General features: G+C 36.1%; 9 protein-coding genes and 2 long non-coding RNA genes across 13 annotated transcripts; 5 read left to right on the forward strand and 6 right to left on the reverse strand.

Annotated features, from left to right (window-relative positions):
- Positions 1 to 13,884: 13,884 nt before the first annotated feature.
- LOC140819788 (F-box/FBD/LRR-repeat protein At5g53840-like) lies at positions 13,885 to 18,197 on the reverse strand. 3 transcript variants are annotated; one of them, XM_073180001.1, is made up of 5 exons: positions 16,889 to 18,197; positions 16,299 to 16,463; positions 15,601 to 15,738; positions 15,471 to 15,520; positions 13,885 to 14,112 (listed from the first exon to the last, which is right to left on the reverse strand). In XM_073180001.1, exons 1-4 carry the CDS (start codon positions 17,912 to 17,914, stop codon positions 15,494 to 15,496), a joined length of 1,356 nt encoding a protein of 451 aa, XP_073036102.1. In that variant the 5' UTR covers positions 17,915 to 18,197; the 3' UTR covers positions 13,885 to 14,112; positions 15,471 to 15,493. The 3 variants fall into 3 exon arrangements, with proteins under 3 accessions (XP_073036102.1, XP_073036101.1, XP_073036100.1); XM_073180000.1 differs by having other exon boundaries at positions 13,897 to 14,117; XM_073179999.1 differs by lacking the exon at positions 13,885 to 14,112 and having other exon boundaries at positions 15,245 to 15,520.
- Positions 18,198 to 21,657: 3,460 nt separating this feature from the next.
- On the forward strand, positions 21,658 to 28,652 carry LOC140819534 (phenylalanine--tRNA ligase beta subunit, cytoplasmic-like). Its single transcript, XM_073179665.1, has 19 exons — positions 21,658 to 21,787; positions 21,901 to 21,956; positions 22,226 to 22,326; positions 22,537 to 22,666; positions 22,758 to 22,873; positions 23,532 to 23,598; positions 23,951 to 23,992; positions 24,237 to 24,278; positions 24,453 to 24,529; positions 24,738 to 24,864; positions 24,946 to 25,113; positions 25,443 to 25,571; positions 25,664 to 25,765; positions 25,847 to 25,981; positions 26,566 to 26,640; positions 27,033 to 27,140; positions 27,681 to 27,776; positions 27,874 to 27,957; positions 28,343 to 28,652. The coding sequence occupies exons 1-19, from the start codon at positions 21,730 to 21,732 to the stop codon at positions 28,409 to 28,411; spliced, it is 1,782 nt and encodes a 593-aa protein (XP_073035766.1). The 5' UTR covers positions 21,658 to 21,729; the 3' UTR covers positions 28,412 to 28,652.
- An 18,677-nt stretch (positions 28,653 to 47,329) lies between these two features.
- Positions 47,330 to 50,620, reverse strand: LOC140819678 (uncharacterized). The gene is made up of 3 exons (XR_012115255.1): positions 50,319 to 50,620; positions 49,755 to 50,173; positions 47,330 to 47,903 (listed from the first exon to the last, which is right to left on the reverse strand). It is a non-coding gene; the product is annotated as an uncharacterized lncRNA (long non-coding RNA).
- Positions 50,621 to 67,371: 16,751 nt separating this feature from the next.
- Positions 67,372 to 68,504, forward strand: LOC140820146 (uncharacterized). The gene is made up of 4 exons (XM_073180467.1): positions 67,372 to 67,436; positions 67,491 to 67,555; positions 67,748 to 67,859; positions 67,910 to 68,504. The coding sequence occupies exons 1-4, from the start codon at positions 67,372 to 67,374 to the stop codon at positions 68,502 to 68,504; spliced, it is 837 nt and encodes a 278-aa protein (XP_073036568.1).
- Positions 68,505 to 68,548: 44 nt separating this feature from the next.
- Positions 68,549 to 69,262, forward strand: LOC140820147 (uncharacterized). The gene is made up of 2 exons (XM_073180468.1): positions 68,549 to 68,777; positions 68,964 to 69,262. Exons 1-2 carry the CDS (start codon positions 68,549 to 68,551, stop codon positions 69,260 to 69,262), a joined length of 528 nt encoding a protein of 175 aa, XP_073036569.1.
- Positions 69,263 to 72,114: 2,852 nt separating this feature from the next.
- LOC140819727 (PHAF1 protein At3g51130-like) lies at positions 72,115 to 78,674 on the reverse strand. Its single transcript, XM_073179908.1, has 15 exons — positions 78,504 to 78,674; positions 78,279 to 78,361; positions 77,871 to 77,945; positions 77,667 to 77,734; positions 77,481 to 77,586; positions 77,320 to 77,380; positions 77,052 to 77,218; positions 76,802 to 76,806; positions 73,518 to 73,575; positions 73,148 to 73,195; positions 72,959 to 73,072; positions 72,781 to 72,871; positions 72,605 to 72,681; positions 72,410 to 72,514; positions 72,115 to 72,333 (listed from the first exon to the last, which is right to left on the reverse strand). Exons 1-15 carry the CDS (start codon positions 78,595 to 78,597, stop codon positions 72,286 to 72,288), a joined length of 1,200 nt encoding a protein of 399 aa, XP_073036009.1. The 5' UTR covers positions 78,598 to 78,674; the 3' UTR covers positions 72,115 to 72,285.
- On the reverse strand, positions 73,851 to 76,870 carry LOC140819726 (uncharacterized). The gene is made up of 4 exons (XM_073179907.1): positions 75,564 to 76,870; positions 74,680 to 75,488; positions 74,466 to 74,583; positions 73,851 to 74,383 (listed from the first exon to the last, which is right to left on the reverse strand). The coding sequence occupies exons 1-2, from the start codon at positions 75,895 to 75,897 to the stop codon at positions 75,244 to 75,246; spliced, it is 579 nt and encodes a 192-aa protein (XP_073036008.1). The 5' UTR covers positions 75,898 to 76,870; the 3' UTR covers positions 73,851 to 74,383; positions 74,466 to 74,583; positions 74,680 to 75,243.
- A 3,224-nt stretch (positions 78,675 to 81,898) lies between the features above and the next one.
- LOC140820149 (secreted RxLR effector protein 161-like) lies at positions 81,899 to 82,402 on the reverse strand. Its single transcript, XM_073180469.1, has one exon. It carries the CDS (start codon positions 82,400 to 82,402, stop codon positions 81,899 to 81,901), a length of 504 nt encoding a protein of 167 aa, XP_073036570.1.
- Positions 82,403 to 108,126: 25,724 nt separating this feature from the next.
- On the forward strand, positions 108,127 to 108,964 carry LOC140820003 (uncharacterized). The gene is made up of 3 exons (XR_012115327.1): positions 108,127 to 108,293; positions 108,383 to 108,470; positions 108,567 to 108,964. It is a non-coding gene; the product is annotated as an uncharacterized lncRNA (long non-coding RNA).
- A 15,400-nt stretch (positions 108,965 to 124,364) lies between these two features.
- On the forward strand, positions 124,365 to 126,933 carry LOC140819782 (subtilisin-like protease SBT3.4). Its single transcript, XM_073179986.1, has 3 exons — positions 124,365 to 124,709; positions 125,089 to 125,186; positions 126,720 to 126,933. The coding sequence occupies exons 1-3, from the start codon at positions 124,516 to 124,518 to the stop codon at positions 126,794 to 126,796; spliced, it is 369 nt and encodes a 122-aa protein (XP_073036087.1). The 5' UTR covers positions 124,365 to 124,515; the 3' UTR covers positions 126,797 to 126,933.
- A 6,582-nt stretch (positions 126,934 to 133,515) lies between these two features.
- Positions 133,516 to 142,344, reverse strand: LOC140819637 (uncharacterized). Its single transcript, XM_073179804.1, has 5 exons — positions 141,412 to 142,344; positions 141,083 to 141,154; positions 139,019 to 140,998; positions 138,750 to 138,970; positions 133,516 to 133,737 (listed from the first exon to the last, which is right to left on the reverse strand). Exons 1-5 carry the CDS (start codon positions 142,310 to 142,312, stop codon positions 133,606 to 133,608), a joined length of 3,306 nt encoding a protein of 1,101 aa, XP_073035905.1. The 5' UTR covers positions 142,313 to 142,344; the 3' UTR covers positions 133,516 to 133,605.
- Positions 142,345 to 144,179: the final 1,835 nt, after the last annotated feature.

Consider the following 144,179-nt stretch of genomic DNA (forward strand, 5'->3'; position numbering starts at 1 on the left):
CAGTTCCTACAAAAAGCAATATGAATATCGAGGAAGCTCTATTGTCTTTTAAAGATAAAATGCTCAAACAAGTGTCAGATATGTCCAGATGTATGATTAACATATTTAATCGATTGGGGAAGAACAAAAAAAAACTCAGGCAACTATAGCTACTCATCTTGGTGGGCAAATGCAAGCCAATAATTTTCAAATTTGCACCAAGATAGATGAATTATAAGCGAACTTCAATGAAAATATTGACGGCGTAAGTTCTCAGTTAAAATATGCTCTTGCCTACATAAGGCTGGTGTTGAAAAAAAAAAGAGACGGGAACAAGTCAACTAGATCTTCAAGTCAACAGAAGCTTACTTGTTATCTACTTTACAACAAATATGTCAACCCCAATTGATCTTCTTGTTAAGACATTTGTTCAAACAGTCTTAGTAAATTAGTAATCCTACTTCGAATAGTTTATACCGATTGTTTTATTGAGAATCCAGCTGAAAAGAATCAAATTCAGGGTTGTTAATCCAACTGAAATTATTTGTTGAGAAAAATTTATTCATCCCCTTTAAATTTAGTAGGTTGGGCTTGTTGGGTTGGTCTACCCCGCCCTACCTGTAATGCCCAAGAATTTGATTAACGTAATCTAAAATGATTTATTGATTATGAATTGATGTAATTATAGCCGGGCCATTCCGAGATGAAATTTGGATTAAGAATATGAAAAGCTCAAGATTTGGGCCGAGGGTTGCGCGCCCGGGCGGAAGTTGATGTCTGCCCGAGCACCAAAGAGGAAAGGAGAGAGCCGAGCCCCTCGCGCCCGGGCGGAAGTTTTTATCCGCCCGAGCGCGAATGTTTTTGGGCGAGGGCCGAGAGTTCCGCGCCCGGACGGAACTTTATGTCCGCCCGAGCGCGACGCGTGCCGAATGAATATCGAGCCACGTTTTCTCGCATGCAAATGGGATATATATAGATATGTAAATTCAGTTCTTCGGCGGAAGAAATCAAGAAAAGGAACCGAGAAGGGAAGCTTTAATCCTTACGCCTTTTCACTTCAATCCGCCCGTCTGATTTTGAATCCGACTTTAGCACTGAGTTTCTATCAACGTAGGCTACAACTGGACGTAAGTTTTGCTACGTTTTGACATGTTTTGAAATTATACTATTGTCAGAATTGAATAGGATTCATATATGATGTTTTTGTCATGTTAGACATCATAGAATCGAAGTCAGATTAAAGAACAGATTGTTTCTGAAATTGTTATGATTTTTGGAGTCGATTTGACTGAGAATTCATAGCAGATATGTATGGTTATTGAGATTATGACTGGTATCGATATTGATTATGAGTTCTGATATTATATCTGTGATGTTTGGACTGACGGGATTATCGAGACAATATTGTTATGCCGTCGAAACATCAGTTGGTTGATATTGATCAGATTCGGTATTGATTTAGATTGGATTGGGATACCGTATGTCGATTGACATTAATCAGATTATGTGTTTTGATTTGAGTATTAATCAGAACATGTATTGAATTGAATTGTGTATTGATATTATACCTATTCAACTGTTATTACCAGATTGGGAATGGACCGAGATAGAGTCGGGAATTCTTATTCTTCTTCTGAGAGAGAAGATAAAGGTATAAATTAATGTTGAGTTGGGATTGCACAACTCGAGGGAGGTTTGACTCGAGTTTCCCTAAATCACATACTTTACCTTATTGCATTGATATTTGCATTAAGTTGATTGATGTACTTGTTCTCTTGATATTAGATGACAGGTATTAGACGAGTTATCTTGTGACAGAAGTGCCGGATAGTGGTGGTGTCGCCACGGCACATTGCACGATGTCTCAAGATAGGATATTGGCGATAGAGTTACAGTCCTTGACGGTTAGGTCAGGACACTGGATGTTTGGTTATATCGAGTAATGGAATCTATTACGGAATTCGATATAGGAACACCATATTTGGTTATATCGAGTAAAGGGTATTGGAATTCTTCTATTACGGAATTCGATATAGGAATACCAGGACACTGGTTATATCGAGTAATAGAGATTATGGTTCCATCCTTTACGGAATTCGATATAGGAATACCACATCTGGAAACCGGGATCCCTAGACTAGGATTGAGTCTAGTCTAAAACGTGGAGTCACGAGCTTGAGTGACAGTTATATTGATTGATATTGATTGATGTTGATTATGTTCCTGAATATGGTTCATGTCCTTTTATGTTCCTGATATTGGTACATGTTTAGAATAGGAGTTATTCTTGATATTGATTATGTTCCTGATATTGGTACATGCCTAGAATAGGATTTATTCTAGATATTGAATTATGTTCCGGATTAGGGTACATGTTTAGAATATGATTTATTCTTGTTATTGATTTATATCATGATGTTGATATAGGATATGATTTTTGTTATATGCTCTTATATGATTTATATGATTGCATGTATACATGATTTATACTGGGATATTTATATCTCACCGGAGTTATCCGGCTGTGGTCTTGTCTGTATGTGTGCATGGCAACAGGTGGGATAGGAGCGGGGTCAAGAAGAGAACGAGGCTGGACTAGATAGCGTGGAGATCCGGGCTTCAGAAGCAACTTAGGATTCAGCACTGATATGTAGTTGAACCTAGTTGGATTATTGTAGACGACATCAGATTTGTATGTTCATGTTTAACATGTAATTGGATTTTAATTACATTACGTTTCCGCTTTGCATTTTAGAAGAAAAATTTTTAGACCCTGTTTATTATGAATGATTAAATATTCCTAAAGACGATTAAGGAATGGATTAGCGTCCGGGTCCCCACAACAGGTGGTATCAGAGCTATAGGTCCTTGAATTGTAGGTTTCTTCGCACTGAGATAGAAAAGAGTGAGCGGGGTAGACTGAGTTTTCTTTCCTGCTTTTGATTGCTAGCATGTGATATAGTATTATGTTGATTTATATTGAGTATGCTAGCATGCCAGCATGTTTTATTGCGTTTAAATGTATGTTACCTGAATATCTGAATTGATTTGGTAATATATCTGATTTGAAAATAAATCAGAACCAATTTTGATCAGAAGGTAAGCTGATCAGAAAGGGATTGAGATTGATTATCTCTTGTGATTACTGACTCCTGTGATCATCAGACATACCTCGTAGAAGAATTTCAGAAAGGGGTAGTACTTCGTCTGATCAGATAGATGTATCAGAAATTCAGATGAAAACTAAATTGAAAGAGTTTCAGTTATTTCAGCCGCCGATTCTGAGTGGTATCGGGACGTCTGAAGAGTATGAGAACTGGTTGGATGACATAGAAATACTGTTCGAATTACTTAATTGTACAGATGAACAGAGAATTAAACTGGTATTCCCTCAGTCACGAGAAGCTGCCAGAAGTTGGTGGATTACACCCAAAGGAGTACTAGAACTGAGAGGTTCCCGAGGATTTCAGGGAGCTGGATCATCTGGATATGGTGATCAAGGAACAGACCCAGGACACACTTGATGATATAGTGGCAGGTATTGTTCCTTTATGATTATGGTGCATATGTAGTGATATATACTAATGCAATCGGTATGATTATCCTTGGTTGGGTGGCACTGATATATGCTTTACCTGTTGGTTTTGTATCTACTGTAGTATTGCTTCTTTACCTTTTGGAGAAAGAATTTGATATCAGTGATATTCTGTGGGATATTATATACTGCCGTAAGTTGAGAATAGGATTGAATTAGGACAGATTGTACTTGTATTGTCTGATGATGACTGCATAATGGATATTGATATATCGAACAAGTACAGAGCTATGATAGAGTCTTGCCAGGAGATGGTAAGATTCGGACCTGAAATGGCCAAGGAATGAATGATATACGGTAAGGGATTTAGATTTTGAATTCCTTGATATCCGTATTATGTATGATTCGATGATTATCGAAAGGAATGGAATAATTCCTTATGTATTCAGTCGATGACTGAAGTTGAGTCTATCAGGGATTGATTTACTAATAGCAGGAAGTTTGCTATAGTCTTTCAGATGAGATTTCAGGTTGTCCTGTATCCGGAAGAGTGATTTCAGTCTTGATTTGATTCCAGGTATTGGTTTCATTTTAGAATTTCTTATAGACTGATACTGATTGAACTGAAAGAATTGAGATATCAGTTGAAAGAATTATTGTCTAAGAGTTAGAGTTACATTTGAATATATGTTTCTCTGGAAAATACTTCAGTTCCAATGATGGATTGATAAATCCTGTGTTCAGCAATATTCTGAAGACATTATGCTCGTTTTATCTATGACCTTTTGATATATTCGCAGCGTATGATTGAATTGAATATTCTGGGAACTGTGATTGTGGTATACAGAATTGTTCGGATAGGAATCTCGATTGTGACAGATTGTACTCAGAGTCTATGATATCTGAAGATAGTATACTGATTGAATTATAGTACTGTTGAGACAGGGATCAGTGACTGAGAATGACATTGAATATGGTAGAATTTCCGAGATGTCAGAAATGTCAGAGATTGTGTCTTATGCAGTCATTAGATCAGCATTGCGTACTGATATTCTGAATCTGATCCGATATTATTATCACTCTGAGTATGTGTTTGATATCGATTGTTATGAACCGTTGAGATTATATACAGTGCAGTCGAGTCAGAACTGATTTTGAGGATTTAAAGCAGTTCAGAAGTTGAATCAGACTGTTCAGAACTTGATTTTGATAGTCAGAACAGTGTGTCAGAGCCGAATACCAGGTAGGTAATATTTTATTTTATATGATTAGCTGATTTGTTTGTGTCAGATATTCGGATTTGAATGACAGGTATTGTCAAATACACACAGTAGTAGATTCAGTACTATTCTGGTAACAGGAAATGTGTGATAATTCGAATAGACAGTTGTGTTATAAACAGATAAAATCAGTTATGTCAGACATTGTATGGAAATGTCTAAATCGCTGACTGATGAAGACAGAAAGATAGAAACCAAGAGATTGATTATCTTGATTATTGATTTCTAAATAGAAATGGGAGTACATTTCTATGGATCTGGTGATGGGATCACCGAAATTTTGCCAAGATTGTACCAGTAGGTAATTATGATTGAATGATTGTTCAAATCTCCCTATGTTATATTGTACAGGATGATGTACAAATATGACCAGACGACTGAGAGGTATGTCGGAAACGGGGGTCAGATTGTATTGAATGCCAAAGTTGATTTTATCAGACTGTGATATTCGTTTGATTTTGTATTTTTGGCTGAGGGTATAGCTTGATTTTTAGTTATGATTTATAGATTGACGGATCGTCGGAGTGAACTATCCTGATACTGGAGGATATCCAGGAAATGTAGTGCTTGATTTTAGCACTAATTGACATGATTCATGGTCACTTTTGATATATTGTACAATAATAGCTATTAGAGGAGTATCGAAATAGCTCTAGTCCAGATATTGTACAGTGAGAACTGCTATTTTCCTTTGAATGGAAATGATATGGCAGTATTACCTGAGATCGGATTTGATAAATCAGAAGAAATGAGGATAGCTCAGAATGCATAGACATAAATTAATATGCCAACGTCGGACGATGACTGTTGGTATTTGAAACCGAAGATTGAATATATCTTTGACTGGGATAAACAGATTTGATAACAGCTGATGGTCCTGATAGGTGATGAGCTGTAGATTGGTTTATACAGATGTTGTATAACCAGTAATGCGAGATTGATTCTATCTCAAGGAATTTCGTTGATATGGGTTTATTGCAGTTTCTGTATATCTCCTTCTTGTATCTGATTTGAGATCTGATATAATTATTTGTATTTCATGAGTGAATTGCTTGTGATTTCGAGGACGAAATCATATCTTAGGGGGGGAGAAATGTAATGCCCAAGAATTTGATTAACGTAATCTAAAATGATTTATTGATTATGAATTGATGTAATTATAGCCGGGCCATTCCGAGATGAAATTTGGATTAAGAATATGAAAAGCTCAAGATTTGGGCCGAGGGTTGCGCGCCCGGGCGGAAGTTGATGTCCGCCCGAGCGCCAAAGAGGAAAGGAGAGAGCCGAGCCCCTCGCGCCCGGGCGGAAGTTTTTATCCGCCCGAGCGCGAATGTTTTTGGGCGAGGGCCGAGAGTTCCGCGCCCGGACGGAACTTTATGTCCGCCCGAGCGCGACGCGTGCCGAATGAATATCGAGCCACGTTTTCTCGCATGCAAATGGGATATATATAGATATGTAAATTCAGTTCTTCGGCGGAAGAAATCAAGAAAAGGAACCGAGAAGGGAAGCTTTAATCCTTACGCCTTTTCACTTCAATCCGCCCGTCTGATTTTGAATCCGACTTTAGCACTGAGTTTCTATCAACGTAGGCTACAACTGGACGTAAGTTTTGCTACGTTTTGACATGTTTTGAAATTAGACTATTGTCAGAATTGAATAGGATTCATATATGATGTTCTTGTCATGTTAGACATCATAGAATCGAAGTCAGATTAAAGAACAGATTGTTTCTGAAATTGTTATGATTTTTGGAGTCGATTTGACTGAGAATTCATAGCAGATATGTATGGTTATTGAGATTATGACTGGTATCGATATTGATTATGAGTTCTGATATTATATCTGTGATGTTTGGACTGACGGGATTATCGAGACAATATTGTTATGCCGTCGAAACATCAGTTGGTTGATATTAATCAGATTCGGTATTGATTTAGATTGGATTGGGATACCGTATGTCGATTGACATTAATCAGATTATGTGTTTTGATTTGAGTATTAATCAGAACAGGTATTGAATTGAATTGTGTATTGATATTATACCTATTCAACTGTTATTACCAGATTGGGAATGGACCGAGATAGAGTCGGGAATTCTTATTCTTCTTCTGAGAGAGAAGATAAAGGTATAAATTAATGTTGAGTTGGGATTGCACAACTCGAGGGAGGTTTGACTCGAGTTTTCCTAAATCACATACTTTACCTTATTGCATTGATATTTGCATTAAGTTGATTGATGTACTTGTTCTCTTGATATTAGATGACAGGTATTAGACGAGTTATCTTGTGACAGAAGTGCCGGATAGTGGTGGTATCGCCACGGCACATTGCACGATGTCTCAAGATAGGATATTGGCGATAGAGTTACAGTCCTTGACGGTTAGGTCAGGACACTGGATGTTTGGTTATATCGAGTAATGGAATCTATTACGGAATTCGATATAGGAACACCATATTTGGTTATATCGAGTAAAGGGTATTGGAATTCTTCTATTACGGAATTCGATATAGGAATACCAGGGCACTGGTTATATCGAGTAATAGAGATTATGGTTCCATCCTTTACGGAATTCGATATAGGAATACCACATCTGGAAACCGGGATCCCTAGACTAGGATTGAGTCTAGTCTAAAACGTGGAGTCACGAGCTTGAGTGACAGTTATATTGATTGATATTGACTGATGTTGATTATGTTCCTGAATATGGTTCATGTCCTTTTATGTTCCTGATATTGGTACATGTTTAGAATAGGAGTTATTCTTGATATTGATTATGTTCCTGATATTGGTACATGCCTAGAATAGGATTTATTCTAGATATTGAATTATGTTCCGGATTAGGGTACATGTTTAGAATATGATTTATTCTTGTTATTGATTTATATCGTGATGTTGATATAAGATATGATTTTTGTTATATGCTCTTATATGATTTATATGATTGCATGTATACATGATTTATACTGGGATATTTATATCTCACCGGAGTTATCCGGCTGTGGTCTTGTCTGTATGTGTGCATGGCAACAGGTGGGATAGGAGCGGGGTCAAGAAGAGAACGAGGCTGGACTAGATAGCGTGGAGATCCGGGCTTCAGAAGCAACTTAGGATTCAGCACTGATATGTAGTTGAACCTAGTTGGATTATTGTAGATGACATCAGATTTGTATGTTCATGTTTAACATGTAATTGGATTTTAATTATATTACGTTTCCGCTTTGCATTTTAGAAGAAAAATTTTTAGACCCTGTTTATTATGAATGATTAAATATTCCTAAAGACGATTAAGGAATGGATTAGCGTCCGAGTCCCCACACTACCAAATGGTGGGTTGTTGTTAGTTGTGGATCAGTCCACCCAAATAAAACAAATATAATTAGAAAATGATGAGATGGGACCAAGTAGACGGTTAATTCAGTTAGATGAGGCCCGAAGAGAAAATTTAAAAATGAGTTATCATGTTGCTATAAATAATGCTAAAATTCAGTCAGAAAATAATAAATACACAAAAAATAATATATAACATAAAAAAACAAGTCAATGAATCTTTGAAATAATTACATAATAATTGTCTCGCTATTTTAGAGGAAAAAATATATATCAAATTTAATCCAGGTTTCAGGTCATTTTTTTGTCAATTAACAGCATAACTAGCTCATTTAGTATATTTTGTAACATTATTGATCGAAGATAATTGTTTATTAACTTCAACTTCAATAAGCTTCTTTCTACTTATGCAACTGTTACTAGGATAGTTAACAAAATCTTATACGTAATATAAGTATTTAAGAATAAATCATTCAGTTTTGTCAAACACTGCAGCATCTTAAAAAAATTGTTGAAGTTCTATACAATACTTCATCAAGATAGTTAAAGACTAACTTGTTAACTTCTCCAAAATCAACAAAAGCCCCAAAGTCTATTGATATTATTTAAAATTTTCAAACCGAATTTGAAGAAAAAAATCAAGTTTGATCAGTTACAAACAAAAAATAATCAGATTACTCTTCTTTTTATTTAATATTGGACTAAAAAAAAATTAATTCAATATGTCATCAACTTAAAATATCTATATTGAGCCCTAAGGCGGTGGCCAAATTTGGGTCTGGCTGTAACATCTCCAACCCATTACACTATCTTAGTGTCACACTAACTTTAAAATAGTGTAATTCTTACACTAAATCTAAAACTCATCTCCAACCCATCAACTCTAAACTCTACATCAAAAAGAATATTCTCAGAATATTCCCTATTATTTTATTCACAACAAATAATTTATTTCACAAAATATTTTAAACACAATAATTAAAATATCATTAATATCTAAAATAATGTATATATCGAAATTCATTATAAATATACATGAATTAAAAAAATTTAATTAAATAATGTTTTTTGAATTACGTTAAATTTTTTAGTATTTAATATTATTATTTTAAATACTTAAGCTTAATACTTAATTGAATGTAATAATTGCTAATTAATCACATAAAAAAATCAAAAAAAAAAAAGAATTAACGCTATTGCTACAGTATTGCACCAAATTTGGTGCAATACTGTAGCACACCACCAAAATAGAGTAGGAAATGGTGTTGGGTTGGAGAAGAAAAACTCACACCATGATGGAGTATTGCACCAACATGGTGTTGGGTTGGAGATGGCCTAATGGGCCAAACATCATATCCTAGCCCACACAATTACTTATATTTATGGGCTGCAATCATCTGAAAAATTGAATGCATTTAGATAAAAAATAATAATAATAATACAATGCATTTGAAATCATAAGTAGTTGAGTGTGATTAAGAATTCTATCCAAGTATATAAGGATATGGGATCAATTAAGTGAAATTTTGAATCTTTTATGTTGCGGTTGGATTGATGGATTTGAAATCGAAACATTTGAAATATATGGAAGCGAAATGACTAAGTCGAGGGGTTGATTAAAAATTGAAGTAAAAAAATGTACTTAGCTCACATAGATTTTTTTGTTCTTCAAATCTTTCAATTTTGATTTTGAATCAAATAGATTTAATGGATTTGAGGTATAAAATCGAAACCAAATACTTTCAAATTATTTCATCATACTGAAAATTTTTTGTCACTCATTTCAATTAGATGTTTAGAAACAAAGTAGTTTGAAATTACGGATTTTAAATTCATCGTTTCAAATATATTTAAGTTGTTTAGATGATTTCAGTCCTTCAAAATTTCAAACTTATTCTTTGGTAATTAAATACTTGTATTGATCATTATAATTTAACATACAAATGATTTGTGTTATTTGAAATCCAAATTTAAAAAATTCGCTTAATAAATCACAAATTTTTTAATTTATTAAAAAAAAAAATCAAAAGATATTGAGTTGAATTCGAAAAGAAATACCATACAAACTAATACATCACCACATGTAGTTAATGATTGACAATGTGAATTCATATGATTAACTAATGAAAGTGACAATACAATTATTTTGCTAAGCTTTAGTCACTTCTCATGATATGGAAAATGTTCCTCTCAAATTTTTTATGTGGTTTACTTTAAATATAAATTTATTTAAAAGTCGAGTTTTAATTAAAAAATTTAATTTTCAGCACCTTCTAAATCAATTAATCGGTTTATCCGAGTAACATTTCGTCTATATTTTGAGTAGGTCTCTTGTGAGACGGTCTCACGAATCTTTATCCGTGAAACAGGTCAACCCTACCGATATTCACAATAAAAAATAATATTTTTTCATGGACAACTCAAATAAGAAATCTGTCTCACAAAATAGAACCAGTTATAACGTATCAGCCTTATATTTTAGTATAACATGTTCAATAGCAATAGTCTACATTCAAAATAAAATACGTGGAATTCAACAAATGTTATAATATATTCTATTGGTTATGTCAAAATATTTTGTAAAGATTTTTAATTTATAAAATCTATTTTAGTGATAATAAAATAAAAACACCCCACATGGATAGAGCCATCCAAGGGAATCAGCCATACTTCCAAACCTACCATTGTGACATTTCATGCAACAACCTTAACCCCACCAGTCCTATCATATTCTAGTAGAAAATCCCATATTAAATCAAAATCAAAATCGAAATCGAAATCTGATATAAATGTTTGAAATTGGAGTTTATATGGACGGTTTTGGATTTAATTTGTCAAAACCGTCAAAATCGAACCGATCGAAAAAACAAAATTTAATTAAATTACCAATTTATATGGACGGTTTTGGATTTAATTTGTCAAAACCGTCAAAATTGAACTGATCGAAAAAACAAAATTTAATTAAATTAATAATTTAATTCATATTTTTATTTAAATTATATATTTTATGTGATGATATTTAGTGGATTAAGAACTTTTTATTATTTGATTTTTATTTATTTAGTTCATTTAGATTTTATATATTTTAATTTTTTATTAATAAAAATACATTAGATTTTAAATTATTTTTAACTACTAAAAACGATAAACCGAACCGATGAAAACAGATATCATATAATATATTTCTAAAATCGAAATAAAGAACACCGCTAATCTCACCGTCTCTCAATTATTGATTTGCAGAGTCAAGATAGGAAGTAAGTTCCTCTCTTCTCTCCAAAACTACAACCTCTCCGTTAGAGTGAGACCTTCACGATCAAAATGTATGCATATTCAAGAATCAAAAAATTTGGCGGCACAAAAAGATCAAAATCCTTAGATCTCACAAATCTCCCCTCTCACACCCCAACATCCTTAGCAAACTACAGCAACTCCAAACCAAAAGACTACAAACCAAATCCCAACATCACAAGAAGCAACTCAACAACAATGCTCGATCCGACTCGAATTCTAGAACAAGACCACGACGAAGTCGGCGAGGTGTTCGGCGTCATCCTCGGTCGAAAATACCCTGGTTGCTCGGATTCTTCCACGTTGAGTGATGGAAAACAAAGATCATCATTCCACAGTGTAGTAAAGAGATCGTTTTCGATGAGAAGATCGGCCTCCTATGCGGAAGGGTATCGACGAATGAATCGTTGTTGTTGCCACGAGTTAAGCACTGCTGCCGATGGAAATGATCTCTATATCAGTTCAGCTGAACACAGTTCTCAGAAGAATCATGTCAAGAAGAGAGGCAAGCTGGTTAAGGTTTGTAGAAGCTTATTCGGATTAATGTAAATTTTGTTCACTAGTTAAGTTTGTGATAATACTAAAGATTTCGTCTTTTCCATTTTTCTTGTGTGTGGTAACCATGTGACCTAGTATATGAAATGGTATTAATGAAGCCAGAAATATAAAATAGTAAAATTATTTTTTTTAACAAAATATTCACTATATTATTCTATATCCCACTTAATTATCGTCTTTATTATGGGTGAGAAAAAATACTGAATTTTCGGTATATTGAGATTACCATACCGAAAAATACCGAGGTACGGTAAGGTAACGATATCGAATTTTTTGGTACAATAACGGTATGCAATTTGAAAATTTCGATATATACTGGAATACCGAAACAATATATAAAATATTTAAAAATATATAATATTTTTAAATAATAAATTTATAATTTTTTTAAATATACGGTTTTTTTCGGTATAAAAAGTATATATCGATACCGTACCGAAATCTCTGTGTACTAGACAATTTCGATATAATTAGTATGTATACTGAAAATTTTTGTCCGGTATCGTTATTAAAAATTTTATACCGTAATTTCAGTAAGACATACGGTATACAATTTTCGATATGATACGATACGGTATAACACCCCAAATCTTGATCACATGTTATAATTAAAATAAGTTGTTCTTGAATCAAGTTCTTCCACTGTCATGTGATAAATTACTTATCTATTCCAGATATATAGTTGAAAGAACAAAATTTACTGATTGTTTTATTTATATTTAATTCATTCAAAACATAGTAACACATTTTTCAAAAATTTAATTAATAGAATTATGTTAAGAAAAAATGTCATTAAATATTGATATGGAACTATGTACTTGAGAGAACAGAAGGAAAAAAAACTAGACGGGAGATTCTTAATAAACCTCGAGTTCATGCAAAATGAGTTAACACGGAGTGAGTATTTTAATTTAATTCTTTGCCAAGAATTTGAATGAATCTTTGAAATGGACACAAACCACGTGTAGTGTAAAGGAGACAACGATGGCTCATTTGCAAAATACTGAATAAATAATTGGAAAATCCCATTTCGAATCACAAGTACTTTCACTAATCGAAGAACGAGATTCAAGAAAAGTGGGCAAATGCATTGCTGCACTAGTTCTTCAGCTTCATCATCGGATCAGCAGCTAGATTGAAGCTTCATGCCAATGGATTGTATGAGAACAAGAAAGCGCTGTTGGGTTACTTATCTTGTTTCGGATTCGGATTGGCGAGTGAGGAGGATGATGGAGACGGAAGAGGAAATGAGTAAGTGTTGCAAAAGTTCAGGCTGAAGCATTCCATGTGCAGGTGTTTCTGTTCGACGATTTATTCTTCGATTTCTTTGAGGTAATGATAATCAAGAACCTTGAACCAGTCACGGGTAGATCAGTCAAAGCTCGACCAAGCTCAAGTATGATCATCTTGGGTCGAGCGATTGAGCTTCATTGTCTGCTTAACTTACATATTTTAACAACAAAACTTATTACCATATTTTCGTTGATATACAGCAAAATTGGAGTTTGCCCAATTAATGCTTGAGAAAATAAAAAATGAATTTATTGTACTCGATCGAGTTCGAGTTTGTTAATTGATATTTCCGTTTCTCAAGTTGAGCTAGAGTTAGTTTCTGGTATATTGTGTATCATCGAAGACTTTATCTGGTCAAGTTCCAGAAGTTAGAGATCATTTTGACTCGTGCTAAATTTACAAGAGACACTAAACCAAGAAAACCTCCGAAAATGGGTATTATCCCAACAAGATGCAATGGCTAATGTTCAAATTCTTGCATTCTTCTGATATCATAAATTCTAACTTATAACTGGGATTGTACTTAATTTTTTTTTTTCAAGAATCATACAGGCGGAAGTGTATTCAGGACTTCTATATAGACTAAGGAACTCACCTCCAGACAGGTACTCGAAGCAAATATTTTTGTATGGAACAAGTTCGAGTACCATTATTTAACCAATCCTAATTCCCTAAACCAGTAACTGGTGAGATAAATGGGTATGCTTGCTTAGTTGCAGAACCAAAAGCCGATTCTTTCGACACAACAAGAGAGGTTGTAGGGGTAGTTGATGTCACTGTCTTGAGGGAAGATTCTATTCTTCAGCACCTCCCAGGGGCAGAAGAGTATCTTTATGTGTCCGGAATAGCTGTTCTGAACAATTTCAGGTTCAAGATTATCCGCGTTTTTCGTCAATTTTTTAAGACAAATTACATTAGCACACTTAGAATTAAGTGTAGAGACAAAAAAACACCTTCATACCAGAAAGAAACAATATGCAACTCAAATATTTTAAAACTTATAATCGGCCGAACATAAATGGCACTTTGGTCAGTATGTTATATAGGTGGTCACTATCCAACATAAAGTGAAATTTTGTAATCAGCAAATAGTGTGAGTGCTTCTGTATTTGCTGATTTTTAAGCTTCTGAATTGCTATAGCTTATCCAAGGTGCTTTTAAAATGCTTAATAGGGGCCACTAAATTGCTTAAAGCTTGCACTGCACTCTCTGCCATTTGGGGTTTCAAGTATCTAGTTTTGAGGGCTTATGAAGATGACTATGGTGCTCGGGGATTGTATTCGAGCGCGGGTTACAGAGTAGTTTCGGCAGATCCTCCATGGACGACTTCTTGGGTTGGAAGACGAAGGCGTATCCTTGTGGTTAAACCATGTGAAATGTGATTATATAGTGATCCTTTTTGTGAAAAACCATGTACATTTTTCTCCAATGTAATCAAAGATAATGAAAATTGTATGCAAACTACAGTTCTCACCACAAAACCATTGAACAAGTATGCCTTTGGATTGGAATGATGGATTCCCACTTTTCACAACTTTCTTGAGAAATTTCTTCGAGTTTTTTCATGTAGCCGAGGATCAAGAGGGATTTTAATAGTTCAAACGTCGAAATTTTTTCTTTAATTGCGTCATTTATTTACTATGTATTTTTGTAGTGATGTAGTACAGTAGTAAAATTAACTTTATTTGCATACATTCCAAAAATGCAGGCCTGGTGTGCCGTGTTTGGATAAGACTCAGCGCGGCGACGCCTTCCACCCAATGTCTGCAACTCCATAACACCCGTGCACCTTCGTATGCTTTGCATTCTAAATAACTATGATAATGATGTAATTCAAATATCTAAACTTGAGCATCATCTTTTGATTGCTACAATAAATAAACAAATAGAGGGGAAACGAGCACAACTAATATTTTACAACATAGTAGCTTTGCCAAATATAGATTTGCCATTTGAGGATTGATGTGTGATACCAAGGAAAAATAACAACTCAAAGCACAAATCAAACTAGAATTTCAACAGCACAAGTTTTATATGCATATTTTTTCAGACTTCCAACCGTTAACGAGGATCTCTCAAGTCTCCTTCAAACTCAACTACAGAAATGGATCACAAAGATTAACTAAACAAAATTCTGAACAACCACACCATTCTTCTCAAACTATAGATAAAAATACGTTCTTTAATCATCTACGACTAGTAATACCTTTTGGATTTTATGGTACCCTTTTACCCTGTCATTTCATCCGATTGAACCTGAAACAAAAGCACAATCATCCCATAGGTCATAAATCCGCTTTCATTTGAAAATTTTGGATACTTTCAGTAAGATATACCTTTGGTATTTCAATACTTAAAAACTCTGCACAAGGAGAGCTTTCAAGTAAAAAGGACAAAACATGTATTGATACAGCAACGGGGCTTGCAGCCTTCTTAGGTTTGCCCTTCGAACACTTGAGTATGTATTTTTGTTCCTGCAATGAATGGTAAATCAGCACCATTTTAATGCATCAAAATAAAAATATTTCCACAATTCATCAATGTGGTGAGTATATGTGGGCATCTTTTAGTAGAGAAGATGGAGTGGAAAAATAAATTTAGCTCCCAGTTTATCATTTGCAGTCGCTTCTTTATTGTTAGATTATATAAATTTATTTTGAAACATTATCAACTAGTTAATCTATATCCTAACCAAAGCTCCAAATGTTATCTCCAATGGTTCTTGCAGTAGGTAATAAACAGAAAATGGCCGGCTCAGTGCGGACGAAATGTAGATTATAGGTGCGGCAATCACAGAATATATTAGGTTCCTCAAACAAATTCAAGATAAGACGAACAACCATATATGCTAAACATGTCAGCATGTTTTTGCAATACACAAATTGCAGACGATATTATATGAGCATCTTTGGAAATCTGATAAAAAATTTGTGACTAAAGAAACTTGACACATCGAGATTAGTCAATACTGTCTTGCTGATTTTGCCCATAGAAATACTTTTCAAAACAAAAGTTTCATGGACAAAAACGATACCTTAGAACCATCAAACACCAAAGTATCAGAGGTGGCACTCTTTGTTAGCTGCATAACTTTATCGATCGGTATGGTCATCTCTCCATGTTTTTCCTCAGCTGTGAACCTTAGAAACCTCAAATTCTCGAACATAAACGGTCGCAAACAAGGACTTGCAGACATAACCTAAGCACAAATAAAAATGCAATTACACGTCACTGTATATGTAATTTAGAAGTGGTTGGTTAAACTTAACTTAAACATCTTATAAACTTTTGAGTTTATAAATTATTTTAACTTAAAAGATCTTGCATCTTATTAAAAATTAAACACTGGATAAGAAAATTCACCTGAGATTATAACATGATTTTAAAAAAATGTAGTATTTGGTAGAATAAGACTTTTTTTTTTACTTACATGGTGGTGTTATTTTGGATAAAGCTTATAAGATCTTAAAAACAAGTCCGGTAATTTGTTTCATGCCTGTAAGTTGTAGTCTTTCATTCATAGAGCAAAAAAGAAACCACAACTCTGTATTCTACTATTTTAACCGGGTTATTCAATATAGCTTTCACCTCTCGAGATAAGCACATCGAGATCAATGCATATACCTCGATTGTCCTCAACGATAGGGAGAGGGATTTAACATTCCAAAGCTGTCGAATCATATCTATAAGACTTTCCGAGGTACTTGCCATCCTTCCATTGACATCAAATGATGTGCACGCTGTGGGACAGCAGAGGTCAATCCATGCTTTGTTCACGCAAGGTGAACCATCCCGGAATTTCACTTTAGCTATATGACCCTGAAACTTAAAGAAATCAAGTGCAGGAGCATTCACACAGATACTCTGCTCCACAAAACATCTCCAAGGACTCCTCCAATACTTTATCTCCAAATTCTTAAGGTTCAAGCAATTAACACTCAGAGTCTTGAGTTTATCGGCAGGTCTAATCCAACATTTGTTCAAGATCAAAGTTTCAAGGCTCGGACACCCCGAAAACACCTCCCCATTATAATTGCTATCAGAGAATTCAAAATTCTTAAGGCGCAAAATCTTTAAGTTGGGCAAGGAAAGTGACTTAGGCAACTCTATACTGGAACAAACAGCATTATTCAGGTGCAAAATTGTCAATGAGGTGGAAACGAGCAACATTCTCGGCAACACAACCGAACCTCGTTTGGTGTAACCACGGATTCGAAGATGCTGCACCTTGTGCCTTGCAGCGTAATCAATGCAATTTCTAATGAACTCCGACCCCGCCGGAACATGCAGCGAAAGGCGGAACATCGTGAGACTACTGTGCTCCCTGCATTGCAGCACATGGTTAACATGTGCCTCAAAAGAAAGGACATTGAGTCCCTTTTGATCAAAAAGATCATGGGGATAACACGGCCTGAAACGATAAGGGCTGAATCGTAAGAGCTTGAAATCAAGTGTCGGAGAAAGATTCCACAGAAATCTGTAGCGTTTGGAGAGTATGGAAGTTTTAATGGCAGAAATTGTGTCAATAAAAGAGAGTATATGGCTCAGAATGCTGTCTGGTAAGCAGCTGAGTCTGTCAAGATCGGGTTTTTCCTCAACTTTCTGTTCATTTCGTATCATCTTCATCTTCTTCCGATCGTTTGACTCCATATCCGATCTGGGATTTGCGATCAGAAGTTGAAAAGGTTGCGAAGCCACTCGAACAATAAAAAGTTACAATATTTGGATCAAGGGAACAATAAATCAACAAATAACACAAGAAATTGGTGTAAAATATAGAAAATTTTGTAGGGTTTATGGTCGAATCGAATGCGACCTCACCTCAGTGAGAGAGAAATCAGAGGGCGGAGAATTCAATTGGAAATGGTTTTGATAGATGATTGAACATACCGAACCGGCTCAGCAAATATATCGGCTCTCCCATTGCAAAACTCACTCAGTTAATTTCTCTGTTTACAAAACTATTTCTTATTGATTTAAATATATGATGTTATTGGAAATTTGTTCTCTCCACGTGTCACTTCAGTCGACGAAAAAGCTATGATTTCGATAATTTTTTTTATTTCTTTTACTTTTAAAAACTATAAACGAACAATGAGATTACATCGAAAGTGTGACTACAATCGACAAAAAAACAGATGGAGATTTCGATGAATTTAATGTGACAGATGTTTGAAAAACATAAACAAACTATAAAATGTTATTGGAAAGTCTTCTTGAAAAAATTAAAGTTGTTTAATTGAAATTGAAAATGTGCATGAGTTTAAAATTTATAAAATGACATAATATTCTACCTTTACCAAACCTTGTTATAGGATTTTTGATATTAATTTAAACTTTCAATAATCCAATTGTGATATATCATTATTGACAAAAGAGTAGTGATTTCAATAATCTTTTTGCTTTTGTGATGCTTGAAAAGTTTCAACAAACAATAGATTGTCGTCGGAAATGTCATTGTAGTCAATGAAATAGTGTTGATTTCGATAATTTTCTTGATATTGTGATGCTTGAAAAACATAGATAGATAATAAAACGTTACCAAAGATATTTTAGTGAAATGGAAAAGTGCACGGATTAAGAAATATAAAATTATATAAGATTTTACTTTTACTAAACATTGTTATAGCATTTTGCCATTAATTTAAAAATTCAATCATCAAATTATGAAAATATCAATGTTGTCGAAAAAGAATGATTTCGATAATTTTTTGGCTTTTGAGATTCTAAAAAACATAAACAAACAATGAAATATTATCGAAAGTGTCACTACAGTCGACGAAAAAGTGAAAATTTAGATAATTTTCTTGGTATTGTGATGCTTGAAAAGTATGAACAAACAATGAAATATGACTGGAAAGTTATTTTTCTATTTTATTTTTTAAAAATTTTAATATTTTTTATTAATATTGATAAAATACACGTGTTTAAAATAAATATAATGATATAAGATTCTACTTTTTACTGTTTTTATAGCATTTTTGTCATTAATATAAAATTCTACTTTTTACTGATTTAAATATATGATGTTATTATAAATTTGTTCTCCCCACGTGCCACTGCAATCGACGAAAAAGATATGATTTTGATAATTTTTTTTATTTCTTTTACTTCTGAAAAGTATAAACGAATAATGAGATTACATCGAAAGTGTCACTACAATCGACAAAAGAATGGACGAAGATTTCGATGAATTTAATGTAGCAGATGTTTGAAAAACATAAACAAACTATAAAATGTTATGGGAAAGTCTTCTTACAAGAATTAAAGTTTTTTTTTATTGAAATTGAAAAATTGCATGAGTTTAAAATTTATAAAATGATATAATATTCTACTTTTACCAAACCTTGTTATAAGATTTTTGCTATTAATTTAAACTTTCAATAATCAAATTGTGATCTATCATTATTGACGAAAGAGTAGTAATTTCAATAATCTTTTTGCTTTTATGATGCTTGAATAGTTTCAAACAATAATAGATTTTCGTCGGAAGGGTCTTGTAGTCAAATGAAATAGCGTTGATTTTGATAATTTTTTTGACATTGTGATGCTTGAAAAACATAGACAAATAATAAAATGTTACGGAAGATGTTTTAGTGAAATGGAAAAGTGCACGGATTAGGAAATATATAATTATATAAGATTTTACTTTTACTAACATTGTTATAGCATTTTGCCATTAATTTAAAAATTCAATCATCAAATTATGAAAATATCAATGTTGTCGAAAAAGAATGATTTAGATAATTTTTTTTGGCTTTTGAGATTCTAAAAAACATAAACAAACAATGAAATATTATCGAAAGTGTCACTACAGTCGACGAAAAAGTGAAAATTTAGATAATTTTCTTGGTATTGTGATGCTTGAAAAGTATGAACAAATAATGAAATATGACTGGAAAGTTATTTTTCTATTTTATTTTTTTAAAATTTTAATATTTTTTATTAATATTGATAAAATACACGTGTTTAAAATAAATATAATGATATAATATTCTACTTTTACTAACATTTTTATAGCATTTTTGTCATTAATTTAAAAATTCAATCCTCAAATTGTGAAATATCAATGTTGATGAAAGAATGAAGATTTCAATAATTTTCTTGCTTATGGGATGTTTGAAAAACATAAATAAACAATGAAATGTCAAAAAAATTTACGAAAGAGCGGTGATTTTGATATTTTTCTTATTGTTTTGATGTCTGAAAAGCTTACAAAAATAATGAAATGTAATCAAAAGTGTCACTACAGTTGACGAAAAAGCGGTGATTTCGATAATTTTTTATATCGTTACACCTAATAAGCATAAACAAATAATGAAATGTCATCGAAAGATAGTATTTTTAATTTTTTTTGAAAATCGAATGTTGTTTTATTGAAATCGAAATGTGCACGACGTAGGAAATATATAATTAAAATTTAGAAAGTGCACAAATAAGATTGTACTTTTACCAAACCTTGTTATAAAATCTTTGCATTTAATTGAAACATTAAATCATCAAATTATGAAATATCAATGGTAACTAAAGAGCTGTAATTTCGATATTTATATTTTTTTTAAGTACTATGTGATGCCTGAAAAAACAAACAATGAAATGTAATCGGAAGTGTCATTTAGTTGATGAGACGCGAATTCGATAATTTTTTAGTGTTGTGATACATGAAAGCATAAATAAACAATGACACATGTTGGTAATATCAAGTAATCTTGGTTCTTTGTTTGCTTCTGCATCTATTGTAGTTTTATGCATCATCTGCACCATTTTGATTATGTAGAGTAAGTGATTCTCAGATTTACCTTTGTACCTCTTTCCATTTGTTTCCTTGGTGAAATCTTTATCCACAATGGATTTTCACTCTCCGGTGGTTACCGTATCAGATAAATTTATGATCAAAGATGTAAATGAACTGAGTATTTCTTTAGGACATTCATGTTCTTATGACATCAAATACAATTATATTTTTCCCCAATTTTTGTATCGTGTGGAAATTAAAAAATACATAATACATTAAAAGAAGAAAATTGAGAAAACAAAATTAGAACTTGAATTAGACTCGAATTATTTATATTCGAGTTCGATTTGAAACTTAAAATTTTTAACATTTTTTTCACGAATTTAGTTCGAATCAAGAGTTGAGTTCGATCTCAGCTTGAAATATTCTAATATGTTCATTAGCTATTCAAAAATAAAATTGCGAAATATATATTTTTAATATATAATAATTATATAATATTGATAAAATAGTATCCTCAGTCGTGAACTCTTGAGCAAAACATTTTGGACTCAAAATTTGGGCCAGTTGCTAATTTCAATTTAAGGCCCATTAATTTAGATCACTGGACCGACCCATTTTCATGCAAGCACGTTGGTCGGCCCATTAGAGGTAAATGCATCAACAAAACGATGAGTGCTGGGAAGATATGTTCCCACGGAAATAAGCTCCAAAGCCGCCGCACGCCGCCATGCCTACGGTTAGCTTAGGCAGAGATCGCCTCTTCCAAGCCTTAGGACGCACTTACAGTAAGAAACTACATTCTTCTCTCTATATGTGCGTGTGAATTGATTCATTTATGTATGTTGCCACTCTTTTAGCTGATTAAAAATTGTGTAATTGTAATCTTTGATTATCGCAGCTGAGGAAGAGTTTGAAGATTTATGCTTCAAATTCGGGATTGAGCTCGATGACGTGGTGCGTATAGTTCATGGAATGTTGCTTCATTTTGGACAATATTGGTCTGTATTTAGCGTTATGTAGGAAATTTTCGGTTGGCGCAATACTGTTGGGTCAATAACATTTTCTCGTGAAAATTTGTACTTTTAGTTGATTCCTTGTTTAGGTGTTAATGTTTAATGCAATGTTGATTTGCATACAGTGCGTGACTTCATTCGTTGTTCAGTATATTCTTGACTATGAGATAGTGGATTTTGTGATTTTGGTTTGTATTGATGTGGAAACAGACAACGGAAAAAGCAATTATACGGAAAGAGAAGCATTTGGATGAAGAAGACCCTTCCGAAGATGAAGAAGTGATTTACAAAATTGAGGTGCCGGCCAATAGGTACTATTGTCAATTACTTTTATCAGTGAGCTTCTGTATATGCAATGGTTAAAGTGTTGTTTCCGGGATTTGATGAAATATTTTGGCCACGGAATTTGAATGAAATTTTTGGCCATTGAAATGTTCTACGTCAAGTGTAATTGTTTAATCTTCAGCTACAAAGGTTGATACTTGTGCCTTTTTTTCTCTGGGATTGAAATTTCGTGGCAGATATGACTTGCTTTGTCTCGAGGGGTTGGCACAAGCCCTCCGCATATTCAATGGGCTTGATCCAATTCCTACATACAATGTTGCAAACATCAGTAAAGAATCTATGCTCAAAATGCATGTGAGATCGGAGGTATGTAAGTTGCCAAAAAAATATAATATTATTAGTTAGTTTGCTGTCGTTTTTTTGCCATTGCCCCAGTTGTGACTTTCCTTTATTGCAGACGTCTCTGGTTCGACCATATGTTGTATGCGCTGTTTTAAGAGGTGTTACATTCGATGAAGCTAGATATAATAGTTTTATAGATCTTCAAGATCGACTTCATCAGAATATATGCCGGTAATGCTATCTGATCTCCGATTAACTACCAATTTTTCTTTGGCTGAGTTTTTTCTCCAAGAAAATGATCTCCGCATGCCATGCTGTTACCTACTTTTTAATGAATAATTTATGCTAATGGTTGTTATTTCTTGTGGTAGTTCTGTTTATACACTCATTTTGGGGCCGAGTTTTTTCTACCAGCCCGGTCTCTGCCTTGTTAAGAGGAGTAAACTTATCTAAAGTGGAAAAGATCATTCCATTTTTTTTTGTGTTTGACTTTCTTGTTTAGATTATTCCCACTTGGCCTCATGAGAAACACACTATAATATTTGTGACCAAGATCACAAATATTCATATTCTTTTTCTGTGCTTGAGGAGCATAGTTGTGGTTTAAGCTATCTACAACATGTTTATATTAGCCCTTACTTAATATGCTTAATCTTATCAGTGATTTATCCAAGGATGAGTGCAATTGAACTGATGAATATTAGGATGAGTGCAATTGAACCGATGAATGTTTTACTTGCGTTCATTTACCTCTATTGTAAAGTGAATTCCACGGTTGCCATGGTAGAACCAATAGTTTGGCTTAAAATGATTTTTCTGTAAATTTTTTAATATGAAAATTTATTTATTCACCTTCTAATTTCTTCGTTTGGTGGTTGCATCTGTTTAGGCGACGAACTTTGGTTGCAATTGGCACGCACGATTTGGATACAATAAAAGGCCCTTTCACATATGAAGTATGCCGTTATCTTGTTAATTTGTGCATCATCACAGTCCTATGAATTGTCTGATTGAAGAAAATGCTATGTTCAACTGTCTGTGCTCTGGACTTAATGCATATGTGAAACTTTTTTAATAAGTTTATTCTGTGTCTAATCCATTTCCATTAATTCCAAATTTTAGGCGTAAAGTTTCCGTTTTTGTTCCTATTATTCTCATTTTTTTCGTATGAATGCCCCTAAATTTTCTGCAAAACTAACACCAATCTTAGCACTATTAGTTTTTTAAAAGGTTTTATTCTATGTTTTAAAGCTGGATACTTTTTTGTGAGAAATGATTATTGATATGTTGAGTTTGAATGATTTTCAGGCTTTACCACCCCCGGAGATAAACTTCATACCCTTGAAACAGGTAATCAGTTTTTATTGAGCCTTTATTATATAAAATATAATGGTGCAGCTGATATCAAAATTAGCTACTTTACGTCAAAACATCATTTTAACATTTCGAGAACATACATAGTTAGAAAACCTACAAAATCTTGGAAAGCTTGCATATATGCCAATGCATCAAGTTAGGGTAATAGGCCCTAAACTTGTTAACTTCTTCCTCGCATTTATGATGCTGAACCTTTTTGTAACATGCAATGGCTTAGACGAAGAACTTCAGAGCGGATGAGCTAATGGAATTTTACAAGGTGACTCTTTTGGTTGCTTTTCCAGGATTTTTGTTTTCCATTTTCTCCTAATTCCTATCAGCAGTCCCTGGTGCTCATTGCTTGTCAATTGATTGAATTTTGTATTTTACTTGCTGCAATGACTGAGCACTCCATAGGGGTTGTAATTAATTTTGTTGCCACATCATTTGGCAGTCGGATATGAAACTGAAGAAATTTTTGCATATAATCGAGAATTCACCGGTGTTCCCAGTTATATATGATCATAGCAGGTAATTTTGTTACTCAGATAACCTAAATCACGGTATTCCAGCGATAAAATCTGGAGCCACCTTTATAATTTGGATTTTACCTCTTATTCGAAAGACACATAGCTTGCGTATACAAATGTGATAATGTTCACAAATATGGATACCTAGTGACAAATTTTATTTATGTTTTGAGTTTTGACCCGATAAGACCTTTATTTCTTTTCTGCAGGACTGTTTTGTCTTTGCCTCCAATTATTAATGGTGCACATTCTGCCATTAGCTTGGAGACAAAGAATGTATTTATTGAGTGTACAGCCACAGATCTGACAAAAGCAAATATTGTTTTGAACACAGTGGTATTAATCTCTATGAATCCAGTGCATTAGGTTTCTGTTTCTTTCTCTTCGGTATTTCTGCTGTTACAATTTGTTGTACAGGTTTCCATGTTTTCGGTCTATTGTGAAAGGAAGTTTGAGATGGAGCCAGTTGAAGTAATTTACCCCGACGGAAAATCATACATATGCCCAGATCTGTCACTGTACCAGATGGTTGTACCTTTATCATGCATCACGAATACAGTCGGAGTTTCGTTGCCTGTCCATGAGGTTTTGCAAAATTCTGATCATCAATACTCTATCCTTTCATATTTATTTTTTCTATCAATTTCCCTTTAATTTTGTGAGCTAAGGTCAAGTAGGTAGTCACCACATAACTTGAAAATGAATGCAGGAAACATATTGGAAAATAACATTAGAAATTGTACCCTATATTCGCTCATTATGTGCTCAGAACCAATCATGATGAATGCTACTTCTGGCAGAAATTCTTCAATAAATGCACAAAGTATTTTGCTGTATGACTTGCTCATGCATACTCTAGGAAACTCTGAAGAAAATTAAACATTGCCTACTAATATTCACAAATTGATTTTCAGGTGGCAGGCTTGTTGAATAAAATGCAATTACATGCTGAGCCCTCTGTATCTAAAGAGAAGCAAACCATCTTCACTATATCTGTACCTCCAACGAGAAGTGATATTCTTCATCCTTGTGATGTGGCTGAGGTATCAGCTCTGACTTTACTGTCTCTTACACAAGTTCATTTTCTTTGCCGCTAGTTTCTATTTTGTGTGATGTTACCATCTTCCTCTTCAAGGATGTTGCGATTGCTTATGGTTACAATGAAATTCCAAAGATGAAGCTGCCATCGTTGAAGCCACAGTCATTGAATCAGTTCACTGATCTAATTCGAACAGAGGTAGGCTGCTGTATGCATGATCTTATTGTTTTTCACTTGGAGTTACTTTCATTTGACCCAAATTTGCATTATACATTGTAGATTGCAATGGTTGGTTATACAGAGGTGTTAACATGGATCTTATGCTCGTACAAAGAAAATTTCACCATGCTTAACCGGAAAGATGACAAGGCAACAGCAGCAATAAATGGAAATCCCCGTAACGCTGATTTTGAGGTTTGTTTCTTCTGCCATGCAATATGAGCTAAGCTGATAATTTAAATTTAGCATTTTGTGCAGGACAAAATAGGACCATTGGGGAAATGAAGGATGAATATATGTTTGTTAACACCTACTAATTCACCCTTCATTTCCTGCAGTAATATGCTTTCAGTTAATCGAGTTCCAAAATATCCTCATAATCTGCACTTCTTTTTCTTAAATATCCAATCTTAACGTAATATTCTTTCTGTTAGTTGAGTTTCAAAATATTAGTTATGCTTTAATTTTTAGCTGCATGCACGCTGTATGAGTCATCAATAGTTGACTGTTTCTAATTTTCCGACATATCAAGAGCATTCTGTGCCCTATTCTGTTTTCCACAGAATTCGAACAGGGCCTCAAATTTCAATGGCAATTGCCCTTCTCACTGGCCTTTGGTATTTTTTACATGAGAAAATTGTTATCCGACTCCCAAATTTATATAGTCTGATTTATAGTACTGCAACATCGCCCCAGATGTGTGTTTGTCCATGTTCGTGTCATCCTCTCTGAAATGAATTTACCTCAGCCTATGTCCGTTCATTTTTATAATTTTTCAGGTGGTCCGTACCAGCCTAATGCCGGGCATATTGAAAACAGTCGGGCACAATAAAGACCATCCAAAACCAATCAAGGTAATTCTATCGCATGCCATGTTCATTGGCATGCCATAATTTGATGATAAGTCTTGTCATGACAATTATGAGATTTCTATAAGCACAGACACAGAAGGCCGTTTGCATGTTTATCTTGCTGATGCTATGAAGACAGAGCTGCGAGAGCATTTTCTGCATAGAGCTTTGAAAATTAAAATACTAGAATAAATTAGCTATTATGAACCTATAGTTTCTAGCTATTCTAGAAGTCTGCTTTGGCATGTTCAGTCAGTCTCCCTCTGTTAAATCTGCGTCTTATTTTGCTGATGTGCATGTATGAGATGATTATTGTTCTGTTTTAGGTGTTTTAGAATATCGGGTCATGTTTCTTTCTCTTTTCTAAACTATATGCATATATCGTTTTGATTTAGATTTTTGAAGTGGGTGATGTGGTGCTGCTTAATGAGACGAAAGATGTAGGTGCCTCAAATCGTCGTTATCTTGCAGCTCTATATTGCGGGTCTACCTCAGGATTCGAGGTACCTACACAACATCCTACTTTACTTTATTCCAATCTTTGGAGTTGGGGATATCTTGAGTAGCACTTTATTTAGCTTTAATCTGAGATTCTGAGTTGCATGGTTTTATCATGAATATTCTGAAAACGGTCGCTGATACAAACTCAAAACATGATTATAAAAGAAACTGTAATTCAATGAACTAAACTAGAAAAATTACATAAAAGATAATGATCTATCCTCACAAAGAGTATGGCCCCTTAGAGCAGAAAATACTCCTCACAGAATTATCTTCCCTCTCCTTAGCAACTGCCAGCAACGTTACTTCCAAACAAAAACTACTCTCCCAAAATAACCAGTACCCCTCTTTTATATGCTATTTCTGTAACTACCCTATTTGGATCCAGCCCACTACCCCTAACCCAAACCCGTGACAGTCACATTTCGTCGATCTTTGTCTTTGTTAAATGTTCAATAACTCTTTTTCCATCGATCAACTTAAGTTTGAGGATCCACCAATGCTTGACTGAAATTTTCATTCTTTGGTTTTTTTTCTTTCAGCTGATACACGGTCTTGTGGATAGAATCATGGAAGTCATCGGAACTCCTTTTGTAGCCCCTGGTGACAAAACAGGCTATTATATTCAAAGTTCAGACGTATGTTTTCTGTCATCGTTTCTATTTTTACAATGTTGAGTATTGTATGATTTTTGAAGGAATATGAAATATGATCATTACTGTATCCATGCTGCAGGAGCCTGAGTTTCTTCCAGGTAGACAAGCGAACGTCATTTATAAGGGAAAACAAATAGGCACTTTTGGTATCGTCCATCCACAGGTATATAAAATCCCTTTCACGTATACCTTTCACGTCAGAATGAAACGAGCCACGATTTATACACATGCTATCTCAAGGAATAGTAATTCGTGGCTTGATATAGCCGGTACAATAATAAATGCTATAGTTAAACATATATGATATTTTCAGATTCAATTTCTCAAAATACTTTTCTAGAAAAAAAATTCCTTAACATTTGAAACACAGCCATACATTGGTCTTGTTTCTTCCCCAGAAGCTTCAACCTTTATGAAATTGCAAGAAATAAATTCATCCTTTCCATCTACATAACTTGAAAATAGAAGTAAAATCACTTCGGAGTTTATTTTTGTCGGTTGGGCTGGTAGGAATGGTAAATCATGCATATTTGTTTGTATGGCATCAGGTGTTGGATAACTTTGATATTCCGGACCCCTGCTCTTTCGTGGAACTCGACATCGAGAGCTTCCTATAGAGCAAAACTCAACACAAACAAGATATAGAGAATGATTGCTATTCAAGGCACATCCTGGTGTATCTTCGTGTCATTTATTTTATTGTATTGTGCCTTGAATTTATTATTTGTGTAGCTACTCGAAGAGATCAATTTGGTCACTCCACAGTTGCACTGATGTGCTCATGCACAGATTTTGTCAACTTTAATTATGGTCGGATCGGTTCTGTTTCAATGTCAATGATAAAGTGGATTTGTGATATTCTCGAAAACTTGAAAGAAAGATGCCTAATTCTGTGAAGCGGACAAAAACTTGACAGAATAAGGATAACAAACCTTACATGTATACAAAGCGTACAAAAATGAGGTCTGAGTCATATTGGAAACCCAAATTTTCTTTTAAAAGTTTTTTCACTCATGCACCCAGTAAGACTTGGATCCTGATATTGAGTGTAAAATAAACAGCAGCTTCGTAGATAGGCGAGCTGCTTGGCCACACAATATCATCGTTTCAGACTTCAAAGCCATCATCTCGGCTTCTGCGATCGTTTTTATCGGTGTGGGTGAACAATCTCCAGTTGCCTTGAAGTGGATACAGTTTCAACTTTCAATTCAACCATACCCTGAGTTCTTAATGAGCTTTCTGATCAAATGTGTACACTTTTAACACTGTGGAAGAGATTGAGTAGAAGCTAAGGGAAACGATTCACGTAATCCATATAACTACCATTGCCCTGGAGGATATGGAGTTGGGTATCTGGAATTGGGAGGTGATAGTGGATAAGTTAACTACGAAAGCAATATGAGACTAGATGAGAAACTGAGGGGAGAAGAGAAGACGAAAGGGCAAATTCTGTGGCTGTCGATGACGCTAAGGATGATCGATAAGATGATAATAGTGGAGATGAAGAAACAAGAGCCAACATCAATGGTGTTGATTCTGATGATGGTGGGTTTCCCTCGCGGCTTCTTGCCCATGCGGCGTATTTTTTTGAAACGAGGTCCTCAGTCGTACATAAAATGATTTCTTTCACTTCTAAATCTTGATAAATGGAATTTTCCGTACATGAGGTCAGCCAGGTGTCGACACAATTGGCGTGAAACTCTGTCAATATATAAAAAAAGTCACTCAGCTAAATAAGCCAGTGCAGGATACAGGAGTGGGGCAGACTGCAGAGTGGAGGGATTCCCCTTCTCCCAAGGGAACACATTAAAATTTGTTAAGTAGTTCATGGTTTCTTAAATTGTCATTCTGCGTGAATAGATATTGGCTACTGTGGTATGTACTGAAATTTTATGTTTGAAGATTTTGTGTAATGTAGGTCATGACGTCACTTTTTATCAAGTTGGATGTGTTTTGATTTTTTATGAAATAAATTGAAGAAATATTAGAAATGGAGAGTTTTAGGCCAATTCATTGCTTTTATTAGAATTGGAAGAAGGTGGTAGGCTCAGGGTACCACCAACTCATCACCACGTCCCAAACATCTAACATCATCCCAACACAGCAATTAAATTGGGGAAGTTTGAGGGCTCTAAAACTCTTTTGTCGAAAAAAATCAAAAATTAATTTGCATTAGTTGACTATCAATTTTTGTTGGCCAAACATACAAAAGGTGAAGCAATCTTTTGCGATGCGTTTTAAAGCCATGAGGTCTCGGGCCAAAGTGGACCATATCACAAGTGGGCTGGGGCGTGACATTTGGTATCTGAGCGACTCTGCGTGAGTTTGGGATGGTGGGAAAAACCTCAGTGAGGAAGCTGAATTCCGAAAGAGGGGGTGAAGGCCCTTAGGCGAAATCCCACATTGTTAAACCCCAGGAGAGATTCTGAGCATTTAAATGAGCGTGTAGCAACCCCTTGTGAAGCGTTTTAAAGTCGTGAGATCTCGGGCCAAAGCGGACAATATCACAAGTAGCCTGAGCCATGGCAAGTGTACTGAATTTAAGTTTCATTATTTTTATTTTCATGTTATGATACATATCAAATTTGTATATTTTCTTCTCCACTTTTGTTGTTGTGTGTCTAATTTCTTCATCGTAGAATTTGGTTGACTTAGCTGGATTAGAAAGAGTAGTTCAAACTCAGGATGTGGGAGTTTGTTTGAGAAAAAGATAACACATTGACAAGAGCCTAACATTACTCGGTTTTATTATCAACAAACTAAGAGAGGATGAAAACCAAAGGTATTTGAAGTTGTTTGTCAATGTAAAAATAATGATATATATATATATATATATATATATATATATATATATATATATATATATATATATATATATATATATATATATATGCACACACACGCACACACAAACATATAAACATATATTAACTTGTCTAATGCTTTATGCAGCTATTAAATTCCTTATGGTGACACCAAGCTTACTAATATTATTCGACTTACTCTACGTGGTAAGGTGTATACTACAATAATTTGCACCATTGCACCAGAACAAGTATTTAACTGCAGGTTTTCTTTATTCAAGTTTGCTATTGCATCGAGTTGATATCAATTTTACTTTTGGAAATGAGTATCGTACGTAGACTCACATAGAAGAGACAAAAAGAACTCTTGAGTTTGCCACCAAGCAAAACAGATCACCACTTGTGTTAAAGTGAATAAAGTATGCTAAAAGATGCCAGTTCTGTTAATGAACTCTTGAGTTTACCTTATATTAAATTTATTTTGTTCAGATTGATTTAGGTGACAAGAAGGCGCTTGACAAATATGAGGTGCATTCTCCTTGTATATTTTTTTCCCCGTTGTTTTAGATATTGTCTGTTGCAATTTCCAATGTTGAGAGACTAGAAGAAATAGCAAACATGAAGGGGGATGAAAAAGATGAAGAAAGTGAGGAGATGATGGGCATTTAAATGAGCGTGTAACAACCCCTTGTGATACGTTTTAAAGTCGTAAGGCCTCGGGCTAAGATGGACAATATCACAAGTGGGCTGGGTCGTGACATTTGGTATCCGAGCCAGTGTGTGGATGTCGCACGTAGTGACGTGTTTTAAAGCCATGAGACATCGGGCCAAAGCGGACAATATCACAAGTGGGCTGGGGCATGACATTTGGTATTTGAGCGACTCCGCGTGATTTTGGGATGGTGGGACAAACCTCAGCAAGGAAGCTGAGTCCCGAAAGGGGGGGTGAAGACCCTTAGGCGAAATCCCACATCGCTAAACCTCGGGAGAGATTCTGGGCATTTAAATGAGCGTGTAGCAACCTCTTGTGATGCGTTTTAAAGTCATGAGACCTAGGGCCAAAGCGGACAATATCATAAGTGGGCTGAGCCGTGGCAAGTGTACTTAATTTAAGTTTCATTATTTTTATTTTCATGTTATGATACATATCAAATTTGTATCTTTTCTTCTCCACTTTTGTTGTTGTTTGTCTAATTTCTTCATTGTAGAACTTGGTTGACTTAGCTGGATTAGAAAGAGTAGTTCAAACTCAGGCTGTGGGAGTTTGTTTGAGAGAAGGAGAACACATTGACAAGAGCCTAACATTATTCGGTTCTATTATCAACAAACTAAGCGAGGATGAAAACCAAAGGTAGTTGAAGTTGTTTGTCAATGTAAAAATAATGATATATATATATATATATACACACACACACGCACACACAAACATATAAACATATATTAACTTGTCTAATGCTTTATGGAGCTATCAAATTCCTTATGGTGACACCAAGCTTACTAATATTATTCGACTTACTCTACGTGGTAAGGTCATTACTACAATAATTTAAACCATTGCACCAGAACAAGTATTTAATTGCAGGTTTTCTTTATTCATGTTTGATATTGAATCGATTTGATATCAATTTTACTTTATGAAATTGAGTATCATACGTAGGCTCACATAGAAGAGACAAAAAGAACTCTTGAGTTTGCCATCAAGCAAAACAGATCACCACTTGTGTTAAAGTGAATAAGGTATGTAAAAAGATGTCAGTTCTGTTAATGAACTCTTGAGTTTACCTTATACTAAATTTATATTTATTCAGATAGACTTAGGTGACAAGAAGGCGCTTGACAAATATGAGGTGCATTCTCCTTTTATCTTTTTTTCCCGTTGTTTTAGATACTGTCTGTTGCCATTTCAAATGTTGAGAGACTAGAAGAAATAGCAAACATGAAGGGGGATGAAAAAGATGAAGAAAGTGAGGAGATGATGGGCATTTAAATGAGCGTGTAGCAACCCCTTGTGATACGTTTTAAAGTCGTGAGGCCTCGGGCCAAGACGGACAATAACACAAGTGGGCTGGGTCGTGACATTTGGTGTCAGAGCCAGTGTGTGGATGTCGTACGTTGTGACGCGTTTTAAAGCCATGAGACCTCGGGTCAAAGCGGACAATATCACAAGTGGGTTGGGCCGTGACATTTGGTTTCTGAATGACTCTACGTGAGTTTGGGATGGTGGGGTAAACCTCAGCGAGGAAGCTGAGTCTCGAAAGGGGGGGGGGGGGGGGGGGGGTAAAATCCCCGAGGCAAAATCACACATCGCTAAACCACGAGAGAGATGCTGGACATTTAAATCAGCGTGTAGCGACCCCTTGTGATGCGTTTTAAAGTCGTGAGATCTCGGGCCAAAGCGGACAATATCACAAGTGGGCTGGGCCTTGACAAGTGTATTGAATTTAAATTTCATTATTTTTTATTTTTATGTTATGATACATATCAAATTTGTATCTTATATTCTCCACTTTTGTTGTTGCTTGTCTAATTTCTTTATTGTAGAACTTGGCTGACTTAGCTGGATCAGAAAGAGTAGCTCAAACTCAAGCTGGAGGAGTTTGTTTGAGAGAAGAAGAACACATTGACAATAGCCTAACGTTACTCGGTTCTATTGTCAACAAACTAAGCGATGATTAAAACCAAAGGTAGTTGAAGTTGTTTGTCAATGTGTGTGTGTGTGTTTATATATATATATATATATATATATATATATATATATATATATATATATATATATATATATATATATATATATATGCAAACACACGCACACACAAACATATAAACATATATTAGCATGTCTAATGCTTTATGCAGCTATCAAATTCCTTATGGTGACACCAAGATTATTAATATTCTTCGACTTACTCTATGTGGTAATGTGTATACTACCATAATTTGCACAATTGCACCAAAACAGCTATTTAACTACATGTTTTCTTTAGTCATGTTTGCTATTGCATCGAGTTGATATCAATTTTACTTTTGGAAAATGACTATCGTATATAGGCTCACATAGAAGAGACAAAAAGAACTCTTGAGTTTGTCAGCAAGCAAAACAGATCACCACTTGTGTTAAAGTAAATAAGGTATGCAAGAAGATGCCAGTTCTGTTAATGAACTCTTGAGTTTACATTATATTAAATTTATATTTATTCAGATAGACTTAGGTGACAATAAGGCTCAGAAGACGCTTGACAAATATGAGGTGCATTCTCTTTTTATCATTTTTTTCTCTGTTGTTTTTGATACTGTCTGTTGCAATTTCCAATGTTCAGAGACTAGAAGAAATAGCAAATATGAAGGAGGATGAAAAAGATGAAGAAATTGAGGAGATGATGGGCATTTAAATAAGCGTGTAGCAACCCCTTGTGATGCGTTTTAAAGTCGTGAGGCCTCGGGCTAAAGCGGAAAATATCACAAGTGGACTGGGCTGTGACATTTGGTATCGGAGCCAGTGTGTGGATGTCCCACGTTGTGACGTGTTTTAAAGCTATGAGGCCTCGGGCCAAAGCGGACAATTTAACTAGTGGGCTGGGCCGTGACATTGGGTATCAGAGCAACTCCGCTTGATTTTGGAATGATGAGGCAAACCTCAGCGAGGACGCTAAGTCCCGAAAGGGGAGGCTGAAGGCCCATAGGCGAAATCCCACATCGCTAAATCACGGGAGAGATGTTGGACATTTAAATGAGCATATAGCAACCCCTTGTGATACGTTTTAAAGCCGTGAAACCTCGGGCCAAAGCGGACAAAATCACAAGTGGGCGAGCCTTGACATTTGGTATCTGAGTGACTTTTCCTGAGTTTGGGAATGTTGGGACAGACCTCAGCGAGGAAGCTGAGTCCCAAAAGGGGTGGGGAGGGGGGTGAAGGCCCTTAGGCAAAATCACACATAGCTAAACCACGGGAGAGATGCTGGCCATTTCAATGAGCGTGTAGCAGCCCTTTATGATGCATTTTAAAGTCTTGAGACCTCGGACCAAAGCAGATAATGTCACAAGTGGGCTGGGCCGTAACAAGTGTACTGAATTTAAGTTTAATTATTTTGATTTTCATATTATGATACATATCAAATTTTTATCTTATCTTCTCCACTTTTGTTGTTGTTTGTATAATTTCTTCATTGTAGAACTTGGTTGGCTTAGCTGGATCAGAAAGAGTAGCTCAAACTCAGGCTGGGGGAGTTTGTTTGAGAGAAGGAGAACACATTGACAAGAGCCTAATGTTGCTCGGTTCTATTATAAACGAACTAAGCGAGTATGAAAACCAAAGGTAGTTAAAGTTGTTTGACAATGTAAAAATAATGATATTATATAGATATACACACACACACACAGAGACACGCACACAAACATATAAACATATATTAGCATGTCTAATGCTTTATGCAGCTATCAAATTCCTTATGGTGACACCAAGCTTACTAATATTTTTCGACTTACTCTACGTTGTAAGGTTTATACTACAATAATTTGCACCAATGCATCAGAACAAGTATTTAACGGTAGGTTTTCTTTATTCATGTTTGCTATTGCATCGAGTTGATATCAATATTACTTTTGGAAAATGACTTTCGTACGTAGGCTCACATAGAAGAGACAAAAAGAACTCTTGAGTTTGCCACCAAGCAAAACAAATCACCACTTGTGTTAAAGTGATTAAGGTATGCAAAAAGAAGTCAGTTCTGTTAATGAACTCGTGAGTTTACTTTATATTAAATTTATATTTACTCAGATAGACTTAGGTGACAAGAAGGCTCAGAAGACGCTTGACAAATATGAGGTGCATTCTCTTTTTATCATTTTTTTCCCGTTGTTTTTAATACTGATTGTTGCAATTTCCAATGTTCAGAGACAAGAAGAAATAGCAAACATGAAGGAGGATGAAAAAGATGAAGAAAATGAGGAGATGATGGACATTTAAATGAGCGTGTAGCAACCCCTTGTGATGCGTTTTAAAGTCGTGAGGCCTCGGGCTAAAGTGGACAATATTACAAGTAGGCTTGGCCGTGACATTTGGTCTCAGAGCCAGTGTGTGGATGTCGCACGTTGTGACGCGTTTTAAAGCCATGAGGCCTCAGGCTAAAGCGGACAATATAACAAGTGGGCTGGGCCGTGGCATTGGGTATCAAAGCGACTCCGCGTGATTTTGTGATGGTGGGGCAAACCTCAGCGAGAACGTTGAGTCCCGAAAGGGGAGGAGGGTGAAGGCTCTTAAGCGAAATCCCACATCACTAAACCACGGGGGAGATGATGAGCATTTAAATGAGCATGTAGCAACCCCTTGTGATGCGTTTTAAAGTCGTGAGGTCTCGTGCCAAAACGGACAATATCACAAGTGGGCTGAGCCTGACATTTGGTATCAGAGCCAGTGTGTGGATGTCGCATGTTGTGACGCTTTTTAAAGCCTTGAGGTCTCGGGGCCAAAGCGGACAATATCACAAGTGGGTTGGGCCGTGATATTTGGTATCACAGCGACTCCGCGTGATTTTGGGATTGTGGGCAAACCTCAGCGAGGACGCTGAGTCCCGAAAAAGGGGGGTTGAAGGCTCTTAGGCAAAATTCTACATCGCTAAACCACGAAAGAGATGTTGAGCATTTAAATGAGTGTGTAGCAACCCATTGTGACGCGTATTAAAGCCATGAGGCCTCGAGCCAAAGCGGACAAAATTACAAGTGCGTTGGGCCATGACATTTGGTATCAGAGCGACTCTGCCTGGGATGGTGGGGCAAATCTCAGTAAAGAAACTGAGTCCTGAAAGGAGGGGTGAAGGCCCTTAGGCGAAATCCCACATCGCTAAGCCCTGGGAAAGATTCTGGGCATTTAAATGAGCGTGTAGCAACCCTTTATGATGCATTTTAAAGTCTTGAGAGCTCGGACCAAAGCAGACAATGTCACAAGTGGGCTGGGCCGTGACAAGTGTACTGAATTTAAGTTTCATAATTTTTATTTTCATGTTATGATAAATATCAAATCTTTATCTTATCTTCTCCACTTTTGTTGTTGTTTGTCTAATTTCTTCATTGTAGAACTTGGTTGACTTAGCTAGATTAGAAAGAGTAGTTCAAACTCAGGCTGTGGGAGTTTGTTTGAGAAAAAAGATAACACATTGACAAGAGCCTAACATTACTCGGTTTTATTATCAACAAACTAAGAGAGGATGAAAACTTAAGTTATTTGAAGTTGTTTGTCAACGTAAAAATATATATATATATATATATATATATATATATATATATATATATATATATATATATATATATATGCACACACGCACAAACAAACATATAAACATATATTAACTTGTCTAATGCTTTATGCAGTTATCAAATTCCTTATGGTGACACCAAGCTTACTAATATTATTTGACTTACTCTACGTGGTAAGGTGTATACTACAATAATTTGCACCAATGCACCAGAACAAGTATTTAACTGCAGGATTTCTTTATTCATGTTTGCTATTGCATCGACTTGATATCAATTTTACTTTTGGAAAATGAGTATCGTACGTAGGCTCACATAGAAGAGACAAAAAGAACTCTTGATTTTGCAATCAAGCAAAACAGATCACCACTTGTGTTAAAGTGAATAAGGTATGCAAAAATATGCCAGTTCTGTTAATGAACTCTTGAGCTACCTTATATTAAATTTATATTTATTCAGATAGACTTAGGTGACAAGAAGGCGCTTGACAAATATGAGGTGTATTCTCCTTGTATCTTTTTTGTTCCCGTTGTTTTAGATAATGTATGTTGCAATTTCCAATGTTGAGAGACTAGAAGAAATAGCAAACATGAAGGGAGATGAAAAAGATGAACAAAGTGAGGAGATGAAGGGCATTTAAATGAGCGTGTAGCAACCCTTTGTGATACGTTTTAAAGTCGTGAGGCCTCGGGCTAAGATGGATAATATCACAAGTGGGCTGGGTCGTGACATTTGGTATCCGAGCCAGTGTGTGGATGTCACATATTGTGACGCGTTTTAAAGCCATGAGACCTCGGGCCAAAGCGGACAATATCACAAGTGGGCTGAGCCGTGACATTTGGTATCAGAGCGACTCTGCGTGATTTTGGTATGGTGGGACAAATCTCAGCGAGGACGCTGAGTCCCGAAAGAGGGGGTGAAGGCCCTTTGTCGAAATCCCACATCGCTAAACCACGTGAGAGATGTTGGGCATTTAAATGAGCGTGTAGCAACCTCTTGTGATGCGCTTTAAAGCCATGAGACCTCGGGCCAAAGCGGATAATATCACAAATGGACTGGGCCGTGACAATTGGTATCTGAGCGACTATGCGTGAGTTTAGGAGGGTGGGGTAAACCTCAGCGAGAAAGCTGAGTCCCGAAAGGGGGGGTTAGAGCCCCGAGGCAAAATCAGACATCGCTAAACCACAGAAGAGATGCTGGGCATTTAAATGAGCGTGTAGCAACCCTTTGTGATGCGTTTTAAAGTCGTGAGACCTCGGGCCAAAGCGGACAATATCACAAGTGGGCTGGGCCTTGACAAGTGTACTGAATTTAAGTTTCATTATTTTTTATTTTCATGTTATGATACATATTGTAGTAGCCCGAATTCCAAATTGGGTAATTAACGGAGTAATGGTGATTAAGAAGGTTTAATGTGTAATTTTGACCGAGTCATGATCGGACGGACCGAAGATGGTTCGGAAGCACCGAAGAGGTCGGAAGGTCCGAAGTGAGTTCGGTGGATCCGATCATTAGGTGTCAAGAGTTGATCGACACGTGGGAGTTCGGACGTTCCGAAGTGTAGGTTCGGTGGATCCGATCATGAGGTGTCAAGAGCAGCTGGACACGTGCATGTTCGGACGGTCCGAAGTGTATGATCGGAGGATCCGATCATGAGCTGTCAAGAGCCAATGGACACGTAGCGTTCGGACGTTCCGAAGTGTTGTTCGGAGGATCCGAACATGGCCTATAAATAGTGCTCGGATTTCTCATTTTTGACTTGCCAATTTCTTGAGTTTTCTCTCATTTTGGAGAGTTTGGAAGGTTTCTAGGGTTAGTTGTTGGTCGAGCGATAGCCAAGAGCTGCCAGGAGTAGTAGCGTAGCGGCGCCTGAGTTACAAGGCAATCGACATCAAAGGGCTGTCGACGGACGAAGGTAAACCCTAAACCTTTGGTAGTACTAGGGAGTACTGGTTTTGCTAGTCGAGCATGGTAGTAGTGATTGAGTATGCTTTTTGATGCGTAGGTTTGTGCTAGACCTGATTAGCGGTGTTGCGTAAGGCTAGGCTTGCTGTGATAGAGGTACGAAAGTACTATCCGAGATATCCTGGTTGAGTATACATTCATATATGTGTTGCATGAGTATTTGCTGCATTGTTATATGTCATATGATGCATGCTATTATGTCACGAGTTATGATGCATATTGCATATCATGTTGAGCCGTATCTCCTTCGAGATAGCCTTTACTGTTGAGCTGTATCTCTTTCGAGATAAGCTATATCTTGGGGCCGCTCAGCCCTGTCTTGTGGACGCATGGACACCGAGAGTACACAGTGGCCGACGGGTCGGGAGGGCTTCGGTGGTCCGGGACATTTTAGGTCCACGTCTGTCTTGTAGTGGATGCAGTGACCCAGAGGTTGGACCGCGCGGCACTATCCACTTGGCGCCTCTAGACTGAGCATTTTGAGATCCTTTGTGATTCCTGTTTCTTGACTACCCTGGTATCATATCATAGCATGTGCATTTCATATAGGTTTGTATACTCATACTTTTGTACTGGGCGTTCTTATCGCTCACGTCCTCGGTTTTGTTTATTCTTGGACACCCCATTCCCACGGGGCAGGCCTCAGGTTGGACAGCTCAGGAGGAGCAGGAGGAGGACGTTGAGTAGCTGGTTGGTTTAGTTTATCGGTATTGTTTTGATTCGATATGGTTGTATTGGGTATTTTATTTGGAGTTATTTTCGATTTCGATTGAGTTGTATAACCATTATTTTGTTGACTTTTCCGCTGTTATCTCTGATTATTGTTAATTAGGTTAATTGCATGCTTAGTTCTTGCCTAGTAGGTGATTCTGGAACGGGTCACTACATTTATGGTATCAGAGCATGCATACGATTTTGGGATATAGATTTCTGTTTTGGGATTTCCGTTGACCAATTTACTAGTTTCCCCATTCTATGTTGTAGCAATGGCTGACCACTTTGGTGATGAGAGTAGTCAGGGAAGTGTAGGTCGTTGGGGTGACCAGGACGATTTGTTAAGCGTCATAAGTTACCGCATGTTTCTCTAGATGTCATTCTTTCCGTTTCTACTCCGATGGGTCATTCGGTGTTAGCGAAGCGTCTAGTGATGGGTTGTCCCTTAGATTTTGAGGGTAACGATGTTGTTATTTCGTTTTGTTCATTCTCTAAACTTGATTTCGAGGACGAAATCGTTTTAAGGGGGGGAGAATGTAGTAGCCCGAATTCCAAATTGGGTAATTAACGGAGTAATGGTGATTAAGAAGGTTTAATGTGTAATTTTGACCGAGTCATGATCGGACGGACCGAAGATGGTTCGGAAGCACCGAAGAGGTCGGAAGGTCCGAAGTGAGTTCGGTGGATCCGATCATTAGGTGTCAAGAGTTGATCGACACGTGGGAGTTCGGACGTTCCGAAGTGTAGGTTCGGTGGATCCGATCATGAGGTGTCAAGAGCAGCTGGACACGTGCATGTTCGGACGGTCCGAAGTGTATGATCGGAGGATCCGATCATGAGCTGTCAAGAGCCAATGGACACGTAGCGTTCGGACGTTCCAAAGTGTTGTTCGGAGGATCCGAACATGGCCTATAAATAGTGCTCGGATTTCTCATTTTTGACTTGCCAATTTCTTGAGTTTTCTCTCATTTTGGAGAGTTTGGAAGGTTTCTAGGGTTAGTTGTTGGTCGAGCGATAGCCAAGAGCTGCCAGGAGTAGTAGCGTAGCGGCGCCTGAGTTACAAGGCAATCGACATCAAAGGGCTGTCGACGGACGAAGGTAAACCCTAAACCTTTGGTAGTACTAGGGAGTACTGGTTTTGCTAGTCGAGCATGGTAGTAGTGATTGAGTATGCTTTTTGATGCGTAGGCTTGTGCTAGACCTGATTAGCGGTGTTGCGTAAGGCTAGGCTTGCTGTGATAGAGGTACGAAAGTACTATCCGAGATATCCTGGTTGAGTATACATTCATATATGTGTTGCATGAGTATTTGCTGCATTGTTATATGTCATATGATGCATGCTATTATGTCACGAGTTATGATGCATATTGCATATCATGTTGAGCCGTATCTCCTTCGAGATAGCCTTTACTGTTGAGCTGTATCTCTTTCGAGATAAGCTATATCTTGGGGCCGCTCAGCCCTGTCTTGTGGACGCATGGACACCGAGAGTACACAGTGGCCGACGGGTCGGGAGGGCTTCGGTGGTCCGGGACATTTTAGGTCCACGTCTGTCTTGTAGTGGATCAAATTTGTATCTTATCTTCTCCACTTTTGTTGTTGCTTGTCTAATTTATTTACTGTACAACTTGGTGGACTTAGCTGGATCAGAAAGAGTAGCTCAAACTCAAGCTGGGGGAGTTTGTTTGAGAGAAGGAGAACGCATTGACAATAGCCTAACTTTACTCGGTTCTATTATCAACAAACTAAGCGATGATGAAAACAAAGGGAGTTGAAGTTGTTTGTCAGTGTGTGTGTGTGTGTATATAAACACACATGCACACACAAACATATAAACATATATTAACATGTCTAATGCTTTACGCAGCTATCAAATTCCTTATGGTGACCCCAAACTTACTAATATTCTTCGACTTACTCTACGTAGTAAGGTGTATACTACAATAATTTGCACCATTGCACCAAAATATTTATTTAACTGCAGGTTTTCTTTATTCATGTTTGCTATTGCATCGAGTTGATATCAATTTTACTTTTGGAACAAGACTATCGTACATAGGCTCAAATAGAAGAGACAAAAAAACTCTTGATTTTGTCAGAAAGCAATACAGATCACCACTTGTGTTAAAGTGAATAAGGTATGCAAAAAGATGCCAGTTCAGTTAATGAACTCTTGAGTTTACGTTATATTAAATTTATATTTATTCAGATAGACTTAGGTGACAAGAAGGCTCAAAAGACGCTTGACAAATATGAGGTGCATTCTCTTTTTATCATTTTTTTCCGGTTGTTTTTGATACCGTCTGTTGCAATTTCCAATGTTCAGAGACTAGAAGAAATAACAAATATGAAGGAGGATGAAAAATATGAAGAAAGTGAGGAGATGATGAGCATTTAAATAAGCGTGTAACAACCCCTTGTGATGCGTTTTAAAGTCGTGACGCCTTGGGCTAAAGCGGACAATATCACAAGTGGACTAGGCCATGACATTTGGTATCAGAGCCAGTGTGTGGATGTCGCACGTTGTGACACGTTTTAAAGCCATGAGGCCTCCGGCCAAAGCGAACAATACAACAAGTGGGCTGGGCCGTGGCATTGGGTATCAGAGCGACTCCGCTTGATTTTGGGATGATGGGGCAAACTTCAGCCAGGACGCTGAGTCTCGAAAGGGGGGGGGGGGGGGGGCTGAAGGCCCATAGGCCAAATCCCACATCGCTAAATCACGGGAGAGATGTTGGACATTTAAATGAGCATGTAGCAACTACTTGCGATGCGTTTTAAAGCTGTGAGACTTCGGGCCAAAGCGGACAAAATCACAAGTTGGTGAGCTTTGACATTTGGTATCTGAGCGACTCTGCGTGAGTTTGGGATGGTGGGCCAAACCTCAGCGAGAAATCTGAGTCACGAAAGGGGTGGGGGGTGTGAAGGCCCTTAGGCAAAATCACACATCGTTAAACCACGGGAGAGATGCTGGGCATTTAAATGAGCGTGTAGCAACCCTTTATGATGCGTTTTAAAGTCTTGAGATCTCGGACCATAGAACACAATATCACAAGTGAGTTGGGCCGTGACAAGTGTACTGAATTTAAGTTTAATTATTTTGATTTTCATGTTATGATACATATCAAATTTGTATCTTATCTTCTCCACTTTTGTTGTTGCTTGTCTAATTTCTTCATTGTAGAAATTGGTTAACTTAGCTTGATCAGAGAGAGTAGCTCAAACTCAGGCTGGGGGAGTTTGTTTGAGAGAAAGAGAACACATTGACAAGAGCCTAACATTACTCGGTTCTATTATCAACGAACTAAGCGAGGAAAACCAAAGGTAATTGAAGTTGTTTGTCAATGTAAAAATAATGATATATATATATATATATATATATATATATATATATATATATATATAAAATATATGTTATATATATATACACACACACACACACAAACATATAAACATATATTAACATGTCTAATGCTTTATGCAGATATCAAATTCCTTATTGTGACACGAAACTTATTAATATATTTCGACTTACTCTAGTTGTAAGGTGTATACTACAATAATTTTCACCACTGCATCAGAACAGGTATTTAACTGCAGGTTTTCTTTATTCATGTTAGCTATTGCATCGAGTTGATATCAATATTACTTTTGGAAAATGACTTTCATACGTAGGCTCACATAGAAGAGACAAAAAGAACTCTTGAGTTTTCAAGCAAGCAAAACAGATCACCACCTGTGTTAAAGTGAATAAGTTATGCAAAAATAAGTCGGTTCTGTTAATAACTCTTGAGTTTACGTTATATTAAATTTATATTTATTCAGATAGACTTAGGTGACCAGAAGGCTCAGAAGACGCTTGACAAATATGAGGTGCATTCTCCTTGTATCATTTTTTCCCGTTGTTTTAGATACTGTCTGTTGCAATTTCCAATGTTCAGAGACTAGAAAAAATAGCAAACATGAAGGAAGATGAAGAAAATGAAGAGATGATGGGCATTTCAATGAGCGTGTAGCAACCCTTTGTGACGCGTTTTAAAGTCGTGAGACCTCGGACCAAAGCGGACAATATCACAAGTGGGCTGAGCCATGACATTTGGTATTAGAGCCAGTGTGTGGATGTCACATGTTGCGATGTGTTTAAAGCCATGAGGCCTCGGGCCAAAGCGGACAATATCACAAGTGGGCTGGACCGTGACATTTGGTATCAGAGCGACTCCGCTTGATATTTGGATGGTGGGGTAAACCTCAGCGAGGATGCTGAGTCCCGAAAGGTGGGGGTGAAGGCCCATAGGCGAAATCCAACATCGCTAAACCACAAGAGAGATGATGGACATATAAATGAGCGTGTAGCAACCCCTTGTTATGCGTTTTAAAGTCGCGAGGTCTCGGGCCAAAGAGGACAATATCACAAGTGGGCTGGGCCATGACATTTTGTATCTGAGCCAGTGTGTGGATGTCTCACGTTGTGACGCGTTTTAAAGTCATGAGGCCTCGGGCAAAAGCGGACAATATCACAAGTGGGTTGGGCCAAGACATTTGGTATTATAGCGACTCCGCGTGATTTTTGGATGGTAAGGCAAATCTCAGCGAGGATGCTGAGTCCCGAAAGGGGGGTGGTGAAGGACCTTAGGTAAAATTTCACATCGCTAAACCACGATAGAGATGTTGGGCATTTAAATGAGCATGTAGCAACCTCTTGTGACGCGTTTAAAGCCGTGAGGCCTCGGGCCAAAGCGGACAATATCACGAGTAGGTTAGGTCGTGACATTTGGTATCAGAGCGACTCTGCGTGGGCTTGAGATGGTGGGGCAAACCTCAGCGAGGAAGCTGAATTCCGAAAGGGGGTGAAGGCTCTTAGACAAAATCTCACATCGCTAAACCACGGGAGAGATGATGAGCATTTAAATGAGCGTGTAGCAACCCCTTGTGATGCGTTTTAAAGTCGTGAGACCTCAGGCCCAAGCGGACAATATCACAAGTGGGTTGGGCCGTGACAAGTGTACTGAATTTAAGTTTCATTATTTTGATTTTCATGTTATGATATATATCAAATTTTTATCTTATCTTCTCCACTTTTGTTGTTGCTTGTCTAATTTCTTTATTGTAGAACTTGGTTGACTTAGTTGGATCAGAAAGAGTGGCTCAAACTCAGTCTGGGGGAGTTTGTTTGAGAGAAAGAGAACACATTGACAAGAGCCTAACGTTACTCGGTTCTATATCAACAAACTAAGCGATGATGAAAAACAAAGGTAGTTGAAGTTGTCTGTAAATGTCAAGACATTATGCGAGAGTTTGTCCTAATCGGGCAAGACAACAATATCAGCCCTCACACCTGCAGAGACAGTATTATCCCATTACGGTCTGACGTCACTCTTTTACGGCACATCTAGCCATTAAGATCAAGCGACGTAACGTTAGCAGTTTGATGCATGAGAACTTCTCGAGATTTCATAAATCTCGATACTACTTTTACTCATGTACGATTAACAGAACAGAAATAGTAATTTTTGGAGTTAGAATTTGAAATCAATCATTATGATTAAAAAAAGGGTCCTATGTACGAATAATAGCTAATTGATTCATTTAAGATCCCTTCATCCCAATCCCTCGAAAAATAAAACAAAAATAAAAAACCATACGTCCAAATACAACCTATTTACAAGGAAAAATGTTAATTTTAATCTCCTATATTGGACAACGTAAATATAAATTTTAACAATGATATTAGTAATTTAATTACACGATTTCAACGAAAAAGATTAATATAGTTTATGCAAATGTTTAAAAAAGCGATTATTGATTTTTCTTTTAAAAATATACAACAATTTGTAAAGGAAAAATCCATAATAATTTTTTAAATAATTTTCAAACACTACCTAAAATTGATTTAAAAAATAAACATAGTTACATGACGATAATTGATTTAGCGAAACATACATTATTAAAAATAGTCATACACAATATATACATAACTAAAATTGACATTTGAGATGTTTACGATTACTGGCTTCGAATTTGATTTCGACGATGTCCCTCATGCAAACGACCGAGAATTTGAAATAATGTGGTTTTCATATCCTCTCTTTTTTCAGTGTGTGGGACGATTGACGAACCATCCCAAAGAAAAACACTCCGAGGATGAGTATTAGTCTAATTCAAGAATCAATTGAGGACATTGATTTAATATATTTACAAAATAATAGTTATTTATTCAACTGCATACACTATATATTTTCAGTCCATGTATATAACATGCATCATATCTTTATTTTATTTTAATATCTAATGACAAAAACCCAAATGCTATGTGTTTGTAGTACAATGATTATGAAGGTCATTTTCTTAAAAAAAATTTATAGAGAGACTGTCATTTTTTAAATTGACCTCTAAATTGCAAATCCATGCGATTTTAGTTCTCTATGGTGGTGTCGGATTTAAATCTTAATCTGCTATTTTTTGAAATTTTTTTTCGACGTGACGTTTATGTGACCTCGATGTAGTGTTAATATAAAGTCAACATGGTGTTGACATGTATATTGTCATATCAGTACTCCAGATAAAAAATGATTCAAATTTCCAAAAATATTTAATAAATACATAACTAAAACTGAAATGCAACACAATATAGGGCCAATCTAGCACTAATGTGGTGCCAAAATGGTGTTGACTTGTGCAGTGAGTGTCAAATCAATACTCCCGGTAGAAAATACTAAATTGCCAAAAAACTAAATATGAAGGATTAAGAATGAAAATCGATAACATACAAAATCATAATCACCAAGAAGTAAATATAAATGACTAAAAATACATTTTTCTCTTACAAATTTATCCTTGTTTGATTCATACTCGATGATCAGGCATATGACAGACAATTTTATCGTAGACTCCTCATTTATTAGATTGAGAAAATCATCAAGATTGCTTGATCCCTTGTCTAATTTACTCCAATAACAAGAACATGGATCGAATTACTGATTACTTTTCTACTAATTTAATGAGTAAAAATTTGTAATATGTTACACTTGCAAACATTCAATTAATTATATTTCCGTGATTGTTAATATAACCCACTCAACGAAACAAATTAGATATAACTGTAGATCTAGCCATTATTGATCTAACCCCCAATCCAACGGCTCAAGGTATAGAAGAATTGAGTTATAAGTTACCAAAATATTTTTTTTTTAAAAATATTATACGAGCAGTTGAGGTGTAATAATTGACTTTGTTATGATAGTGATCAAACCGTAACATTTGAGTTATTGTACAATTCAGAAAATGAAGTTATATAACAATATATAACTTTTAGTAAAACGATAATAGTTCGGCTTTTCAAAATTTGTAAGTCACCTTCACCCAAGAAATTAATTAAATAAATTTATAAATAAATAAATGGAAAATGACAAAACATGTATAATTAATGAGAGAAATCAGAGACAGATTCATATTAAAATTACTCGCAAGATATGAAGCATTGCATTAAGTCAACCAGAATCTTTAAAGATCAGGTGATGCTATCTATTTGTAAAATTAAATTTTGCTTACATTTTTGGTAATAATGTGCGTATATATAAACTGTACATTTATAGATAGATAATGTATCAATGGAGCACACATGTTTCTTTATAATAGATGTATAGAGATCAATATACACACACACACACATATATATATACTAGGTAGGTGCACGTGCGATGCACGTGGAGATATATGTTTCAATAATTGTGCAATAAATATTATAGAGTAAGCAATTTATTGACAAAATTTTTCAAACTAAGAAATAGAGAGATAAATTAATATAATAATAAGACATCGTGTCTATATAAGATATAGTACGATAATAATTTTCAGTTAAGGTTGCAAACAACAAAACAAAGGATTACACAATGTACTAAGATCGTAGCAAACAACATACGCAAAGCAATAGGCATGTGAAAACTTGCTGCCTCATTTAAACACTCAAAATTACTTTTATCACTTTTTAATAGCCCCCTACGTTGTGCTGCTTCCTTGAAAGTGAAACAAAATATTCCACAAACAGTGAGCAAATCAGAGTAGGACTTAGGGCCTCGAACATGAAGAAGTAATAAACGATGATAATACCTCTCACCTTCTGCCGGATTTGCCGAGTTAACACGTCCGATAACCTATCTTTGTTTCCTTGGTTTCCAAGTTCTAGTTGGTCGATCCCAAACAAAGAGCTCTGGGAATTCAGAATATAAGAACTTTGTTGCTTCCACAATGTACGAACAAGTCTTAAAAAATTCAGTCAACACAGTTTTGGAGACACATTCGGATGCCAACACATTGCCCAAGTTCTGGTAATTTGAGAAGGTGATCATGTGCTTGTCCAGTAAATGTAGATGCAAATTGATAACTGCATGAGATATTTCATTCAGATCAAATTCAAAAATGCGCCACACTGATTCTGGAGCAGACACCCATTGAGCATCCTGAAATGCTCGTATTTCATCTACAAATGAGTTAGAACTATGTGGTGATAATGAACACTTATTTTGTCATGACCCTTGTAAATATATTTGTATAAATATTTTACAGCCGTTAGCCCAGAACAAATTTCAACATTGATATGACAATCATAACGATAGAGTAGATAAGGATTATAAGGAACAACCCATTGAGAATTAATTGTACAATTCCGAACCTCGACAGAGCGACCATCGTTTCTCCTCCTGTACATATATAGGGTAACCATCAGATCGTTGAACAAAATGTTCTAAAAAAGGGCGAGGATAATGGTTTTTGCATTTTTCATTGACCATAATTGGGTAGTTTTAATTTAACGTGCCACAAGGTCCATGCATCATATGTCGTGAAACCAAACCAAACAACCGAGGAAAAACATCTTTATCTGGAAGCTCAGCAACAACATAAGAGTCAAACCTGAAAGGAATATTTTATTCCTTTATTATTTTGTTAAATTGATAATATCAATTTATGATTTTGCCTTTCTAGACTAAAATATTTTATTTACTTATTTCTAGATTATGAGATCTTTCTTGATTTATTTTTAGATGATAAGAACTTAATTGATTTACATCTAGATATTATATGATTTGTTTTTATCTCTAATATATTTTATTCTTGTTTAAAAGAGTTTTATATCTAATAAAAATCATGTTTCCATATTTTGTAGGACTCTTCTATGGAATATCTTTTAGGCCAAGCCTTTGATATAAAAGGGGATAAACTCACAGCCGTAGAGTTTTTTTGTGGAGAAGAGAGAGAAAAAGCTTTTGAGAGACAAGTGGGTTTTTAGAGAGAGTTTGACTATGGTGCTTTTCACATAGAAGAAAATTACAAGTCCAACGAATATTTGCTTTGTAGTTTTTCTGTGATCGGTTATCACTTTTGTAGGAGCTTTTCGTGTGAGACTTGTGGTGTGACTATTTCGTGAGGTCGGTAGAGGAGTTCTTTCATAGAAGAAAAATACAAGAGCCGAGCCTATTTTGACGAGATATTTTGGTGTGATCGGGAGATCACTTTACAGCGTATGAGAGCTGCTGGATTTTTCTGAACACACACAGAGTTCAGATAATTGAAGATTTTTGTGTTGAAGATTTCGTGTGATTGATTCACATATACCGTGTTGCCGATTGGTGTTGCCAACACTCGAAGAACAATACTGACGCAGAGTGTTGGACGAAGAGTGATTTCGTTTGGTTTTAAGCAACACGCTTTTTGTTTCATGCGTCTAGTATTTACTTTGAGTATTTTGATGCATGTTTAGTTTTGTTATTTTCACTAGTATTGTTTTTTGTGTAAACGACTTATATATTTTTCTAGTGAAATTTTTGCCATGAGGCATCGCACAAGTATTCGTACTTGTGCATAATTTAAATCTGGTGTTAATTTATTAAAATTATATTTGTGTGTTAAATAATTAATTTCCGCTGCCGTGTTGTGTGCTGTGTTGACAACACCGGGCACAACACTAACTTCTGATACACACATTATAATGTTTTATATTTATTTCATGTACAACAATTCCTTACAAAATCTTTCAGGCGAGTTAATCTTATAATTAGATTACATGATAATAATCATATGACAATAAGGTAGACCTCGTTTCTGGAACTCGATAACATAAACATAAGCAACAACAGGGCCAAATATATAGACTTTTTAAGAATCTGGTCCTTAAGATCGAGTAATTTTGCACGAAACACTCGAGAGACCAAATCTGGACGATCACGAGCAAGCTGACCTTCAAATAAATTTTCTCGAATCTCTTTCCAATCCGGATTGCAAGTCATCGTAATAAACAAGTCAGGTTTTCCAAATTTCTGAACCAATGCAATTGAATCAAGATATCGACGTCGCATATCTCTTTGACCTCCTATGAAAGATGCTGGTAAAACAACACGTTGCTCGACCTCACTCCCACGTGATTCACCATTGGCTACACTATCAACCACACCCCGGTACAATTCCGACCTTATCTCACTTTGGTGCCTTCTGTAGTAATCTAATCTCGTTGTTTCTAGTTTAATGTACATATCGACAACAAATTGCTGCAATAATCGACCACCATACAAGATTAACGAAATGTTGCTGCCATGAATTTCAAACTGTAACAATAGTACTCCCTACAAGAAACCATCCTATCATTTTTTCCACGAACAACTGCATGAAACAAATAAAATACACACAAATTAGCTGCATGACAAAAATATAAATATATGCAGCCGACCATTATCTTGTTTGTTTGGGGGAAATTGCATGAAATAATTACTAAAATTGAGTATGAGGTAAAAGATTAAAAACACACCACGAATTTCACCAGCAATAATATGATCAAAGGAATTAACATATGCAAGTGGTAGCACACTCTCATGCACGTCAACATGGGCATACCCATTTTTTACCTTCAGAATATTCTGCTGCCACCAATTGTCCCCATACGGGAAAAAAGCGGATATTGCAAGGAATCATAGTAACCATAATAATGTTGTATTTGATGGGTTTGACCATCACGACCACAAGAAACTATGTCCCTGTTATGTGGAATGTTAGCATCATCATTGCCTTCGACCCAAATTGCCGCAACTTGATCAGCGGATGGGCTGTCATAACATTTCTGGTCAACGGGAACTTTTTTGGAAATATGCAATCTTAAGTTTATGATTGAAGAATACTGATTTATCCTCTTTAGAAGTTGTGCATAAGAGCTTACTTTCATTATGTTCATCAGCAAAACCATGAGTTCTCTGTCCACATAAGTGTCCGGGAAAACGGACATCCTATTTTCCAACTCATTATCGTTGTCCCAAAAATAAAGTTGAAAATACCTTGCACCATCCGAATTAGGTATAAGTGGTGGCAATGAATGGAAAATCTAGCCAGACGCACGAAATGTGTATACCCCCACGTTGAATAAAAGCCAATTCCTTGTCAAGCCTAACCCCAAATGAAGTGAAAGAAAAAACATTGTTGTACAATCGAACTTTATGGCGGAATAAAATAGCCAAGAGAGACAATGGGTCCTTGAATAGTTCCAGCAATGCAATCTGAGTAATAGGAGATGCCAATCTAATCTACCACATGCGCAACAAGAAGACGGAGCTTCACAAAGGAATCTATGTGTGCCACAAAATTGACATGAAGGAACCATTGACAAGACACTGATACCAGCAATATCTCCTTCATTGTCTGAATTTTAAAAAGAAATGCAATTGGGGAAAAAAACCCACGTATTTCAGGTGCGAAAAAATGAACATAGGAAAACCGAGGAAAAAAATCCAAGTAAAATAAAGGCACGATGAAAACAACAACATATTACTTACAAATAGGAGAACACGCCAGAGGAACGAACACAATATGTGTTGTATGATGGAATTATATCATTGAAGGACAGCAACACATGCGATAAAAATTAATATAAACAGATCAAAGGGGGAAAAACAATCCAATCGATGCAAATAAACATGGTGAAAATAACAGAGCAGCTAACCGTTGGAAGTAGATAAACCGGCACCACCAACACACCGAAATTGAGCAACGCCGCTGCCAAATTAAAATGATTACATGAAACTCTTTAAGATAACACACATAGTTAAGAGAGAAAATAACGTTAGGAGAACATATATAAAATACAGGAACTCGGAAGATGCAAAGGGACATCAACAAAGCAAGCAGGAGAGAAATGAAGAGAGCGAAACACATACCCTGAGACAAATCCCGAGATGGCAGCCGGCCGTCTACCCTGCGCCATGAAAAGTAGAAGAAGTAAAACCTAAATAACAGAGAGAAATTGAGGATCTCAACGACATAAACAAAATGCATGCGATAGAAATCGGTGAGTTTACTGGAAGGTGGATGAAATAACCCATCAACAGTAATGACCATGGTGAAGCAGTAATAGGAAAGGAAGAAACGTAGGAAGAAAATAAATGAGAAGGAAATAAATGAGCCCATATATCTATCAAATGGTAGTAAGCAGCGAAAAAATTAATCATCCATGAAGCCAAATTGCAAAATTTAGAAATATAAGGTTACATAGGGGAAAACACAATTGAAAGTGTATGTTAGATGTTAGAAATCTTTTATCATATTTCAATATCTATATAATATATGATTTTATTAGTTCATATTTAAAAATAAACTTGTTAAAAAATTTACTACGAAATGTAAATAAATAATTTTTCTGGCATAAAATTTAAAAAAGAAATAGGAATGTGTATTAATGTCCAAATCCATTTAAGATGAATAATGAATTACAAAAAACTCTTTAAAAAACCTATTAATTTAATTTTACTAACTTAAATTAACAAGAAAATTTAAATAAATAATCTTTTTGGCATAAAAGTTAGGAAAGAAAGATGAATGTGTATTAATGTCCAAATTCATTTGAGATGGATAATTAATTACAAAAAAAACCTTTAAGATAACCTATTAATTTTTTAGTTCATATTTAAAAATAAACTTGTTAAAAAATTTACTAAGAAATGTAAATAAATAATTTTTCTGGCATAAAATTTAACAAAGAAATAGGAATGTGTATTAATGTCCAAATCCATTTAAGATGGACAATGAATTACAAAAAACTCTTAAAAAAACCTATTAATTTAATTTGCTAACTTAAATTAACAAGAAAATTTAAATAAATAATTTTTTGGCATAAAAGTTAGGGAAGAAAGATGAATGTGTATTAATGTCCAAATTCATTTAAGATGGATAATTAATTACAAAAAAAAATCTTTAAGATAACCTATTAATTTTTTAGTTCATATTTAAAAATAAACTTGTTAAAAAATTTACTGAGAAATGTAAATAAATAATTTTTCTGGCATAAAATTTAAAAAAGAAATAAGAACGTGTATTAATGTCCAAATCAATTTAAGATGAACAATGAATAAAAAAACTCTTTAAAACCTATTAATTTAATTTGCTACTTAAATTAACAAGAAAATTTAAATAAATAATTTTTTGGCATAAAAGTCAGGGAAGAAAAATGAATGTGTATTAATGTCTAAATTCATTTATGATGGATAATTAATTACAAAAAAAACCTTTAAGATAACCTATTAATTATTTTAGTTCATATTTAAAAATAAACTTGTTAAAAATTTACTAAGAAATGTAAATAAATAATTTTTCTTGCATAAAATTTAAAAAATAAATAAAAATATGTATTAATGTCCAAATCCATTTAAAATGGACAATGAATTACAAAAAACTCTTAAAAAAACCTATTAATTTAATTTGCTAACTTAAATTAACAAGAAAATTTAAATAAATAATTTTTTTGGCATAAAAGTTAGGGAAGAAAGAAGAATGTGTATTAATGTCAAAATTCTTTTAAGATAGACAATAAATTACAAAAAAAAACCTTTAAGATAACCTATTAATTTATTTTCTAACTTAAATTAAATAAATGAACAAGGACATATAAGGAAATTCACAAATGAAAGTGGTATATTTATATGTATATTAGATTAGATATATTAGATATATAGGCAGAATCTACCGTGTCCACTTATTTGAACTATGTAGATATGACACTCGCTTATTTAATGTACAATTTTTATGTATTTCATCACATCTAACATGTGAGTATCACTCCAACGGTGCACGTATAACTGAACAATATAGATAAAAAAAACATATCAAAACTGTACACATACATGTGTGTAAATAGAAAATTTCATATTACCAATGATACCTCAATTGTGTCTCTAAAGTTGCATATTTATCTTTACATCTGAAGTCCACTGAAAAAAAATATGGACGTCAAATATATTTTGATAAATGTTTACTCAAATGCACGTTCGAAACAGAAACAATGTGTGTGTATGTATATGTTCACTTCTGATTTTTCTATCACCGACAGAATGATATCATTGCAATAGTCGAAGGTGGGTATTTAGCTGTGAGTACGGCACCGTCACATCTTTTCAAACAAGAAAAGAAAAAAATGAAAGGCTAATAATGTAACTAAGAATTCTCAAGTTTCGGCCACAAAAAATTCTGATGTTTTTCTTTGTTTTGGCTATTTACCAAATGAAGCTTTATTTATCCATTTTTTGTTTTGGCTATATATATATATATATATATATATATATATATATATATATATATATATATATATATATATATATCACCACAAAAAGGCACCTCTTCTTGTGATACGATTACATTTGATTGGTAACGAAGATTCAACTGAATATTAGTGAGAATATCAAATAAGATATGTTTATGGTCCCTAATAGTTATGTGGTCTCGCTTTTTTGAATAGTAAAACTTAGGGATTGATATCAGTAAATCATGAAAAATAGAGGAATCTTGGTGCTTAGGTCAAGACAGTGGCGGAGTCACAAGTATGGCTCTGTCCTAGTTAGAATTTTAAACTCTAGAATCTTTTAATATTTTATTGATTTACCCGAGCTAATATCATATTATTCCAAAATTTACATATCAATTTTTTTTTTAAAAAAAATTGAATCACCCGAGCTTTCATTGCATGTACCTCCGCCTCTAGGACAAGATATCCTTACGTTATGTTTATAATATGTGGTGCGAAATATGTTATGCATGTTATGAATTTTTCAAAAATCATATATGTTTGATATGTATGTGCTCGAATGACCCTCAGTTACGGAGTAACGATCATATCACCCAGGTTGAGTTCCGAAGAACAGGTTGAGAGGAAGGAACAAATCCAGTTTTGGGGTTGGTAGTCAATACATGAAAGAATTAATCTATTTCACGTTTATTTTAAGTTTTAAAACGCCTCTGTAAAATTTTATCATTTTAGAGGTTATGTTGTAAAAATGATTTTATTTGAGGATATAAACTGGTTTTGCTTTATATTGTACACGAGGTTTTTTGTTTTATGATTACGTGATTGTTGAACAGCGTCGATGTCGAATAACCTTGAGCTCGGGAAGTAACAAATAATTTATTATGTTTTGGTTTTATTAAAAATAATAATGGTATCTATGGAGGAGTGATATTATGGGGGGAAATTTGGTATGACACGAAAGACCAAAATACTTAATTTTACGGGAAATTAGCCTTCAGTCTTTAGTCGTCGATTTTTTTTTTTGTGTTCAGTCCCTGAGTACTTTTTTAGTATAATATTTCCACATGAAGTGTACCACATTTTGTATGACATAGTACCACAATTTTGTGGGTAGGGAGTGAACCCAAAGAAATGTTTTGATTGAGGATTTTTCATCGACTTTCCCTTAATTTTAACAATAATATATGTTTGTGTGTGTAAAGTCATGCAAGTAATTTCTCATTAAGAATTGGAATATTTGTAGAAATTAAATTGGTTGGTGGCTTGTAATATCTTTCTTCATCAACCATTAATTTCGAATGGATTTGCTATATATTTCTCCGAATCTTTGGTTGCAGAAGTACAAGTAATAAAATTTATTGTCATTATTATGCATGAGATCAGGTATAGGAAATTATATATATATGCTTTGATCTGTATATATTAAAAAAAATTTAAAAAATTTGATTCTACAAACAATTTCATGTTCTCAAATCTAAAGAGACAATCACACGAACTTATCCATAAATTAAAATCAAAGAAAAAATTTCTTTTTTTCTCATGTAATTTTCAGATTTTTCTCTCTTATCAGTCGATTTACGCCTTAACCGTCAAATTTAGGTTATTTTCATCATAGTGTCGATGTGACGATGGATGATGATGATGTGAAACTGAAAATTACTTGTGTGAAATAAAATATTGCTAACGAGTCTGATGTTACGTCATCACTCTAATGAAAAATTATTAAAAGAAAAAAGTTTCAAATTAGTGTAATTGACCTATAATATGACCAAATATCAAAGCAAAAAAAAATTTTATCCAAATGAAATGCCACAAAGATACCATTTTAAGAAAGAAAATTATAGAGAATTTTACATGGAAGTTTCCATGCAAAATTCCTCCAATGCTCAAGCGACTATTAATATTAGTTCACTTTTTACGTTTCTAATTTACAGGCGTAAAACTAAGAGTACGTCTCTTATTAGACGATCTCACGAATCTTTATTCGTTAGATGTCGTGAGACGGGTCAACCCTACTGATATTCACAATAAAAAGTAATACTTTTAGAATAAAAAGTAATATTTTTTCATGAATGACTCAAATAAAATATCCGTCTCACGAAATACGACCCATGAGACCGTCTCGCACGAGTTTTTTTTGTCAAACCTAAAGCAATACCCAATTCCTTATTTTTATTTGATAAGATTAATTCATATAATTATGTAGAGTATGTTACAATATCTATAAATTTAAAATAAAAAAGATTTTATTGGGAAGTGCTAGTGTGATTAAAACATGATGTTTGAGTTGCTGTACGATTTAAAAAAATCGAGTTGCATTAGCTTCGTCCTTCTATTGTACATTCGCCACTCAATATATCAATCTAGACTAAGATCTATTATACTCAAAATAATCAGTTTTTCAGGCATTTTTTTCACTTAATTTTTCATGCATTTTCCATGTTTAAATAGAAAGGAAATATTGCATGGTTAATGTGCATACATGCAACAGACAATTCTATTGTGTCGGCAGAAATTTTGAAATAATTAAGACGACGGTGATAGTTTTTATTTCAATACACAAACTATATAATTAATTAATATTAGATAAGAACATACATATATATATATATTATACATTTCAATAAATATTGCATATTATATTTATCTATATTTAATGCGTATTTTCCATAACAAATATTCAACTCACATATATCCGCATTTTTCAATATCACATCATGATTTTTTAATTTTATGATAGTATTTTCTGACTTTACATCAATAATTCGATAAAAAAGATCAAATGTCAAATCATAAGTTAAATTACAGTACCAAGACCAAATTTTCAATATTTGTACGACAGAAACACAAAAATAAGCAAACTTAAAGAAACATTTGGACTTTTTTCCCTTATATTAATTGGGTGAAAATATTTTAGTAGCTTATGGTAAGAGTGTCGGGTAATAATATATAAAATATATTTAAGTCTAAAACAAATATCATTTGGATCAATTTTAACATTTTTTTTGTCTCATGTATTAAATACCGCTGTTTGTAATTTGTAAATATCAAATATTATATTTTTTAAAAAATATTTAACCTTCTACTATTCTACTAGAATTTTCTGATTCATCATCATGTTACTATCAGTTATATATACATATGGCACAAATTAAATAGTTTATTTATGTAGTATGCGTAGGACCAAACGTTGTCACGTTATCAAAAGTTATAGCTAATAATAAAGAGAAAAATCTAATGTTTAAAAATGTACAACAATTCAAACACTACATTTCAAATGTTTTTCGAGTAGAGACATTTATTACATTTAACATATGTTGCTAATTTAATTACAAAAATATCACTGATTTTAATATGAAATTAAATAGGATTAGGGTCTAGATTTGATTTTTCTTTTTATGTATAATAATTTTATATTACTAAAACATTATCTTTTATGGAATTAAAATAATAGTTACCCTTAAAAAAAATTGTGCACCTTGTGTGTTTTGGTACAGTAGGGTTAATTGTTGGCTCGTTGCATGCCTAAGCTACGGTGTACTAACTATTTTGACAAAACCAAACAAATATCCTATAAAAATAAATTAATTTTTTTTTTTTTAAAAAAGCCTCTTTCGGCACATTATTAATTGATAAAAATTAATTTGCTTTTTATTTCCAAAAAGAAAGTTAGCCACTAAAAAATTAATGATTATGTATTCAACTCAAAAAACTTAAAGAATAATAGATCTTAAAGATTGCGACCATTCTTTCCTTCCATTTGTTTGAGACGGTCTCACGTATTTTTATGAATGAGTCTCATGTGAGATCGTCTCACGGATCATAATCTGTTAGACGGGTCAACAATATCCATATTCACAATAAAAAGTAATACTCTTAGCATAAAAAATAATACTTTTTTATGGGTGACCCAAATAAGAGATCTGTCTCACAAATAATACCCGTGAGACCGTCTCACATAAGTTTTTGTCTATTTTTATTCATGAGATCGATCAACTCCTCATATTTACAATAAAAATTATTATTTTTAATAATGACTCAAATAAAATATATATCTCGCAAAATTAACGAGTTTTTGTATTGTTCCCATTATATATGGCCCCCACCAAAGTAAGGATTAATTTAAAAAATAGACCTGGTCAAATTTTTTTTTAAAAAAATAACCTCCCATGTAGTGGTCAAATACACTACATGAGGTTATATTTTTAAAAAAAAATTTGACCAAGCTCATAAAACAAAACAACCCCCAAAGTAATAAATTTTATTAGAGTGTATCTCATATGAGACTGTCTCACGGATCATAATCTGTGAGATGGGTCAACCCTATCCATATTCACAATTAAAAGTAATACTTTTAGCATAAAAAGTAATACTTTTTGGTGAGTTACCCAAATAAGATATCTGTCTTACAGATACGACCCGTAAGACCGTCTTACACAAGTTTTTTGTCATTTTATTATGTAATAATTATTCAAAAAATTCATTATATGTAAGATATTTAATCTTATTTTCATTATTATATTTGGTATTGTCGTTGACGGTGGGGAGCATGGTGAGGTCTCTGTCAAAAAAAAAATAATAAAATAAAAAAATTATATGTAATTATAGAATAATATTCAAATTTTGCCTCTTTTAAAATTGTATTGGGATATGTTGGTCAAGACTTTCTATTATATTTATCTAAAATTCATGATTTTTAAATTTGTTTAACGACATTAAACACACTCTAAATGAAAATAATAATAATAATACAAATGTCCAGCCTCCGAATATGTGTCCGAGTTGGTGAAACAAGTGAGTATTTTAACAACAATCATGAGTTCGATTCTCCTTACCAATTTTATTAAGTTTGCATAATGTGATTTAACTGACTGACGTGATTTGAGACTATTGTATTAACCTAAGGTAAAAACTTGTGTGAGACGAACTTGCATCACATGTGGTATTTTGTGAGACTGATATCTTATTTCGGTCATCTACGAAAAAGTATTACTTTTTATTTTAAGAGTATTATTTTTTATTGTGAATATCGGTACGATTGACTCATCTCACAGATAAAATTCGTAAGACTATTTCACAATAGACTTACTCTTAACCTAATAATTTATCAAATACTGCAAAGTGGGATATAAATAATTGATTACAGTAGAGTAGTGTTTGTGGATTTCTAATATCCTTTAAGAGCATAATTTATTTTTCGAAATTTCAAACCTTGTAAAAAAATATTACCATTTTTAATAATATTGAATATTTAACATGGAGATTATAAATTAATATATATTCCAACAGATTTAAGATATGATATTCAAGAGTTAACAAACCTAAAAATCAAGAAATAATATTCGTGTAATTTTAAATATACTTGTAAAATCTATCGGCTCCAATGATGTAATAATAACGAGGAGTTTTTTTTTTTTCAAAAAAAAAAATGACTTTTTTCGTCCTTTTTTTTCAATCATAATTGAGTTTCAATATTATATTTTTCATTTTTTTGATTATTTTGGTATTTTATTTTGTAATTTTAGTTTTTTGTTATTAAAGTGTTTACGTGATATTGGCCATTATACATATCAATACCACCTTAAAAAAAAGACAAATTACAAGATAAACAATATAAAAAACTACAATTGAAATTTCACAAGGAAAGAAAATAACAAAAGACACTATAAAGTCTTCGGATTTAAACAATAAAACTTAATTGGGACCATAAAAAAATATTTTATTGATATTTTCTAATAATATATATTAAATAAAGTATAAGGAAATTTATATTATTTTCCTTCACATTAACTACAGTGATGACTGATGCGTATGCCTTTTCGTACAATGAGTTCTCACCTCAACTGCAAGTCTCACATGGATATATACTCTTCCAAATAACTTCACGTGCTAATATATATATATATATATATATATATATATATATATATCGAAAATTATCGATTTTGATATATGAAGATCGGTATGGTATATATATACCGATTTTCGGTCAATAACAACAGTTGAAATCGAAAATTATCGATATTTTGATATATTGAAGGATTTCAATTCATGTTGTATGCACCGAAAATTGTATCATTATGATACCTACCTCTTCATTTCAAAAATTCGGATAATGTTCGATACGTGTAATATACATAATGATATATATTATATAATATATCTATATATATCAGAAGAGTGAGTCTCATGTGAGACCGTCTCACGGATTTTATCTGTGAGACGGGTCAACCCTACCGATGTTTACAATAAAAATTATTATTCTTAGTGTAAAAGTAATACTTCTATGGATGACTCAAATAAGAGGATCTTTTTCACAAATACGACCCGTGAGACCGTCTCACATAAGTTTTTGCCATATCGGAATACGGAAACAATATATAAAAATTTAAAAATATACAATATTTTTAAACAATAAATTTATAAATTTCTAAAAATATAAGATTTTTTCGGTATATATCGATATCGCACCAAAATCTCGGTATACCGTACAATTTGGATATAATCAGTATGTTAGTTATATATGTCGAAAAATTCGGTACGACATACCGAAAATTTCAATACTCAGTATAATCGCTATGCTAGTTATATATATCGAAAATTTCGATACGAAATCGATTTAATATTTTTTACACCGTAATTTTCAGTACATAATGCAGTCAATTACAAAAACAGAATCATAGATATATACATTAATTAACAATGTTTCTGACTTTATATATTATAATTCGAATAAAGATTTATACACTACCAATGATCACTTCGACTGGTCCTATATTAATACATAATAATTCACAACCGACGAAAAATGCCCAGAAATTGTTGAAAAAGAGAATCGATTTGTCTTTTATTCGATATATTGATCATCTATACGAGCTATATTATGCTTTTTTTAACATTTAAACTGATAAATAATCACATAAAACATTGAATTTTTCATAATTAATTACTACCATTGATCTTTTAATCAAGTACTGGATCGTGCTGATCTGGGCGGATGATAAACAATGGATTCCGACACGGCGCAGCCTCTCTTGCAAGAGCCATACATGCTTATGAATCCAAACCTGTCGCTCAGAGTCCTTGTAATGAAATTCTTGGAGCTTCCCTTCCAGAAATGGCCCAAATCTGTGCCGTGATCATCCTTGGAACATTCCATTAGAGCCACGAGAAATGGATCATTCTTCGTGGCGGCGGCGGCGGAGACGGAGTTCCCGGCCGGAGGGAGAGGGAGGAGGCTCCTTGTTGATTTCGAATTCTTGTGGGATTCTTGGTACTTGGGGATCCCGGGGATCTTCTCCCAAGAAAATGGGATTCCTTTGAAATGGGGAGGGCTAGTACATGGAGTAGTGCTGCTAGTGGTGCTGGTAAATGTTGCGAATGAAGGAATGTTCCGGCGAGCAGACGACGGCGGCCGGAATTTAGGGGCGGCTTCGGATTCGTATGAGTGGATTTGGACCTTGTTATGGTTGAATATTGTAGGAGTCGGAGCCATTGTTGATCTTGATCTAGAGGAGCTTGCTGGGGAGAGGCTTATACAACTTTTTCTCTACTTTAGTTATGTTGTGGATAATATAAATGGAACTGTGGATCTTAATTTTGGTGCATACTCCCTAAATTTTGGTTAACGCAATAGTTTGTAAATCATACTAATTGAGTCATCTACAGAAAATATTATTAGAGAAAATCGAACTACTGAAAAATATTATTTTTTAAAATTATACAAATACTATTTTTTAAAAATTAAAATAAACAATGTAAGAGCTTCAAATTTAGTTATATTCACCATTAATTTATGATGTTTTTTTTAATCATATTTTTGTAATAAAACTTCCATCAAATGATTGCAATTATATATTTAAATAAATAAAAATATAAATTGAAAAACGAGTGTTTTTGACAAGTAGTATATAAAAATAATAATAAATTAATAAACAAATCGGAAGAAAACTAATACAAATGAAAATGAAAAGCATGGAATATTGTGAATTATATAAGATTGTGATGCGGATGTTTCACTATTTCCCTTATAATGAAGAGAAGTAGGTATTTTTATAATTACTATATATATATATATATATATATATTGCAAATTTATTTGGCAGGGTTGGAACAATGTAGCATGACTCAAAGTTAAAAAAAATATTAATTAAATTCTCGCGTAATTATATATATATATATATATATATATATATATATATATATATATATATATATATATATATATATATATATATATTCATTTGGCAGGGTTGGAACACTGTAGCATGACTCAAAGTTAAAAAAAAAAATATTAATTATAATTCTCGCAATAAATTACGTACTTATAGAAGTTTGAAGCTTAACGAAATATCGAAATCATGTGAGACCTGGAGTTTGGATTGTTGCATGGGTGCAGCTGGAAGTGTTGGGGAAGAAGAATATGAGGAAGAAGAAATGACATACTGGAGTTTACGTGAACATCCATAATACTCCCATAAAGGTCTGGGTCATGGATGACCAGGAATACTAATTGAATAGCTCCAATCAGAGTCAATATGCAGAGTATCTTTTTAAGTAGCCGGGCATGGGGATATTTTCTTCCGCAATCGAGCACCCGTGCCCTCATGCAAGCTCCAGGGAACTTCTGCCTGGGATACCTCGAGAAGCGCACCACACTCGAGTGTATCGGTATGTGCTATCTAATCTGTCAGAATAGCATGAGTTTGGCGTGTTAGAGAAGCCATAAGAAGCACAGGGTATGGGCAGCCGTCCTACCATACTTAGCAGGTGAGCACTGAAAACAAGGTAATGATGAGATATCCTCCTATAAATAACAGGTACATTTCTCATTTACAGATTCTGGAACTTTGAATTCTTAAGCATTTCACGTATATCATCACATATACAGCTACTTTGCTTTTCTTCTTCACCTGCTGACTTAAGCATCGGAGTGGCCATGTCGGACACCTTTTCGGCACCCATTCACGAGTTCATTTCCCTGTTTGCAGGTCTTAATTGAAGCCATTATCCTTACTCAAATTTCCTAAACACAAAATTATCTTCATCATCCGGTGGATTGCCCACATATCTTATACCTGATTCACCTAGATATCATCATTGGCGCCGTCTGTGGGAAATTGAGTCTAAGACGTTGATATGGCTCCTACCAGAAAAACTAAGCAGGACACTTCTCGGGCTCCTGGAGATGGTTCACTTACTTCGGGACAAGGTGGTGGTCCTCCACCTGCAGGGCCTCCCCCTGTCATTACCTTATCCTCGGAGGAGTTGGCTCGGATTATATCCGAAGCAGTAGAAAAATCCATAGCCTGGAATGATGCTTCTCATCAAGCTACACATGCAGGAGGAGAGCAGGAGGTGGGGGAGGAGGAAGCAGGGAGGGAAGAGAGAGAGAGAGTCGAGTTCTGGGTACATGTCGCCGACTGTTGTAGAGGAGTTGCAAGAGTTGAGGCAGAAGATGAGGATGTTGCAGGGACAGATGGAGGGTAGGAGTCGTTCCCGGGGTAGTTATTAAGGGATGCCAGTTTTCTGAAGCAATAGTCCGAGAACTTCTTCCCGGTATTTTCGAGTCTGCCAAAGTTAAAGATTATGATGGCAAAGCAGATCCCGAGGAACACCTGGGCAGGTTCGAGAATATGGCCATGTTGCACTGCTATACTGACAGAATCAAGTGCAAAGTGTTCTTAACTACTCTGGTTAACTCGGCACAGAGGCGGTTTGAGGGACTGGCCCCTCAGAGTCTCCATTCTTTTGAATACTTCCAGAAGTTGTTTTTACACCATTTCAGTAGCAGCAAAAAGTACAAAAAGACTGCATTTAGTCTTTTCGATGTCAAACAGAGCCCGGAAGAGAGCCTAAGGGCTTATATCAGAAGGTTTAACAAAGTTGCCCTGGATGTCCCCACTTGTGCCACCGAGACCAAGACACCTGCATTCACCCAAGGGTTGAAGGAGGGTGAGTTTTTTCGTTCATTAACAAAGAAGGTGCCTGGGGACTTCGAGGATTTGCTGGCCCAGGTGGAAAAGTACATTAATATGGAAGAAGCATATAAGCAGAGAGAGAGGCAAGGAGAAGAGAAAGGGGAGACCGGGCATCTAAGCCCGAAAAGAGAGGATCAAGAAGGAATAGCCAGAGCTATTTTTCTCAACATGTGCCCTTGAAGATTATCTGGACAGGGAGGTCCAAGAGTGTAGCAGAGACTTGCCCCCACCTCAGCAATTTATTAGGCCTGAGAAGAATGGATTTTGCACCCTTCACAAGGTGTGCTATCATAACATGGAGGATTGTAAAACCCTCAAGAGAGATTATGTCCCGCCCTCTGTCCAGGGACATAATCAACTTAATAAGAAGCTGAGGTTCCCTCCCTGGACAGCTCGGCAGCTGGGGCCTAATACTCGGGAGGATTCTAGAAGTGTCTCGATGGGAAGAAGAGAGCCAAAGCCTGAGAGGAAGACGACCTCACCCCCTATCTTGTGGGTAATCAAGATGATATCTGGAGGCTCTACGGACGAAGATTCCAATCGGGCGAGGAAGTCAAGAGGCAGGAGGGAATGTATGGAGGTGGAGGGAGTAAAGAGGAATGAGTCAGCTATTAGTTTTGGTCCCGAGGATCTCAAGGGTGTGAACCTTCCTCACAATGACGCCCTGGTAATCTAATCCCGGATAGCGAACTATGACATTATGAGGATTTTCATGGACTCGAGCAGTTCTGTTAATGTTATATTCAAGGATGCCCTTGTACAAATGGATTTGCAGAGGTATCTAGGGGTTGGAAAAAAATACCGAAATACCGAAAAATCGTACCGAAAAAAATACCGAACTTATCGAAAAAATCGATATACCGAAAATTTCGGTACGTTATGATACCATACCGAAATTTTCGGTATCGGTATCGGTACGGAATTATTTTTTTTCGGTGTATACCGAAATAACAAAAATAATTTATTATTTTTTTAAAAAAATTAAGTTCGGTATTCCGAAAAAATGTCGGTATACCGAAAATGTTTTCGGTATACCGATGTTTTTTCGGTATAACGACAAAATTTTCAGTGTCGGTACGGTACCGGTATGAACTTTTTTCATATCGAAAATTCGGTATACCAAATGTGCGGTATATACCGAATTTCCGGTATCGTTATGGAATTTTTCCATACCGATATTTACAGTACGGTATACGGTACCGTACCCACCCCTAGGGGTATCAGCTGGAGACTGTGGACACGAAACTTTTTGGCTTTGCTTACCATGCTGTTTACCCAGAGGGAGAGATTGTTCTGCTTTTGACTTTGGGTGTCAGGGAGCTGAAGAAGACGATGATGACTACTTTCACTGTGGTGGATGCCTGTCATCATATAATATCATTTTGGGGCGCCCGCCATGAACGAGCTAAGGGCTGTAGCATCCACTTATCATCAAAAGATTAAATTCCTTGTGGGAAGCAAAGTAGGGGAAGTCTGGTGAGATCAGCCTTCCTCCCGGAAGTGTTATGTAAAGGCTGTCCGGGTGGACCAAAAGAGGGCGAGGAAGGAAGGGAAGAAATTTCAGAGTGGTGGGGAGATGGAGAGGGTAGTGGAGAAGGGAGATGTACAATTTGTGGCAGAGGAAGAACAGGAGGTGGTGGAGATTGGGCTACGCAAGGAGATCCGGGTGGCCCGAGACCTTGATTTATCCACCCGGGTTAGTTTGATAAATTGTTTAAAAACTAATCTTAATGTTTTTGCCTGGTCCCAGCAGGAGTTGACAGGGATCTCACCCCTGATAGCGGAGCATCACTTGAACATCCTTCCGAATCTCACCCTGTGAAGCAAAAAAGAGACACTTTGATCCTAAGAAGGACAAAGTGATTGATGTACATGTTAAAGATTTGTTGAAGATGCACTACAAGAAACAGGGGCGAAGCTTATTAAGGTCCAGTGTGGGTTGCAGCCCACACTAGGCCAAAAAAAGTTACTAGTATTTATAAATGTGGGCAAAAAAAAAATTAATAGTATTTATAAATATAAGTGGGCCAATTTTTTTTAAAAGCCCTCTAAACAAATTTGGGTCAAAGCATAAGTAGGCCAATTATTGATTTCATTGAATCGAAAGTAGCAGGCTCTCGTTCTCGGTTCTCCCATGATCCAAAGTGGCTAACAAACCCCATCTTTGCGGAGACTTCGACGAAGTTTCACGACTTTTCTACGCCTCTGAGAATCAGGTTTGTGACTATCTGTCTATTGTATTAATATGTTTGATATCTGTGTTTTTGTGTTTGCAGTCCACACTCGGCCAAAAAAAGTTACTAGTATTTATAAATGTGGGCCAAAAAAATTAATAGTATTTATAAATATAAGTGGGCCAATTTTTTTTAAAAGCCCTCTAAACAAATTTGGGTCAAAGCATAAGTAGGCCAATTATTGATTTCATTGAATCGAAAGTGGCAGGCTCTCGTTCTCGGTTCTCCCATGATCCAAAGTGGCAGACAACAAACCCCATCTTTGCGGAGACATTTTATTTTCTTATAATTTCAAAAGTGGTGTTTGTTATCTTAATATTTGTTCGATGTTGTTTTCCCCTATTTAATGTGTTTCATTTGTTCCTAATTTGCGCTTCTAATACTTTTAATGTAATCTATTGGTTGTTATTTAATACCGTGGTAATAGATATTGATTATGATTTATATGTTGATAGCTTTGTAATAGATAATTTTATGTAATATATTGGTTATTATTAAATTAGAAAAACATTACATAAAAAAATATAACGACTTTTTTAAAAAAATCAATGCGAGTTGTTTCATAAATATATATATAAAGCTAAACATATTATAATTTTTTTTTATTTTATCAGGAAATCAATATTTACAATGCATAGATTTTTTAAAAGAAAAGATCCAGAACCAAAAGTACAAAGCATTGGAGATGTTAGGGTTGAAGAATTTGATTTCTCACAACTACCGGCAGATCCTGGACTTAGGACTCCAATTTGTGAATATACTGTTAATATTAGAGATCCAGTTCGAAGGGCATATTTGGCAAAAGGTCCATGTCAACCTTCAGGCTATGAATTTCCAAAAAGAAAATTTGGAGTAAGCCAATGTAGACGGTTCAATCCTTCATGGTTTAATGAAATTGGTGATTGGTTGGAGTATAGTGTAGAAAAAGATGCCACATATTGTTTGTATTGTTATCTCGTCAAGACAGCTAAGGGAAAACAAGCGGGAGGGGAGGCTTTTGTTAATGAAGCATTCACAAATTGAAAGTGTAAAGATAGGTTAAATATTCATGTTGGCCAGCATGACAGCGAACATCATAAAGATCGAATGAATTCTGAAACTTTGATGAATCAAGATGAGCACATTCAATCAGTTTTGCACAAACAGTCAAAGTAAATTCGGAATGATTATCGTATCCATTTGAATGCTTCAAATGATTGTATTAGAGTTTTGTTGCGACAAGGGCATTCATTTCGAGGTCACGATGAAATTGAAAGTTCTCTTGATCCAGGTTAATTTCTTATCCCATTAGAATTTTTTGGTGCTCATAATAAAGAGATTAATGACGTGATATTGAAAAATGATCCTAAAAATGGCAAGTTGACATCACCTGGTATTCAGAAGGACATAGTGAGTGCTTGTGCCACTGAAACGATTAATGTTATTATCAGAGATGTTGGTGATTAATTGTTCTCTATTTTAGTCGATGAATCTCGTGATGTTTCAACAAAAGAGAAAATGTCAGTTGTTATCCGTTATGTGGATAGTAGTGGACATGTAAATGAACGCTTTATCGGGATTGAACATGTTACCAGGTACTACATCACTCTCACTTAAAGCTCCTATTGATAAGATGTTTTTTTAGATATAATTTGAGCATGTCTAAGTTGAGAGGACAAGGTTTTGATGGAGCAAGTAATATGCAGGGTAAATTTAATGGTTTAAAAGCACTCATTTTAAAGGAGAATCCATGTGCATTTTACATACATGGTTTTTCCCATCAGCTTCAACTAGCTCTTATAGTTGTGGCCAAGAAAAATCTTCCGATTTCTAATTTCTTTCGTGTTGTTGGTGATGTGTTTAATTTTGTTGGAGCATCTTGCAAACGTTATGATCTTCTTCGAGAGAAACATTTCAGATTTTATTGTCGAGGCATTGGAGAGGGTGAGATTTCAAGTGGCCGGGGACTTAATCAAGAAACTACCCTTCAATGTGTTGGGGATGCACATTGGGGGTCACATTACAATTCTTTGATAAGCTTGATTTCCATGTTCTCTGTTGTCATTGATGTGCTTGAAATAATTTCAGAAGATGATTCCAGTTTTCCTGATCAAAAAAATGAAGCATTTAATTTATTGGAGTCAGTACTATTATTTGATTTTGCATTCAATCTACACTTGATGAAACATGTCTTAGGAATTGTCGACAACATTGCAAAAAAAAAGATCAAGATATTGTGAATGCAATGGATTTGGTACAAATATGCAAACACCGACTCCAAAAAATGAGAGATGATGGTTGGGATTCATTTTTAGAAAAGGTTCACCGGTTTTGTGAGCAACATTACATTGATGTTCTCAAAATGGATGATACGTTCACACGTTGGGCACTACATGGTCATCCCCATCGTAATCCACCAGAAGTGACAAATTTGCATCATTATCGTGTGGATTTGTTCTATGGTATTATCGACATGAAACTTCCAGAGTTAAATGATCGTTTCTCAGATGCAGGTACAAAGTTACTCCTTTGTGTAGCTTGTTTGTGTCCACAAAATTTGTTTTGTGCTTTTGACAAGAAAAAATTGATGAAACTAGCTGAATTTTATCCACAAGATTTTTCAAGATTTGATCTCCTCACACTTGATGATCAACTTGAAACTTAAATATGTGATATGCGTTCTAACAAAGCATTTCAAGGATTGAAAGAACTTGGTGATCTTTCGGAGAAGTTAGTTATGTCAAAGAAAAATATGGTATACCCATTGGTTTATAAGCTTTTGACATTGGCATTAATTCTACCGGTTGCAATGACGACAGTAGAGAGGGTGTTTTCTGCCATAAGAATTGTGAAAGACAGGTTGCGCAATCGAATGAGTGATGATTGGATGAATGATAGTCTCATTGTCTATGTAGAGAAAGATATATTTCTAACCGTTGATAATGAATCTATTGTACAAAGATTTCAAAATATGAAGACTCGAAAAGAACAATTGTAAGATAGTTATTTCGTGATGTTTTATGATTAAAAGATTTTTTTTTATTTTATTACTTATAGCATACCATAGCCTACACTGAATCAAAATTCTAGTTCCGCCTCTGACAAGAAAAATGATTTTTCGTGGGTTGTACTTTACTGAAATAACGGGGTGCATAAAAAACACGCTCCAGATATTATTTTTACCGCATGCGTCTATAAATGAACTGCATATAACCTTATATAAATAACGCGTGTATAAAATATACACCGCCAATATTATTTTTTACAATGCACATCATATGTACGCTATTAATATTTTAACCTAAAATTTTACACTCACAAAGGAGAGAAAGTTGTCCAATTCCCCTCACCATTTCTCCGCCAAGCTCACCTGCAGAGTTGTTGTATTTATTTTCTATAACATGCATTGCGCCTTGTCAATAACATACGACTTTAAAAAAAATTAATCGTGCAGCATGTGGTTCCCGCACCAAAAGACATATTTCTACGCTGCGAAAAATCATTTTTGTTGTAGTGATGAAGTCAGAGAAGAATTAAGAATACGTCATCATATGCAAGTCATAATTAGGACAAATAATAGTCCTATTAGAAGACAAAAAGACTATTTAAATTAGACACACATGTTTTGTAACATTCTAAAATGATGAAAACAGAAGTTATTCATATATTTACGATAATATAATGTCTCAGCCAAATGTTGCTTCATTAATTCCATTTCCCTCATTTAATTTTCATTTCTTTAACTCAACAATGCATTAACCACTTAATTCCCCGATAAAAATAGCAATAAAGAAACCAAACATCAATACAACATAAAGTCCAAACACCCCTTTCATTTAATGCAACAAAATCCAAAAAAGGAAAGATAAAAAGCATAACTAAACCTCAGTAAAATATATAATAATAGTAAAAACTTGTGTGAGATGGTCTCACGAGTCGTATTTTGTGAGACATATCTCTTATTTTGGTCGTCCATGAAAAAATATTATTTTTTATGCTAAAAGTATTAATTTTTATTGTGAATATCGGTAGGCTTGACCCGTCTCACAGATAAAGATTCGTGAGACCGTCTCACAAGAGACCTACTCATATATAAATACCTAGAGCAACAACGTGAGTTGAAACCAAAAAAAAAAAAAAAAAAAAAAACTAATTCATTTTGTAGTGAGGAAAATATGAAGAAAGGTGGTGTGCAGGGGCGGAGGCACATCATTTTTCACCCGGGCTTTAGCCCAAGTGGTCCAAATATTTTTTTTATATAACTTTGGATAAATTTGATATGAGCTCTTGTAGATCAATTTAAAATATTAAAGAATTTTAGAGTTTAAAATTCTAACTCGGATAGAATCGGATTCTCACCACCACCACCACCACCACTGGTGGTGGTGTGATTATTTTATTTGGTTTTGTTGTGTTGCAATTGGCATTTTTGAGTGCAAAATCGGAAGCTCGATCTCCATCACCCGCTGAGAATCACCAACCACGAATGACGAAACTACATAGTGTATATGTCGGAACCAACAACTAAAGGGAAAAGTCCCGAGGAACGTTGCCTCAGAATTTTTTCTTCGGTCTTTTCCGAGGTTAATTTCCATGACTATCATATCTTATCCACTTTCTTGTTCGCGGGGTTAGCTAATATTTCAAAATTAGGCGGATAAAAAGAATTTGACGTTAAATATTTTTTTTAACGCAAGCAAATGTCCACGCCACGCCTGCTTGTGGGATCGATCATCGATCACGTCGGGACAGGACTTTGTATATTCAAATATTATACGTATGGTTGATAAGTTAATGGTATAATTTTGTATGTTAAAATAAAATTGAAAATAATAAAAAAAAATTATAATATTTGATTAAAACGAGCTAATTTGTTTATTTTGGAATAAAAAGTAAGAAGGCAGCGGAAGATGCGATGATATACGTATACAATTTTCGAATAAGTCATTAGGCGTAACAACATTGCGATCGATTATAGCAATTTTTGTTTTGGTAAGAGTGAGCAAGAACTCAATCCACTCGATTTTTCGCACCATAAAATCGAAATTGAGAGATATGAATGAAGTCGTAAATATTAGATAGATTTATATATACACTTAAGAGTACTCGTTTTGTTATGCTTCTACTAAATTTAATGGATGATTTGTGCATGTGCTAACTTTTGGCAGAGCAAGAAGAAGTGTTGAATGTGGTGAGAGATAAGAAGTACCATTTGAACCTTGACAAAGAGTCAAAGACAAAGGGAGACATGGTGGCATATTCTGGTGGCATATTCACCCAAACCTGAGCTTGGAGAATAATTTTGAACCCCCCCCCCCCATCTTTCCCAAATTATCGTGGTAGCCTCGTGGGCCGAATTTGCAACGTACCCTTAATTTTTTAGAAATAACGAAACGACCCTTGTCATAAAATGATAAGGATGAAAAATCTTGTTTGCGATCGTTTTATATCGATGGACGTTGGATCCTAATACATCCGAGATATGTGTCATTTGAATTTATGATCTTCCATCCACAATTGCTTAAAAATATGGCTTCTGCTCCACATGATCCATGTTTTAGGATCATGTCTTTTCAGTGAATTAGATATTTAACTTGATATATTATTTAGAGAATATCTAGTATAGGTAGTAATATTTAATTTTCAATAAATTATTTAAGAAATTAAAACTAAAAAATATGGGACTTCGAAGCGAAAGATAAACTTAAAGAATTAAAGAACGAGTCGACACAAGTTAGTGAAGTCACATAGGATAATTACAAAGAATATATAGAGTTTACAATCACAAGACAAACTACAATGTTCCAACTTTTTTTGTACAAAAGCACAAATCCTTACCTGTTACTGCCAAAAAATGAAAATTCACAGTTTTTAGAGATTGCAAACACTCTTCAGTCGTGATGTGAAAATTGAAGAATCACTTGCCCCTTCATTTGGATAAAAATGCGACGGTGGCGAGAAATTTTAAAACGTGTAACGAATAGCACCAAGTTTCACGATATCGACTTACCTGTGCAATGCTCAGGACTGAAAAAGAGTTACGGTAGCAATATAACCATTCTTCATCACCTGTGCAAGTTCGAATCAGGAGAAAAATGTCAACAATGCCACAGGAAAACCATAAAGTTCAAGACACAGGATATACCTCTAAAGCGATGTGTGGATATCCATATACAAAGGTAGACCCAAAAGGATTATTGGTGGAGCCTTGAGTTTGAATGGCAGCACGACCACGATCACCAAGAATTTCCTGCAGAATATCGCACATACGGTACTCAGTTGAACGGACATAACCCTGTCCGACCTAATACAAAGTTACAAACTGTAGCATGCAAACCACCTTAACTTGCTCCCACTGCGTGCTGGGTGTGAGAGCACATTTCGATGCATTCACATCCTGATCAAACGACCCGCTGACTGAGGATATGAAACAAAAATATAGATCTTAGTTTCATCCATTTCCTTTACAGCCAAAAATATGAACTTATATATCAACCAAAAAACTATAGTCGGAACTGTATATCACAAAGTTGCACTTCATGTACGAATTGAAATCTGCATGCCCAGGATAGTTGGTGTGCAGCACAAACTTCTTGATTTTATGAGTCTGCAAATCAGCAAAAACATTCTTTCAGAATCTTATCCATAGGTTCATGCAGCTGGTAGCGAAAAAAATTGTAAAGAAAAAACTCACGTGCCCATCAAATAAAATGTCCATTCCACGGGTAAAATAATTGTAGAAGTAATCACCGCATAGAGTCGTCCGTGGCCGCGGATCTGATGCAGAATGAATCACCATTTGGTCTACCTGTATCACCCACTAACATAATTACCATGATACCAAAAGCAGTATTGTTCATGAGAAAATGAAATCACACACTACCTGTTTTTGATGAATTCCACAGGGGCGCCCTAATTCAGTCCAAACATCCTGTATAAGAAATGAAGAGGAATGAAATACATGCCATCTGTAGATGACTGTAGGCAGATAAAAATGGCATCAACATAATCTCATATAAATGAAAAAAAACATATCAAAACAGAGGCCCGATTAAGAGAAAATACAATCAGCTTCTGATGTCAATTTTCTTTACATGAATGTATTAATGCCATTAGTGACGAAGAATCAGCAGTAGCAACAAAGGTCATGATTATGAATGACTAAGAATTGTCTATGAGATATGGTGTAAGCAAGTCGAAAGTAATGACAACTCAGGCAATCCATAGCATAGCATTTATTCAAAATGTCAGACCTGTGGTGATGCACCAAAAGGTATGTGCTGTCCACCAACTGTAAACCACAGTTCTTCCCTAACTGCAAAACAGAGATGTGAAGGGTGTATTTCATCAACTGAACGCCAAATGTACGCTGAAACCAAAAGTGTCAAAGCCCGAGGCGCAAAAAGCGATCAAGTGTCTGGCTTCAAGCGCAAATGCAAAGCGAAGCGCCGCTTACGGAAAAAAGCGCAATAAACAAATTAGCAACAAATGAAGGAAAAAGTATTGAAAATGTGCTAGATGAAACTTCAATTCATTATAACGTCATCATAATTACGTCACGCCAAGCAAACAAAATTTATAAAAAAATCAAATAAAATAAAAAGTCTTCAAATGTGATAGATGAAATATCAAATGTCATTTTAATCGTCATTTTCATCTTCCAAATCTACGTCATCAGCCCCATCACTTGATTTGTATCCATCGCTATCTTCTTCTTCTTCTTCAGTTTCATCATCAATGTTGATCTCTTCTTCATTCACAAGACTAGTTCGAGCTAAAGATTGCTTTCTTTTTCCTTAAGTGGATGATAACGCTCCTTTTGAAGTAGATGCATTTCGAGATCGAAAATCATATGCACTTTCACCAACCCCAACTGCTTGTGCTACATCACTCCACCGCAAATCATCATCTTCAAAGACCAAATCGTTATCATCATTCTCGTTATCAGGGTCATCCAACTTTCCCAACAACCATTTGTTACTATCATCTATTTCTGACAAAGAAATAGGATCAATCTTATCTCGCATGGCATATCTTGCCTCAACGCTCTGTTGTATTTGATATATACCAAATCATTCAATCGTTGTTGAGACAACCTATTTCTTTTTTTAGAATGTATCTGCCAAAAAAATAGAAAGTAAGAAGTTAGGTTCATACTTCATAATATAAAATTTAATTTGTAAAAAAAACTTCTAACTTACATTTTCAAATACACTCCAATTACGTTCACAACCTGAAGAAGAGCATGCGAGGTACAAAATCTTCATTGCAAATGTTTTTAATTCAGGTGTTGATGACCATAAGAAGACCACCAATCAGCTTGAAAGTTGAAACATCAAAAAATATAAGATTAAATTTCTTATCATTCAAAGTTTGAAACACAAATAAATTAATATTGCACTAAATATTATTTACCTGGTGATTTTGAAGCTCTTTGTCTAATAGCCATGGGTAAACCAAAAAGTCCTTCTGCGTTTTTGTATTTATCCAATTGATTTGTAATCTTATCTTGTAAATATTCACCTTGCACCAATCTAGCTATGCATTTGTACAGACCCTCCAACACTTCTTCATCATTTTCTATGTCATTATTTGAGTAAAAAAACTCAAGATTTAAGAAATATCCAGCCGCGTGCAAAGGATGATGGAGTTGAACATTCCATCTTTTGTCGATGATTTCAAAATAGCACGATATTTCTCTTCATTATTATTAAATGATGCAGCGATAGCTTCTTTGGCTATGTCCATTGCCTTATAGATGTAACCCATTGGGGACCTTTTTTCACCGTCTACTAGCCGCAATACTTTCAGCAATGGACCGTCAACTTTTAATGCAAAAACTGTAGTTTTCCAAAAAGAAGGCATCAATATCACTTCTGCAACACGTTTTCCAGCCGTCTCTCTAGAATATTGACTTTTTGCCCACTTTTCAGATGTAAACATCTTTCTCAGATTTGCTTGTTGAACTTGAAATCACTTTCAAGTCAAAAAAGCGGTTGCGAAACGAGTCTTTACAGTTCTTACCATGTCTCTCTGTCCAGTAAACTCTCTCATCATGCTCAACAATTGTGGTCTATTGTAAATATAACCATTCATCATCAATGCTCGTTCATGCAATTTTTTGAGGTTAGGAATTTTGAATATTTCCTCAAGCAACAAATCTGAGCAATGAGCTGCACATGGAGTCCAATACAAGTGTGGAAAATTGTTTTCCAAAAGACGACCTGAAAAAATGAAGTAAATTTACTTTAAAATCGAAAAATCAGATTTTTAATTCAATTTGCAATTTAAAATATTACCTGCTCTAACATTGCAGCTTGCATTATCTGTTACAACCTGAACCACATCCTGCTCTCCAATTCGATCCACAAATTTAGAAAGTAACTTATACATCTTATCAACAGTGTGAGAATAACTTGAAGCATCCACCGATTCAACAAATACAGTTCCTTTAGGACCATTTACAAAAAAATTTATAAGAGTTATACTTTTTTTATCCGTCCACCCATCTGCCATGATTGTACAACCATACCTAGCTTGATCTTCTTCGTGGGATTTGAGAAACAGGTTCGTATTTGTCAACTCCTTCTTCAAATACTTAACTCTTACTTCATGATATGATGGAGGTTTCATTCCCACTCAAAATTCCCAATAGCATCAATACAAGGTTGCAAAGAATCGTATTTGACAGCATTAAAAGGAATTCCGGCATCATACATCCACGTAGCAAATTTCTGAACCGCATCTTCTCTTAATTTCTTCTTATTTTCATCAAACTGGCCTTTATTTTTTGCACGTTTCTGTCTGACAATTTTATCTACATCTTTCACAAAATAAAGATCAATAGGCCCTGCTTGTTTACATTTTTTACCCTGCATCGTAAGAAGGGTACTTGAACCAGATATTGGTCGTTTCCATTTCAATTTAGTTTGAATATCATCATCATCTTCATTTTCTTCCAAATCAACAATATCATCTAAATGAGGTATATCATCCATTTGATTTTTCAAAACATTCTTTTTTTATATAAACTCTTTAATTTCTTCTTTAACATGCTCTGGACACTTCGGACAAGCTTTCACATTTCTATTGCCCCCAACCAAATGTAGCTTGTGTCAATAAATCCCACCATTTGTAATTTTAGCACAAAAACAACAACATAAAATATTTGGATTTTTAGGATCCGGAAGTGTTGCATAATTCCAAGCAATGTCTTTTCGATTTGATGGAGTTGTTGTGTTTGACATGGTTAAAAACTGAAATATATATACAAATCACCTATTATATTATTAAAAATAAAAAAACACAAATTAATTTTTTTTACAAAATTCTTAAAATTAGGGTTTACCAATTTTTGACTAGCAAATGAGAAGTGAACAAGGCGGCGGCGGCGTGGCGGCGGCAGGGCGGCAAGGCAGATGTAGAGAGGAGATGCACACAGAGTCCAAAGATACAGCAGCACACGACTTCAGAATTGTTAAACAATGTTACATATTTTAATTATGGACTTGGGCTGGGTTTAATTTTTATTCTGGACTTGGGCTAAACCTGGAATTGGGCAGATTTTAAAATAACAATTGTGCAGAAGCGCATAAGCGATCGCTCCAACATCAAGATGCGCTTCACAATATGGGCTTCGCTCAATACAGCGCTACCAATCGGGTTTGCGCTTAAGAGCGAGGCGAGCGCTCTATGGCTGAAACATAAAGGTGATTCCATGTAGCCGTTACTCCACATCTTACGAATAGATTTGCCACGAAATGCAAATGACAATAGAAAATGCTTGCCTTCACTCGCACTTCTTCCATGTAGAGGCTGTGAGCTGGTAATGGAGGTACACATGCCTTGACCATTGATGCTCCAACACCAACCTTACTATCTGTAGAAGCATCATAAATAGAGACACGACAAGCAACTGGAGTCGTGCCATCTGGAAACTCCAAAGGCAGTTCAGCTTTCAAATTGGTGGTGGAGCGAGAATGAAGAACCATTTAGCGTCGTTCATAGGGTATAAGTCCAAATAAATAAAGAGATGGGAGAAGTAAAAAGGAATACCTTCCCTATCATGACAGCATTCTGCATATTGTGAGGGGATTGGGAAAGCGAAGGACAAGCCCTGAAAAACCAAGATATTTAAATTGTCAAGAGATAAAATTGGAAGAACAAAATGTGAAAAGAACAGAAAAATGATCTGTTCATAAATCAACCACACGTACAGGGTAAAATAAAGTGTAGACACCCCTGTCTTTGTCATAAATTCCAGGATATGTTGGCCCAAAAAGAGCGTAGATAGCAACAAAAGTAGCAAGAGTAGATGGTCCACTGGAAGTAAACTTGAATGTCAGACAACACTTGTTAAACAAGAATGGTTAAATATAAAGGTTAGAGGCACAAGTCCATACCCGACCAACAAAGTGGCATACCGCATTTGAAGACGTTTGACATCAAAAATTTCAACAAGCCGCAGCCTCTGATAGTTTAAACGACAAAAATAAAGACATGTTAAATGCATTACTATTAAAATGTTTATATATTAACAACGACACAAAAACCATTTCTTTAACAAAAATAAAGAACAAACAAATAATCAATTTCAAGAAAACTACCTGTGACCAAGGATCAAATCTCAAGTGAAAACCATGATCAGGGAAGCTAATAACAATGTCAAGCCTCAACGGATCCTGGAAAACAGGGATGAAGTTAAGAGGCTTCATTACTATTTTAGAAGATATTATGCTGGTAGTTCATCACAGACATACATTTTCTGGAGGAATTTGGAATTTTACAAGTGACAACAGAGATTATTTTGATAAGATCGTACATTCAGAACTTACAATATAAATGCAAGAATTTTGTCGATTTTATGCCATCAGGCTCGTTATTTGAGTATCGTAAAGCTACGATGGTCCTAAATTTGACAAGTACAAGAAAAAAAAAACAGACATAGATATACACACGAACGCAAAGACTGATACAATGAGTATAAAGTCAAATCCAAATCAGAACAGCCAAACCTCGTCATAATACTTGACTTGCACAACATCATAAATATTGGGCTGCTGCTCTATTTGTGTGAAGGCTTCGGATATGGGCATTCCTGACACATGAGCAGAAATTATCAAGAATATTTTTGCCAACTGCAATTAAAAAAAATTCAACCGAGCATCAAAAACCTAAACTGTGTCCCAATCCTGAAAATTTAGTCCTGGGCCAACGATAATTATTAATAAAATAATTACCGAGAGAGTAAGGTCCGATGCCAAGACCAGGACGGAGATCGAGCACGATGGAGCCCATGGCGGTGCCATTGCACCTGCGTCGACTTCTCTGCATATTGGCTCCGATGGGAAATGAATGGGAAGAGTGATGAACAAGGATGACGGCAGGATCGTGTTTGGGTAGCCTAAATAAGATGCTTTTGAACAGCGGTTTGAGCCGAACAAATGAATGTTTGAGCTTGGTTTGTTTATAATCTAGTCGAGCTCGAATTTTATTTAATGAATATATTTATGGTTCATGAATCATTAAATTCACTAAAAAATAAATTATACATTTATAAAAAAAATAATATTCTTATTAAAATTTGTCAATTTATTATAATAAATAAATTTAATAGATTTTTCTATATATTTCATAATTAATGTGTTAAATCAATAAATTAAATATCAAAATTATTATTTTTCATCTAAGATATTACTTATGAATTTAATAACGAATAAGTTCACAAGCTAACGAGCCGAATATTGTAGAGCTTGAACTTGGTTCGTTTATCTTAACGAGCCTCATTAAACGAGCTCAAACAAAATTTTATCGAATCGAGTTTCGAATAGCTCACAAACAGTTTGATTCATTTACATCTCTACATACCAATGTCAAAAACATAGTTGATAAAAACTATTGCGTCAAGCTACATATTCAATCCACAATAGATGATAATCTAACCAATTTAATATGAGTAGATGTCTTGTGAGATAGTTTCACAAGTCTTTATCTGTGAAACGAGTCAACTCTATCGATATTTACAATAAAAAATAATCTTTTTAGCATAAAAAGTAATACTTCATGGATGACCCAAATAAGAGATCCGCCTTACAAAATACGACCCGTAAGACCGTCTTACACAAGTTTTTGTCAATTAATATTTAGTTTTTTATAACTAAAAAAAATAAATATAGTAAATAGTCATCAAAACGCAATAGATATATCAATTTTATTGTTTTATTTTCGTAAATAAAAAACACCAAAAGCAAGTAATGATTGTTATTTTGGTAATCCACCAAAAAACAATTATCAACTTATGAAATCAAAGATTAGACATTCTTGCAATCATGATGAAAGAAAGAGATGTGGCAATGAAAAACAAAAGAGGAATAGAATAGGTAGGTAAGCAATTAATTGAAACATGAAGAAAGCTGATAATTGAAATTTGAAGAAATGGTTTAACACACAAGAAATGTGATTTTAGCAACCCATTAATCAAAAACAAAATGAAGCCAAATTTTTTTATTTTACATGGTTATAGACGAAGAGAACGAAACAAAGATCTGAAACTTTAATGGAAACTTCAATAATAGGACACTAACGAACCAAAACGAGCTGGATACTATTATAATATAGGTATTCGAGTTCGAGCTTGAAAAATAATAAGATATTCGAACTCAAATCAAAATCTGAAAAATAATTAATTTCGGCTCTATCTTTGTTAGAACTGAATTTCAAGCTCGAGACCAATTCGAGCATAATCAAACTATACCTCCAAATGGCTCAAATCAGAGTCTGATTTGAATGATTCAAACATTATTTTGAGCCAATCCATTGCAGTAGGAAAGAATGAACTACAAATGCAATTGATTTGGATGAACACCAATCCATTACTGTGAGAAAATAGTTGAAAAAAATCTCAACATGAACTTGGAACATGATTCCCCCTGTCATTCCCACCTGTGTATTCTATCTCTGTACAGTACCATGGATAAAACCACTAATTTTACCAATATGCCTTCTTCACAATGAAACCCTGCAAAATAAAAGTAAAGTGAGACAACTGTAGCAAATGTTTTGGTAAGGATGCCTTCATTCACGATGATTGTTGTTTCAGCTTCTATTTCTTTGTAGTTTGACATGCAAATCTATGGAAACCTTGTAAAAGACCTAAATATGTCTTATATTTTCTACCATTGAAGAGTAATCACAAGTTATTGCAGCTCTTTATGATTTCGACGAAGCATCGAAAGAAACAAACCACCATCTTTCTTGTTCTTGCCTCTTGTGCCTTGTTGGCTGCAGGTTTGTGATATTTGTGAAAACAAATACAGACTTCATTTCGAGTTAACCAAATATATGAAATATGGGTTCTTTTTCTTTATTTTTTGGTGGAATTTTTTGACAATTTAACTTATATGGTTTGAACCTCACGGAAAATTATGGGACATTGGCTAAATTTAAGATTTTTAAAACTAAAGTTTCTTGTATTAAACAATGGTGTGGAGATTCATGTCATAGAAATGGACAACGAAGATGGTTTTATACTACCTTTTCTAGTTCACAATGATTAGCTTGTTCGTATTCTTGATTCTTGTAACTCGCTATTACAAGAAGTTCATAGCACAAACTTAGCATAGGTGCTGTGGACGATGCTTGTCCGATAGCATTATAGGAAGAATACATTTTCAGTTGAACCACCTACAGAGGATTATCGAAGTAGATGATATGCAGTGTGCTATTGATTTGAGAATGAATTGATGAAATGCATTTGGAAGATTATGTTACCTGGTTAGCCATGTCAGTGTCTTGTAGATTCTAGATATATTTGTGTTGTTTAACCAGAATTAACAATTTACTCAAGATGATTTCGATATCTAGCACACATACAACAATTCAAGAAAGTTTGGAATACACTGAAGATTACGTGGTTCGGCCTTTCGGCTTACGTCCACGGGAGAACAACCTGTTTGCTTTTTATTTCTCACAGCCATGATACAAGAATGGAAATTACAGAGGAACTCTTTCACACTCTCACAGCACTTCTTTATACAAGTCTCTATTCTCGTGTATTTACACTTAGTCTTCTTCCCTCTTTATGACTGTAGGACCGTTCTCTCTTGACTTCCTCTCTTCCTTCTTCTTTCCCGAGATCCACTATGATATGTATATATATATATATTGACCCAACTCAAGCTTTCCCTCCTTTAATTCTGGTACTCCTTGGTTGTTGAGTGGTTGCAACCGTCAATAACTCCTCTCCACATTCTTGGCTCATCTCAGTCACCGGGCCCTCACGTGCCGATCATTTGGGAGACACTTCCCTCAACAATCTCCACCTTGACTTCCAAATACAGGCTGTCTTCCAATACTCCTTGGGTTATTTAGACTCCACCACATTAACCAAGTTCAAGCAATGCTTAAACTTAGCTTGTGGCAACGCCTTTGTCATCATATCAGCAGGGTTCTCATGTGTTGAGATTTTCTCTACTTTAACCAGGCCCTTTGTCGTGATGTCCCATACAAAGTGTAGTTTGATGTCAATGTGCTTGCATCTTTCATGAAAAACTTGGTGTTTTGTAAGGTGTATAGCTCCTTGGTTATCACAGTTGACTGCTACCTACTGTTGTGTAATCCCAAGTTCTTCTAGTATTCATTTGAGCCACATAGCCTCTTTTATTCCTTCTGTAAGTGCTACATACTCTGCTTCGGTTGTAGACAAGGCAACAACTAGTTGGATAGTAGCTTTCCAGCTGATAGCAGTTCCATAGAGCGTGAAGATGAATCCAGTGAGTGACTTCCTCGTATCCAAGTTCCCATCATAATCTGAGTCCACGAATCCAACAAGTGGTTGTTTCTCATTCGTCTGCTGTCTGAACATCAGTCCCAAGTTTGAAGTTCCTTTCAAATATCTCATGGTCCAATTCAATGCCTCCCAATGTAATTCTCCTGGGTTAGCCATAAAACATGATTCCACGCTCATAGCATATGCGAGATCTGGTCTGCTGCATACCATGCTATACATTATGCTCCCTACCCCATTGGCATAGGGGTTATTCTTCATGTTTTCCTCCTCTTCCTTACTGCTTGGAGAGTGATCAGTAGATAATTTGAAGTGTTGGCCAATCGGTGTACTTACTTGTTTTGATTCCAGCATCCTAGCTCTTTGAAGTACCTTCTTTATATATTGGCTTTGGTTTAGGAACAAGGTTGCATTTCCCTTGTCCCTATCGATATTCATCCCAAGTATTCTTCTTGCTTCTCATAGTTCCTTCATTTCAAACTCAGAGCTTAATGTTTTCTTGAGTGCTTGTAAATCAGTTCGGCTTTTACTTGCTACAAATTTGTCATCCACATATAGAAGCAGGAAGATCTTGGGTTGATTGTTGTCACTTCTCATGTACACACAGCTATCAAAGTTACTTCTCACAAAGTGTATTTGTGTCATGAACTCATCAAATCGTTTATACCATTGCCTGGGACTTTGCTTGAGACCATATAGAGATTTCTTTAACAGACACACCTTTCCTTCATTTTTAGAGGTTCTAAAACCCTCCGATTGTTCCATGAATATGGTTTCTTCCAAATTTCCATGCAGGAATGTTGTTTTAACATCAAGTTGCTCTAATTCCAGATCAAATTGAGTGACCAATGCCAGCAAGATTCTGATGGAAGCATGTTTGACAACAGGTGAATAGATTTCGTTGAAATCAATGCCTTCCACCTGTGTTTCCAAGGGAAGTTCACTTGACGGATTTGGTGTTTCTTTATGTTGGATATTGTTAGGATCGATTAGGGGGGGTAATCGTTGAGTTACAATAGCTCGGTTCTTGAAATATTGAACACCGATGAATTAAATCGAGTTTGGTATTCAAACCAAGCGGAAAATACTCGAAATAATCCTTCGTAGAAACCGAATATTTATTTTGTAAAACATTTAAAATATATGCAACTTGAATGAGTAAAAATATTTTAGTTGAAGTATTTTATCAAACACTTGGTATCCAATATTTTGGTATTTGAAGAACACATAAAATGCTTCAACAATGCATCTTTAAAAACAGTGGAAATGATAAGTAAATACAATAAATAAATAGACACGAATTTGTTTATGGATGTTCGGAGATTTCAAACACTCCTACGTCACCCCTTCTTCCCCTTGGAAAGGATCCACTAGAAGACTTTGATTTATACAACTACTTGTACAAACCCATTCCGGAAGGGCAGCACCCAACTAGAACTCAAGATTGTAGGCAGCACCTCACAATCATCATATTGTTTAATGTCTCATATGCAAAGACTACATACACAAGTTTATTGTCTTTGTTCAAGACTCACTCAACTAATCTTTGAAGTTCAACTCTCTTGTATATGTGTGAGTGATTGTGTGTGATGAATATATCAGTTACAGTGTACATCTCAAATGTATCCTCACACAAGGGCTTGTGCTCTCAACTAGCTGATTTCTTCATGCTAACTGCCCATGCTTTGAATCCCTTTCCAAAGCTCTTGTTTGATCTTCAAGGTGTTGTATTTATAAGCCCCAACAATGATATATACGTTAGACACAAGAATATTACCGTTGGAAAGTTTCTGTACAGTTTCTGGAATTGCAACGGTCAAATTCGTCTTGCTGGACATTTTCTCGACTGGTCAACTCTGGTCAACTGGTCAACTCAACTGGTCAATCAGTTCAACTGGTTCAGTTGGTCTGGTTCAGTTCAACTGGTTCAGTTGGACTGGTTCAACTACTTCCGTTGCGCATTCGGGCACCTAAAATCGATCTCTTTCAATTTATAGTAAGGGACGAACTTAATCGGTAACGATCTTTTGCTAGAAAATAAGAAGTTCCAGGTTTGCGATACTAGAAACGAGTGGCACCAAATATTGTTTTTATATTGTTTGGATTTTAGTGGACTAATTATGTATTTAATTAATTCCTTAATGGGCCTAGATTAATAAGGATTTAGTTAATAAAATTAGGGCCTTTAATCTAACCTATAGTCCACTTAGTAACCTAATGATCTAATTAAATAAACCCTAGCCACCCTACACCCCTCACACACGCCTCTCATCAAATCTCAACACACACACACACACACACACAACCCTAGGATTGGCCGTGAGGTTCATAGCCAAGGAAGGAAGGAAGTTTCACATCCCGTTTGTCTCTTGTCGTGCCGTCGTTTGTATAACGTAAGCGTAAAGGAACAAGGAACGTTTTAAAATTTTCTTTATGCACCATTCAATCCATAATATTGCATTTAATTTATTTTGTGTGTAAAGTTTACAAGGATGATGATTTTTAATTTCCTACATGTGCATCTCATGTTTTCGTAAAATATTTTTGATGTTTTATGAATTGTTGAAGGAGGGATGCAAAGCAAAAGATTCAAGTGTCAAGTTAAATTTTAAGAGTAAGTTTTTGAAGGGTCAATAGCTGCTAGAGGACGCCCCAAGGGCAGCGCCAACCTGCACGCAAATGTGAGGGTTGAAGGGGGCGGTTTGGGTTCAAACAGCCATGGGGGCTGCATGGTACCCCAGCCGTGGTCTTGAGGGAAGGATAGTGTAGTGACCCATTCCAGAATCACCTACTAATGAAGAACTAAGCATGCAATTAACTTAATTAAAAACAATCAGAAATAAAGGCGGAAAACTGTCACCAAAAGATAGTTATAACATGCATCATACAGCGTGACATAATAGCATTCATCATATGACATATATCAATGCACCACATAATCATGCAACACATATAAGAATGTATACTCGACCAGGATATCTCGGATAGTACTTTCGTACCTCTATCACAGCAAGCCTAGCCTTACGCAACACCGCTAATCAGGTCTAGAACAAGCCTACGCATCAAAAGCATACTCAATGAACAATACTACCATGCTCGACTAGCAAAACCAGTACTACCAAAGGTTTAGGGTTTACCTTCGTCCGTCGACAGCCCTTTGATGTCGATTGCCTCGTAACTCAGGCGTCGCTACGCTACCAATCCTGGCAGCTCTTGGCTATCGCTCGACCGACAACTAACCCTAGAAACCTTCCAAACCTCTCAAATATGAGACACAACTCAAGAATTTGCAATGCAAAATGAGGAAATCCGAGCACTATTTATAGGCTATGTTCGGATCCACCGAACCCACTTCGGAACGTCCGAACTCCTACGTGCTACCGAACCATCTTCGGTCCGTCCGATCATGACCACGGTCAAAATTACACATTAAACCTTCTTAATCACCATTAATCCGTTAATTACCCAATTTGGAATTCGGGCTACTACATAGATGATACCACAACCCGATTAGACAAACACAGAAGACCATTAGACTGATAATGGAAATTGTTATCTCCACCAACCAATCGGGCTAATCTCCTTCAGCTGGTCTGGTTCAGTTTCAGCTGGGGTGCTGAAATCAGCCTAACTGATTTCATTTTGTGCAGAACTAGTAATTTCATCGTCATTTATCAGCATTTTAAGCTTCGATTCAGACTTTGACTTCTGATAATGATTTGTAGATCTTTGTCTTATCTTTCCAACGCATACTGAATCGCTTTGTTTCGATAACCGAGCTGAGAGATATGACCAAAATACGGCAGCTGCTCAAACACAACTGATTGCTGTTTTCGTGTGATCAGTTCGGTAATTGAGCGATCCATTAGACCATGATAACATCCGATTTTGCCCAACTGACGTGAAGTAAGATTTGTTCCAAATTGAGTTTTCTAATCAGTCCAATTGACGGATTGTCATTTGGATCATCCAGTTGAGAGATATCTTCAAAACACCGAAACTTGCCAGAAATTCAGTTTGTACAGAATTCAGTTTTAGCCTGCTTCTTGTGTTTTCAACTTCACACTTGAGTAAATATGTTAGAAACACAATAAAAAGTTTTGTTAACATCAAAATCAAGATTGTGAACTTGAAAAGTTCCAACAATCTCCCCCTTTTTGATGATCACAAAACTTGGATAAACAATCAACTCAACTAACATATTTCTCCCCCTTTTTGTGTGAATCAAAAAGTCATATTTTCAAAATATTTTAACAAAATTTTCTCCCCCTCAATATTTAAAAATAATAACTCCATTAAAATTACAATGAGTTCTCCCCCTATATTTTTGAAATTTTGAAAAATGTAAAAGAAGAGGGATAACTAACCAATTTTCTCCATAGCTCATTTTCTGCTACAGCACATATGCTCTGTCTTCAACAAATAAACTGTATTTTCTCGTGCATAATTAGGCTGCAAATTTTATACCGCTGTAAACCTCTATGAGTCTAGTGCACAACGCAAAAAATGGTTTGTCATTTGGACACTCGAGCAAGGAGATATGTCATTTTTCCTATGGTCGCTGCAAGCTGCGCGAAAATTCAGTTTTGTATATATATGTGTAAAAAATCTGAAATTTTCGAATTTTAAACATAAAATTCAGTTTCAATGTTCTTTCAAGAACACCCGCTCTGATACCACTTGAAAGGATCGGTAAACCGAATAAAGAGTGTTTAGGAGGGGGGTTGAATAAACACTCCTCGAATTTAAATATTCTTTAACAATATGAGTTCAGTTTTGTTACAAATTGGAACTGGATATCCCGTCGGTCAATAGCAATCAGTTAAAATGAATGAAACAGTTGCGGAAAATAAACTGACTGATAGATAGAGTAATTTGACAAAAGACTCAACTGAATTCAGCAACTAAAAGCTACCAACTGATCGACTTAACTGAACCTAGCTTAACTGATATTTCAGCAGATGTTCTCGCCAGTTCATTCTCGCCAACTGATTTGTTATCAGCTGATCTTTCAGCTGTACACGTCATAAAGTGAAAACGACAACCGACAAATAGTACAGTCTTCTGCGAACTGGTAGTGGATCGCCGCATTTCAGAAGTTGCAGTGTACGATCTATCAGGGAATATTGACGTGGCAAACAACGGCTGTTATTCAAATAAATGTTACCGTTGACAGAAGCCTATAAATAGTCGAAGAGAGCAGCTGAAGAACAACCGATTCTGAACTACTCATTTTACTTGCTGTTACTCTGCGAAAATATTCTCTCAACTTCGTCAAATCAAAGCTCAAGCTTATCAGTTTTATCAGTAGCATTCAGGCTACGTTTTGAGCTAGAAAAAGCACTTTGTAATCTTTGATAAGTTGTACAAGTTGTGCTAAGATCAGTTGTGATCTGTAAAAGAGTTGATTAACTAAGAGTTTCAGTTTTGGCAATAGATAAGTCCAAACTGAAGTGGGTCAGTACACGTTATTGTATTTGATCAAAGTCTTTTAGTGAATATCCTATCTTTGTGATAGAAGGGGTGACGTAGGAGTTATTCAAGTCTCCGAACATCCAGAAACATTTCCTGTGTTATTTACTTTCAGTTATTCATTCTATCTTTCAGTCAGTTAGTTTTCCGCAACTGTTTTATTCAGTTTAACTGATTGTTATCGACCGACGAGATACTTGAGTCAGTTTGTAACAAAACTGTACCCAACCTTTCGAAGAAGTTTTAATCTAGCAAGTGTTTATTCAACCCCCCCTTCTAAACACTTTCACGTTGAGTTAACCGATCCTATCAAGTGGTAGCAGAGCGAAGTTTATCTTGTCGTAGAACATATTCTCTCAACTGATTCAGTATGTCTTCTTTCAACAAAATTCCTATGTTTTCCAGGGAAGACTTTGATGACTGGAAAATCAGAATGCAGGCTCATTTAGCTGCACAAGATGATGATATGTGGTACGTCATAACTGACGGGCCAATGAAAATTTTGAAAGCAAACACAGCAGTTGCCATCACCGAAGGGGCACCTCATAGAATTGAAAAACCCAGAGATGAGTGGACTGCTGAAGATAAAAGAAAAGCAAACCTTGACAATGTAGCCAAGGACATACTGTATAAAACACTGGACAAGATAACGTTCAGTAAGATCAAGATGTGCAAGACAGGAAAAGAGATATGGGAAAAGCTGATTCAGTTATGCGAGGGAAATGAGCAAACAAAGGAAAACAAACTTTCTGTTGCTGTACAGAAGTTTGACAACATCAAAATGAAAGCTGGAGAATCAATGCTTGAATATGATGAAAGAACCAGTGGAATCATAAATGAACTAAATGCACTTGGAAAAGTGTATACAAATAAAGAAGTGGCTCTCAAGATTATCAGAGGACTTCCCAGGGAATGGGATGTCAAGACAATGGCCATGAGGGAATCAAAAGACTTGAACAAAGTTGAAATTCATGATTTGTTTGCTGATCTGAAAGCTTATGAGTTTGAGTTACAAACTCGAGGAGAAGCAGAACCATCAACATCTTCATCAACTACTGCTCTAACTGCTATAAGAACAGAACCAACTGGTTCAGTTGAAAAAGCTGCAGATCAATTGAGCAATGATGCTATGTCATTGTTTATCAGAAAGTTTGGTAGATTCATGAGGAAGAATCAGGGAAATTTTCAGAAGAGCTACCAAAGAAATAACTCCAGAGAAGATTCAAACGCTTGCTATAACTGTGGAAAGCCAGGACATTTCATTGCTGACTGCCCAAAACCAAAGAAAGACAGTCAAGTCTCAACTGAACGGAAAAAGAAATCATATGAGCACAAAAGGAGACCTAAGGATGAAAGGAAAACTTATAAAAAGAAGCATGAAGTGCTAGTAGCTGAAGAAAGGCAAAGCCAAATGGGCAAAGACTGACAGTGATGAGTCAGAAGCTGAAACTTCATACAGTTCTAGTGAAGAAGAGGAAGAAGTCAAGTGTCTGATGGCTGATGAGACAGAAGATCTATCAGACAATCAGCAGGTATTCGACTTTAGCTCAACTGATTTCACTAGAGAAGAGCTTATTTCGACTCTTCATGACATGGTCAGCGAGTATCAAAAGCTTGCTCTATCATTTGATAAAGCCAGAGCAAAGCAAGATGATCCCTTGGACAACAATACTAAAACTGATCAGTCAGTTGATATGTTGAGTCTAAAAAGGGAAATTGCTGAGCTCAATGCTGAAAAGAGCAGGAATCAATTGTTGATTCAAAAATTGATGCTTGAAAATGCAAAGCACAACGAGCTCATTCAGGCTTGGAATAAATCTTCAGCAGTTCTAACTGATATTCAGAATTCGCAAAAATCAGTTGCTGACAAGACTGGACTAGGGTTCAGTAGTCAAAGTGAGATGTCTTCCAATGATACTCAACCACAACTGAATATGGACAAAGGAAAATTCATTCGCTTTGTCAAATCAGTCGTGGAACAAGAACAGCTTGAACCAAGTAAACTGATTGAACCGCCCTTTGAGAACAAGAACAAGGCAAATAGATATGGTATTGGATATAGTCCAAAAATTTCAACTGACTTTCGTGGTCAAACATCGAAAAGAATTTCAAAACGATTTTCAAATGAATACTCCAACTACTATAACTGTAAGCCTGTTCAGAAACGATATCGGCCGAACAATCAGTTGGGAAAGGCAAAATCACATATTGATTCACCTATGCATCACACACAAAGCACACACAAAACGAGAAAGACCATATGGAATACAGCAACTGGACGGTCAGTCAGACTGATCCAAGTTTGGATTCCTAAAGGACTAATCAACTTTGGACCCAAATAAACAAAGGGTACCACAATCTTATTTTGTATGTGAATGCAGGTAACAGGTACAACTGAAGATTCAGTTTGGTATCTGGACAGTGGATGCTCAAGACACATGACAGGTGATTCAAAACTGCTATCCAAACTGATCAAATACGATGGTCCAAAGATTAGTTTTGGAGACAACTCGAAAGGTACAACTGTGGGTAAGGGTAAGCTTATCCATGGTAATTTTATCATTAATGATGTTTTATTAGTTGAAAATCTCAAGTATAATCTGATAAGCATCAGTCAGTTATGCGATAATGGATTTTCAGTTCAATTTGACAAACTTATTTGCTCAGTCAAAAACTCAACTGATGAGGTCATTCTAACTGGCAAAAGATGTGGAAACACATACAAAGTCAGCTGGAATGATCAACCTTATGCACCAGTATGTCTTATTGCCTCAAAATCTTCGAAAAACTGGTTATGGCATAAGAGGTTAAACCACTTGAATTTCAAATCTATTGCATATTTGAGTAAACATGATCTTGTGACTGGGCTGCCCAAAATGGATTTTACAAAAGACAAAATTTGCTCAGCATGTCAGTTTGGCAAACAAATAAAATCTTCTTTTAAGAACAAGGGTCGTAAATCTTCTTCCCGATGCTTAGAACTATTACATATGGATCTCTTTGGTCCAATACCGGTGATGAGCTTAGGGGGAATGAAATACACCTTGGTGGTTGTAGATGATTTTTCTAGATTCACTTGGGTCATTTTTCTCAAGACCAAAGACCAAACTGCTGCTCAACTGATCAAGCTTTTCAAAAGATTATCAAATGAAAAATCAGTTGGAATTGACAGAATCAGATCCGATCGAGGAACTGAATTTATCAATAAAATTCTTTCAAACTATTTAGAGAATACTGGAATCAAACATGAGCTCTCAGCAGCAAGAACTCCTCAGCAAAATGGTGTAGCTGAAAGGAGAAATCGAACACTTAAGGAAGCTGCTAGAACAATGCTTGCTGATTCTAGTATCTCTCAAAGGTTTTGGGCAGAAGCAGTGAACACTGCGTGTTACACTCAAAACAGATCAATGATTAATAAGAATCATTTGAAAACACCGTATGAGATCTGGCATGGAAGAAAAAGTGTGGTTTCTTACTTTAAAATATTCGGCTGCAGATGTTTTATACCCGACAATGGTAAAACTCATTTAAAAGCTTTTGATGCTAAATCTGCAGAAGGAATATTTCTTGGTTATTCATCAGTAAGTAAAGCTTACAGAGTCTTCAACAAAAACACTTTAAATGTTGAAGAATCTATTCATGTTGTTTTTGATGAAACTGTACTAACTGATAAGCCAACTGATACAGTTGAGCTAGCTGACAGATTTACAGATATCAGATTTGGAGGATGATGATGAAGAAGATACTCATATTAATCAAAGCAATCTCCAAACACCTGAACCTGAGATATTAGATCAGGCTGTTGAATTGGAAGCTAATCAGTTAGTAGAACAAACAAATGAGATTCAGTTGCCAACTGAAACAGCTCCAACTGAAACTGAAACCAATCAGTTACCTACTGAAGCAGTTACCAATTTGGAATCAACAAATGCTGAACTCAGATGGAAGAAATCACATCCTCCAGAATTGGTGATAGGTAATCCATCTGATCCGGTAAGAACGAGAAATCAAATGCTTAACTTATTCATTCATTCAGCTTTTGTATCTCAACTGGAACCAAAGAAAACTGATGAAGCTCTTGCTGATCCTAACTGGATAAATGCTATGCAAGAAGAGCTAAATCAGTTTATCCATAATAATGTCTGGAACTTAGTTCCAAGACCAATTTCCAAAACTGTTATAGGTACAAAATGGGTATACAGGAACAAACTGAACGAGGATGGTTCAGTTGTGCGCAACAAAGCAAGGCTAGTTGCACAAGGATACAGGCAGGAAGAAGGAATTGATTATGATGAGACATATGCACCAGTTGCAAGACTGGAAGCAATAAGAATATTCCTGGCCTATGCATCATTCAAAAATTTCGAAGTGTACCAGATGGATGTTAAAAGCGCATTTCTGAATGGACAGTTGCAGGAAGAAGTCTTTGTTGAACAACCTCCAGGTTTTGTTAATCATCACCTTCCTGATCATGTCTATCATTTGAACAAAGCCTTATATGGTCTTAAACAAGCTCCAAGAGCTTGGTACGAAACTCTTTCAAAATTTCTAACTGATCATGATTTTTCTGTTGGATCAGTTGATAAGACGTTGTTCAAATTTTCTAAGAATGATCATATCTTACTTGTTCAAATTTATGTTGATGATATCATATTTGGGTCAACTAACCCCAAATTATGTGAGAAATTTGCTAAGTTGATGCAGGAAAAATTCGAAATGAGCATGATGGGTGAACTGACATTCTTTCTTGGATTACAAGTGAAACAATTGGATTCAGGCACCTTCATCAGTCAAACAAAATATACAAAGGAATTACTAAAGAAATTTGGCATGGAATCGTGTTCAGCTGCAAGCACTCCCATGAGCTCATCAGTTAAACTAGACACTGATCAAGGGGGAATATCAGTTGAAACGACGCTTTACAGAGGTTTAATAGGTTCATTATTGTATCTAACTGCTAGTCGTCCTGATATTGTGTTTGTTGTCTGTATGTGTGCTAGATTTCAGGCAAATCCTAAGCAATCCCATTTTGCTGCTGCCAAACGTATTTTGAAATATCTTAAAGGCACACAAAATGTTGGGTTATGGTATTCTAAAGACTCATCTTTCAATTTAGTTGGTTATTCAGATGCAGACTATGCAGGATGTAAACTTGATCGAAAAAGTACAAGTGGATCATGTCAGTTTCTAGGAGACCGACTGATTTCTTGGTTCAGCAAAAAGCAAACATCCATAGCAACTTCCACAACTGAAGCAGAATATCTTGCTGCTGGAAGCTGTTGTGCCCAACTGCTCTGGATTCAGCAACAACTGAGAGATTATGGAGTTGATGCTAAAGAATCACCTATATTTTGTGACAACACAAGCACAATTGCTATAACCTACAATCCAGTTCTTCACTCTCGAACCAAACACATAGATGTCAGACATCACTTCATCAGAGATCATGCTCTCAAGAAGGAAATCAGACTGGAATACGTCTCAACTGAACAACAAGCAGCTGATATCTTCACCAAGCCACTGGCTGAGACTAAGTTTTCTCACTTCCGCAATATACTTGGATTAATTGATTTATCTTAATTAATGATCATTGTTCGTAATTTGTTGATTAAGCTTTATTGTTGTTTTACTGAATATTTAAGTGAGTTGCTTATTCTTATGAACTCTTAACTGATGTCAGCAAGTGTTTGTATTGTTCTTATGGTTATGTTTCTAACAAATCATTGCAGGCAGAGATAAAAGAACAACGACGATAAAACATAATAAATATTTTCATTAATCAGGAGAGGAGCCGGTTGCATTGTCACAATATTTTCCTCCACAGAATCTATCCACAAACTCATCCATGTAGCTAGTGCTGAGGAAGAAGTTTTGCAGAAATCATGGGAGACAGCGATGCGGCGGAGGATCTCCAGCTCCTTCAGAAGAAAGAGCTTGTAGAGATAACCTTCTTTAAAAAGGTCCACCCCCGCAGGAACCTCTAGGAGCTCCCGCACCTCTTGTAGTTGGGCCTTCCGCCTGAAAGTGGAGACCCGTCCAGAGTAATACAGGAACTCCAGCTCCTGCATCTCTTCCCAGTAACGAAGGCTAGTGTAGAAGACTTCATCTTCTATGAACTGCTTCCTAGCTTGCAGAGTAAACTGAGCGTCACTTGAGCTTCCAGCTTCTGCCATTATCTTTATCTGTGTAGAATTACTTGCTGAGATGAATTTTGGCTAACCCCTTCACTCTTATTTATAGGGCAAAACAAAGGAGGGATACGAAAGGACATCTCTCTGTGACGTTTGCTATACCCAGCACCATACTCATCATTAATATTCTCTGTCTATTGCCGTCATTTTGCTTTAATAGATTAAGGGGGAATAATGGTTCAAGAGGTTAACTGAGAAGACAGTCGTTAGTAAATTCTCGACTGAAAGAACTCAGTCTTATCAACTGACCTATCAGTCGACTTTTTCACTAATCTTCTCATATAAGTTAACTAATTAACCCAATTTTATTCCAAATCAAATGACGTGACCGTCTGCTAAACTAATCATGACTCTTGATTTTCTTTACGTGGAGTTATCTTCACCACTCAATTCGTACACACGATTGTAGCACACGTACTACTTTGTTTCTTTCAAAATTCTTTGGACTGACACGTGTCCAGAGTTTGAATGGTCACGTACATATGTACTATTACCCGCCTCTTTTCAGTCTTACTTTTCGACTACGTCAAATTCTCCTTAGGGCAAGAACTACCTCATTCCTCGAATTTTCTTTCAGGCAATTTATCAGTTATCAATGGCAACCCAAATTCCCGCTTTCATGCTAAATTCTATGACCATCAACTTTGGATCTATATTATCCTTCGGCGATGCTGAAGTTCAGAAAGTATTTCAGAAGCTTGAAGTTGCTGGTCTAAGAACATTTTTGGGACAATCTTCTCAGGATATCTATCCCAAAGAACTTCAGGATTTCTACTCTTCTGGCGTGATTGATTCTGAGGGAAATATCAAGTCTACTATCAATAATCAGTTGCTGATCATTTCTGAAGATTCTCTTGGTGATTTCTTTCATTTACCTTCTGAAGGTATGGCACAACTCTCAGATGTCAAGGCGTCTGATATTGAAGAGATGCAAGTCTCTCTTTCTATTGATGGACGAAAGATTAAGGTTTCAGATCCTAAGAAAGAACTGAAACATGAAGTTCAATTGCTAGCTGATGTTATTGCAAAAGGAATTTTGGCAAAAGCAGGATCATTCGCTGCTCTAACTTTAGAGAAATTTCAGGCCATTACCGTTATTATGGCTGGTCAAAAATTTAACTGGAAGCGTCTCATTTTTAATGTTCTGAAGAATATGTTTCTGTCTTCTAAACAATCCAAGGGCTTTGCAGTTCAAATCAGTTATTTACTGAAAGCTAAAGGCTTAGTGGCTGAGGACTCTGAGAGAACATCGAAATTTAAGGTGTTCAATGCAAAGAATACAATGCCAATCAAATCCAAAATGGACTTGACCACTACTCAGTTTGTGAAAATCAAACAGGAAATTGGGACTCAGTTAGCCGCTCCCAAATCAGTCAAGAAAACCAAAACGTTGGCTCAACTGCAGATTGCCAAAAGAAAGTTGGTTTTGAGTTCATCAGAATCAGAAAAGACTCCATCTCCTCACATTGTGAAGAAGCCAAGAACTCAAAGGGTTAAAACAACTTCTGAGGTAACCAGTCCGACTGACAAAATGATTTCCTTCACTGATCAGCAACCTATAGAAGCAGTTCCTCTGCAGATTATTCCACAAGATGATTCAGCAAGTACCATAAAAAAATCGGTTAGGACGCAAGCTCCTGTTACTCAAATATCTCGACCAATTGGTGTGGCACCTGCAAGACCTAAAGGGATAAAGTTTATAGAACCGGTGGAATCAACTCGAACAGGACTGGAAATCCCTCATATCTTGAGTGGTGATAAAGGAAAAGAGAAATTGATTGTGGAACCCAGACCCTCAAACCCAATTCAGACTCATATTGATCTCGTATGGGCAAAAGTGAACAGTTTTGCTGCTGCAACGACTAAGTCCTATGACGCTTGGGTAGCCTATCGTACTGAAGTTTTTGCCAAGCAACTGAAGGAGAAGTCCGAACTGAGAAAATTCATCAAGTTGGAGGCCCTCGTTCTCCGCACGGTCAAAGCTGCAACTATTGCTCAAGCCTTGGAGAGAAAAAGCTATTTCTTTGATCAGCTGAGAGCAAAGAAGTTGGCTCAAATTGTTGCTAAACTTAAGAACAACTACTTGCCAACTGCCCCTACTGCATATGCTGATCAAGCTGTAATCACTCAGCTTGACACTGATCTGATGGGGATACTATCTCGAATCAAATTTTGGGAATCGGATCAAGAACTCGTGGTCTACCAAGGAGATTCAGATGATGACAATGAGGAACAAGTTGAAACAGCATTCTCTGACAAAACAGCACCATCATCCGCCTTAGTTCTGGTTCCAACTGGAGAACCAGTTTCTGATAAGCTTCCTTCACCACCTGTTGAACAACTACTATATACTGAAGCGGAGCTATCTCTTGCTCACATTGATGAAGTGATTCAAGCAGTGGTAGAGGAGTCCCACTTTAGTGCACCAGTTAATGATCCAGTTGATCGCTCTGCTGATCAAACCAATCTACAGGTCACTATTTCTTCAGTTGAAATTGTTCCACCAGACCAATCTGCTGATCAGGGCTTACAAATTGATATGCCAGTTGAATCAATTGATCATTCACTAGAGGCATCAGTTCAGGTTGTGTCACCATCAACTGTACAACATCCTCCCTCACCATCTTTAGATCAAGAAGAAAAGACTGCTGATGAGACTCCGGTTCAAGGGACAATAACTGGAACTGATACTTCAGTTCAGCCAATTGCTGATACCAAGATAACTGACCAAGCCTTGGTCATTACTCAGCAAACAACAAGTGAACCAAGCACTTCTCATCAATCCAACCCTCCATCTTCAGCAGATTTTGATCTCATTTTTGAGGAAGTCCAACATATGCAGGACAGCATGAATCAAATAATTTCGGCCATTTCCAAAATTCAAAATACGCAACTTTCGCACAGTGTGAAGTTAGACGATACTCAGGAATCCATCAAAAGACTGAAGGCCATCGAATCTACTGTTACCGCTCTTTCTTTTGCAGTCAGTGACATTCAGAAAAATAGAGGTATCATATCCGGTCTGACTGCCACTCAAGAACTCATTAATCAACGCGTCAACAATGTGGAATCGCTTATGTCTCGGAAATTTGATCTACTGCAAGTCACACTGTCTACTGCTATTGAAAATATGTCATGCTCTGTCACGGTTCTTTCTTCTCACGTTCGCAAGCTATCTGACAAGATGGAGCAGTTTGACAAAAAGGGGGAAGAGCAGAAGAATTCTTAGTAGTACAGCAGTATTGATTGTATCAGATTTCTATTATTTCAGTTGTTGATCTTATTTTATCTACTATGCAGAATTCAGTTATTTATTCCAAGTTTTGTCAAAACACCATAAAAGGGGAAATTGTTGGAAACTTAATTCCGGCGTTTGACAAAAGACTCAACTGAATTCAGCAACTAAAAGCTACCAACTGATCGACTTAACTGAACCTAGCTTAACTGATATTTCAGCAGATGTTCTCGCCAGTTCATTCTCGCCAACTGATTTGTTATCAGCTGATCTTTCAGCTGTACACGTCATAAAGTGAAAACGACAACCGACAAATAGTACAGTCTTCTGCGAACTGGTAGTGGATCGCCGCATTTCAGAAGTTGCAGTGTACGATCTATCAGGGAATATTGACGTGGCAAACAACGGCTGTTATTCAAATAAATGTTACCGTTGACAGAAGCCTATAAATAGTCGAAGAGAGCAGCTGAAGAACAACCGATTCTGAACTACTCATTTTACTTGATGTTACTCTGCGAAAATATTCTCTCAACTTCGTCAAATCAAAGCTCAAGCTTATCAGTTTTATCAGTAGCATTCAGGCTACGTTTTGAGCTAGAAAAAGCACTTTGTAATCTTTGATAAATTGTACAAGTTGTGCTAAGATCAGTTGTGATCTGTAAAAGAGTTGATTAACTAAGAGTTTCAGTTTTGGCAATAGATAAGTCCAAACTGAAGTGGGTCAGTACACGTTATTGTATTTGATCAAAGTCTTTTAGTGAATATCCTATCTTTGTGATAGAAGGGGTGACGTAGGAGTTATTCAAGTCTCCGAACATCCAGAAACATTTCCTGTGTTATTTACTTTCAGTTATTCATTCTATCTTTCAGTCAGTTAGTTTTCCGCAACTGTTTTATTCAGTTTAACTGATTGTTATCGACCGACGAGATACTTGAGTCAGTTTGTAACAAAACTGTACCCAACCTTTCGAAGAAGTTTTAATCTAGCAAGTGTTTATTCAACCCCCCCCCCCCCCCCTTCTAAACACTTTCACGTTGAGTTAACCGATCCTATCATAGAGTATCTAACTGAAAATGATAACTGAAGTAATGGTAACACAGAATGTTTCTGGATGTTCGGAGATTTGAATAACTCCTACGTCACCCCTTCTATCACAAGGATAGGATTTCACTAAAAGACTTTGATCAAATACAATACACTGTACTGACCCACTTCAGTTTGAACTTATCACTTTGTCAAAGCAGAAACTCTTAGTATACAACTATTTTACAGATCGTAACTGATCTTTGCACAACTTAGAAAATCAATCAACAATTACAGAGTGCTATGTAAGCTCAAGAATGTAGTCTGAATACTACTGATATAACTGATAAGCGTGAGCTTTGATTTCTGAATGCAAGTCGATATTTTTGCAGTGTGACAACAAGTAAGATGATAACTCAAAGTTGGTTGTTTCTTCAGTTGCTGCCTTCGACTATTTATAGGCTCTCCTCTCAACGGTAACATTAAAGAATGTTTGAATATTATAACCGTTGATTGCCACGTCGATATATTCTGTCACTCGTACACTGTTCATTCTGTAATGCGGCGTTCCACTACTAGTTGCAGGTATATGTACTATTTTTCGGTTGTCGCTTTCTACTGATGACGTGTACAGCTGAGAGATCAGCTGGTAAAAATCAGTTGGTGAAGGAGAATCTTCAGTTGCATCGATCAGTTAAACTGAGTTTAGCAGGTGACGTGTTCAGTTGATGATCAGTTCAGTTACTTAGTTCAGTTGGTAAGTCTTTTTGTCAAAACACCAGAATTAAGTTTTCAACAATTTCCCCCTTTATGGTGTTTGACAAAACTTAGAGAGAAATAACTGAGTAACTGAACTCTTGTAGATAAAATAAGATTTAGATTCAACTGAACTCATATTCTTCACAAATACAAGAATTTTGCTGTTCTAAACTTAGTTTAAGGTTCTTCCCCCTTTTTGTCAAACAGCTCCATCTTAGTAGATAATTTACGAACGTCAATTGATAGGAGCTTAACGGAGTTGGAGATATTGCTGATAGCAGTAGTCATTGCGATGTGAAGCGAGTCTATCTTTCTTGAAAAAAGAGACTCCACACTATCAACTCGCTTGTTAATAGAATCTTGAGTGGCAGTGAGACTTGAAAAAATGCCTATGTTCTTCTGTATATCTTCGACTGCGAAGGAAAGAGATGTAACAGTAGATTGTAAGGCGTTCAGTTTTTCTAAGTTGGATTGATGAGAATGGTCCAACTTCAGGGTATGTGACAGCTGCGTATTTTGAATCTTGGTGATAGCAGTAATCATTTGATTCATGTTGTCCTGCAAATTTTGAATTTCTTCAAAAATAAGATCGAAATCTGATGAAGATGTAGGAGGAGACTGACGAGAGGTTCCTGGTTCGCCTAAAGTGTGTTCAGAAATGACCAAAGCTTGGTCAGTTGAAACTGTATCAGGAACATTTTGAACTGAAATATCAGTTTCATTTATTTCTCCTTGAACTGGAGGCGGTGAAGGTGGATTCTGTTCAGCAGAAGGACTGGCCTGATGAATAACTGGAGGTGAAGAAATCAAAACTGGTGCCTGTAACGGAGGATTTTGAAAATCACTCGGCACGTCAGTTGAAATGGTCTGGTCAGCAGATGAAACTTGCTGAACTGGTTCTTCTGCAGAAATAAGAGCCTCTGGATTGATTTGATCAACTGGGTGATCAACTTTGTCAGAAGTAGATTCGCTTAAGTGAGATTCCTATACCACTGCTTGAATAATCTCATCGATGTGAGCGAAAGAAAGCTCGGCTTCAGTGTACAGTTGCTGTTCAACAGGAGGTGACTGAGGCATATCTTGAACTGGTTCTTCAGTTGTAACAAAAACCTGTTCAGAGGATGGTTTCTGCTGTTCAGATAACGATTCTCCATCTAATTCTTCCTCATCAGCATCTGAATCTCCTTGATGAAGACCAAATTGGACATATCTACTGCTCAGTTTGTCAAGATCAAACAAGAGATTGGGACTGATCAAGCGGCCCCAAAATCAGTGAAGAAGGCCAAAACTCTGGCTCAACTGAAGGTAGCCAAGAGGAAATTAATTCTGAGCGCATCTGATTCAGAGAAAACTCCATTACCTCAAATTACCAAGAAATCGAGAACCCAAAGGGTTAAGTCAACTACTGAGGTATCCATTCCTACTGATCAGTTAATGTCTTCAGAAGCTCAACAACCAATAGAAGCAGTTCCTTTGAATATTATTCCACCAGAAGCTTCAGTTGGTACAAAGAAGGAATCAGTTAAGACCAAAGCTCCTCTGATTCAGATACCCCGTCCTACTGGTGTGGCACCTGCCCGACCCAAAGGCATAAAATTTATAGAAGTGGTGGAATCCACTCGAACAGGATTGGAAATTCCGCACCTCATGAGTTCTGATAAAGGAAAGGGCAAGTTGATTGAAGCGCCCCGACCAACCAATCTGATTCAAACTCATATTGACCTTGTTTGGGCAAAGGTTAATAATTTTGCAACTTCAAAGATTCAGGCCTATGATGCTTGGACAGCCTACCGCACTGAGGTTTTTGCTAAGCAACTGAAGAACAAATCTCAGCTGAAAAAATTTATTAAACTGGAAGATTATGTTCTGAGAACAATGAAAGCAGCCACCATTGCTCAGGCTATGGAAAGGAAAATCCTACTTGTTTGATCAAGAGAGCCAAGAAGTTGGCCCGTATTATTGGCAAATTGAAGGCAAATTACGTTCCCACAAACCTCACTGCATATGCTGATCAAGCAGTGATCACTCAGCTAGACTCTGATTTGATTGGGTTGCTATCTCGGATCTTGTTAGGATCGATTAGGGGGGATAATCGTTGAGCTACAATAGCTTGGTTCTTGAAATATTGAACACCGATGAATTAAATCGAGTTTGATGTTCAAACCAAGCGGAAAATACTCGAAATAATCCTTCATAGAAACCGAATATTTATTTTGTAAAACATTTGAAATATATGCAACTTGAATGAGTAAAAATATTTTAGTTGAAGCATTTTATCAAACACTTGGTATCCAATATTTTGGTATTTGAAGAACACATAAAATGCTTCAACAATGCATATTTAAAAACAGTGGAAATGATAAGTAAATGCAATAAATAAATAGACACGAATTTGTTTATGGATGTTCGGAGATTTCAAACACTCCTACGTCACCCCTTCTTCCCCTTGGGAAGGATCCACTAAAAGACTTTGATTTATACAACTACTTGTACAAACCCATTTCGGAAGGGCAGCACCCAACTAGAACTCAAGATTGTAGGCAGCACCTCACAATCATCATATTGTTTAATGTCTCATATGCAAAGACTACATACACAAGTTTATTGTCTTTGTGCAAAACTCACTCAACTAATCTTTGAAGTTCAACTCTCTTGTATATGTGTGAGTGATTGTGTGTGAGGAATATATCAGTTACAGTGTACATCTCAAATGTATCCTCATACAAGGGCTTGTGCTCTCAACTAGCTGATTTCTTCATGCTAACTGCCCATGCTTTGAATCCCCTTCCGAAGCTCTTATTTGATCTTCAAGATGTTGTATTTATAAGCCCCAACAATGATATATACGTTAGACACAAGAATATTACCGTTGGAAAGTTTCTGTACAGTTTCTGGAATTGCAACGGTCAAATTCATCTTGCTGGACATTTTCTCGACTGGTCAACTGGTCAACTCAACTGGTCAATCAGTTCAACTAGTGCAGTTGGTCTGGTTCAGTTGGACTGGTTCAATTGGTCTTCAGCTGGTCTGGTTCATTTTCAGCTAGTGTGCTGAAATCAGCCTAGCTGATTTCAGTTTGTGCAGAACCAGTAACATCATCGTCATTTATCAGCATCTTAAGCTTCGATTCAGACCTTGACTTCTGATAATGATTTGTAGATCTTTGTCTTATCTTTCCAACGCATACTGAATCGCTTCGTTTCGATAACCGAGCTGAGAGATATGCCCAAAATACGGCAGCTGCTCAAACACAACTGATTGCTGTTTTCGTGTGATCAGTTCGGTAATTGAGAGATCAGTTAGACCATGATAACATCCGATTTTGCCCAACTAACGTGAAATACGATTTGTTCCAAATTGAGTTTTCTAATCAGTCTAATTGGCATATTGTCATTTGGATCATCCAGTTGAAAGATATCTTCAAAACACCGAAGCTTGCCAGAAATTCAGTTTGTGCAGAATTCAGTTTTAGCTTGCTTCTTGTGTTTTCAACTTCATACTTGAGTAAATATATTAGAAACACAATAACAAGTTTTGTTAACATCAAAATAAAGATTGCAAACTTGAAAAGTTCCAACAGATATATCCCATTTTTCTTTCATCAAATATTATATCCCTCGAAATAAAGCACCTGGGACCTTTATCTTCTAGATTTCACATCTTATATCCTTTCACTCCATTAGGATATCCAATGAAGATGCATTTTACTGCTCGAGGTTCAAGCTTGTCTCTTTTGATGTGAGCATAGGCCATGCAACCAAACACCCTTAGATTTGAGTAGTCTATGGGGGCACCTTTCCACATCTCCATAGGGGTCTTGAAGTTTACTGCACTTGAAGGACACCTGTTAATCAAGTAACAAGCTGTAGTCACAGCTTCCCCCCAAAAAGCCTTTGGTAGACCTGCATCTAGCAGCATGGATCTTGTTCTTTCCAATAGAGTTCTATTCATACGTTCAGCTACCCCGTTTTGTTGGGGTGTCCCGGCAAATGTCTTATGCCTCACGATACCCTTCTTTGCACAGAATTGATTAAACATATCAGAGCAGAATTCTAATCCATTATCAGTTCGAAGGTGCTTCAGTTTTGTATCCATTTGATTTTCATACAATACTAGCCATTCCTTGAACTTTGTATATGCTTCATTCTTAGTTTTGAGTACATAGACCCAAAGCCTTCGGGAGTAATCATCTATGATTGACATAAAATACCTACCTCCCGCATGAGTGGCTGTCCTTGAGGGGCCCCATATGTCCGAGTGAACATACTCAAATGGCCTTGAGGTAGTGTGTTTGCCATGCTCACAGTTCACTCTCTTTGCTTTCCCTAGTATACAAAATTCACAAGTGTCCATTCCTTTGATGATGTCTCCACAAAGTAGTTTTTGTTTAGATAGTTCCATTAGACCTCTTTCACTTACATGGCCTAGCCTTTGATGCCAGAGCCATGTTCTATTAGTCTTATCTTCTGCCACAGCTGATCTTCCCAAGACTGTATTCCCCAGCAAGATGTACAGAGAGTTCTTCCTTACAGCCTTCATAATCACCAATGATCCCTTTAGTACTTTTAATTTTCTATTTTCTGATTTAAAGGAGCAACCATTTGATTCAAGTGTACCCAGAGAGATTAGATTCCTTTTGAGGTCTGGTACATATCTGACTTGCTGTAAGATTTTATATGAGCCATCATCCATTCCAAGTCTTATGGATCCTATACCTTTTACTTTGCATGATCTGTCGTTCCCTAGGATGACCACTCCCAAATCTGTTTCATGAAGAGTTTCGAACCATGACTTTGTGGGACACATATGGAATGTACATCCAGAGTCTAAAATCCATTCAGTTGATTTCCCTTGATCTGATATGGCCAATGCCTCTGCCGTGTCATATCTTTCAGATGTCACAGAGGCTTCACCATCTTCATAACCTTTTCCTTGATGATTCTTTCTTCTTTCTGGACAATTTCTTTTGAAGTGTCCTTCCTTGTGACATAAGAAACACCTATATTTGATTTGAATCTTGGATCTTGATCGTGAAGTGTTCCTCCTTTCCTGTCTTTTAGCAGGTCTCCCTCGTGTATTTAGACTTTCTCCTTGCCCATGACCATGAGAGTTCATTCCCTTCTGTAGTTCTTTGGCCCTTATAGCTGATTGGACTTCCTCCAATGAGATTGATTGCTCCCTGCCGTAGAGAAGTGCATCCTTGAAGTTTTCATATGAAGTTGGGAGAGAGTTTAACAAGATTAGTGCCTTGTCCTCTCCTTCCAATTTAACTTCAATATTTTCCAAGTCATCCAAGATTTTGATGAATTCATCTATCTGCTCAGAGATGTTCTTCTCGTCAGTGATCTTGAACGAATATAACTTTTGTTTCATGTACAACCTGTTGGCAAGGGATTTAGTCATGTAGAGTGATTCGAGTTTGGTCCACATAGCTGCTGCTGATACTTCCCTGGATACCTCGCGCAGGGGTTTGTCTCCAAGACAGAGTATGATTGCGCTTTGTGCCTTTGCAAGATTTTGCACCTTTTCTTTCGGATCACCCATCATGGCTTCTGTTCCTTTTAATGCTTCCTCCAGTCCTTGTTGTATTAGGATTGCTCGCATTTTGATTCTCCACAGGCCAAAATCGTTCTTCCCCGTGAACTTCTCGATATCAAATTTCGTAGAGCCCATCTTCTTGATTGTTATTCGTGTCGTGTCGTAGCTTCGCTTCCCACGGACGACGCCAATTGTTGTTTAACCAGAATTAACAATTTACTCAAGATGATTTCGATATCTAGCACACATGCAGCAATTCAAGAAAGTTTGGAATACACTGAAGATTACGTGGCTCGGCCTTTCAGCTTACGTCCACGGGAGAACAACCTGTTTGCTTTTTATTTCTCACAGCCAAGATACAAGAATGGAAATTACAGAGGAACTCTTTCACACACTCTCACAGACACTTCTTTATACAAGTCTCTTTTCTCGTGTATTTACACTTAGTCTTCTTCCCTCTTTATGACTGTAGGACCGTTCTCTCTTGACTTCCTCTCTTCCTTCTTCTTTCCCGAGAGCCACTATGATATGTATATATATATTGACCCAACTCAAGCTTTCCCTCCTTTAATTCTGGTACTCCTTGGTTGTTGAGTGGTTGCAACCGTCAATAACTCCTCTCCACATCCTTGGCTCATCTCAGTCACTGGGCCCTCACGTGCCGATCATTTGGGAGACACTTCCCTCAACAATTTGTGTTGAGGAAAAGGTCGCAATGTTTTTGTCGATATTGACTCATCATAAGAAGAATAGAATTATCGAACATGATTATCTACGAAGTTTCCACAGTGTAAGCACTTATTACCATGAGGTACTCAAAGCTATTCTTAAGCTACACACAATACTTCATTTGCGCCCTAACAGGTTGTATTTTTGGATGTAGGAACAACCTTTTTCTTGGATTCGAGGTATCAAAGAAAATTTCAGATATTTTTAGACGAATATTCAAAATTTCAGCCTATTAAATTAGGAAATTTTGAATTATTGAGTTGTATAAATTGAGTATTAGATAGTTCGATGGCTTGCAATCGTTAAATATAATTGTTGGAAATTAAAATGATAATTTTTGACATAAAATACAAAGTTGAGAATTTAGGAAAATTAATCGCTTGAATATTTGTTTAACTTTATTTAAAGCTAAAAAATATTTTGCGACAAATTAAAATAGAAATAGTTGATTTTATGAATTTTAATTGAAAATTTAAATTTTAGGAATTTAAAATGCCTAAATAGCTCTAACTGAGATTTTAGTGAATTTAAATGGTTGTTGAATTTTTGTATGATTTTCAGGCTTTTTTTTTTAGAATTTAAATTTTTGGTAATTGTTTGGTTGAGATACGTAGAGATCAATTATTTTCACGATATCTGACAGAAGCATGTGATGATCATGTGTATGATTTTATCTGATATTTGTTGATTTATGTAGTGTTGTATGCTGAGTCGCATATTATCAGTTGATAATTAATGTGCAAAATAAAATAGAATAATTCTTTTATATACACATTTTTATTTTATTAGTTAAATAAATATCATTGAATATATAATATTGAGTATATCTATTATTGACATTCATTTATATTTTGGTTGAGATCCGTTATATGATATTATGTTGTGTCATGAGGATTTTTGAGAACCTCGATTCAGTCCAGCTTAGGTAGTTGCTGGCATCAAGAGTGAAGCCATATCCTAGATACGGTCCACTGAGGCAGGGACCAAGTCGAGTATATTATATATGATTGTTAATATCGATCATTTGACTCTTGATATCCTGATGTCTAGTACCTATACATGCATCGCATTCATGCATCTCGTACTGAGGTTCTAACCTCCTGGTGTCGTGTTTTTTTTATGTGGACATGACAGGTAGCACAAATTGTTTGACTCTAGGTGCTCAAGAGGAAGCATCATGAAGTAACAGAGCTCTTTGAGAGTGTACTAAGTTGTATTTAGGTACTTTATCCTGGTGGCGTCTCTCATATAATATATGTATATAATATGGAGTTGTTCTTTTATCGGGGGATGTCTCGAGTAGTTGTATGACGTGTTTGTAATATTTTGATGATCATATTATATTATTATCAAGCTTTGACAACTCTATGATATTTTTGGTTTGTTTATGTCATTATTGTATCTGACCAACCCTTGTTTATGTTAGCTGTGTTTATTGAAAGCATATGTTGTTCATTATGAGTATTTGATTTTCTTGTATGTCTTATTTACCGTAAATACTGGAATTTTTATGGTGCCAATAACAAAATTTCAGTTCACTTTTTTGTTGTTTACTAATTAATCGTGATTGTGTGCTAGTAAATCGTGACTAAGACAACGAACCATCAGAACTCTAGTATATGAAGTATATATTAACTTAGATTAGCTTCCAAATAACATAGTGTTTTCTAAATTTTTAGAGCCAAAATTGGTAATAGTAGTATAAAAATGATTTGAACTAGCCAAATCCAAATCCAAAGAAAAGAAAAACATACATAGATATACACACGAACGCAAAGACTGATACAATGAATATAAAGTCAAATCCAAATCAGAACAGCTAAACCTCATCATAATACTTGACTTGCACAACATCATAAATATTGGACTGCTGCTCTATTTGTGCGAGGGTTTTTTTTAAAACTAATTCAAATTTTAAAATTTATTTCAAAACTAATTCGAAAAAACAAGTTTGCAAAAGTAATGCAATCCGCGCTTGGTAGGCGCGGACACTGCCGACGTGGAGCAGCGTCCGCGGTAGCGTCCGCGCTTACCAAGCGCGGACGCTCCCACGTGGAGCAGCGTAAGCGCGGACGCTCCTACGTGGAGCAGCGTCCGCGCTTGGTAAGCGCGGAAGCTCCCATGTGGAGCGCCACGTATCCCTCCATTCATTAAATCCTTATCCTACCGCGCCTACGTGTCCTTACTCCATTCATCCAATCCTTATCTTACCCGATTCCTTCTTCGTTCCTTCCCTCCTCTTCTCTTTACTCTCTCATTCTCTTATATTTACTCTCTCATTCATCGGTTTCTCAATTCCTCAACAAAATTTTTTTTTACAAAGTTGAGAAGATCTAGAGCATAGTTCAGAATGACAGATAATCGAAATCCAGAAGATCCCAGTGTCCTCTATTTACAAGCGACACATATGTCATCAAACGTGTCTTCGTTAACAGTTGATGATATTGTCAAAATGAAGAGGTCAGACCATTTGATTTGGAAGTTGTATACTGATAATTATTTTCACAGACGTGTACTCGCATAATTAAATCATATGGGTTTTTATGGAGTTTTAGAATGTGGCTCTCAAGTTCTTGATAATCATTTGATTACTGCGCTTGTTGAACGTTGGCGACGCGAGACACATACGTTTCATTTTACATGTGGTGAAACAACAGTGACATTACAAGATGTTTCAATAATTTGGGGTCTAAAATTGATGGTGAAGCAGTAACTGGAGTTGATGTGTCACATAAAGTTGAGGAATGACAACACATATGTTTGGATATGTTGAGATTTTCGCCAGCTTCAAATTATTTGAAAGGTGGTCATCTATCTATGACTGCACTACTCGATCATTGTATATCTAACCTTGTTAATGATGAAACTTCAGAAGTAGATGTTGTGAAATTTACTCGTTGTGTTGTGTTAATGATTATTGGAGGAATAATGTTCCCTGACTACCAAGGAGGGTCAGCTAGACTCTTATTTTTGCAACTGCGACGAGATGTTGATAACGTGAAGTCTTATAGTTGGGGTAGTGCAGTTTTAGCATTTCTATACCGTGAGTTGTGTAACGCATCACGTATAGAGAAGATTACAATGGCTGGACCTTAATATCTCCTGCAGGTATCATTAATGTGATGTGAATATTTAACATAATATTTTGGTTAAATTTTTTAATTTTTTTAATTATTATAAATATGTATGGGCATGGAGCAGGATTAAATGTGTTAACCCCGATAGAAATGAGTTAACATTAGTTGTACCTCCCGTTGATCCGGATGCTTTCATTCCAGTTTCTCCATATGGTGCACGGTAATGTTTAAAATTTATGGTGGTAATATCATATATATCTTGTCTATTTTGTTGATATGTATTTGTTTTTTTTTTTTTTATAATTGTAGGTGGAAATATGGATTTAGTTACACACATTCGCCAACATATTCTGTAAGAATTATAAGGGATTCTCTAGATCGTATAAATAATAATGAGGTATTATAAAATGTTAATACGTAATATTGATGACACGAAGACTATTTTGTTTTGATTTATTAAATGAATACTGACATTTTATTTATTTTTTTACAGTTTAATTGGAGCGTATATCAGAAAAATGACATAGATGTGAAGACAATTATTGATTCATATGACAATAAAATATGGCGATGTGTTTGTCCCCTTATATGCTTTGACATCGTGGAGATGCATCGTCCTAATCGTGTAATGCGACAATTTCGAAGACGACAATCAATTCCAGGGTCTGCCGTCGACAATGACGATATGCATAATATCACGAGAATAGGACATCGAAACACCGATTGGAGAGAGTATCATAGAAATTCAATTGAGTTGTGGAATAATCGGCTCAAATATGTTTGTAAAGGGGTGCGACACGGGCGATCGATGCAAATTGACGAAGACTACTTTCAATGGTACAATCGAATAACTGTGCGCACCATATCATCTACAGTGAATGTCGTTGGTTTTCAACCACGTCCGTACAACACTTTTGTTGGAGAAATGAATGTTCAACCAAAATTTAGTACGCCTTCTCCGTTTTCGCATTAGTCATCATTAGGATGGGGAAGTGACATGGTTAGGCAACCAAGTGGGTTTGCAGGAGACTCTACGATTATTACGTTAGCTGAGTTGAATATTGCAGGAACATCTAATACTCAACCTGATTTTTTCAGTGATCCAAGGTTCGGTGATTTTCATCCGTTTGGTCAAATTGATTTTCAGACTCCTTATTGGTCCAACACACAAAGTTTCACGAATTTGCTTAACGTTGGACCTCAGCATATTGTGCATGACACTCGATCACAGAGGAATGTTATTTCCCCTGTCACTTATCCAGGTTACTCAAATGAGCAAATTCCTGAAAATGTAGGATTGCGGAGAGGGAGGAGAAGAAGCAATCCACCTGATTGTGGAACAGGAAGCCATTTGTATCATTTTAATTATGACGATGATTCTGCTAATTAACTGTAACTTTAACGTTTTTATTATTGTACAGTTTGCATTTTTGCGTTGTCTATATTTTATTATTTATTCAGTATAGTGTTAATAAACAAAAGATAAGATGAATACAAGTGCAGGAAAAATAACACAAATAAACAAAGATGAAATAAAAAAATATAAACATAAACGTTCCAATTTTTTTGAAAATTTTACACATCTCAACAGAAGAAAATACACAATCGAAAGTTAATATGAAACAACATTATTGACGTCCATCTCCTCAAATTTGTTGTTCTTCTTTTTATCCTGCTCATCTGCGATAAGTATATTAAAACTAAAGAACCAAAAACTACAGTAACATACCAAGAAGAACATGATATCACATACCTCACTCACATACCTCACTCGTTGATCACTATTCATCCTCGTCATTATCTGGTGGTGGCAATCCTGTTGCATTCCCTTGCGGCTGACAGTCATATTGAAAATTGAACGGAGGAATGAACGGAGGAGGTGAATGGATGGTCACTGGGGCAACACCTCTCTCGACCATCGTTGTCTACATCGTGGACTCGATAAATGCGAGATGTTCATTGTGGTTCAAGTTAACTTGTTCTTGATGAGCCATGAAGGCAAGCATCTCATCTGCTTTGTCGTTTAGGGACCGTCTGTGGGGTTGTGTTCGACGCGGGGCGGCGGTACTCGATCCACCTGTATCCCCCTCATCCGTCCTGAAGTCTAACTGTTGTAGTAGCCCGAATTCCAAATTGGGTAATTAACGGATTAATGTGTAATTTTTGACCGTGGTCATGATCGGACGGACCGAAGATGGTTCGGTAGCACCGAAGCGTTCGGACGATCCGAAGTGGGTTCGGTGGATCCGATCATGAGGTGTCAAGAGTTGATCGACACGTCAGTTTGCATGCAAGTTCGGATGATCCGAAGTGTAGGTTCGGTGGATCCGATCATGAGGTGTCAAGAGCCGATGGACACGTGGGAGTTCGGACGTTCCGAAGTGGGTTCGGTGGATCCGAACATAGCCTATAAATAGTGCTCGGATTTCCTCATTTTGGATTGTCAATTCTTGAAGTTGTGTCTCATTTTGAGAGGTTTGGAAGGTTTCTAGGGTTAGTTTGTCGGTCGAGCGTTAGCCAAGAGCTGCCAGGATTAGTAGCGTAGTGACGCCTGAGTTACGAGGCAATCGACATCAAAGGGCTGTCGACGGACGAAGGTAAACCCTAAACCTTTGGTAGTACTTGTTTTGCTAGTCGAGCATGGTAGTATTGTTCATTGGGTATGCTTTTAATGCGTAGGCTTGTTCTAGACCTGATTAGCGGTGTTGCGTAAGGCTAGGCTTGCTGTGATAGAGGTACGAAAGTACTATCCGAGATATCCTGGTCGAGTATACATTCTTATATGTGTTGCATGATTATGTGGTGCATTGATATATGTCATATGATGCATGCTATTATGTCACGTTGTATGATGCATGTTGCATTTCATGTTGAGCCGTATCTCCTTCGAGATAGCCTTTACTGTTGAGCTGTATCTCTTTCGAGATAAGCTATATCTTGTGGGGCCGCTCAGCCCTGTCTTGTCTTGTGGACGCATGGACACCGAGAGTACACAGTGGCCGACGGGTCGGGAGGGCTTCGGTGATCCGGGACATTTTAGGTCCACGTCTGTTCTTGTAGTGGATGCAGTGACCCAGAGGAGTACCGCGCGGCACTATCCACTTGGCGCCTCTAGACTGAGCATTTTGAGATCCTTTGTTACTCCTGTTTCTTGACTACCCTGGTATCATATCATAGCATGTGCATTTCATATAGGCTTGTATACTCATGCTTTTGTACTGGGCGTTCTTATCGCTCACGTCCTCGGTTTTGTTTATCTTGGACACCCCATTCACACGGGGCAGGCCTCAGGTTGGATGGCTCAGGAAGAGCAGGAGGAGGACAGTGAGTGGCTGGTTGGTTTAGTTTTCAGTACTATTCTTTTCGATATGGTTGTACCGAATATATATATTTTGAGTTGTTCTGATTTCGATTGGGTTGTATAACTACTGTCGTTGGCCATATTTCCGCTGTTATCTCTGATTATTATTAATTAAGTTAATTGCATGCTTAGTTCTTCATTAGTAGGTGATTCTGGAACGGGTCACTACATTTATGGTATCAGAGCATGCTTACGATTTTGGGATATAGATTCTGTTTTGGGATTTTCGTTGACCATTTTACCATTTTCCCCATTCTATCTTGTAGCGATGGCTGACCACTTTGGTGATGAGAGTAGTCAGGGAAGTGTAGGTCGTTGGGGTGACCAGGGCGATCGTAGACGTCATTCTTTCCGTTTCTACCCCGATGGGTCATTCGGTGTTAGCAAAGCGTCTAGTGATGGGTTGTCCCGTAGATTTTGAGGGTAACGAATTGATTGCGAATCTTATGATCCTGGAGATGGAAGATTTTGATTGTATTCTAGGTATAGACCTATTGACTACTTACCGAGCTACTGGGGATTGTTACCAGAAGCTTGTTCAGTTTCGTACGACTGAGAGCTCTAGTTGGTTTTTCTATGGTAAGGGAGCGCGACCTCCGATGCCAGTGGTATCTGCTCTGAAAGCCTGTCGTGCTTTAGAGTCGGGCGGGGAAGGCTACCTCATCTATGCGATTGATTCATCCACAGGTAGTGTTGGTATAGAGGATATTCCAGTGGTTTGTGAATTTCCTGATGTTTTCCCAGATGAGATTCCTGGTTTTCCTCCGGTTAGAGAGGTGGAATTTGGCATTGAGTTAATGCCAGGGACTGCACCGATTTCTCGTGCCCCCTATCGTCTTGCTCCGTCAGAGATGAGAGAATTGAAGCAGCAATTGCAGGATCTTCTTGATAAAGGTTATATTCGCCCGAGTGTTTCACCTTGGGGAGCTCCAGTCTTGTTTGTCAAGAAGAAAGATGGATCTATGCGATTGTGCATTGATTATCGCCAGCTGAATCGTGTGACGATCAAAAACAAGTATCCATTACCTCGTATTGATGACTTGTTCGATCAGCTTCAGGGTACCTCTGTTTACTCCAAGAATTGACTTGCGATCGGGTTATCATCAGATGAGAGTTAGAGATGATGATATTTCCAAGACTGCATTTCGTACTCGATATGGGCATTACGAGTTTCTAGTTATGCCATTTGGATTGACGAATGCGCCAGCGGTGTTCATGGATCTGATGAATCGAGTCTTTCGGGATTTTCTAGATCAGTTTGTTGTGGTTTTCATTGACGATATCTTAATTTATTCTCATAGTGTGGAAGAGCATATCCAGCACTTGAGTATTGTGTTGCAGATTCTTCGCGAGAAGCAATTGTATGCTAAGCTGAGTAAGTGCGAGTTCTGGATTGATCGTGTAGTATTCCTTGGTCATGTGATTTCCAAGGAAGGAATTTCTGTGGATCCCAGCAAGATCGAAGCAGTGCTGAATTGGTCACGTCCTACGACGGTGGCTGAGATCCGTAGTTTTCTAGGTCTGGCAGGGTATTATCGTCGCTTCATCGTGAATTTCTCTCAGGTAGCTAGACCATTGACGCAGCTTACTCGAAAGGATGTTACATTTGAGTGGTCATCTGAGTGCGAAGATAGTTTCAGAAAGCTTCGTCGACTTCTGACTTCTGCACCTGTTTTGGCATTACCGTCAGGATCTGATGGTTTCAGTGTTTACACCGATGCCTCTTTTCAAGGATTAGGGTGTGTGTTGACGCAGAATGGTCATGTGATCGCTTATGCTTCCAGACAGTTGAAACCTCACGAGGAAAAGTATCCTATTCATGATCTAGAATTAGCTGCTATTGTGTTCGCGCTGAAGATCTGGCGTCATTACTTGTACGGGGTTAAGTTTGAAATTTTTACTGATCATAAGAGTCTGAAGTATCTGTTCACTCAGGCTGAGTTGAACATGAGACAACGTCGTTGGATGGATCTACTTAAAGATTATGACTGCGAGATCAAATATCATCCAGGTTCTGCGAATCTCACAGCCGATGCTCTTAGTCGCAAGGTGAGAGTCTCTGCACTTCAGACCAGTGCTATGATTAGTACTATCCAGGATTGTTGTTCATTGGGATTTAATTTCAAACATCGGAAAGGTATGGAGAGCATTCGTGTTGCTACCATTTTATCTGAGCCAGCTTTGTTCGCTCGGATTCGAGATGCACAGATGTCTGATCTCAAGACTCAGAGATTAGCCCGATTGGTTGGTGGAGATAGCAATTTCCATTATCAGTCTAATGGTCTTCTGTGTTTGTCTAATCGGGTTGTGGTACCAGAGGATGATACTTTGAGGGAAGAGATCTTGGCTCAGACTCATCGAAGCAAGTTGAGTGTCCATCCGGGAAGCAACAAGATGTATAAAGATTTGAGGACACGATTTTGGTGGAAAGGGATGAAGCGCAGCGTTTATCAGTTTGTTTCCAAGTGTCTTGTTTGTCAGCAGGTTAAGGCAGAGCACCGTCGACCGGGAGGAGTATTGTTGAACTTACCTATTCCCGAATGGAAGTGGGAGCATATCGCGATGGACTTCATTACTCACTTACCATTGTCTTCGAGGAATAGTGATGCTATTTGGGTAGTGGTGGATCGACTCACCAAGTCTGCTCATTTTCTGCCATATAACCGTGATTTCACTTTCGATCGTATGGCTCGATTGTACATTCAAGAGATTGTACGTCTGCATGGAGTGCCAGTCAGTATTGTTAGTGACAGAGATCCTCGTTTTACCTCACGATTTTGGGGTAGTTTCCAGTCAGCATTGGGCACTTCACTAAGTTTGAGTACGGCTTATCATCCAGAGACCGACGGTCAGACAGAGAGGACTATCCGTACACTTGAGGATATGAAGCGAGCTTGTGTTATGGATTTCGGACCCGCTTGGCAGGATCATTTGCCTTTGATTGAGTTCGCGTACAACAACAGCTATCATCGTAGTATTGTTATGGCACCATTTGAGGCGTTGTATGGGCGACGTTGTCGTACTCCATTATTTTGGGATGAAGTTGGGGAACGACATGTTGAGGGACCGGAGTTAGTCCAGCAGGCTATTTATAAGGTTGCAATAATCAAGAAATGGATTAAGATCGCTCAGGATCGACAGGCTAGTTATGCGAACACCAAGCGGCGACCTCTTTATTTTCAGCCAGGTGAGAAAGTGTTTCTCCGAGTTTCGCCTTTTCGCAGGATTTTGAGATTTGGTCTCAAGGGTAAGCTGTCTCCGAGATTTATTGGTCCATTTGAAATATTGGAAAGCGTGGGAGAATTGGCTTACAGACTTGCATTGCCGCCGTACCTATCAAGTATTCATGATGTGTTCCACGTATCTTTGTTGAGACGATACGTAGCAGATGAGTCTCACATTTTGCATCCCTCTGAAGTTCAACTAAATTCAGATTGGTCTTACGTGGAACGACCAGTGCTGATCCTCGATCGCAAAGACAAGGTGTTGCGGAATAAGATCATTCCTCTTGTCTTAGTTCAGTGGCAGCGCAGAGGCACTGAAGAAGCCACTTGGGAGCTAGAGAGTCGTATGCGTTCGGAGCATCCAGAGCTCTTTTGAGTTATGCTTTGTATATGTTTGTGTTTTCAGTTGTAATCGAAATATCAATTGTATTCAAACAACAATTGAGATGTAATAACGATGTTGTTATTTCGTTTTGTTCATCCTCTAAGCCTGATTTCGAGGACGAAATCTTTTAAGGGGGGGAGAATGTAGTAGCCCGAATTCCAAATTGGGTAATTAACGGATTAATGTGTAATTTTTGACCGTGGTCATGATCGGACGGACCGAAGATGGTTCGGTAGCACCGAAGCGTTCGGACGATCCGAAGTGGGTTCGGTGGATCCGATCATGAGGTGTCAAGAGTTGATCGACACGTCAGTTTGCATGCAAGTTCGGATGATCCGAAGTGTAGGTTCGGTGGATCCGATCATGAGGTGTCAAGAGCCGATGGACACGTGGGAGTTCGGACGTTCCGAAGTGGGTTCGGTGGATCCGAACATAGCCTATAAATAGTGCTCGGATTTCCTCATTTTGGATTGTCAATTCTTGAAGTTGTGTCTCATTTTGAGAGGTTTGGAAGGTTTCTAGGGTTAGTTTGTCGGTCGAGCGTTAGCCAAGAGCTGCCAGGATTAGTAGCGTAGTGACGCCTGAGTTACGAGGCAATCGACATCAAAGGGCTGTCGACGGACGAAGGTAAACCCTAAACCTTTGGTAGTACTGGTTTTGCTAGTCGAGCATGGTAGTATTGTTCATTGGGTATGCTTTTAATGCGTAGGCTTGTTCTAGACCTGATTAGCGGTGTTGCGTAAGGCTAGGCTTGCTGTGATAGAGGTACGAAAGTACTATCCGAGATATCCTGGTCGAGTATACATTCTTATATGTGTTGCATGATTATGTGGTGCATTGATATATGTCATATGATGCATGCTATTATGTCACGTTGTATGATGCATGTTGCATTTCATGTTGAGCCGTATCTCCTTCGAGATAGCCTTTACTGTTGAGCTGTATCTCTTTCGAGATAAGCTATATCTTGTGGGGCCGCTCAGCCCTGTCTTGTCTTGTGGACGCATGGACACCGAGAGTACACAGTGGCCGACGGGTCGGGAGGGCTTCGGTGATCCGGGACATTTTAGGTCCACGTCTGTTCTTGTAGTGGATGCAGTGACCCAGAGGAGTACCGCGCGGCACTATCCACTTGGCGCCTCTAGACTGAGCATTTTGAGATCCTTTGTTACTCCTGTTTCTTGACTACCCTGGTATCATATCATAGCATGTGCATTTCATATAGGCTTGTATACTCATGCTTTTGTACTGGGCGTTCTTATCGCTCACGTCCTCGGTTTTGTTTATCTTGGACACCCCATTCCCACGGGGCAGGCCTCAGGTTGGATGGCTCAGGAAGAGCAGGAGGAGGACAGTGAGTGGCTGGTTGGTTTAGTTTTCAGTACTATTCTTTTCGATATGGTTGTACCGAATATATATATTTTGAGTTGTTCTGATTTCGATTGGGTTGTATAACTACTGTCGTTGGTCATATTTCCGCTGTTATCTCTGATTATTATTAATTAAGTTAATTGCATGCTTAGTTCTTCATTAGTAGGTGATTCTGGAACGGGTCACTACAACTGTCGTTTAACGTATTTCCGCTACAAGTCCTGTGCACAAATGGGCTTCATTGGTTGCATCCACTCTTCATCAACACGGAACACAACCCCTGCCATCGCACACAACTCTGATATGATACAGGGAAAGAAAAGCCCGATGTGTCTGTTATGAACGCTCATCAAAATTTGAGAATTGATAAGTTTTCCCACATTGATTGGGTAACCCTGAGACAAAGCATATAGCACCACAGCTCGCTCCTTTTGTACTTCACTTTTGTGTGAGACTGGCATCATTCTCCTCGCCAAAAACAAATACCAAAGAGCATTCTCGACCGTCAGATATTTTTCATCAAAACAACTTGGTGACCCCCCTATTGGTTTCCATATCGCCCCTGGATGACACAGGGTGTTGATGATCACAGTATAATCAAGGTTAGCAACCAAAGCCTGGAAGGCGGAATCATCGACCTCTGGCGTTTCTAAAAAAACATTGATTATACCCGAATCAAATGACACAAGTTTACCTCGAACAAAGGCTTTGGCATCCGTCCTCTCACCCACATTTGCATAAAACTCTCGCACAACCGATCGGTAATCGGGTTTCTATTAATTTTTGCATGTTCATACCGCGCCTGCGCCGCATCACTAACAAATCTAGTTCTATCAAACGAAGAAGAAGAAGAGCCGGGATTACCTTTCACCTTCTTGGGAGCCATTGTTTGAGAATGAGATGGTTTGAGAATGAGATGAGAATTTGTTTTGAGAATGAGATAAGGAGAAAGGGAATGGAGAATGGTGGATTTGAGATAAGGAGATAAGGAAATGGGTGGAGAAAAGGAAATATAAGGGGAACGGAAAGGGAGGTGGAAAGAGAGAATAATGGGGAGCCCGCGCTCGAGCGGTAACAATTCACCGCTCGAGCGCGAGCGTTCTGGAAAATTTTCCCGAGCACCTCGCGCTCGAGCGGTAGCTTTTCTAAAAGAAATTATGAACCATTTTTTTTACACATTAAATAGAAAAAATTAACAAAGTAAACAAGAGGTAAATAATTAATTTCTCATTTAACAGTTCAACTTTTATTACAATTTATCAACTGTTGTCTTTGTCTAGAAACAGCTGTGTTCATCTCATTTCTCAATCGAGTTGTTCTATCTCTATCAACTCTTCTTCTTTCACGTCTAACAGGGTTGTGGTGCAATTCGAAAGTTGGAGGATCCCAGTAGCGCTCATCTGCAAAAGGTTGAAATCTGCCTTCGTAAGTCGCTAAGTACTCAGATATATTATACCATGGCTGTACAAGTGTCGTGGGATCCAACGAGTGCCACTTTGCAGTACAAATAGCATGAGAACATGGTATGCCAAAAATCAGTCCATTTACCACACGAACAATCACTCGTTGATAACTTGACCACCTGCATATGTTGGCCACGACTTGGTCTTCCTACAATTGTAACCGAAGCAGTTTGCTCACGTACATCATACTTGGCAACACGATGTTCATTAGATTTTCTCGCCCACTTGTCATACATCCCACATGCATAATCTGACCACAGCTGATTTTCCTGAACCATACGACCAACTCTACTCACACGTTCAATAAAATATTGTACGCACCTCATAAGTGTCAAGTGTACTATGGCAGATATAGGAACTCTACGAACACCCTTCAACACACTATTTAAACACTCCGATATATTGGTTGTCATCACCCCACGACGCCAACCACCATCATGAGCCAAACTCCATTTTTCTTTCTTATTCCAGCCAAATATCGGGGCGCCAAAATGTTTTTATGCTTGATTGCCTCCATTATTGATTCAAACTTACAAATTTGATTTTGTGTGCCTGCCGCCCATCATAAATCTTTCAGATTCATGTCTTTGAATTTAGTGTTAAAGTTTGAACACACGTGTCTCAAACAAAAACGATGCACACCGTATGGAGGTTGAAAATATGGTAGCTCTGCAGTTGCGCGCACGATTCCCTTATGTCTATCAGAAATAAGACATACGTCGTTTTCACCACGAACAACATGTCTTCCTACGTTCTCCAATAACCATTTCCAAGAATCTGTTGTTTCTTCATCCACAATAGCGAATGCTAGCGGTAGAACCTGATTGTTCGCATCCAGAGTGACACCGATCAATATTTTATGCTTGTATTTGGTATACAAGTGTGTACCATCAACACTAATTATTTTCCGACAATGCCGAAACCCATCAACACACGGCCTGAATGCCCAGAAAACATAGTTTAGTGTCTTACTCATTTCATTTTTGGCTCTCAGATGCTTCCACTCCACAATTGTTCCCGAATTATATTTTGACAAAGCGCACATATATTTGGGGAGTAATTGCACGGAGCTCTCCCATGTACCATAAGCAATTTCAATAGCACGTTTCAAACTTCGTCATGCCTTCGTGTACGAGATTTGATATCCATATTTATCTTTCACATTTTCGATGATATACTTAATCTCGTACGAAGGATCACAACGAAAAACTCCCAGTAACGTATGTGCCACCATATCACTATTCAGATTCTTGTGGTCTATACCAACAGCAGTAGATATACATTTGTGAGGCCCGCCATATTTTGTTATTTTCCAATAACCAGTCTGGGCCTTCAAAGAAGCGCGAAGTCCCCATCGATAAATGACCGTAGAAGAATTATTTTTACAGCGTTCCTTCCACAAACTGCGTGTGCTAACCACGACACGGTACTCACGCCTGACAACTCTGACTGAATAATCCTTGATAGATGAAATAAGATCATTCTTATCTTTAAATAACATATTGACACATAATTCACCTCTATCCGGATTGTAATAGCTTGATTGCACTCCACAAGGAACATCGACATAATCATGAGGCTCTTCACCAAAATATTTATTGAAAAATGATGGCATCTCAGAAGTGTTTGATTGAAATGGTACGGTCTGCCTCTGTAATGTGTCACGTGGTGGTTGTCGAGATGATGTACCCTCATCAGGATTTGTAAAAGTATTCACTTCATCATCAACATTAACTTCTTCTTCTTCAGACTTGCTGTATGACATATCGGGTTCGGAATCAGTCCTCCAAATATCATCATTGTTGACCTGATTCGGACAACGAGCGCTCGTATCTAATGTTGGATTCGGCCAATATGGAGCATTATTTTGTTCCGACGAGACATTTATATATTGATCCCAAGGCCCATTACATCATCGAAACTCATATTACCGAGTCCTTCAGTAACCAGTGGAACATAAGATTCTTGCTCCTGGAAACCACCATATGTAGACGTACCGGGTTGGTTATAAATACCTGAATCGGATGCATGTGGAACGTAAGATTCAGGATCATCAAATCCAACATTATGCTCAATTGAATTTGCTTCCACGTACAGATGCAAAACATGCATGTTGTCACATTGCATTATGAACTGTAAAGCATCGTCATCAACGAGATTGACTTCAATTTCATGCCAAGATGCTCTCTCGATGAATGAATGCTTTGTTGACATCTTCAGAGAAAAATTCGCTGGATCGATTGCTAACATTTTATGCACAACTTCAATAAAAAAATTCAACCGAGCATCAAAAACCAAAACTGTGTCCCAATCCTGAAAATTTAGTCCTGGGCCAACGATAATTATTAATAAAAATAATTACCGAGAGAGTAAGGTCCGATGCCAAGACCAGGACGGAGATCGAGCACGATGGAGCCCATGGCGGTGCCATTGCACCTGCGTCGACTTCTCTGCATATTGGCTCCGATGGGAACTGAATGGGGGAGAGTGATGAACAAGGATGACGGCATGATCGTGTTTGGGTAGCCTAAATAAGATACATACCAATGTCAAAAACATAGTTGATAAAAACTATTGCGTCAAGCTACATATTCATCCACAATAGATGATAATCTAACCAATTTAATCGCGAATCTTTAGCTGTGAAACGGGTCAACTCTATTGATATTCACAATTAAAAGTAATATTTTTAGCCTAAAATGTAATCTTTTTTTCATAGATGACCCAAATAAGATATCCGTCTCACAAAATACGACCCATGAGACCGGCTCACACAAGTTTTTGTCGATTAATATTTAGTTTTTTATAACTAAAAAAAATAAATATAGCATTTTCGTAGATAAATAGTCATCAAAACGCAATAGATATATCAATTTTATTGTTTTATAAAAACGAGTGATATTTTCGTAAATAAAAAACACCAAAAGCACATAATGATTGTTATTTTGGTAATCCACCAAAAAAAAAAAATGGTTAACACACAAGAAATGTGATTTTAGCAACCCATTAATCAAAAACAAAATGAAACCAAATTTTTTTATTTTACATAGCTATAGATGAAGAGAACGAAACAAAGATCTGAAACTTTAATGGGAACTTCAAAAGTAGGGGTACTAACGAACCAAAATGAGCTGGATGCTATTAAAATATAGGTATTCGAGTTCGAGCTTGAAAAATAATAAGATATTCGAACTCAATTCGAAATCTGAAAAATAATTAATTTTGGCTCTATCTTTGTTAGAACTGAATTTCAAGCTCGAGACCAATTCGAGCATAATCAAACTATACCTCCAAATGGCTCAAATCAGAGTTTGATTTGAATGATTCAAACCTTATTTTGAGCCAATCCATTGCAGTAGGAAAGAATGAACTACAAATGCAATTGATTTGGATGAACACCAATCCATTACTGTAATAAAATAGTTGAAAAAAATCTCAACATGAACTTGGAACATGATTCCCCCTGTCATTCCCACCTGTGTATTCTATCTCTGTACAGTACCATGGATAAAACCACTAATTTTACCAATATGCCTTCTTCACAATGAAACCCTACAAAACAAAAGTAAAGTGAGACAACTGTAGCAAATGTTTTGGTAAGATGTCTTCTTCACTATGATTGTTGTTTCAGCTTCTATTTCTTTGTAGTTTGACAGCTAATCTATGGAAACCTTGTAAAAGACCTAAATATGTATTATATTTTCTACCATTGAAGAGTAATCACAAGTTATTGCAGCTCTTTATGATTTCGACGAAGCATCGAAAGAAACAAACCACCATCTTTCTTGTTCTTGCCTCTTGTGCCTTGTTGGCTGCAGGTTTGTGATATTTGTGAAAACAAATACAGACTTCATTTCGAGTTAATCAAAGATATGAAATATGGGTTCTTTTTCTTTATTTTTTGGTGGAATTTTTTGACAATTTAACTTATATGGTTTGCACCTCACGGAAAATTATGGGACATTGGCTAAATTTAAGATTTTTAAAACTAAAGTTTCTTGTATTAAACAATGGTGCGGAGATTCATGTCATAGAAATGGACAACGAAGATGGTTTTATACTACCTTTTCTAGTTCTATATCAGACAATTTTTATTCTTGTAACTCGCTATTACAAGAAGTTCATGGCACAACCTTAGCATAGGTGCTGTGGACTATGCTTGTCCTATAGCATTATAGGAAGAATACATTTTCAGTTGAACCACCTACAGAGGATTATCGAAGTAGGTGATGTGCAGTGTGTTATCGATTTGAAAATGAATTGAAATACATTTGGAAGATTATGTTACCTGGTTAGCCATGTCAAAGGTCTTGTAGATTCTAGATATATTCGTCTTGATGAAAAGGTTCGCAATGTTTTTGTCGACATTGAGTACTCATATTCATAAGAAGAATAGAAATATCGAACATGGTTATCTACGAAGTTTCCACAGTGTAAGCACTTATTACCATGAGGTACTCAAAGCTATTCTTAAGCTACACAGAATACTTCATTTGCGCCCTAACGGGTTGTATTTTTGGATGTACGAACAATCTTTTCTTGGATTCGAGGTATCAAAGGAAATTTCAGATTTTTTTAGAGGAATATTCAAAATTTCAGTCTATTAAATTAGGAAATTTTGTATTATTGAGTTGTATAAATTGAGTATTAGATAGTTCGATGGCTTGCAATAATTAAATATAATTGTTGGAAATTAAAATGATAATTTTTTATATAAAATACAAAGTTGAGAATTTAGGAAAATTAGTCGTTTGAATATTTGTTTAACTTTATTTAAAGCTAAAGAATATTTTGCGACCAATTAAAATAGAAATAATTGATTTTATGAATTTTAATCGAATATTAAAATTTTAGGAATTTAAAGTGTCTGTATAGCTCAAATTGAAATTTTAGTGAATTTAAATGATTGTTGAATTTTTATATGATAATAAAACTATTTAAACTTAATATTCAAATGATTTGTCTTAGTTGGAACTTTCAGGTTTTTTTTAGAATTTAAATTATTGGTAATTGCTTGGTCGTAGAGATCAATTATTTTCACGATGTCTGACATAAATATGTGATGATCATATGCATGATTTTATCTGTTATTTGTTGATTTATGTAGTTTTATATGCTGAGTCGCATACTATCAGTTGATAATTAATGTGCAAAATAAAATAGAATAATTCTTTTAATTTATTTTAGTTAGTCAAATAAATATAACTGAATATATAATATTGAGTATATCTATTATTGACATTCATTTATATTTTGGTCGACATCCGTTATATGATATTATGTTGTGTCATGAGGATTTTTGAGAACCTCGATTCGGTCCAGCTTAGGTAATTGCTGGCATCAAGAGTGAAGCCATATCCTAGATACGGTCCACTGAAGCAAGGACCAAGTCGAGTACATTATATATGATTGTTGATATCGATCATTTGACTTTTGATATCCTGATGTCTTGTACTTATACATGCATCGCATTCATGCATCTTGTACTGAGGTTCTGACCTCTCGAGATGGTAGTGTCGTGTTTTTTGTGTGTGGACATGATATGTAGCACAAATTGTTTGAGTCTAGGTGCTTAAGAGGAAGCATCATGAAGTATCAGAGCTCTTTGAGAGTGTACTAAGTTGTATTTAGGTACTTTGTTGTGGTGGTGTCTCTCAGATATTATATGTATATATTATGGAGTTGTACTTTTATCAGGGGACGTCTCGAGTAGTTATATGATGTGTTTGTAATATTTTGAGGATCATATTGTATTATTATCGAACTCTGGCGACTCTATGATATTTTTGGTTTGTTTATGTCATGATTGTATTTGACCAACACTTGTTTATGTTAGCTGTGTCTATTGAAAGCATATGTTGTTTATTATAAACATTTGATTTTCTGGCATGTCCTATTTACGAGAAGATAATGCCGATATAGGGCCAAAACCAAAATTTCAACTCATTTTTCTGTTGTTCACTAATTAATCGTGATTGTGTGTTAGTAAATCGTGGTTAAAATAACGAACCGTCACAACTCCAATATTATGATGTGTATGTTAACTTAGATTGGCTTCCAAATAACCTAGTGGTCTCTAAATTTTTAGTCTCAAATTGGCAATAGTAGTATAAAAATGATTTGATAAAAATTGATAAGTGTATATGTAATAGCATCTCCTAAAATAATGACCACAAGATATGTGTTGCTACTTGTCTTATAATCTCCTTAATGGGGTTAATAAGATGCTAGTTTTAAGAAAGATTAATACTCAAACTAAAAAAAAATCTATTTTTAAGATAATATCCTAAGGTTGCAGACATTAATGTTATTATTTTTCATATGAAGTCAGCAGAAAAGATCGTAGTAGGCTCTCTCAAAGTTTATTGAAAAATCGCGCAGGAAGGTGAACACGATTTTAAACCAGCTGGCAACACGACTATCGGGGAAATACAGACAAGCCAAGAAAATAATAAAAGGAAAGTTCAGGAAATGAAAAAGATAAAATGAAAAATTAGATCAATTCAACTCCTCAAGGCATTAAACGCCACACCGAGTAAAATCCTCGAACTTAACTTAATCGCTAAGAATAAAATCAAGAATTACATCCCATTTCCGAATCCAAAAAAATCCCTTTATAAAGAAGAGTGGAAAGGGCGATGCAGAAAAATCACCATTTTCTCCCAAAGATCATTTTGTCACAAATATTGCTGCTGTTCTTGTTCTTGATATCAACCATGGCCGCTGATTCATCTTCTTCTGAAGCTAAAGTTCACATAGTTTACACCGAAAGACCTGAAGGCCAGGAGCCTGAAGAGTATCATATCAAGACCCTCTCCTCTGTTCTTGGCAGGTTGGAGTTGTGTTAAAATTTTCGTCTGAAATAGGATTTGAACGAAAAAAATGTGTCTTAGATCTATTAAGTTTAGAAAAGTTTCAATCTTTTGGGATATCTTTGAAGGAAAGTATGTTTAGTGATCTGGGATGGAATCTTTTGGTATTTGATTGTGAGTTCTCATGGGTTTGACTGATTTTTTTACTGCATCTGTTATTGTGACGATAAAAACTATGGGTGATCTGGGCTAATACGGTTTTTTATATGTTCTTTTATGGGTTTTTATTCGAATCTTTGATGATTATTTTGTCAAGATCGAAGATAGAGGCGTATAATTGTGATGAAAATTGTTATATTTGGTGGTATGTGAAATTGTTTTTGAAATTTTGGTTAAAAGTGAGGATGCTGCGAAGGGGGCTTTGTTGTACAGTTACAAGCATGCAGCCAGTGGGTTCTCAGCTAAGCTAACTCCCGAACAAGTCTCTCAACTTTCAAGTACGTTATTTTTCCTATTCTTTTGCTGTGGGTTAATGGATTTGTAGTAATTTACCTGTTGATTTTTGGTGTCTTAATTCATAATGTTGTGTCATTTGAGAAAGTAGATCTTTGTATGATTATGCTGGTTCTGTGATTTGCTTCTGGTTTTGCTACCAATTTGTACAACTTGTATGCCAAGACACTCCAAAAAATTGATCCTTGGGGGTGTTGGTTATGCCTATAATCTGTACGTAGCTCGAATATGTGTTATGTCCAAAATTAAGTTGAGAAAAAACTTTGGACATGGCCGCACAGGGTATCGGACTAGTTCTGGACACAACCAGTGTTTCTTTTCACATTTATAACCCAATTTTTTTTAAAAAAACCATTTTTTAGCAATTCCTGTTTATGTATGTATTGTATGACAACTTCAATTTCAAGACATGGAAAAGACTAGTGTATTTTAGTTTCTCTGTGAATCTGTTGTATATTTATTGCTGCATATTTTTCCAATTTTGATATGTATACTTGATATTTTTCATCTTTTATTGTTAACATCAATACTTTACACGTGCGTGCGTGTGTGTGCGTCCACATTTTGTCATATGGGACCATAAACTTTTTAGAACTTTGTGTAACATTGCCGAGTCCGTGTCCATGCTACATAGTTATGCTTATGTTTGTGTTCCTTTTGTGTTTTTTCCGTAATGTTAAATGTATGATATAGGTGTATAGTGTTAAACAAATGAGGTTCTTAGCGTTTTTTTCTCTCATGGGTGAGAAGGATCATTGCCTCTGAAATGAAAATAATTTTTTTAAAAAAGGAGTACTAGAAATGTAATTCTTGACCCTTCAAAAAGTTCCATGTTGCTTTGAAACTAATTTCTTTCTCGGTTGCTGGATTATCTTGATTTTGTCTCATATTTACAGCCATAGGATCTATGCTTGAGTTCAAAACTTCATTATTTTGCGTGAATGGTCTTTGTGCATGGAGTAAATGGAAAACGAGAGGAAATTTTTTGAGGGAAACTGAGTAATTCTGTTATCAAAGAAAAGAAAATGCTCGACTTACTAACTTGGTTATATGAATGTCTTGAACACTTTACTTGAGTTCACAGACGAATTACACATTATCTGCTTTAGAGTAAGAATAAGGGAGTGCTTGCAACCTCTAAAAGAAAGTGATCATTGGCTTTTCTTCACTGCAAACACTCCCTTAGATTCCAAACTTGGATATTTCTCTTATTCTAATATTTTGGCCTTGTTTGCATTTTGGATGTATATTTGAATCTTAGGTTCTACTTGAAGCAAAACTATGTGATCCCTTAGCCAAGAAACCAATCTCCTTGCTGTATGGGCACCAAAGATGAAATTTATCTATTTTAAACAAGAGAATACCTAGTATCACAAAATTTTAATTTAGTCTCTAAAATTTTACTCCCATTCGAGTCGCTATCTGATCGTAGTTTTTGTATTGTCCCATTCTGTTCATTTTCATTAGTGCACTAAATCTACTTCAAGATACTGATAATAGTACGATACAATCTGCAGAACAACCCGGCGTGCTTCAAGTCGTCCCTAGCCAAACTGTCCAGCTTCACTCGGGACATGGGAAGACTCACGTTTGAAGGGTTAATGCTCTACCACAGGTAGTACTTCATATCGATATGTATATATATCGTCCTTACTGTGTTTCGACAATCGACTAGTTCTAAATAACATCTTGTACTTCGTCTTCAATAAAGATACTTGAATCGTTCGAATATGCAGAGTTTTATTTGTGTTTGAGGCATCTTTTGATTCACTTGGTTGTATGATATATCTTTTATTGCATCAAATCAATATGCTCGTTCCATGAACACAATCCGAGTAAATGACTATTGGAGAGAATTGAAAGTCTAGAACGAACTGACTTGAAACAAAAGCACATAATATATTTTTAACTTTTTCTGGATTAAGTATATCTCTGACCTTTTTCATTGATAATTTGGCTCGTTTAAAGTTTAGTGTGAATTTAATTAATGGGCTTCATTAGACAAAAGCTCCAACTATGGTTGAGTTAATAGCACGATATGTATCAATGCGAACGACCAACTCAAGAGGTCATGTTTCCAGTTTGATTAAAAGAAATATATATATTTTTGAGGATGAGACTTCGTAAATTTTAAGAGGCAAGGATATGCTTAACATGATTGGCGTGTCACGTTCACAAAGTTGAACTTTCGAGTTAGATTTATGTGCATGCAAACAGGAGCTGCGAACGAAAGAGATGATGGATGCTTTTGCTGCAAAAGGGCGAGGATTGTAAATGGAATTAACCATATTTGTGGCATGTGTTTCTATGATAACTTTAGTCAACTGATGTTGAAGAGCCATAACCAATCCTTCGCGAACAAAAAAAGCAATATTATGAATTACACACGGGTCAATTTTGTGAAATAGATATTCTATATGGGTCAGCCATAAAAAATATTATTGTTTATATTAAATATATATCACTTATCAAAGAAAAATTATTACTTTTTTATGTCAAATATATTAATTTTTATTGTAAATATGGAAATGACAAATCCGTCTCATTAATAAGATCCGTGAAACCGTTTTGTGAAAAACCTATTCTATGAATTAAGGTTAGAGATGATAAAAATTATTATTATTATTATTATTATTATTATATAAAGAATATGCTATATAGATGACACAATCTTTTGTTTTCCAAATTTAATTTTATACAAATATTTTTTCTCAAAATTATCACAACTTATTTTCAATAAATTATTATTACATTAAACATAAAATTAACCACTTAATAAAAATAAAAAAAATCTTATATAAATTATGATTATAATTTTACTGCATAATTTAATCATAATTTTACTGCATAATTTACTAATGATAATATACCGGAGCCGTCCTTAAAACCCATTATCCAATCCGGATATTCTTATAGACCAATTGATCAGGTTTAGACCCACCTTACACAGGACAGATTCGATGCGGGTCGAATCCATTGCCAACCCTGACTAAAATTATTAAACAGAATAATGCTCAAGTTGGCTCAAGTATGCACATAATAGACTCATCTTTATACAAAATAATTAAATGCGGGTCGAATCCAAACTCACGCGGAGTCGCTCCGAAATCCCACATCGCTAAACCAAAGGAGAGATGCTGAGCATTTAAATGAGTGTGTAGCAACCTCTTGTGACGCGTTTTAAAGACGTGGGGCCTCGGGCCAAAGCGGACAATATCACAAGTGGGCTGTGACATTTGGTATGAGAGTGACTCCACGTGGGTTTGGGATAGCGGGGCAAACCTCAACGAGGACGCTGAGTCCCGAAAGGGTGGGGGGGGGGGGGGGTGGGGTGGTGAAGGCCCTTAGGCGAAATCCCACATCGCTAAACCACGGGAGATATGTTGTGCATTTAAATGAGCGTGTAGCAACCTCTTGTGACGCGTTTTAAAACCGTGAGGCTTCGGACCAAAGCAGACAATATCACAAGTGGGCAGGACCGTGACAATATCTATTCTTCTTAAAAGATTTATTTTCATATCTGGATCTCCTCTTCTCGTATGGATTTTTGATGTGCAATCGTTGAATGGCCAAACTTAAATTCATACTTTTTGAAAAAAATGAGTGTAATGGTGAATATAATCGAATTTACATGGGACAAGAGATTTATTTCTTTCGAAAAAATACATTAAAAAAGGGGATTTCTTGGAAAAGGACGAACTAAATAAAATATTAAAACTAAAATTAGCAACCAAAGAAAAATAATGAATTTTAAAAAATAAATAACCAAAATGAGTATACTAAAAGAAGAAATTGAGTCTTACCAAACTCTGATTCAAGGGAGTTCCACAATTCAATTGTATCACTGGTCATCAGCTAACATATTATTTATTCATGCAGTTACAAGCAATTAACTTTAGAATGATAGGGATAGCTGCTAAAATCCTTGTGTTTTTATAATTTAATTGACTAAACCAAGCATCCAGTAAAAAAATATCAATAATCAACTAGACACGATGATGTTTCATATTGATTAAAGAGCATTTTCTCTTTGTGAAAACATTTAATTCTAAAATCTAACAACCGAGATAGATGAAATTGGTAAATCTAGTTTCGTTGATTTATCTAGACTGAATATGTTATATTAGCACAACACGCATAATCTATCGTTACTCACGTACCAATCGCTTATGACAATTACGAAAAACTGAATTCATGAATAGCAATAGAAAATCATATATCAAATTAAATATTCAAACATGCAACTTTCATGTAATAAAATCATAAACCAACAAATACTTGAACAAAACAAGAATATTAAATTAAAGTGTAAAAAATATCACAGTGATAAAATTGAAATTGTAGAAATATCATTTGAATCAGAAATAAAACATAGCCTAGTGTTCTTGAGAAGAGATGAAAATTTCTTACACCTACTTATGTTTCACGTTGAACAGAGAATAGGAAGAAGATAAGTATTTAAGATAAAAAAAAAAATCAAAACTTGAATAAAACCTAATAATACTAGGAAAAGATTAGGTCTATCAATAAGGAAACTAGAGTTTTTATGGAATAAAATCTATCAAATTTTTATTTATCTCAATAATAAATCTCTTTTTCCAAAAATCTTCAATGAATTAAATATCATAATTAGGACTCCAAAAATATGGTATTATCATCATAATTTTTGAGCTCTATATGCAGTCACAAGGCAGCCGTGAAGCTGTCACAAGGCTTGACTCAGAACTTCGTCTATTTTGTCCTTCTTGCACAGTTTAATTTTGGCAACTTCAAATGTGAAAAAAATCAATTTTTTAGCTCAAATTTACTCCAAAACCATAAAATTTCCTTCTATAACAAAATAACACAAAATGTATCAATTAAACTTGTTGGAAGTGAGAACATGAGAAATTTGATAACAAAAATACAAACTATTACGACCTTATCAAATTTTATCGTCTTTCTCGGGCTTGTTACAATATGAAATGAAATGACCCCTTCTTCCCACAATTAAAAAGCTTTATTGTCATCATATTGATCTTTATTACGAAAAGAATTGAATCTAGACTGATTTTTCTTCATAAACTTGTTAAATTCCTTAACAAATAAAGACACTACTTCATTAATTATCTGATAAGAAGATTTCCTGCTGGAGGACCCTTCACTAGCATTTGAAGTTGGAGTTGTGGGGGGTAGAGATTTGGTTGGTTGTGAAGTGGAAGACTCTTCTTCTGTCTGTATCTCCAGCTCGAACTCGTAAGCTTTTAAATCTGCAAATAGATCACGCAGCTTGAGTTTGTTGAGGTCCTTGGACTTTCTTATAGCCGTCTTTACATCCCATTATCTGGACAATGCTCTCATTATCGGCAATGCAAGTTCAATGTTAGAATATTCTTGACCAATTGAAGAAACTTCAATAGCAATACCGCTAAACCGTTGAACAAACTCGTTCAAAGTCTTACCGGCTTCATATTTTCATTTAAAATTTCTGAATCGCCATAGTCAACTTGTTTTCCTTCGTTTGATAATTTCCCTCGCAAATTTGGGTCAGCTGTTCCCAGATTTATTTGGCGGTTGAACACGTGTTGATTTTGTTGAACATGTTCTTGTCGAGGGTCTTGTAAGAATGTCATTGGCCATGTTGTCCAAGTTTTCTTTCTTCTTGTCTTCAGCGGTCCACTCTGATCGATGATTTTCAGTCATTTGAGGTGCACAATCTGATATGGCTATTGTTGTGTTGGCTTTGAGTATCTTTATTTGACTGTCAGTAATGACATACAACATGTCTTTATCTTGTGAATCCATATGTTCCTTCATACATATTTTTCAATTATCATATTCTTCTGTTGAGAATATACGGATATTATTAAAGGATGTCATTATAAATATATAAATATTAGAGTTTAAGAAAAACCTTATCTGATACCACTTGTTGGGATTGAAACAGAGTTTAGAGAGGATGATTAAACTTTTTAAATATTTTGTGAAAAGTGATCTGTCTTTAACAATTTTTAGTAGTTAAAACCCATTCTTGAATGGCTACACTAAGCTGGACCACTAAAAAGGTAGAAGTGCGGAAATGATTCTGCTAGATTATTGATATTGTATATATTCAATGCAAACAACAACTAACAAGATGATTATAAATAAGCAAACAAACAAGAGAAAGTGCGTAAGTAAATAAGATATAATTTTATGGATGCTCGAAAATATTAACAACTCTACGTCATCCATTCTTTCACTTAGGAAGAAATTCACTAAAAGACTTTGATTAGTACACTCTTTCACAAAATCATTTTTAGATATGACTTGTCAATGTCTATATCAAAACTCTTAGTGATCATTTAAAAAACTCTCGCTATTTTAAGAACTCTAGGTTCACCAGAAACGACAATATCCAATGGTTAACTTTGGATGGCTAGAGTTGATAAGGCAACGAAAGTTGATCCTTCAATGATCTAATAAGAATTGATAAGCGTGTGCTATGTGAGAAGCTTGATATATAAACAATAAGCTTGCTCAAAATCTTGTAATGCATATTGCAAATACGTGTTGTTCTTGTTATTGTTCTCTCGTTTATTCTCCAGTTTTGAATGTGCATATTTATACTTGAAAAGCTCCAATGGTTAAAAAAAATCTTTTCAACAATCATCTATACTAAATCCCGACAGAACGACATTATCGCTTTCATACATCGTACGCTGCATTAAATGCCTATTTAATTGCCTTTTGCAGTTTTGGTTCTTTTAGTTTCTGAAAAGTTGATTTATTATTTACATATTATTAAACATTAATGTCAATCAAGAGTTGGCAGAGAAATGTGCATTAATACGTTATCCGAGAACACAGAATCAACAACAGTTGAAGTATCTGGCTTGATCTTGCTAAAGTCTGACCGGTTGCAATAAAGTTAAGTTTAAACAATTAGAATCTGATCATTTCAGTGGTCTGATTAGAAGCAAATATACGAGATGATATTCCAAAGTCTGCAACTTGATTTTTTGATATTATGCTGAGCGGTTGACTTAGCTAGAAACCTATAAGTATATAGAATGACGGCTGGACATGAAACATCTCGATTTTTTTATTTCATTAACAAAAGTTATGGTATCAAATATTCCAACTAACTTAGGGTATCAAATATCCCAACATAATCCTACACCATAATTTATTGTTTTAATTTATTTTCATATAATTTCAATAAAACTAAATAATTTTTTGTGATTATATTGTATATATGTTATTTTAATTTTAAATATAAATATACATACCCACATATATATATATAATATAACTAATATATTATGAGATATATTATATAACTAATATATTATGAGAAACGTATTTAATATATATGTTTCTCATAATATATATATATATATATATATATATATATATATATATATATATGATGTCAGATTTTAACGTGTAAATCTATTTGTGCGACGAAAAGAATAAGTAAGGCTGATTTAAAGACTCTGAGACAACATCAGTAATGAGGCATGCCCCCAAAGCCCCTCTTTGATTCATGCACTGCAAGAAAACATTGATTTGTAACGGAATTAGAGACCGAATAAAAAATGATCTCTAATCGGAGACCAAAAATTATCGGTTTTTTCGATATCTAATCGGCGTTTTTCTTTTAATAATAGGACCTAGTAGACCGACCTATCGACAACCAAGTAGGTGTAGCATCTCATGACCACCTGTTGCTTAGTACGTGCTAAATGTTGCGACAATTATAAGAAAATAAAATTGTGCATGAACTAATAATTATACTTTTTGGCCTAGTGATAAACGCTTGATCCTAACAATTATTATGAGTTGGTTCTAAATTAAAACTTAAAACAAGTAGTTTTGGAAGCCAATATCATACAATGGAAAGAGAAAATATGTGACCGAAATGTTACATTTTAAATTTATGTCTGAAACGAAGATAGATAATTAATAAATCCTAATTTTTTTTATTTTTATTATACACAATATATCATTGTATAAAATAACAATGAAAGTTAAGATTTTGTAATATATCATTGTATAAAATAACAATATTAGTATTTGTGAGACGGTTTCACAAATCAATTTTGTGATTTTGTAATAAAAAAAGGATGGATACCAATAATCTTAACATAATAATGAAAGTTAAGAAAATAAATATATTTTTATTGAACATTTTACAAAGTATTTTCAGAAAAGTATTCATTGTAAAAAATGAAATATAATTTGATTTAAAGATTTTGAATAGATGTTCTTAAATTGTATAAATTTTCACAATTATTATAAGATATTAAATATAGCCACATATATGCGTATAGTAATGAAAAAATTTCAAAATAGTATGAAATATATTTCTAAACCATCAAGCCATTTTCATAGTGTTATATAATATATAACCATCTTTGAACATATTTGTGCAAGAATTTGTCACCTCGTGCTTGCTAGAAATGAGGATTTGATCTTTTTGAGTGTCACCACTGTCTCAATCATATTGATTCTCTCCTGCGGTGAAATAGCCAAGCATTTCATCGCCAAGTCGAAAATCGACGACAGACACTGCTCCTTTGCCGAGAAATTGTTGGCAATAAATTTGGTATTGATGGGGGTTGGCAGGTGATTGTTGGCTGGTGATGGGTGATTGGTGATTGGTGGCTGTCTTTATGACAGCCACGATACACGTATGGAGGGAGCTCTATAAATAGAGCTCCTCTCCCCCTGATTCTATCATCCCAAAAGTTCCTTCAGCTCTTCTCTTTGAGCATCTCTTCTTCTTTGAGTGCTTAATATTATAATATTTGTTAGGTGTTTGTTCTCCTGTATTAAAAGAGTTTGTGTTCTCTTTGGAAACACAGTGAGTGAGTTGTACACCAGTAAAATATTATAGTGGAAATCTTTTCATCTTGCCCGTGGTTTTTACCCTAATAATTTTTAGGGGTTTTCCACGTAAATCTCGGTGTCCAGTTTATTCTTTATTTTCGGGTTTTATTATCTCAAATCTCGCACGTGGGACCAACAAGTGGTATCAGAGCCTTGGTTTAAAATTTCTTAAGATTCTGAGTATGCTCTGTGGTTGCAGCCTAGACTGATCTTCCACATCAGAAAAGATTTTTCGAGATTTTTTATTTAAGGCGAGATTATTTTGTCCGGTCTACTAAAATTGTTATAGACGTAATGGCGGGAAGGTACGAGATAGCAAAGTTCAACGGAAGCAATTTTATGTTGTGGAAAATAAAGATACAAGCAGTTTTAAGAAAGGAGAATTGCTTGGCGGCTATTGGAGATAGACCGGTGGAGATTACGGATGATGGAAAGTGGAATGAGATGAATGACAACGCTGTTGCCAATTTACACTTGGCTATAGCTGACGAAGTTTTGTCAAGTATCTCTGAGATAAAAACAGCAAAAATTATCTGGGATACTCTGACAAAGATGTACGAGGTCAAGTCCCTACACAATATGATTTTCCTAAAGAGAAGGCTTTATACTCTTCGGATGGCGGAATCCTCATCGATGACCGACCATATCAACACACTAAATACTCTATTTGCCCAACTCACTTCCATGGGGCATAAAATAGGGGAAAATGAACGTGCGGAGCTTCTACTTCAAAGTCTACCAGATTCATACGATCAACTTATCATCAACATTACCAACAATATTCTTATGGGCTTTCTAAGATTCGACGATGTCTTAACTGCGGTTCTCGGAGAAGAAAGCCGGCGCAAGAATAAGGAAGACAGGTTGGTAACTTCGAAGCAGGCAGAGGCTTTGCCGATGATAAGAGGAAGATTCATGGACCGTGACTCCAGTGGGAGCCAAAGACGAGGTAGATCAAAGTCGAGAAGTAAGAAGAAAAATATTTACTGCTTTAAATGTGGCGGTAAAGGGCACTTCAAGAAAGAGTGTACGAGTATCGATAAAAGTTCTCAAGGAAATGTGGCCAGTACTTCAGGAAGTGGTGAAATATTATTCAGCGAAGCGGCAACTGTTGCAGAAGGCAGACACAAATTTTGTGACACATGGATAATGGATTCAGGAGCGACGTGGCATATGACGTCTCGGAGAGAATGGTTCGATCATTATGAACCAATCTCAGGAGGATCTGTATTCATGGGAAATGATCATGCCTTGGAAATCGCTGGGGTCGGTACTATCAAAATTAAAATGTTTGATGGCACCATTCGCACCATACAGGAGGTACGACATGTGAAAGGACTGACGAAAAATCTTTTGTCCTTGGGACAATTGGATGACATCGGGTGCAAAACTCGGATCGAGAACGGGATCATGAAAATTGTGAAGGGCGCGCTTGTGGTTATGAAGGCGGAAAAGGTTGCTGCAAATCTGTATGTACTTTTGGGAGAAACACACAAAGAGGCAGAACTAGCTGTTGCATCAATTGGTTCAGGAGAAAAATTAACAGTGTTATGGCATAGAAAGCTCGGGCATATGTCAGAACGGGGGTTGAAAATTCTCTCAGAACGGAAGCTGCTGCCGGGACTTACAAAAGTGTCACTACCCTTTTGTGAGCACTGTGTTACCAGTAAACAACACAGATTAAAGTTTGGCACTTCTACTGCCAGGAGCAAAAGCATATTAGAGCTGATTCATTCGGATGTTTGGCAAGCACCGGTTGTATCTCTAGGAGGAGCTAGATACTTTGTCTCGTTCATTGATGATTTCTCTAGGAGATGTTGGGTGTATCCAATCAAGAAAAAATCAGATGTTTTCCAGATCTTCAAAGATTTCAAAGCGCGGGTTGAACTTGATTCTGAAAAGAAAATCAAGTGTCTGAGGACTGACAATGGAGGAGAATATACCAGTGACGAGTTTGATGAATTTTGTCAACATGAAGGCATCAAGAGACAGTTCACGACGGCTTACACACCTCAACAGAATGGAGTGGCGGAGCGGATGAACAGAACCTTGTTGGACAGAACAAGAGCTATGTTGAGGACTGCAGGTCTAGAAAAATCATTTTGGGCGGAAGCAGTCAAAACCGCTTGTTATATTATCAATCGTTCTCCTTCAGTGGCGATTGATCTGAAGACTCCGATGGAGATGTGGACCGGGAAGCCGACAGATTATTCTCATTTGCATACATTTGGAAGTCCGGTATACGTTCTGTACAATGAGCAAGAAAGATCGAAGTTGGATTCGAAATCCAGAAAATGTATCTTCTTGGGTTATGCTGATGGAGTAAAGGGGTTTCGCTTGTGGGATCCTACTGTTCACAAGCTTGTCATCAGCAGGGATGTTATCTTTGAGGAAGATAAAGTAAAGGGAGACAAAGGCACACAGAATTCAGAAACTACTATTTTTCAGGTAGAAAATAAGACAGACGAAGGTCAAGTTTCTTGTGAAGCAGTACCAGAGCACGAAGAACAAGAACAAGTTGAGTCTGAGGTTTCCAATGTGAGGCAGTCAACTCGAGACAGAAGACCACCAGGTTGGCTTTCAGATTATGTCACTGAAAGCAACATTGCATATTGTCTATTATCAGAAGATGGTGAGCCATCGAGTTTCTACGAGGCTACTCAGAGCTCGGATGTATCTTTTTGGATGATAGCAATGCAAGAAGAGTTGGAGGCATTAGACAAGAATAAAACTTGGGACCTTGTTACATTACCACGAGGGAGGAAAGCCATTGGAAACAGATGGGTCTATAAGATCAAGCGTGATGGCAATAACCAAGTGGAGCGATATCGTGCTAGATTGGTGGTAAAAGGGTATGCTCAGAAAGAAGGCATTGACTTCAATGAGATATTTTCTCCTGTGGTTCGGCTTACAACAGTCAGAGTAGTGTTGGCATTGTGTGCGGTGTTTGACCTACATCTAGAACAGCTAGATGTGAAAACGGCATTTCTTCATGGAGATCTTGAAGAAGAAATCTATATGCTCCAGCCAGAAGGTTTTGCAGAAATAGGCAAAGAGAACTTGGTTTGCAGGTTGAAGAAATCTCTGTACGGTCTCAAACAGGCGCCGAGGTGTTGGTACAAGAGATTTGATTCCTATATCATGAGCCTTGGATACAACAGACTGAGTGCAGACCCTTGTACGTATTTCAAGAGGTCTGGTGATGATTATATCATTTTGCTGTTGTATGTGGACGACATGTTGGTAGCAGGCCCCAACAAAGATCAGGTCCAATTATTGAAGGCACAGTTGGCTAGGGAATTTGATATGAAGGACTTGGGACCAGCAAACAAGATTCTAGGGATGCAAGTTCACCGAGATAGAAGTAACAGAAAGATTTGGCTTTCGCAGAAAAATTATTTGAAGAAAATCTTGCAACGCTTCAACATGCAAGATAGTAAGCCAATCTCGACCCCTCTTCCTGTCAACTTCAAGTTATCCTCCGAGATGTGTCCTAGCAGTGAAGCGGAGAGGATGGAGATGTCTCGAGTACCGTATGCATCAGCAGTGGGAAGTTTGATGTTCGCTATGATCTGTACAAGGCCGGACATTGCTCAAGCAGTGGGAGCAGTTAGTCGGTATATGGCGAATCCTGGACGAGAGCATTGGAGCACTGTTAAGAGGATCCTTAGATACATTAAGGGTACCTCGAATGCTGCATTATGTTATGGAGGATCGTATTTTACACTTAGGGGCTATGTCGATTCAGATTATGCAGGTGATCCTGATAAGATGAAATCTACTACTGGTTATGTGTTTACACTTGCAGGGGGAGCAGTAAGCTGGGTTTCAAAATTGCAGACAGTTGTGGCGTTATCTACAACAGAGGCAGAATATATGGCAGCTACTCAAGCTTGCAAGGAGGCAATATGGATTAAAAGGTTATTGGAGGAGATCAGACACAAACAAGATAATGTTCCTTTGTTTTGTGATAGTCAGAGTGCCTTGCACATCGCAAGGAATCCAGCCTTTCATTCCAGGACGAAACACATTGGAGTACAATTTCATTTTGTGCGAGAAGTAGTAGAAGAAGGAAGCGTGGATATGCAGAAGATCCATACAAAGGATAACATAGCTGATTTTCTGACCAAGCCAGTGAACACTGATAAGTTTGAGTGGTGTAGATCCTCAAGTGGTCTAGCGGAAACGTAAGCAGCAGGGAATGACAAGATTGAAAGGATGTGTGGAGATATGTTTGATTCTCAATCAAATCTCCAAGTGGGAGAATTGTTGGCAATAAATTTGGTATTGATGGGGGTTGGCAGGTGATTGTTGGCTGGTGATGGGTGATTGGTGATTGGTGGCTGTCTTTATGACAGCCACGATACACGTATGGAGGGAGCTCTATAAATAGAGCTCCTCTCCCCCTGATTCTATCATCCCAAAAGTTCCTTCAGCTCTTCTCTTTGAGCATCTCTTCTTCTTTGAGTGCTTAATATTATAATATTTGTTAGGTGTTTGTTCTCCTGTATTAAAAGAGTTTGTGTTCTCTTTGGAAACACAGTGAGTGAGTTGTACACCAGTAAAATATTATAGTGGAAATCTTTTCATCTTGCCCGTGGTTTTTACCCTAATAATTTTTAGGGGTTTTCCACGTAAATCTCGGTGTCCAGTTTATTCTTTATTTTCGGGTTTTATTATCTCAAATCTCGCACGTGGGACCAACAGAAATGTCGGTCTTCTTGGTCGAGTAAGCCAGCAGCAGCAATTTCAGTCACTATGTTTTCTTGTAATGCTTCACTCACCCAATCCTTTAAGCTCATTTCTTCCGTAAACATGTCGTCAGTCGGCTTCTTACTCGTAAATAGCTCCAGCAATGTGATGCCATAACTGTAAATATCACAGCTTGTTGATACCTTCCCTTCTGATCCATACTCTGATACCAAGAATTTTTTTTTAGTTCACAGTTCAAATTGTTGATCACCTGGTGCCATATAGCCGATGGTTGCCAATGTGATTGTTTGATGGAAAGCCTCCCCTTCTCCAAAGAGTTTGGAGATTCCGAAATCGCCGACATGTGCTATCATATCTTCGTCGATCAGGATGTTACTAGGCTTTAAATCGCAATGAATGATTGGTGACGGAATCCCATGATGAAGATATTCAAGAGCTAGTGCAACATCAACTGCTATGTTCAATCTCTGTTGCAAATCCAAAGAAGTATTAGAGGAGGAATATAGCCATTTCTCCAGGCTACCATTAGGCATATACTCCAAAACCAATGCTTTGAAATCTATGTTGCTGCAACAACTTACGACACGAACTAAATTCTTGTGACGAATGGTGCTCATTACTTCACACTCGACTTCAAAGCTTTTGATGGCCCGTTCTAGTTGCAAGTTGAAAACCTTCACCGCAATGATTAACCCGTCAGAGAGTGTCCCTTTGTATACTGAACCAAAGCTCCCTCTTCCCATAATGTTGCCTTCACTAAAGTTTTCCGTTGCTTGTCGGAGTTCATGGTAAGAAATCCGTCTCCAAGAAATAGTTGACGAGGTCTCAACTCGATTTTGTTTTTTGTTGGCTTTCCTTCTTCGTAGTAGCCAGATTGACAAGGACACCGCCAAGATAGCTATTACAATAGGAGCTAAGATGTATTTGATGAAGGAAACATGTTTTGAGCTTGACTTATCAACACCTTCAATGTGACAGGGTGGAACTTGCAGTCGAACATCACCGCAAAGTGCATAGTTCATTGTAAAAGATTGAGCTGTAAAGTTCGAGAAACGTCCTCCGTTTGGGATTTCTCCTTCTAGTCTATTGTAGGATAAATCAATATAACTTAGAAACATAAGCGACTCTAGTGACTTCGGAATATATCCAGAGATATTATTGTGCGAAAGATCCAAATATTCCAAGCCTCGCAAGTCTCCGGTAGACTTAGGAATACTTCCTTGAAGGTTATTGTGTGCGAAGGATAGGTTCTCCAAAGACTGCAAGGAACCGATATTGATTGGGATATCGCCTGAAAATTGATTCCTTGAGAAGTCGAGATATCCCAGTGTCTTCAAATTTGAGATCTCTGATGATATGTTTCCACTTAAGAAGTTAGTGGACAAGTTTAGTACCAAAAGACCTGCAATATTCCATAAGTCTGGTACCACAGAATTCAATCTGTTGGAGTCTAAGTACACTATGCTAAGGGATTTTAAATCCCCAAAGCATGTTGGTATTGTGCCGTAGAGCATGTTGCCACTCAAGTACAATTCACTCAATCTCTTCAGTCGGCAAAGCTCTGTGGGTATGTGCCCCTCAAGTCTATTTTGTCCGAGAGCTAACCGTTCAATTTGGGTTAGTTCCCCTATCATTTTCGGGATCAACCCAGTTAAGTCATTAAATCCTATATTAATAGATTTGAGGCCTGTCAAGTTTCCAATTGTTGGAGGAATGGATCCTTTAATGTAGCTGTCAAATGTGTTGAAATAACCGAAGGATTCCGATAAATTCACAAGTGAAGTTGGAAGGATGGCGTTGAATTGGTTTGATGATATATCCATTATCTCCAAATGAGGGCAATTGGCCAGTGAAGAGATAAATCTCAATTCCCCGGCTAGATTATTTTTCCAAAGAAATAGCCACTTAAGATGCCTTAAATTGGTGAAATTGGGTACCGTACCCGTAAATGAGTTATTAGCGATGCTTATAATAACAAGCTTAGAAGCATTGTTTATAGTAACTGGGATAGCTCCATTGAGGTTGTTGCCAGCTAGATCGAGGAATTCTAAATTTGGAAGAGAAATCCCCATATTTCTCGGAAGTTGACCTTCAAAGTGGTTGAAAGAAAGCTGCAGTCCTCTTAGCGTTGAGATGTTGAAAATGGAAACAGGAATGGACCCGGATAAGCCATTTGAAAAAAAGTTAAGATTCTCAAGTTTAAGATTACCAAGCTCAGAGGGTATCTCTCCTGCAAACAAAGTTAGCAATGGCTAAAAATCCCAACAACCGAATTAGTAATAATATGAAGAAATTAGCGTAACAAGTAGAAAACCCGTCATCTTGTTCCCTGCTATATCCAAGATCTTGAGTCGAGTCAAGTTCACAACTTGCATTGGAATAGCGCCTGTGAATTCATTAATCGACAGAATTAGAATCGAAAGCTTTCTGCAAAATATTGGGAAAATCATTTCACATTCAACCTAAAATTATTTATATGGTTAATGACAACATTAGTGATCAAATATTTCATATTTTTTGAAGTTTAGAGATCAAAATTGTTACTTCGAAATGTTTAGGGACTTGAAGTATTTATTTTAGGGACTTAATGAAGTGTTTGAAATGTTTAGAAACTTAAATTGTTACTTCAGTTTAGTGTTTTACCTTCAAGATTGTTTTCGCCTAGGTATAATATCTTGAGCTTTGTCAAATCCCCAATCTCTTTTGGTATGCTTCCATTAAATCCATTAACCGACAAGGACAATATCTCAAGTGATTTACACTTGTATATGTTTGAAGGAATCACCCCAGAGAGACTATTCAAAGATAACTCGACTATGTTTAGTTTGGACAAATTGTCACACATGTTCATCGGGATCGTGCCTGAAAAGCTATTATTTGTGAGATCAATCACTTGGAGGGACGAAATGTTGAATATCCCATATGGTATTGATCCTGTCATCTGGTTGGACCTCGTGCTCCATACTTGTAGACTAGAAAGATTACCTATTTCTTGTGGAAGAGTTCCATATAGATAATTTCCTGTCATATTGAATATCTCCAATTTCGAAAGATTGGACAGACGAGGGATGACACCAGTAAAACTGTTGTTATTCAGCAAGATTTGCTCAAGTTCTGTTAAGGCACCAAGAAACATGGGAATAGTGCCTGTCAAATTGTTGGCTCCTAATTTTAACACTTTCAATCTACGCAAACCTGATAATTCTTCCGGTACTCGACCAGTGAAGCTATTAGAACCGAGGTCCAAAGATCTCAAAAACGTCAAGTTTCCAAGATGTGGTGCGATGGTTCCTTGAATATTCCAACCATGGAGGTCCAGTGTTGTGATCCTTTGGTTGGTGCCACAAGAAACACCGACCCAGAAACAGAATGAAGCTCCGTTCATGGTAGACCAATTTCTTTCCAATATATCAAAAGGGTCTGAAGTGATTCTTGATTTGAATGCAAGAAGTGATTCTTCATCAACATTTGCGAAGGTGGTAGATTTATGATAGAAGAGTATTGTTAACACTGATAAAGCAATAAGAAACGAGAGCTTTTCCATGAAATATGCAAAATGATCTTGTCAAATTATGTGTAAATGTATCTTCAAATATATAATGATTAACAATGCGTATTAACTCTCCACAATCTCTGGTCCACCACCTCATCACATTTTCCATTCAAGACAATTATAGATTGCTTTCAATCCATTACTGTTGAAAATACAAGACATATGCGTCGTCACTTTAGCAACGGTTGACTCGGGGAAGATTCAAAGTCTTGCAAATTATCTTAATTGGTTTTCAATTAATTACACATAACTTTCATTATTTGGACTATCTGTTGACTCTGGAGTCAAGATTCCATACAATAATACAGATGGAAGCTAAGGTGCGTGGTAGATTTATTACATAACTCTGGAGAATATATTAATTGATTGATTATTTACTGCATAAAAGTCATGTATGTTATTTTGAATATCATATAATCACTATTTGTATTTCATGTTCTCTAATTTATACTAAAAAAAATTGTGAAAGCTTAAATATCTTTTTGTTATTGCAGATAATATGATTCCTCCAGTTAAAATTTTCACAATCGTTGAAAATAAAAGTATATTAAGCAGTGAGTCGTATTGTTGTGTTGTTTTTGTGAGTGACAAATCCATGGATAACGGTATGATCACGAAACAGAATCAATCCGAGCAATTGATAAATGATTCACTTGGCTAAGAGGATGTCAATAATGCTCTTTCAAATGACCCTTTTCTTGTTGGAAAATTGATAGATGAAAATTATGTAAACGTAAAGACTTCATCCAATCCTGAAAGTGTTTTAAAAAAAAAATGCTACATCTGTTTTCTCAACTCAAAGTTAAATTAAGTAATTAAATTTTTTATTTTTTGTTTTTAACTACTATTTGTTAATATAATATCACTTGTATGAAATAGAAAAATAGTATAGTTTATAAATGAAGAATGGATTTTGTTTATTTTTAAGATAACTGTAAATTATTTAATTTATTATTTAAAACATAAATGACATTTATGTTACAATATTTGATATCATAAAATTACTATTAGTAATTGAATTTTTATATTTTAGTTGAGACAATATTTTTATGATAAAAAGTGTTAAATATCTGGTTATTTTTTTAGGTAATATGAATTCTCAAGATCAACATTCTTCCTGCATTGTCGTAACGCAAAATCTAACAAATAACGGGTGGTCAGATTGTAATTCTATTTTGATGAGTGATATTTTTACAAAAGACGATATGATAATCAAGCAGACATTATCTGAGAAATTGCTGAAAAAATGTTTTGCAAGAAAGGATATCAATAATGTGGTCCTTGATGATTCATCTCTTTTGGAAAAAATGACAGGCGAAAATAATAAAATGAAGGTATCTTTTGTTTCTTTTTCAGTAAAAACAATATTAAATTAACTATTATGTAATGATACTTTTGTTTTAACTATGAATTCATAGTAAAACTGACTTTTGGATAAAAGAAAAAATAATAATCAATATATAGCAAACTAATGTGCATTTTCTTTTTTCTCAATGTTTGAGTAAGTTATTCATTTTACTATTTAGAACATATAAAATGTCATATTTTTCTTAGAGGTTTTTTAAATTCTAAAAATATTATACCTGTAATTGTTTAGTTATGTATGGAAAATTCATGTATCATTTTTGATAGTCTAAATTACGAATTAATTTTTTTTACTTAAAAAATAAAATTATCTTTATCGTTGATTTTTTTTTTCCTATTGTAGGTAGTAAACTTTCAAAGTCTAAAATATATCTAATGATGTTATTCAATTGATGTGAATTAAAAATTTTAATGCTTACATTCTTTAATTGATATCTAGTTTACCAAAAGTAATGTATTCAGTTGTTCATATTTGTTCAAAATTATGGGATAT

Source organism: Primulina eburnea, chromosome 18, assembly GCF_022965805.1.
Source record: "Primulina eburnea isolate SZY01 chromosome 18, ASM2296580v1, whole genome shotgun sequence".
Classification (NCBI taxonomy): Eukaryota; Viridiplantae; Streptophyta; class Magnoliopsida; order Lamiales; family Gesneriaceae; genus Primulina; species Primulina eburnea.

Bases quoted from the DNA above. Each gene is read 5' to 3' on its own strand.
- LOC140820147 (XM_073180468.1), top strand. From the start codon at position 68,549: ATGAGAGATGATGGTTGGGATTCATTTTTAGAAAAGGTTCACCGGTTT. The intron at 68,778-68,963 runs GTACAAAGTTAC...AAGCATTTCAAG, and splicing joins TGATCGTTTCTCAGATGCAG to GATTGAAAGAACTTGGTGAT.
- LOC140819726 (XM_073179907.1), bottom strand. From the start codon at position 75,897: ATGAAACCTCCATCATATCATGAAGTAAGAGTTAAGTATTTGAAGAAG. The intron at 75,489-75,563 runs GTAATATTTTAA...TCATTTTTTCAG, and splicing joins AAGCTGCAATGTTAGAGCAG to GTCGTCTTTTGGAAAACAAT.
- LOC140819534 (XM_073179665.1), top strand. From the start codon at position 21,730: ATGCCTACGGTTAGCTTAGGCAGAGATCGCCTCTTCCAAGCCTTAGGA. The intron at 23,993-24,236 runs GTAATCAGTTTT...GCAATGGCTTAG, and splicing joins ACTTCATACCCTTGAAACAG to ACGAAGAACTTCAGAGCGGA. The intron at 24,530-24,737 runs GTAATTTTGTTA...TCTTTTCTGCAG, and splicing joins GTTATATATGATCATAGCAG to GACTGTTTTGTCTTTGCCTC.
- LOC140819637 (XM_073179804.1), bottom strand. From the start codon at position 142,312: ATGGAAAAGCTCTCGTTTCTTATTGCTTTATCAGTGTTAACAATACTC. The intron at 141,155-141,411 runs GTAAAACACTAA...ATGAATTCACAG, and splicing joins AGGCGAAAACAATCTTGAAG to GCGCTATTCCAATGCAAGTT. The intron at 133,738-138,749 runs GTGCGAGATTTG...TCGGCAAAGGAG, and splicing joins GACATTTCTGTTGGTCCCAC to CAGTGTCTGTCGTCGATTTT.
- LOC140820149 (XM_073180469.1), bottom strand. From the start codon at position 82,402: ATGCTGGAATCAAAACAAGTAAGTACACCGATTGGCCAACACTTCAAA.
- LOC140819727 (XM_073179908.1), bottom strand. From the start codon at position 78,597: ATGCAGAGAAGTCGACGCAGGTGCAATGGCACCGCCATGGGCTCCATC. The intron at 77,946-78,278 runs GTTTGGCTGTTC...CCTGTTTTCCAG, and splicing joins AAGTCAAGTATTATGACGAG to GATCCGTTGAGGCTTGACAT. The intron at 72,682-72,780 runs GTTCCGACTATA...TCATATCCTCAG, and splicing joins GTGCAACTTTGTGATATACA to TCAGCGGGTCGTTTGATCAG.
- LOC140819788 (XM_073180001.1), bottom strand. From the start codon at position 17,914: ATGGAGTCAAACGATCGGAAGAAGATGAAGATGATACGAAATGAACAG. The intron at 16,464-16,888 runs GTATATGCATTG...ATTTGTGCTTAG, and splicing joins TATCGTTGAGGACAATCGAG to GTTATGTCTGCAAGTCCTTG. The intron at 15,739-16,298 runs GTATCGTTTTTG...CATTCATTGCAG, and splicing joins TGGTGTTTGATGGTTCTAAG to GAACAAAAATACATACTCAA.
- LOC140819782 (XM_073179986.1), top strand. From the start codon at position 124,516: ATGCAGAAAAATCACCATTTTCTCCCAAAGATCATTTTGTCACAAATA. The intron at 124,710-125,088 runs GTTGGAGTTGTG...TTTGGTTAAAAG, and splicing joins CTCTCCTCTGTTCTTGGCAG to TGAGGATGCTGCGAAGGGGG. The intron at 125,187-126,719 runs GTACGTTATTTT...TACAATCTGCAG, and splicing joins ACAAGTCTCTCAACTTTCAA to AACAACCCGGCGTGCTTCAA.
- LOC140820146 (XM_073180467.1), top strand. From the start codon at position 67,372: ATGAATTCTGAAACTTTGATGAATCAAGATGAGCACATTCAATCAGTT. The intron at 67,437-67,490 runs GTAAATTCGGAA...TGATTGTATTAG, and splicing joins GTTTTGCACAAACAGTCAAA to AGTTTTGTTGCGACAAGGGC. The intron at 67,860-67,909 runs GTACTACATCAC...ATGTTTTTTTAG, and splicing joins GGGATTGAACATGTTACCAG to ATATAATTTGAGCATGTCTA.